This window comes from Entelurus aequoreus, linkage group LG07, assembly GCF_033978785.1.
Source record: "Entelurus aequoreus isolate RoL-2023_Sb linkage group LG07, RoL_Eaeq_v1.1, whole genome shotgun sequence".
NCBI lineage: Eukaryota > Metazoa > Chordata > Actinopteri > Syngnathiformes > Syngnathidae > Entelurus > Entelurus aequoreus.
In genome coordinates this window covers 37670020-37814198 of record NC_084737.1, presented here as the reverse complement: position 1 = coordinate 37814198, position 144179 = coordinate 37670020, and the positions used below count along the sequence as shown (strand labels likewise).

General features: G+C 40.2%; 3 protein-coding genes and 1 long non-coding RNA gene across 6 annotated transcripts; 1 reads left to right on the top strand and 3 right to left on the bottom strand.

Annotated features, from left to right (window-relative positions):
- Window positions 1–1527: 1527 nt before the first annotated feature.
- Window positions 1528–3829, bottom strand: LOC133653061 (uncharacterized). The gene is made up of 3 exons (XR_009826645.1): window positions 3778–3829; window positions 3592–3656; window positions 1528–1566 (listed from the first exon to the last, which is right to left on the bottom strand). It is a non-coding gene; the product is annotated as an uncharacterized LOC133653061 (long non-coding RNA).
- A 35595-nt stretch (window positions 3830–39424) lies between these two features.
- On the top strand, window positions 39425–67307 carry ada (adenosine deaminase). Its single transcript, XM_062053487.1, has 11 exons — window positions 39425–39554; window positions 43146–43207; window positions 50495–50617; window positions 52894–53037; window positions 53123–53238; window positions 58533–58657; window positions 60782–60853; window positions 61507–61608; window positions 61718–61785; window positions 63040–63169; window positions 66532–67307. The coding sequence occupies exons 1-11, from the start codon at window positions 39444–39446 to the stop codon at window positions 66634–66636; spliced, it is 1158 nt and encodes a 385-aa protein (XP_061909471.1). The 5' UTR covers window positions 39425–39443; the 3' UTR covers window positions 66637–67307.
- Window positions 67308–67677: 370 nt separating this feature from the next.
- pkig (protein kinase (cAMP-dependent, catalytic) inhibitor gamma) lies at window positions 67678–128686 on the bottom strand. Of its 2 annotated transcripts, none has more exons than XM_062053489.1 (3): window positions 128625–128686; window positions 74579–74760; window positions 67678–68270 (listed from the first exon to the last, which is right to left on the bottom strand). In XM_062053489.1, exons 2-3 carry the CDS (start codon window positions 74730–74732, stop codon window positions 68191–68193), a joined length of 234 nt encoding a protein of 77 aa, XP_061909473.1. In that variant the 5' UTR covers window positions 74733–74760; window positions 128625–128686; the 3' UTR covers window positions 67678–68190. The 2 variants fall into 2 exon arrangements, with proteins under 2 accessions (XP_061909473.1, XP_061909472.1); XM_062053488.1 differs by lacking the exon at window positions 128625–128686 and adding an exon at window positions 128173–128548.
- A 9060-nt stretch (window positions 128687–137746) lies between these two features.
- On the bottom strand, window positions 137747–143708 carry ttpal (tocopherol (alpha) transfer protein-like). 2 transcript variants are annotated; one of them, XM_062053485.1, is made up of 6 exons: window positions 143410–143708; window positions 143090–143301; window positions 142698–142941; window positions 139420–139613; window positions 139202–139312; window positions 137747–138982 (listed from the first exon to the last, which is right to left on the bottom strand). In XM_062053485.1, exons 2-6 carry the CDS (start codon window positions 143288–143290, stop codon window positions 138704–138706), a joined length of 1029 nt encoding a protein of 342 aa, XP_061909469.1. In that variant the 5' UTR covers window positions 143291–143301; window positions 143410–143708; the 3' UTR covers window positions 137747–138703. The 2 variants fall into 2 exon arrangements, with proteins under 2 accessions (XP_061909469.1, XP_061909470.1); XM_062053486.1 differs by having other exon boundaries at window positions 143090–143297.
- Window positions 143709–144179: the final 471 nt, after the last annotated feature.

The following is a 144179-nucleotide window of genomic DNA, read 5'->3' as shown; positions in this document are numbered from 1 at the left end:
CTTGGCAGTCTTGGTCGTCTTGGTGGTCTTGGCAGTCTTGGTCTTGGTCTTGGTCTTGGCAGTCTTGGTCTTGGCAATCTTGGTCTTGGCAATCTTGGTCTTGGCAATCTTGGTCTTGGTCTTGGCGTGGGTCTTGGTCTTGGCGTGGGTCTTGGTCTTGGCGTGGGTCTTGGTCTTGGTCTTGGCGTGGGTCTAGTACCGGAGCTTGGCAGCGTGGAGCTGGAACCGGAGCTTGGCAGCGTGGAGCTGGAACCGGAGCTTGGCAGCGTGGAGCCGGAACCGGAGCTTGGCAGCGTGGGGCCGGAGCCGGAGCTTGGCAGCGTGGAGCCGGAGCTTGGCAGCGTGGAGCCGGAACCGAAGCTTGGCAGCGTGGAGCCGGTACCGGAGCTTGGCCGCGTGGAGCTGGTACCGGAGCTTGGCCGCGTGGAACTTGACGTGGTGCAGGTGGCCTAGCTGGGGGCTGTGGCTTGGCATGGTGACGGACTGGTGGTGGCGGCCGGGATGGAGGTTGCTGCCTGGTTGGGTGCAGCTGAGCCACCCCACCAACACAGCTCCCGGTCCCAGCCCCCCCCTCAAGGAGCGGATACCAGACGCGCTCCCCGTCTGGAACCGTTTTTTGGGGTGGGTGGAGGGAGGTCAGGAGGGGGGCAGAATCCTCCCCATTAAATTGTCCACAATGTCTATTCACCACCCCCACTTTAGACTGGGTCTGAAAAAAATATAAATTTTGAAAAAAAATTCTCAAAAGGATTATTTTTTGAAACAAAGTCCTTAGTGGGCGGCTGACAGAGGGCGTAAATGGAATCTAAAAAAAAATCTTGGTCTCTGACGTCATCACCAGTGGGCGGGATGACATCATCAGCGCGGGTATCCTGCGGCGGCGAGGAAGACAGGGCTGGTTGGGGAAACTTGTTGTCCGGAAGAGGATCCTGAGGGAACGACGCGCCATGCTGGCGAAAAGAAGCCTTTCTGGCTGCCTCCATCTTCGCCAGCGCGTCTCCATCACCTCCTCATGGCTCGTCTGCGGAAGAACGTCTGCTGCGTTCATTCTGTCACGTTGGGGGGTCGCAGCGTGCTGCGGGGTTGTTCTTCCAGTGCAAAGACGGCTCCGGACGACAGCGTGAAGGTGAGTTTGGATTTATTAACATAAATCACTCAAACTATCACAAACACAAAAATTAAAGCAAAAAGGCAAGCGTGCCTAAAACACAAAAGAAGCTGCTAGTTAGCAGAAAACTATGGCCTGGACTAGGAAAACTTACTTGGTCAGCAAGAGACATAAACTGGTGTGACAAAGACAATGCAGGCAGAACGAGTGAAGAACAAAGGTAGACTTAAATAACAGTGACTTGATTGGTGAAAACAGGTGCGTGACTCAAAACGTAAAACAGGTGCGTGACGTGACAGGTGAAAACTAATGAGTAACCATGGAAACAAACAAACAAGGAAGTGAAACCAGGAACTAAGAAAGTGTCCAAAAAACAGCACATGGCCAAAACAGAAACATGATAAACAGACATGACAATCTGGTGTTTGGGGACAGCAATTTGCTGCAATGGTCCTGTCCTGTAACACAAAAAAACCCCCCAAAAACAGCTTATGAGTCCATACATAATTTCTTGATTTGTGGTCTCTTTTTCTGATTGTTTCCATTCCTGCCATTTTTGCTGTTGATCATGAAAAAAAAGGTGATTGATTTTCTTTAGTCGCACCATTTATTCAGTACATATTACTGATGAAGAGTAACTGTCAAATGGTGAAAAGTCCCTTTCCCAACTCCCATACACATACTTGCATACTTCTCACCTATTTGGGCCCACCTGAAAATCCATTCAACCCCCCACCCCCACTGTCTCTATTCAAATTAACCACCTCACACTTTTCCACACTGATTCATCAGCCCTTGAGATCATTAGGTTGGATGAGGATGAGATGGCACATCTCTCATAAGGCTGATAGTGGAGGACTTTGCTTTGCTGATCCTTGCTGTGGTACTTAAAGATTTGGTCAAAATATGCTGATATCACATTTATGGTTTAACATAGGTGTAGACAACATGGATCTTTTCACTGTAATATAGCTCTTCTGGAAAATCAATTAAAAGAACACTGTTCACAAATAAAATATACAAATGGGACATTAAAGGCCTACTGAAATGTTTTTATTTTTATTTTAACGGGGATAGCAGATCCATTCTATGTGTCATACTTGATCATTTCGCGATGTTGCCATATTTTTGCTGAAAGGATTTAGTAGAGAACATCGACGATAAAGTTGCAACTTTTGGTTGCTGATAAAAAAAGCCTTGCCTGTACCGGAAGTAGCGTAACGTCAACATAGGAAGGACTCCTCAAAATTTCCCATTGTTTTCAATGCAGCTAGAGCGATTCGGACCGAGAAAGCGACGATTACCCCATTAATTTGAGCGAGGATGAAAGATTTGTGGATGAGGAAAGTTAGAGTGAAGGACTAGAATGCAGTGCAAGACATATCTTTTTTCGCTCGGACCGTAACTTAGGTACAAGCTGGCTCATTGGATTCCACACTCTCTCCTTTTTCTATTGTGGATCACGGATTTGTATTTTAAACCACCTCGGATACTATATCCTCTTGAAAATGAGAGTCGAGAACGCGAAATGGACATTCACAGTGACTTTTATCTCCACGACAATACATCGGCGAAGCTCTTTAGCTACTGGGCTAACATGGTAGCATCGGGCTCAAATGCAGATAGAAACAAAATAAATAAATCCCTGACTGGAAGGTTAGACAGAAGATCAACAATACTATTAAACCATGTACATGTAACTACACGGTTAATAATTCCCAGCCTGGCAAAGCTTAACAATGCTGTTGCTAACGACGCCATTGAAGCTAACTTAGCAAACGGACCTAACAGAGCTATGATAAAAACATTATCTCTCCACCTACGCCAGCCAGCCCTCATCTGCTCATCAACACCCGTGCTCACCTGCGTTCCAGCGGTCGACGGCGCGACGAAGGACTTCACCCGATCATCCGTGCGGTTGGCGGCTAGCGTCGGCTAGCGCGTCTGCTATCCAAGTAAGTCCTCCTGGTTGTGTTGCTACAGCCAGCCGCTAATACACCGATCCCACCTACAACTTTCTTCTTTGCAGTCTTCATTGTTCATTAAACAAATTGCAAAAGATTCACCAACAAAGATGTCCAGAATACTGTGGAATTTTGAAATAAAAACAGAGCTTTTTTGTATTGTATTCAATGGGGTACTAATACTTCCGTATCAATTGTTGACGTCACACGCATACGTCATCATATCTAGACGTTTTCAACCGGAAGTGTGGCGGGAAATTTAAAAATTGCACTTTATAAGTCAACCCGGCCGTATTGGCATGTGTTGCAATGTTAAGATTTCATCATTGATATATAAACTATCAGACTGCATGGTCGGTAGTAGTGGGTTTCAGTAGGCCTTTAAATTTTGACTAATCTAGAAAAAAACAAATAAAGCAGTACCACATGTTAATTTACAGCCCAAAACAGGAACAATCGTTGTTTTCAAACAGTAAATAAACTTGACAATACCTAAAGTCTCTTAAAAAAAGTACTTACTCCATTCTTATTCTTGTGGCCAGACATGTTTGTTGTTCCAGTGAAATTAGACGGACGTGTGAAACCTGTAAATACATAATAGGGTCTGCTATTTTCACAGAAGTGATTAAAATATACCTTTTCCAATCTATCGATATTTTATTAATGTGAACAATTAATGCATAGTATTAATTGTTGTGCACTTACATTTGATAGCTTGAAGGCATTCTTCAATAGTATGACGTTCTTCCAATGTTCTACTCAGCATTCTTGAAATAATTCCCTTTTGGCTCATCAGTCTTTCTTCACATTGAAGAGTAAAGTTGCCTTTTCTCACATTTTGAGATAGCCCCACTGGGTCACTGGAGTAGGGTGTTGTAGTTTGATAGGGATGTTGCCCATCAGTCAGGATATAATGCACCAAGCACCCTGCTACCTAAAATGTAATGGATTCATTATAAATAATGATGTAAATAAGACATTTCTTTGCAAATACATTTTAGCAATTTACTGGCCAAACTGTGCACATTCAATAATAATAATGTTATTATTGTTATTATTATTATTATTATTATTATTAGTAGTAGTAGTAGTATTATTCATATGTGAGTAAGCTATGAATATTGACATGAAGAACAATTTTAATATGGCATAATTGAGTGTGGGGATAATGGATGAAAATACCATCATAATGTACATTTAAATCGATATTTTCAAGCCCAGCTTACTTGTATATCTGATTCCTTCTTGTACTTGCATTGAATGCCTCCAACATCCTCATAACTGGACCAAGAAAATGATCCAGCCGTTTGTGCAAGATCTAGTTTTCTGCTTGCTCCAAAGTCAGTAATATACAGTTTGTCGTTGATATCTGGGGAAAAAAATCCCTATTCATATACCAATTGCAACAACATCCACACAATTATAACATGACATTATTAAATTAACGTATGTTACAAGATAATTCATCCAAAAAGTTTCACTTACCAAATAAAATGTTTTCAGGCTTCAGGTCTCTGTACAAAATCCCATGTGAGTTGAGTTCCTGAAGTCCCAGCAGTAACTCCTGGCAGATTCCCAATCTTCAAGGACCAGGACTCCTCAAAGCCATGCAAAAACAATGAGGGTCCAGCACACTAACCTGGATGCGCACACTGGGTGCATCTTTTGTCAAGTACAAACCCTGTTTCCATATGAGTTGGGAAATTGTGTTAGATGTAAATATAAACGGGATACAATGAAATGCAAATCCTTTTCAACCCATATTCAATCGAATGCACTACAAAGACAACATATTTGATGTTCAAACTCATAAACTTTTTTTTTTTTGCAAATAATAATTAACTTAGAATTTCATGGCTGCAACACGTGCCAAAGTAGTTGGGAAAGTGAAGTGAAGTGAATTATATTTATATAGCGCTTTTCTCTAGTGACTCAAGGGCATGTTCACCACTGTGTTACATAACCTTTTCTTTTAACAACACTCAGTAAAGGTTTGGGAACTGAGGAGACACATTTTTTAAGCTTCTCAGGTGGAATTCTTTCCCATTCTTGCTTGATGTACAGCTTAAGTTGTTCAACAGTCCGGGGGTCTCCGTTGTGGTATTTTAGGCTTCATAATGCGCCACACATTTTCAATGGGAGACAGGTCTGGACTACAGGCAGGCCAGTCTAGTACCCGCACTCTTTTACTATGAAGCCACGTTGATGTAACACGTGGCTTGGCATTGTCTTGCTGAAATAAGCAGGGGCGTCCATGGTAACGTTGCTTGGATGGCAACATATGTTGCTCCAAAACCTGTATGTACCTTTCAGCATTAATGGCGCCTTCACAGATGTGTATGTTACCCATGTCTTGGGCACTAATACACCCCCATACCATCACACATGCTGCCTTTTACACTTTGCGCCTATAACAATCCGGATGGTTCTTTTCCTCTTAGGTCCGGAGGACACGACGTCCACAGCTTCCAAAAACAATTTGAAATGTGGACTCGTCAGACCACAGAACACTTTTCCACTTTGTATCAGTCCATCTTAGATGAGCTCAGGCCCAGCGAAGCCGACTGCGTTTCTGGGTGTTGTTGATAAACGGTTTTCGTCTTGCGTAGGAGAGTTTTAACTTGCACTTACAGATGTAGCGACCAACTGTAGTTACTGACAGTGGCTTTCTGAAGTGTTCCTGAGCCCATGTGGTGATATCCTTTACACACTGATGTCGCTTGCTGATGCAGTACCGCCTGAGGGATCGAAGGTCACGGGCTTAGCTGCTTACGTGCAGTGATTTCTCCAGATTATCTGAACCCTTTGATGATATTACGGACCGTAGATGGTGAAATCCCTAAATTCCTTGCAATAGCTGCTTGAGAAAGGTTTTTCTTAAACTGTTCAACAATTTGCTCACGCATTTGTTAACAAAGTGGTGACCCTCGCCCCATCCTTGTTTGTGAATGACTGAGCATTTCATGGAACCTACTTTTATACCCAATCATGGCACCCACCTGTTCCCAATTTGCCTGTTCACCTGTGGGATGTTCCAAATAAGTGTTTGATGAGCATTCCTCAACTTTATCAGTATTTATTGCCACCTTTCCCAACTTCTTTGTCACGTGTTGCTGGCATCAAATTCTAAAGTTAATGATTATTTGCAAAAAAAAAACAGTTTATCAGTTTGAACATCAAAGATGTTGTCTTTGTAGCATATTCAACTGAATATGGGTTGAAAATGATTTGCAAATCATTGTATTCTGTTTATATTTACATCCAACACAATTTCCCCAACTCATATGGAAACGGGGTTTGTAATTGGTGAACAAAAACGACATCAACCCCACCCCCCCCCCAAAAAAAAATAAAAAAAGGGACAGAAGAAGACAGCCTCCATGTGGCCTCCCCCGCAAGTAGCCAAAGAGTAGTTGCCCTTTAAGCAAAACCAATGTCACAACCACAGCCTCCCCCCCCTCCCCCCGACATTTCATATAAACATTAGAAAGGAATCATGCATGTTGCACCAGGTTTTACTCATAACAATGCCCAAGTTACGTCGGATGTCTTCAAAATAGCAAAATACCACTTGGAAATATGCAAATTAGGCGTCTAGACACACCCAAAAAATAAAAATGAGCATTCCAACACATTTCTAATTGTCAAAACACATGAAATAGACACCAAGTTTACATTTGTAGCTCATCTGTTTCAAATGTTAGAGACAAAAGCTATTACAAGTGGCGGCCATATTTGATTGGCCGCTGTGGTGACCCCAAAGGTCACCAGCGCGGGCGTCCTAGCTAAATCATTTAAGTATGCCCTGAGCTACACCTGTGCCAAATTTGGTGCTTTTAGACAAAAGTGAACAAAAATATCCCTAAGGGCCTCCACTATGTGCCAGTCTGATCATCTGCAGTGTGGGGGATGGTTACCTGGAGTTGACGATAGTCGTTAGGCCTTTCTACAGTGAGTTCCAAGGTTGCTAACTTCTCATAGCCGAGATGTTGTATCCAACTCAGACCGACTCGACTCAGGTATGCTTGATTGTGCATGGTCATACATCTTTGGTGACATTCCTGGCATTCCTCCCATACTAAATCATTATTCATATAAATGATTTGTTAAAAGCAGCCAGACGATACAAGGATGATCATTTGCAAGTCCCTGTGCCTATCAAATGCAAAGCCAGATTTACCTTGGCTATCAATATCCTAACTAAAAAAAGGAAGTCGGTCAACACAGACACATTTTGCAGATTGTAAATTGACATGAGACCTTGTAAACGTTCACAATCCTGCTCTATACTCTGGGATATTTTGTTTATCATAATTTCTTTTAACTTCTGCGTGGCGCACACGCAACAGTTGTCATGTAGATTGGTCGTCGGCCCGTCTTTTGCGCGGATCACACATGAGCACCAGAATGTAAATTGTCATGAGACATGAAACGTTCACAATCCTGCTCTATGCTCTGTGATATTTTGTTCATCATCATTTATTTTAACTTCTGCGAGGCGCATAAAGTGGTCATGTAGATCGGTCGTCTGCCCGTCTATTGCCCGTATCACACATGAGCAGATCTTGCACACGTCAGTCGTGTGCCTTGGCTGTCCTATTTGTTGGATATTTGTTGATGTTGTCATGCGTGTTCTGGTTATTTGCACATGATTAAACATGAGTCTTTATATGGCGATAAAACAAAGTTTTGTTGCGTTTTTTTTTCTCTTCTTTTTGAAGTGGGGATTGGGGGTGCGCCAACCCGGTTGGGACGTAGAAGGGGGTGCGCAGGAAAAAAAGTTTGGGAACCGCTGGCTTAAGGTACCCTGTCTGACTCTATACTGATATGCTGTTTTGAGGGGAAAGGAGATCACTGCTAAGCTACCACATTCCACACTTTTGTCTAAAACACCTTTGGTCCTCCCATACTAAATCATTACATTCCTTTAAATGACTTGTTAAAAGCAGCCAGACGATACAAGGATGATCATTTGCAAGTCCCTGTGCCTATCAAATGCAAAGCCAGATTTACCTTGGCTGTTTTTTTATTGGTAAGTAGCCATCAAATAACAATAGCTTAAGGTACTCTGTCTGAGTCATACTGATGGGCCGTTTTGAGGGGAAAGGAGATCACTGCTAAACTACCACATTCCACACTTTTGTCTAAAACACCTGAAACATTTCTGTCTCAAACGTTCAAAAGCTATTTTACTTTTATTTCCATGAAAAATCAAAGTTCCATTTGGTCATCCTCACAGAGTGGAGAAAGTTTAAGTTTGAGTATCGCAGGCCATGATTTGCCATTATTTTTAAATTGTCGTTTCCAGGCAGCATTTCTACTTGCAAACAATTGAATATCCTCTTTATGGTTTGGGACTAAATGTTCATATCCCTCTGCAGAGAGGTATAGCAGGATACGTCTCTATGAAACTGATGAAACACACAAAAAAGAAAAAATCTTGTTAAACACATGATGTATTGATGACATATTGATGATGATTACATTTAGTATTTTCCATACTTTATGAACAGATCCATGCAGGAGTGTGAGTGTCGCCACATAGCATTAAACAGGGGAATTCGGTCATGTTTTACAAGCCAAGTGGGGACCATCTTTTTATTTTAGTTTACTTTATCAAAAATGGTGACCTACATTTTTCAGACCTGTATTGTAATCCAACAGAAGACCAAACCCTTTCCCACAATGTTGAAAGAAGCTTTTTGAGAACATAGTATTAAGTATGAAATGGTTGGCCTGTCCAAAGGGCCAATCACAGAACAGATAGCTGGTTTGCATATCAGGATTGCATATATATTCTGGGCTCCTCACAGAAGTTTCACAATAGCCTTCAGTGCCTTTTGGAAGTGGAGCTCTCTGCAATTTTTGAAACAGAAACCACTTTCTACAAGGTTGTGCAGGTTCGTGTCAGAACCTGCACAATAGTATACAGACCTTTAAAGACAATTTTATGTGTAGAATTTTGTTTTTAACTTTGTGCTGTTAAACAGAAAAGATGGTTCCCACTTGGATTGTACAGAATGACAGAAGTCCCCTCATTGCCTGTACAAGATGACACTGGTCCCCTGTTAAATAGTATGGAGCGACACTTACACTCCAGCATTTATGTATTCATTTGGTTAGAGTTAACGGCTTTGTCTATAGTAGAAAATAAATAATTTGACATAGAGCCTTTAGACAGTTCTTCCATAGTTCATAAGGGACATTTTGTCATGAGAATTTTTTTTATATATATACAACAGGGCTAACTAGGGCTGTCAATCAATTAAAATATTTGATCGTTTTTAATCACATGGTTGTCCATAGTTAACTTGCAAATTTCAAATTGATGATCACATTTAATTGTTCGAAAGATATCTTAAAAGATGATTATTGATTATTGATGAGGATTTCATTTAGTATTTTCCATAATTTATGAATAGATCCATGCAGGAGTGTGAGTGCCGCCCCATACCATTTATCAGGGGACTTGTTGTACAATCCAAGTGGGGACCATCTTTTATATTTTAGAGCACAAAGTGTGTCTGTTCTTTGAATGTGAACTTATGTAAGGGACAGTATTTTCTAAGTGATCTTTTTTCACAATAACATGACTTTTAACTACCACAATTTATCATGGTTCAATCAATCAGCAATCACTGTTCCCTGCACTTGAACAGCCTTAAAGCTATCATCTGTCTTTTTGATGGAGTTACCTACAGCATATGTCAGAACCTGCACAATAGTATACAGACCTTCAAAGAAAGTTTAATGTGTAGATTTATTTTTTACTTAGTGCTGTTAAACAGAAAAGATGGTTCCCACTTGGAAGTCCCCTCATTGCCTGTACAAAATGACACTGATCCCCTGTTAGATGGTATGGAGCGACACTTAGACTCCAGCATTTATGTATTCATTAGGTTTGAAAAAAAATGCTTAGTGCTGTATCTGTGGCATTTATATTCTTGTTTCAATACATTTAATGCAGTCGAAACCAAGATAACTAGTTGCCGTCATCTTTCATACCTCAGGCTCCTAGACGAACCACCTTCTGCGAGCACATCACCCCAGTGCTGGCCTCACTCCACTGGCTCCCTGTCCGTCACCGCATTGATTTTAAATTACTTTTAATTGTTTTTAAATCCCTAAATGGTCTGGCCCCACAATACTTGACCGAGCTGCTGCATCACCATACCTCGTCTAGAGCCTTGAGGTCAGCTGACCAAATGCTTTTGGCGGTCCCCAGATCCAGGCTAAAGACCAGAGGGGACAGAGCCTTTTCCGTTGCCGCCCCTAAGCTCTGGAACAGCCTTCCCCTCCACATTAGGTCAGCCCGGAGCCTGGGGGTCTTCAAAACCCTCCTTAAAACCTACCTCTTCTCGCTGGCCTTTGACCCGAGCTGAGTCCGCCCACTAGGCCACCATTTCTAGTCCCCCCCCCCTCCCACCCCTTCGCTTTAGTTGTATTTTTCAATTTGTAGCACTTTTATTATTATTATTTTTTTTTTTCTGCAAATTTTTTTTTTTTAAACTTTTTATTCGACCCCTTTTACCGTATTGCATTTGCATTGTCTTGTTTAGCACACTCATTGTTTATGTTCTTTGTTTGTTTGTTTTTTGTTTTGCTTAGTTGTTGTTTTTTTTGTTGTTGGTTTTTTTTTTTTTTTTTTTTTTTTTTTTTTTTTTTTTTTTTTTTTTTGTTTGCTCCATGCTTTTTTAACCTGTAAAGCACTTTGGTGCAACCTAAACAGTTGTTGAAAATGTGCTATATAAATAAAGTTGACTTGACTTGACTTGACTTGACTGTCACACGGGTTACACTCTTAACCCGCCTAGCCCATGCTAGCGTTTTTTGATTGATTGAGATTGATTGAGACTTTTATTAGTAGGTTGCACAGTGAAGTACATATTCCGTACAATTGACCACTAAATGGTAACACCCGAATACGTTTTTCAACTAGTTTAAGTCGGGGTCCACTTAAATTGATTCATGATACAGATATATACTATCATATATACTATCATCATAATACAGTCATCACATAAGATAATCACATTGAATTATTTACATTATTTACAATCAGGGGTGTGGAGGGGGGGGGGGGATATGGACATCAAGTAGTGGACATAGAGAGAGAGAGAGAGAGAGAGAGAGAGAGAGAGAGAGAGAGAGAGAGAGAGAGAGAGAGATCAGAAGGCATAAGAAAAAGAAAAAATATCTGCATTTGATTGTTTACATTTGATTATTAGCAATCCGGGGAGGGTGTTAGTTTAGGGTTGTAGCTGCCTGGAGGTGAACTTTTATTGCGGTTTTGAAGGAGGATAGAGATGCCCTTTCTTTTATACCTGTTGGGAGCGCATTCCACATTGATGTGGCATAGAAAGAGAATGAGTTAAGACCGTTGTTAGTTCGGAATCTGGGTTTAACGTGGTTAGTGGAGCACCCCCTGGTGTTGTGGTTATGGCGGTCATTTACGTTAAGGAAGTAGTTTGACATGTACTCCGGTATCAGGGAGGTGTAGCGGATTTTATAGACTAGGCTCAGTGCAAGTTGTTTAACTCTGTCCTCCACCTTGAGCCAGCCCTCTTTAGAGAAGTGGGTAGGAGTGAGGTGGGATCTGGGGTGGAGGTCTAGAAGTAACCTGACTAGCTTGTTCTAAGATGTTTGGAGTTTAGATTTGAGGGTTTTGGAGGTGCTAGGGTACCAGGAGGTGCATGCGTAATCGAAAAAGGGTTGAACGAGAGTTCCCGCCAGAATCCTCAAGGTGCTTTTGTTGACCAGAGAAGAAATTCTGTAGAGAAATCTCGTTTGTTGGTTAACCTTTTTGATTACCTTGGTTGCCATTTTATCACAGGAAAGGTTAGCCTCTAGAATGGAACCTAGGTAGGTGACCTCATCTTTCCTGGTGATAACAATGTCACCTACTTTTATGGTGAAGTCATTGACTTTCTTAAGTTTGATGTGGGACCCAAACAGGATGGATTCTGTTTTACCCAAGTGTATGGATAGCTTGTTGTCAGCGAACCAGGTGCAAGTTCTACAGAGCTCAGCACTGAGGATTTTCTCCACCTGTGACTTGTCCTTGCCGGATACCAGCAAGGCAGAGTCATCCGCAAACAAAAACAATTCACAGTCGCATGCCGATGACATGTCGTTTATGTATATTAGGAACAGTAAAGGTCCCAATATACTGCCTTGGGGGACTCCACAGCTCACCGAGAGGGGGGGGAAACACGGTGCCGTTCACCTCTACCACCTGCTCCCTCCCCTCCAAGTAAGATTGCATCCAGCTCCATGAGGTTTTGTTAAATCCGATTGCTCTGAGCTTATCCAACAGTATAGCGTGGTTAACGGTGTCAAAGGCCTTCTGAAGGTCCAGCATGACCATGCCGCAGTATTTGCCCGCGTCCACCTCATGTTTGATGTGGTCGGTCAGATAGAGAAGGCATGTGTCAGTGGAGTGGTTAGTTCTGAAGCCGGATTGGAATTTGTACATGAGTTTATTAGTGGCAAGGTAACTATCGACCTGTTCATAAACTATTTTCTCCATTACTTTCGAAACGGAACTGAGAATAGAAACAGGTCGGTAGTTGCCAGGTTCCAATTTGCTTCCTTTTTTAAAGAGGGGAGTTACTCTTGCTATCTTAAAATCTTTTGGTACTTGGCCTTGTGTAATTGATAGGTTTATTATGTGCGTGATGATCGGGGCAATGATGGAGGCAGAGTCCCTGAGGAATCTGGAGGGAATATTATCAAGGCCGGTGGCCTTGTTAGGGTGGAGCGCGCTCAATTTTTTAAACACCTCATCAGCTGTAAACCATTTCTAATTTGAAATCATCGTTGGTTACTCCTAGCTTTCTGTAGAAGGCTTTAATGTGTTCTACACCAAAGCGACCAGAGTGGTGGGACAGCTTGTTGACAAGAGTTGCGGCTATGCTGGTGAAAAATATGTTAAGTCTGCTAGCTACCTCCATTTTGTCTGTAATGAGGGAGTCACCCTCCTTGATGTTGATGTTGTTGAGTCTTGTTTTAAGTTTCTGGCTGCAACCAGGAAGCTGGTTGTTGAGAATTTTCCAGAGCTCACGTGGCGTATTTGTGTTTTCCTCTATTTTGTCGTTAATGTAATTTTTTCTTAAGGATTTAGTCAGGTTGGTTGACTTATTTCTTAATTTATTGCATTGCTTTTTTAGAGTTGAAAGGAGTAATTTGAGGTTGATATTATTGGGTTGTTTATCTACTTCTGTTTTACATTTTTGGTATTCAGAGTATTTCCTGTCTCTGTCTTTTATGGCAGCTAATAGGTCCGGATTCATCCATGGTTCCGAGCGGGCTTTGATCCTGACTGTTTTCACGGGAGCCATGTCATTTAGTATCTTTAGGAACGCCGTTTTGAAGCGATCCCAAGCAACATCGACCAGGTTGCTCGCGAGCACAGGGGACCAGTCCCACTCATCTAATTTTAAATTTAAATTGTCATTGGAGTATTTTTTGAGGGATCTGGATTGGGCTGTTATGTGGCCATTGGCTTTAGGTTTAGCTATTTTACGGGTGCAGAAGGTTAGATAGTGGTCGCTAAGACCACAGATCATGACCCCACTATTTTTTATTTTAGGCCGGTCTGAAGTGAGAATGAGATCTATGGTTGATTGGGTGGAATCACACACTCTTGGGTAGCGCTATTAGCTGGGAAAGACCGTGCAGATTACAAAACTTGCTGAAGGATCTGAAGACAGGCGCATCTTTGCGTTGAATATCTGTGTTCAGATCCCCAGTTATAATTTTCTCCATGTTGTCTGTCCCTGCCAAGCATTCTTCCAAAGCCCCATAGAAATCACTCTGATTAGAGGGTCTATAAACAGTCCCTATTAGTACCGGCTTAGCGTTTTTAAATTTGATTTCCGCCCACACAGATTCCAGGTCATTGTAGTTAAGATCAGTGCGAGTTATGTATTTAATATCCTGGTGAATATACATACAAACGCCCCCACCGTGTTTATTCCTATCCTTTCTGATAACCGAAAAGTTTTGTATTTCTATCTCTGACTCAGAAATACTTTGATCAAATTTGGTTTCAGAGAAACACAAGATTTTTACCTTCGTGTTGAGGAACATTTCTCTGATTTGGTCAAGTTTGGCTCCAGAGAGGCTGTTCACATTAAGGTGGATGATGTGTAGTCCACTGGAACCAAAAAGAGCATCAGAGTCCGCTGTGTTGTGGTACTGACCAGAAAAATTGTTGGTTATTATTGCTGTTGAAGTTGAAGAGCAAGGAGAGAGAGGAGAGAGAGAGAGAGGCATATTGATCGTCCTCCAGGTGAAGGGAGAGGGAGGGGGAGGGGCGGAGTTGGAGAGGGGGAGAGGGGGAGGCCAGGTAGGGTTGCTGGGGGTGGGGTTGGGTTTCCTTTTGGCGGGCTTTTTTGAAGACAAAGAGAAAGAGAATAACGAAAATGTTTGTGTAAAGGCGCCTCTAAATCCTGTTTATGCCGCGTCCTCGACCGTCTGGGACCGGGGAGAGGCCGCGTGGACCCCCGCCATCTCGTGCAGTTCCCCGCAATCACCGATGTCTGGGTCGCCGTCCACCGCAGCCGCCGCGTCGTTCACCGCCGCTGAGTCGCTGCCTTCTCCGATGACTGGGTCGTCCTCCACCGCCGAGCCTCCGACCGTGTTGATGAACGGGGCGAAGTCCTCCGCCGAGCCGCCGATCACTGGAGCACAGGTGAGCTTGAGCTGAGATGAGCCGGTAGCCGAGTTAGCTTCGATGGCGACGCTAGCAGTAGCATTGCTAGTCTTCGCCAGTCGGGACAACATTAACCGTGTTGTTGCAGGTCCAGGGTTGAGTTCAGTGTCTCCTGATAGTAGAAGTAATAGTAGTATTATTGACTTTCTGTCTATCCTTCCAGTCAGGGGCATGTTTCTTCTGCCTCGATGTGCAGACAAGCATGATGCTAACACGTTAGCTCCAAAGCCAAGGTGCTTCGCTGATGTATTGTCGTGGAGATAAAAGTCACTGTGTATGTCCATTTCGCGTTCTTGACTCTCATTTTCAAGAGGGTAGAGTATCCGAGGAGGTTTAAAATATAAATCCGTGATCCACAGTAGAAAAAGGAGGAAGTGTGGGATAATCTGAGCAGTTGTTTGGATTCCCGATCGGGAGCGAAAGAGAGTGCGACCGCTCATCTCGGCATCCTGCTTCGATGGTTGTTACAACATGTTGAGGAAACATTTCTGACAATTGTGGGATCTGTGATTCACATCAATAGAATATATTTACTGTTAAAGATAGATTCCAGAGCATTTCTTTTTATACACTATTTCACTAGAAGGTCCCATCTTGTACTGTTAAGACTGACAGAAGCAACAGTTGCTGTTGGCAAACACTCATTGAGTGAAACAATAGGCACAGACAGCACCCCTGCAGCAGTGAATGGAGTCCCCTCTTAGATATGTAAATATCACTTAAAGATTCAAGTCCCCTCTTGGCAACTTCTTTAAAAAAATAAAAAACAACACATTTGAAGTTATATTATGACAAAAGAACTTCAAACTAAACTCTGTATTATATTTTTGTATTTTTAAAATGACCAGAAATAGAGGACCACACTTGGTCGATGAAAACCGATAGTCCCCTGTTGGCGAAGTAAACATGTATGTGTGTGTGTGTGTGTGTGTGTGTGTGTGTGTGTGTGTGTGTGACCCTCCGTATCCCCCTGGTCAGGAATCGCTACGCCACACTTCTCAGTGCTTATGTACCGACCCTGCCATCTGAGAGTGAGGTCAAGGATTCCTTCTACCAGTCACTTGATGAGGCTCTCTGCCGGATCCCCAAGAATGACGAGATTTTCTTGCTTGGGGATTTTAATGCCCGAGTGGGACAGAACAGCAGGTTCCTGGGGTTCAATTCCCACCTTCTACCTTCCTAGTCACGTCCGTTGTGTCCTTGGGCAAGACACTTCACCCTTTGCCTCTGATGGCTGCTGGTTAGCGCCTTGCATGGCAGCTCCCGCCATCAGTGTGTGAATGTGTGTGTGAATGGGTAAATGTGGAAATACTGTCAAAGCGCTTTGAGTACCTTGAAGGTAGAAAAAGCGCTATACAAGTACAACCCATTTATTTAATTTATTTATATGGAATGAAGTACTTGGCAGACATGGGGTTGGTCAGGTTAACTCAAATGGGATGAGACTGCTTACTCTCTGCTCAGAGCATAACCTGACCATAACCAACACCATCTTCCAGCAGAAGGCTAAATATAAGACTTAATGGATGCACCCCCGTTCTAAACATTGGCACCTGATAGATTATATCATAGTGAGGCGTAGTGACATCAAAGACGTCCTCATCACCCGTGCCATGAGAGGTGCAGAGTGGTGGACAGATCATCATTTGATTATGACCAATGTCCACATGCAAGTGCGCCCTCCCTTGAGACGGCGAGGACCCAAAAGGAAGAAGCTAGACTGCGCCCGCCTGGAAAACCCTGATCCAAGAAATGACTTTCGCCGCTCCCTGGCTGAGAAACTTGGGGCGGTGGAGTCTTCCTTGAACTCTTCTGAGAACTCTATTGACCAGAACTGGAACTCTATCAGCTCGGCTCTCTATGATGCATCAGCCCAAACAATTGGCTTCAAGAGCAAGAACCACCAAGACTGGTTTGATGAAAACTCGGACACCATCCATGTCCTGTTGAAGGATATGCACAAAGCACACAGGGCAACCCTAGAGAACCCTTCATCCAGTAGCGCCAGACAGAAATGGCAGAGAGCTCGAGGAGAAGTGCAAAGGGCTGTTAGGAGGATGCAGAATGAGTGGTGGAGAAAAAAGGCACATGAAATCCAAACCTTTGCCGATAAAAATGACATGCATAACTTTTACAATGCTGTCAAGAAGACCTACGGCCCAACAAACCGCTGCATCACTCCCCTGAAAACAGCAAACGGACTGTCAACCTTGAAGGACCAACCTAGCATCCTGCTGAGATGGGCGGAACACTTTAGCACCCTGTTGAATCAGGAATCTGATGCAGACCCCCCTGTTCTGGATGAACTGCCTACACTTCCCGTCATGCACAATTTGGACGAGCCCCCAACCTTCCTGGAGGTCCGATCAGCTACCCACTCCCTCAAAAACAACAAATCCCCCGGTAATGACAACATCCCGGCTGAACTACTGAAGCAAGGAGGATACTTCTGCACAAGAATATTGCACCAGTACATCACAAAGACCTGGGCTGAAGAGAACGTCCCACAACAATGGAGAGACGCCAATGTTGTCACTATTTACAAGAACAAGGGTGACAAGGCTGTCTGTGGCAACAGTAGGGGCATTTCACTCCTTGCTGTTGCCGGTAAAGTTCTGACAAAAGTGATGCTCCAGAGGCTGATTAATAACATCACTGAGTCGATACTGCCTGAATCACAGTGCGGGTTTAGAACGAATAGGAGCACAGTGGACATGATTTTCACAGCTAGACAGCTGCAGGAAAAATGTAGGGAACAACATCAGGACCTATTCATGGCCTTTGTCGACCTCTCCAAAGCCTTCGACACTGTTCAGAGAGAACTTCTATGGGAAGTCCTCCTCAAGTTTAGCTGTCCCATTAAGTTTGTTAACATCCTCCGTCAGTTTCATGATGGAATGACTGCTCGAGTGACCATAGGAGGTCAAGAGTCTGCCCCCTTCCCTGTACATACAGGAGTAAGGCAGGGGTGTGTACTAGCACCAGTGCTTTTTAACATCTTCTTGCTATGTGTTACCAAGCTTCTCCACAAAGAGATTGAGGACAGCAGCGGTGTGACAGTGGACTTTCGTCGAGATGGCAACCTCTTTAATATCAGGAGGCTTCAGGCTACCACGAAACTGCAGAGGGAGAGAATTGTTGAGATGCAGTACGCAGATGACTGTGTTCCTGTATCTCACAGCCCACAAGACCTCCAGTCTGTTCTTGCGGCTGCGGTGAGAGCATACAGCAGGATGGGACTGACCGTCAACACCAGCAAGACGGAAGTAGTTTGCCAGTGGAGCTCCAACAAGCCATCTACATCACCTGTCTTCACTGTTTCTGGAGAACAAATACCAATCGTTCCATCCTTCAGATACCTGGGAAGCATTCTTTCTGATGACAACACTGTTGATAGTGAGGTCCAGAACAGGATCAAGCAGGCAGCGGCAGCTTTTGGGAGACTCAGGCGTCGGGTCTTCCAAAACAAGAACCTCCATCTCCACACATATGTCTCTGTCTATCAAGCTATCTGCCTCACTACCCTCCTCTACAGCTGTGAAGCCTGGGTAACCTACAGCCGCCACATCAGGGCCCTAGAGCAGTTCCACATACGCTGCCTTCAGCGCATCCTGGGGATCACATGGCGTGATCGTGTGCCTCACTCTGAAATACTCTCAAAAACCAACTGCAGGAGTATTGAGGCCATGATCACCCTGCACCAACTACGATGGCTGGGCCACGTAGTAAGGATGCCCTCAGACCGCCTGCCTCGCAAAGTGTTATACGGCCAGCTACACCATGGTCGTCGCTCTGCTGGAGGGCAGAAGAAACGATATAAAGACCAGCTGAAGACTGCACTAAGGAAGTGTAAAATCAGACCTGAGGCCCTGGAGGGTGTGGCTGCTGATCGTAACACCTGGCATCAGCTGTGCCAGCATGGCACCCGCCTGCTGGAGGAGGATAGGACAGCCAAGAGACAGGAGAGAAGACTCAGGAGGAATACACCTACGGTTGCCGTTTCCACCACCACCACAACATTTACATGCCCTACCTGCAGTAGGGTTTGTTTATCCAGGATAGGGCTATTCAGCCACCAACGAACTCACCGATAGAAGTGGATGTCGTCATCGGACTCGATGGACAACCATAAGCAAGCAAGTGTGTGTGTGATACCGGCCCCAACTCCCCGTACAGAGACTTTAAAAAGAGTAGATGACTGACACAAGGGTTCATTCCTTTTTTTCATTCTGCTTTAGAACATGCCCAGCAGCTGAGACTAATGCAAAAAATTAACTCTCTTGCAGCCTGTTTGGAAGCGACGGACGGAAAAAAAATACGTACAATACATCACAATACAATTTGCTGGGGTTTGTTTTTCTCTCTGTATGTCTGTTTGTTGGTTAGCAACATAGATCAAAAAATATTGGACGGATATATATATTCAATGTCAGAAATGGAATGAGGTGCAAGTGATTACATTTTGTGGTTGATCTGGATTCAGGACTTGTTTAAAATAATTCTTTACAACAACCTCTAGGGAAACAAATTGAATCACCAGCCTTGGAGGATGTTCATTCAGTTGTTTAATTTTGTAGAAAAGAGCATATAACAGACATGACACAAAATTATAGTCATTTCAAATGACAACTTTCTGGCTTTAAAACAGAACTGCACTTTTTGGGGAGAATTTCGTTCACAATCGATATGAAAGACATGATCACAGATGTATTTAAAAAAACAACAACATTCTAACTCGCAAATAAACGTAAATAAAAGTCTGCTTACAGTGGAGCCAATGGGACATCTATTCCGCCCATAAAACCCAATAAAAAAAACATCCAAAAGGCACCAACAAAACTCCATTTAAATGTCGTGACTTGAATATTAACCAAGTTTTAGTGATGTTATTATTTCTATTATTTTTTCAACGTTTAGAAGTAAAAGCCTTACATGTGTTTCTTTTCATTTTTACACTTAAATAGTAGGGGTGTCAAAAACAAAAAACAAATATTTTTGCATTAACCACGATTCTTATTTGTAACGATACTTAATCCATCCATCCATCCATTTTCTACTGCTTGTCTCTCTCGAGGTTGCAAAGGGTGCTGGAGCCTATCCCAGCTGCAATTGGGCGGAAGGCGGGGTACACCCTGGACAAGTCGCCACCTCATCACATGGCCAATACAGATAGACAGACAACATTCAGTCAATTAAAAAAAAAAAAGTGATTTCCATTCATCTATTTTCTACCGCTTGTCCCGTTCGGGGTTGCAGGGGGTGCTGGAGCCTATCACAGCTGCACTTGGGCGGAAGGCGGGGTACACCCTGGATAAGTCGCCACCCCATCACAGGGCCAACACAAATAGACTGACAACATTCAGTCAATTAAAAAAAAATCGATTTAAAAATTATTATTAATTTTTTTTAATCGGCCCTTTACAGCCACCCAGGCAAATGTTATAGTTGATGTAAATGATTATATCTGCTGTACAGATTTACTTTAGTAAAGAGAAATGTTGGATACTAGTGTTCAAAACCCTCCACGTTGATGAAGGGTTTTTTGTTTTTGACGCTCATAATAATTGTGATAGGAAAAATCTTGCACCCTGGCAAGGTGTAGGGAGTTGACTTTATACATCCTTTCACTCTAAGCCTGGACCTGGAGAGGGAGAGAGCAAGAGCGCAGCAAAGCAACCCTGGTGGTGTGCAGGGAGTGTCAGAGTGGTCATTAAAGTATCCAATAGTGGCATAAGCTTTTATCACCAGACTGTATGGTTACTATAGCATTGCTAAAATAACAATTCTAATTGTGGCCCAACACTTTCGTACGGTATTGCACATTGTCCCTGTGCAAAAAATAATTAACTCCAGATGTTTTTATACTTTTTGACCAAAGCGGTGAAATGATATCTCCGTCTGAAATCATTCATCACAACGGAGCCACAGATTTTCATTACGATGTTATACACTCCATACTGTACTTGAATTATATTAGTATGTTGTTGCACTGTCACTTCTGGCAAAGATGGCCCAAAAGCACATTTTACTCGGAGGGACATCAGGACTTTTAAGACTGAGCCAACCACAATGGGCCGGATCAAACCCAATTACACGGAATACGAAGCAGACTCATGCAGTGGAAGTGACCCAAGTGTGAGCTGTCTTGTTTTGTTGGCTGCAAAGCCTTAAGGACCGAGTGAAAACTGTCCAAGAAGTGACAGTGTTTGCTGCTGGCCTCAACATTGTCTGTCCTAGCGATCATTAGAACTAATGCTCCTTAAATGAGCTCACAAATCATTTAATTGCATTTTGATGTCTCACACATCGTTCATTTTTAGTATTTTAGAGCATTTAATTGAATTTAGACGGAACCAGGTCACAAGAATAAAGCCAGAAGGGAGAGGAAAAAAATCTGCTCTATTGCCACAAAGGCATCCTTTTCCAAAAGGCAAGAACAATTATTAGAATTAAGTCAGTAAACTTTACGGGGGGAAAGTCTGAACATTAAAGAATAATAAAGTCCAAATATTGCAAGAAAAATGGGATAGCTAGAATTTACACAACAAGATGAAAATACATCAGAGCTGTAATGCATTAAGATAATAACAATTGAGAATACACATCTAATGTACAATGATTAGGGAAATTACATTGTCATTTGACTATTGACCAAACAGGGACGTACGGTGGCCAAGTGGTTAGCACAGGGGTTGGCAACTCAAAATGTTGAAAGAGCCATATTGGGCCAAAAATACAACAACAAAAAAAAAATCTGTCTGAAGCCGCAAAAAACTAAAAGCCTTATATAAGTGTTATAATAAGTGCAACACATTATGCAAGTGCAGTGGCGAGCCGTGAGTTTCTCACCTAGGCCTTCAGTGATGGCCTACTTAGTCTGACTTCACCTCTCAAAATACCGTCATTTATGTCACCACATGGACACGGCTGGAGAAATACTATACAGAAACACACTTGCACGCTACTGTGTATTGAAACCCCTCAACAGTGTACAAAAGGGTCTATTTTTTGGCGCATTTAACATTCAATAAACCCACTTCAGCAATTAAAACATGTCGTACGTGGTACTGTCAAAATTTAAGTAATTGTTTAAAACAAATGAAACATGAAAAAATAAAGAAATCAAATATTTGGACTCACAATTTGTAGTACCCATCCGACGCTGTATAAGCCAGTGGTACCGTCATAGTCCTTTGATTAGTGTGAGAGTGGCGGGCAAACCATTCCTTTGTGGGAGCATGCATCTCTCGCTAAACCTGCATTGCTTGGCTTTGTCTGTCCACAGCAGATTACTAGGTGTACGACAAACACTTTATCTTTGTGGTTATTGTACCGGTAAGTTTTATGTGGCTTTCTATGGCTCGTATGGTTCCGCTGCCTCTTCCTGTTTTCACAACTTGTGATTGGATACTCACTCGGGACTCCCAAGTGAGTATCCAATCACAGCGTTAGGCCAGCTAGAAGGCCTTACTGACAATTCGTGATCTGATTGGCTATTGCAATTGTCTATCACCTATTTGTGTCCGTTCACTTACAGTGCAAAGACACCTGCATTGTTGATTCTGAATGCTCCGGGCAGATTTCGTACAGCATGGCAACATAAGCTAGCTGAATTCTGATTGGATACAAACTCTAAACTAAAAACAACAGCATTGGAAGGAGCATAATATGACTGAATACTTTTAGATATTTAGGGAAAGTAAATCAAAAATTACTTTTATCTTTAATTATGATAATGATTTCTGGTTATGTTAGGCCAGCAAAGAAGGCCTTGCTGGCCCTGACGGCCCATCACTGTGCAAGTGTTTATATTAGCTATAATAGCCAACTATCAAATTGACTACATGTCACAGGCTGACGCAGATCTTCGTTGACAGAAATGTTGAAATTTAATATTTATTCTACACCTTTTTACAACATTGGAAAACCTTAGTAAAACAGAGGCTTCTCAGAGGATGACATAACTCCTGGAAATAACCGGCTTGGAATGACCAAAGGCATAGATGTGTGTGTCCAAGTTAAAGGAAACGGCAGGCTGTCTTCTTCTAATGGATTTATTACAATCTTCGCAAGCTGGGTAACGTTTGCTGTGGTCTATACCAGCACACTAACAACTATCAGAAATGCAGCCAATATTACAATTACATAAAATGTCATGAGACATGCAAATATAAATTAAATACACAGAGGACATGAGTAAAGGAAATTAAATGAGCTCAAATATACCTACAAATGAGGCATAATTGTCAGGTTTGTCCTTGACAGTTTGGTTATGTTTTAGTTTTTCCTCTGTGTTTGTCTTTATTTCCTGTCAGCGCTTTTATTTTGGTTGTTTCCTGCTTGTCTCCCTGAACGCTGTTTCCCATCAGCTGCGGCTGATTGGCACCTGGCCACACCTGGTGTCAATCAGCCAGCTGGTATTTAAACCTGCCTTGCCATCCAGTCTGTGCTGGAGTATTGTCATCACTACCTGTCGTGCTAATACTCGTCGATGTCGTTATTTGCGGTAAGCTGTTCCTGTTGGCTGGTTCCTATAACTATTTACAATATGCTGTCTCCTAGCTTTGTTTTGTGTTTTCCTGTTAGCCAGATCCTGTTAGCCATTAGCTATTTCCAGTTTTTCTGTTTTCTGGTTCCTGTTTCCAGTTTGCCTGTTCCTAGTTCCTGGTTTGTGTTTTTTCTTTATTGTGGACATTAAATCATGTTTTCCTGCACCAAGCCTGCCTTCTCTGCATCTTGGGGTTCGTCACCAACATTCTGTGACAATAATGATGTACATGCTAACAGTTAGAGATGCTACCTCAGTAGAAGCATTTAAGTCCCATTTTAAAACTCATTTGTATACTCTAGCCTTTAAATAGACCCCCTTTTAGACCAGTTGATCTGCCTTTTCTTTTCTGCTCTGCCCCCTCTCCTTCGTGGAGGGGGGGGGGGGGGGGCACAGGCTCGGTGGCCACAGATGAAGCGCTGGCTGTCCAAAGTCGGGACCCGGGGTTGGCTGCTCGTCTGTGCATCGGTTGGGGACCTCTCTGCGCTGCTGACCTGTCTCTGCTCGGGATGGTCTCCTGCTGGCCCCACTATGGACTGGACTCTCACTATTATGTTAGATCCACTATGGACTGGACTCTCACAATATTATGCTAGATCCACTCGACGTGAATTGCACCGGTCGCCCAGGGGGGTGGTCTCTAGAGCTGCGGGTTGCCGACACCCGAGTTAGCAAGTTAGCTGTACATTCAGAAGATGGACGGCTTGGATTTCCATTTGGATATCTCTGTGTGGAGTTTGCATGATCTTGCTTTGTGTTTATTTCGGGTACTCCCACATTCCAGAAACATGAAAATCCTGTAATCTGGCCCAGGCTTAACTTCTGAATCTTAATTCAGTGATGGTCATTTTCAGCCTTCTTTACTCTGGCCATGTCTCAGAGTATTTTAAACAAGTTGAAAAACGTATTCGGGTGTTACCATTTAGTGGTCAATTGTACGGAATATGTACTTCACTGTGCAACCTACTAATAAAAGTCTCAATCAATCAATTTAACATCTTGAACTTGTGGACACGTTTAAGTCTTTTAGTGTTTGTAGTTTTGGTGCTTTCCGAGATCATTAAGGACAGAAACTCTTAGATACTATGTTGATTGCTTTTGTCTGTAACTTCAAAATATAAATCAATGTCTGTTGCCTTGTTATTATTAATCGGGACTTTAAATGTTGTGTAACCTAAAGAATAGCATTGGACACTTCCATCATTCATTTTACACTTTACTTAACGTAATCTTATTTTACAAGACTGACATTTGTGAATTACATAAATTGTAAACTACAATTCTAAGGAATTGACAGAACATGTATTGTATGGTCTGCAAATTCAATGTGTAATGGTAATTTGTCCAATAAAAACTTTGCTCCGAAACCAAGCCCTAGGCCAGAAAATAAAAAATGTGACTTGGTTTCCGGATGTAATGTTTCACCCTTAGACTTTTACATGCAGCATTCCACCAATAGTTACAGTTGATGTTTAATCTGCAGCCCCCAAACCTTTGTGGCCTCAGAAAGTCAGACAATATTTTTCAGTTTTTTGGGTTTGGGTGATGCCAAAAAGATGTCAGGATTTGAGAGTAACTCAAAAATAAACAGGGGGTGAGATTTAAGAGCCACAATTAATGAGCAATATATGCACACAGAAAGCTCCTCCAAGAAGAGTTGGTGATGGCAGTCTGAGGTTTTGGCACATTTGAACTGCTGCAATTTTCTAAAGAGTTTAGCAGGTTGGCTGTGCCAATAAAGAAGACATCTGGTCAGTTGCTGCCACCAGAACTGTCGCAAATTGCAAAAAATGGTCTGAAGTTAAAAGTTTTGTATTTAGGATGTTGCAGTGACTCATTATTTCCAAGACAGATTGGAGTGGGATGGTCATTGCTACATCAACAATATCCAAATCTTTTGAAAAATGCCAAAAGTGCTCTGTTTTTGGGTCTGTCTGTCTCGCCTTTAAACACCCACCATGTCAAATAGTTTCCACTTACAACAACAAATTCCCGTTTTCTCTGATTAACATCCTGTCTGAAAGGGAAGGGCTTCATGACTGGACTTATTGTATGACCGCATGAGGAAACTTCAAAAGTGCCTCATCAGACAAAAATGTACTTTTACTCTGAGTAATGTTTGTCTTGTTTTACTTGGTCCCAAAGCCACCTGACAACTTTGCAGTCAATTAAAGGACTGAGATTTGCTGATGAGCAGCTCAGTGGAGTAGCTGATATAGTCCATTCATCCATCCATTTTTTACCGCTTGTCCCTTCCGGGGTCGCGGGGGGTGCTGGAGCCTATCTCAGCTGCATTTGGGCGGAAGGCGGGGTACACTCTAGACAAGTCGCCACCTCATCGCAGGGCCAACACAGATAGACAGACAACATTCACACTCACATTCACACACTAGGGACAATTTAGTGTTCCCAATCAACCTATCCCCAGGTGCATGTCTTTGGAGGTGGGAGGAAGCCGGAGTACCCGGAGGGAACCCACACTGTCACGGGGAGGACATGCAAACTCCACACAGAAAGATCCCGAGTCCCAGATTGTCATTCAACAGGAACAAAATTAGCTGCTGCGCTATATAAAGCAGAGGGTTCAAAGCGTGGGAAAAAAGTTGTGGCTTATAGCCTGTAGATTATGGTAATATATTGTAGCGCCACTGGGAGTGATGCTGGCTTGCCAGCATGCCTTGCGGGACTTGTGTAAATCGTTGGTCAAGTTATCTGTTTATAGTTAACGTAGTTGTTAATCTTTCAACCATTAGGGTGGTACTTACTACAACGTCTTGTGCTATTATAGGATTTGACGGTATATCGATAAATTAGTGTTTTTTGCTGCAAACGATTTAAAAAATACAAAAAAATCATTTTTTTCCCGTCTTGCTCCAGCCTACCTTTTGCCCCCATGAGCTTCCGTAACTTCCGCCCTACCCACTATTTCCTTGGCGGGGATTGACACACCTTGCAAAATATGACTAACAATAACAACACTAACTAACAATAGTGAGACATTTGCTCCAAGGAAAAATTTCTCACAGGCACATGTGTAAAATTTCACCCAGATTGGTTTAAAAAACATGGCCGCCATCAACCAAAATATACTTGCAGTGGCAGGGGAGGACTTACTTCCTAATTGGCCCTAAATCATTGACCATAGTCTAATGATCAAAAAACTTTGAGGATATATAATTTACATATATCTAGGGATGATGTTTGATAAGGAATTATCGAGTTCGAGCCTATTATCGAATCCTCTTATCGAACCGATTCCTTATCGATTCTCTTATCGAGTCCAGATAGGTTGTTGTATATGGAAAAACACACACAATATTTGGTTTAACAAAAGCTCACTTTTATTATATAATAAAAAAAATAAAATCTAATAAATAAATAAATATTGACTGTTACCCACCTAAAAAAGTAAAATGAAATAAATAAATATTGACTGTTGTTACCCAAAGTATATTAAGTGGGATTTTTCAGAGAAACAAATATATACAGTAACACAAAAACAACCTGTCTCTGTGATCACTATAGGTGTATAGATAATAATATAGTGTTAAATAAAATCAGTCCCTTGGGCACAAAACTGAAAATAATACAGCTCTCCAAAAAGTGCACTTCTGCTGCTATTTGACATAACTGTTTGTTATGATGCTTTGACATTTTTGCACTTTATTTCTTTATTGAAAGAAAATTCTATGAAGAGAAAAGTTGTTTGCAAATGTGGTTACAATGCTAAAAAATGAAAAGTTAAAGCTAAAAAAAGAAATACACTTTATTGAGTTAACATTATTTCTTTATGGGGGAAAAATGTTATGAGCTAGAGAATATAACAACTACACTACCCAGCATGCAACGGGAGTTACGAGCATGCGCCGTAGCCCCGAAAAGTGTTGCATGTTGCCACGCTGTGAAAGTAAACGTCAAAAACTCAGCCAACACGCCTCGTCTGCATTATTTATAATTAGACAGACAACACATCTACAGTGTGATTTTGTTTTGTTTACAAGGAAAGAAAAAGAAAAGTTCAAAAAGGGAGATGTGTTGTATATATATGTATGTGCTGCGGTTGTTTTTAGAACGTTGCGACAGCTGCCGTAAAGGAGGTGCGTTGCTAGCCTGGTTGCTATGTTTCCGGTTGGTCGTAAAAGTGTTCGTCATGTGTTTTACCCTGCTAAAATCTCTCAGTAAAGTTATTCGATGGATTATAGCTTTTGTTTTGAACTTTATTACACCTTGGAACGCTTTTTCCCGTCCATTGTTTTCCTGCTTTCCCTATCTGCGCCTAATGACTGAGCTACATGACGTCATTTCTTGTGATGTCCCACGGAGCATTTCTGGTCGGGACGGGATTCGAATAAAGAATCAACTCTTTTCCTTTACTATAGTGGTCTCGATAACGGGTACCGGTTCTCAAAAAGGGATTCGAGTCCGAGGACTCTGTTCTTTTCTTATCAAACAACCGGGAAAAACGGTTTCGAGTATCATCCCTACATATATCCTAGCAAGTCTTCTAAAGCATTTCAAGCACAACTCATATGTCCAAATGACTTTGTGCAAGTGCCATTTGCAACATATAACATGAAATGGTGGTCCTCAAAATGCTGGACCCTCACACATTACAGAAAGACCCTTCCAACACCAATAACGTCAACTCAGACGTAATGTTTTTCCTAAAATTGCACCTGAAGTTCCAGCCATTCCAGCTGGACGTGTGAAAATCCCACCATGTTGCCACAGGAACGCCCAGAGAAGGACATATTCCCGGCCAAGTGTTTCTTCCTGACGTACACGTGGGTCGAGGTCAAGGCCGCACGGACGGCCTAGACGCTTGTTCACACCTTTTGCCCCATGACAGCATTACTGACACATTCATCACCCAGGTAGAAACATCATGAACTCCATCACATGTTATATCAAACTGTTCGGAATGTGATGAGTCAACCTTGACAGATTTCCAAGTGAAGTAACACACAGAGGGCAGATTTAAATCCATATTTCTTGCACTCATTTTCTAAAGTAGGTTTTAAAATTTCTTCACGGATCTTCCAACATAAAATATTTTACACGACTGAGATGTGATGTAATGCGAGCCTGAGATTGTATTATTTCGTTTACTTGTTTTGTGCGAGACAGCAACACAGTGTGGAAATAGTTCCTGTTTTTATGGACACTCCCTAACCAACAACATTTTGAGCATCCTAAAAATAAACCAAAACACACACACATCAGGAACACAGGTTGACTTCATGTTTGCAACCACTTCCTGCCACAAGGTCAATAATATTTTTTGCAGCTCTTGTCTGCAGGTGAAGGAAAAATACACTGTGCACACAAACATGCTTCATCATTGTGGAAATGCCATTATAGCATGGTTGGTTTTGAAAACATCTAATTTGAACTAATTGAAACTGCAGTTCTTACTACAAAGTTTACTATATCAGTGACGTGCGGAGAGGTTCTTGGCTGGTGAGGCACTGACTTCATCACAGTCAGATTTACAAACATATGAACCCTAAAGAGTATCTTATTCACCATTTGATTGGCAGCAGTTAACGGGTTATGTTTAAAAGCTCATACCAGCATTCTTCACTGCTTGGCACTCAGCATCAAGGGTTGGAATTGGAGGTTAAATCACCAAAAATTATTCCCGGGCGTGGCGCCGCTGCTGCTCACTGCTCTCCTCACCTCCCAGGGGGTGATCAAGGGGATGGGTCAAATGCAGAGGACAAATTTCATTGCACCTAGTGTGTGTGTGACAATCATTGGTACTTTAACTTAACTTTAACTTTACACATACAAACTGTAGCACACAAAAAAGCACATTTAATAAAAAAAACTGTATTATGGTCTTACCTTTACTTATAAATATAGTCCATGCGCCGCTGTTGTGCTGGATTAATGCACCCCCGCCGTAGAATGCACCCCCTGACAGGAGTGTTATATCAACTAAAGCCCACACTTAAACTTTCCATGTGCAAGATTGAATCTATTTAAAAAAGTAATTTAATAAGAAGCCAAAAAGTGCCAGAACAATAATGTTCGTGTTGGAGGAGTTGTGAATGAATGAAATATGAAATCCGTGCTGCAGTCTGCAGTTGTACCTAATGTTGTGGCCCAGCAGTCATTCACAACTCCTCCAACACGAACATTATTGTTTTTGCACTTTTTGGCTTCTTATTAAATAACTTTTTTAAATAGATTCAATCTTGCATGTGGAAAGTTTAAGTGTGGGCTTTAGTTGATATACACTCCCGTCAGGGGGTGCATTCTACGGCGGGGGTGCGTTATCCAGCATAAAGAAGGCGGGATTACTGGGAGCCTCAGCCAGTGCGTCTTCGCAGCAGTTTTATGATTGCTCAGCACAAGAAATACGTTACACACATACAGTTGTTGACAAAATACACTGTACATTATATACCTCAGCTAACTAAACTATGGAAATGTATAATATAGTTCATATAGCAATACGGTCTCACTGCACAGCAGGCCAGCAGTTAGCCGAGTCCGCAATCCATGTTGAGGCAGAACGCAGTGACGTGCCTCAACATGCACCGTCTCTTCTCAGTATTTGAACGGCAAATGTGAAAATTCAGCGATTTTGAATAAAAATAATCTAAAACTGGTGAAGTTAAATGGAAAATAACTTTATAGTATAATCACTGGATACACATAACAATTTGATTAATTGTTTTTCTTTTTAAAAAAATTTTTTTTCCATGATGACTGACTGCACGTCACTGTACTATATGTAATAGGTTTGGGATGTTAAGCCCAACAACACACTTTGGGATACAATGGAGTGTGACCTCTGCCAGTACAACAACAGTGGTTTTGGATGAATATGTGATGGGACACAAGTAGGGGATTTTATTTTTTAGGTTTTATTGCCATGCATGTCTTAGTGTTTTTATTGTTGTGGATTTTAATTGGATGTTTTTATTGCGTGGAATTTGATTGTATTTTTAGTTGCATGTTTTTACACTTTGTGGACTTGGACGCCGTGGAAGTGGGCGGAGCCAGGACACTGACCCACTACGCCTGTCGTGACTGTACCCTAATTCAGATTATAATAAATTGTGAACAAGCATGATTATCTTTCCTTGTTTTGGACGGCTGCTCTCACTACATTGGGTTCTTAATATTTATATTTGTTTTAAGCAAAATTTTACTAGATTTTAATATTCCACCACTCGGGTCCATCACAAATACATATTTTGGATCCTGCATCATGTCCTCAGACAAGAACTCTTCTATCTAAATCTGTGAGGATGAAGTGATGAAACCTGCTTGGATGTGTGTACAAATACTATTTACAACAGTATGCCTCTAATCCCAATGTTATGAATGATGCAGATGGCACTTGATGATATATGTATATATGTGTATATATTTGGACACACACCTCGATAGAACAAACATTTTGACATAAATTTAACATTTATCTGACTATCAGTGAACTATTTAGACCCGGGGTCGGCAACCTTTTACGTCAAAAGAGCAATTTGGGCCCGTTTCCACCAAATCAAATCCCACTTGGATCCACAAAACCTATTTGATCCCTATAAGTTAATGCTACATATACAGTGTTCTGTAATGTATTGTCACGTTACATTCCTGTCTTGTACTTTTTCACACCTGTCGCCACCCGACAATTAGTCAAGTTCCGACTTTGCTGGATTTTTTAATTATGATCTGTTGTGTTTTCACCAACATTAGGCAAATTACTTTGAAAAAAAGTAATTCATTATAGTTCATACTGCTTTGGTGGCTACATCCTTCCTTGTCCATAAACAGGGTGGTGATTATCACTTCATTGAATTGTTGTTAATTATTCCCCTGTAGTAGTTAAAAACTGTTTGTGTGTTATTAACGCTGTTATTATGTAACGGCATTGTGCCTAACACTGGTTGTCACACATCTCGTTTTCTTCTTTTCTTTACTAGCTATTTCCAAGGTTCTGTACTTTTGCTCTATTATATTTACAACTTGTTTATGCTGCTGCGTTAAGGCGAGCTCTCGTCCCCCTCCAAATCCTCTTGGGTAGTGCGATGTACGCCTAAAAAAAAGCTGTGGGATTGGCTGTAATTGGTTGGCTTTTAGTACTTGTCCTGTGTTCATGTGATTCAATCATGAGGTATACTGCCCAATTTGCAAAAATGCCTTCTTTGTTTGCAATTAAAGTATTGTAACACAGCACCAGGCCCTAAAACACTTAATCCCACTCTACTCACCATTGTTTATTAGCAACAAAGGAAGCCAACAAGCTAAATCATGACAATTTAAGTGTCATGGTTTCGCACTAGAAAACACTGTCGCTAGAATTGAATGGCTGATGCAGGACTTTGAAAGACTCATAGGGGTGCCATTGTAGTAACTACAGTACACAGAAACATAAACTAACTGGAGCCACAACACAGGGATAAAAGAGACGCAGGTTTTAAATGCCTGATTTAGACAGATAAGAAGATGGTATTCAGTAGCCTGAATGTGGGAATAAAAAAGATGAATTCTGATATTCTGGAATTTTTCTTCTGCTATTCCAGTTATTTTTTTTACTGTGTGCAACGTGCACTAATTAATACACATTTATGTTTTTTTGAAGACTGTTACTACCACACCTGCATCGTTTTACAGCTGACGTTAACATTTTTCAACAGGGCCCTGCCTTGGATAAGGGATTTATTGCATGTTAAAAGCCAGTCCCTGAGCTTATCTTCATACATGTGATGACGAAAACTGATATGCGTAAGAAAACTGCACTTTCAAGTGTTAAGTCAATGGAAACAAGTGCTGACAACAGCTGCTGATTTCCATGCGTAAAAAGATAATGATTTATCATTGTCACGACAAACCTTCTCTCATTTGACAAAGGTGATAACAGGAATTTTCAGGGTATTGAATCGATCACAACTTAAATGGGAACTGCGTGGCGAAGTTGGTAGAGTGGCCGTGCCAGCAATCGGAGGGTTGCTGGTTACTGGGGTTCAATCCCCACCTTCTACCATCCTAGTCACGTCCGTTGTGTCCTTGGGCAAGACACTTCACCCCTGCTCCTGATGGCTGCTGGTTAGCGCCTTGCATGGCAGCTCCTGCCATCAGTGTGTGAATGTGGAAATACTGTCAAAGCGCTTTGAGTACCTTGAAGGTAGAAAAGCGCTATACAAGTATAACCTATTCATCATTTATCATTTATTTAACTGCACTTTTTTGGAATGTTGCCTATCATTCACAATCCTTATGCAAGAGAAGAACACATATGTTTTTATTTTTTAATGCATTCTAAATAGTAAATAAATGTGATTAAAAGTCTCCTTACAATGGATCCAATGGGAGTCACTCTATTCTGCCTATAAAAAACATCCAAACAAATCCAGTAAGGTTTTATATACACACTGTAAGTATATATGTAATTTAGTAACAGGCACATTTAGAATAAAATCTAATATTTATGTATTTTGATCATTGTAAGCCTTCGGCAGCACATTAATTTCAACTACACATCACGAGGTACATATCATACTGTAAATTGTCTGCTGTCATTAGGATGCCGACTGATGCAAAAGAGGGTTTTCTCAGTTTACATAAGACAAGAAGCCGTCTGAAGAGGAAGTGAAAAGGTATTGTCAAATTCTCATGACATAGCAGAAGAGAGAGTGTTGTGTGGAATCGCATTTAGCTGAAGCAAACAAAATGAATGTATAAGTGCAATTACGATTTAACACTAGCATTTGATAGCTGATGTCACTACATAGGGTATCCACTGTATTTCCTTTTTTCATGTCATATGTGTGACATTTGTTGCTAGGCAGGAACTTAGACTTAGACTTCCTTTTATTGTCATTCAAATTTGAACTTTACAGTACAGATAAGAACGACTTTTTGTTGCATTAGCTCGTTGTAGTGCAGGATAAAAGAGCAATAAGGTGCAGATATAAATACATAGATTACTGTACAGATAAATATATTGCACTTTTGCATATGCATCAACGTTTATGGATGTATGTTATATTGTCTTTATATTCCAGCGAGTTAATTCATTTTTGGGGGGAAATTGAGAGGATTATTATGATGCGTTCAAGAGTCTTATGGCCTGAGGGAAGAAGCTGTTACAACTGCTACGGAGGCTGCGGAACCTCTTTCTAGAGTCCAGCAGTGAAAACAGTCCTTGATGGGGGTGGGAGGAGTCGCTGCAGATTTTCTGAGCCCTGGTCAGGCAGCAGCTTTTTGCCATCTCCTGGATAGGAGGAAGAGGAGTCCTGATGATCTTTTCCGCCGTCCTCACCACTCTCTGCAGAGACTTCCAGTCTGAGGCACTGCAGGCTCCAGTCCAGACAGAGATGCAGTTGGTCAGCAGGCTCTCTATAGTGCCTCTGTAGAATGTTGACTAAAATTGTTTGTTCCTTAAATATACATTATAACAGTCATTATTATGCTGTTCCTAGCTGTTTGGGCAGCAGACTCCTGCCAAACAGGGGCGTATTTAGGATTGAAGAAGATTTGGTACTTAGCCCAGATGAGCAATGGATTTTTTAGCATGTGCAGAAGTAATGGTGCATTTTTCTCCTCAACATTCTCATTGTGCCCACTTTAAAGGGGAACTGCACATTTTGGGGAATTTTGCCTATCATTTACAGTCCCTATGTAAAACATGTACACTATGTCTTTCTCTGCTTTGTGCTTTCTAAATCACAAAAAATCGCTAGCAAGAGCAGCTAACAATTCAGGTAGGGAATTCAATCTATTCTGCTTATAAAGTCCAGTATTTTTTTATGTACATGTTGTAAGTGTGTAATGTAGTAACAGGCACATTCATTATAATATGTAATATTTACCGAATTTTGGTCATCTTAAGAATTGCTGGAACTTTTTTAGGGGGCGCATTGATTTCACACAGCGCACGTTTGCTATTTCCTTCAACAACTACTAATTGCAAACGATAGCGACTTTGAGACAAAGGATGAGCCAGAAACTTCTATTTTCACTCTAAATATACAGAGGATGAGCTACAACTTTTAGAAGATGAAAGGCTAAGCATCATGTAGCTGTAGTGCTTAGTGCATAACAAGAAATACAAACTACAAACACAATAAAACTGTGAAATGTCTGCTGTCAATGGGACCTATGGGATGTTTATATATTTCAGCAGATGTTCCCCAATTAGACGATGAATTCATTTAACCCTGATTCCTCAGGTAACAAAAAAAAGGTGGGAGCAAACAAGCATCTTGTGCATTCCTAGCAATGTCTTTGGGTCTAAGTTGAATGGCAAAGTTGACCAACTTCTCGGCTGACTACAACAATATACTATACAAGTGAGAGGCATGATTTTTAATCTAGCAGAAACTTCTACCAACTCAGAGGCGATAATATGTCAACTCCTGTAGGCGCCATGCTCCTAAAAGTAGTTCCTCTGCATTAGTTGTTACAATAACAATGTTGCTAATCCAACTCATGCATCCGTTTTCTATCGCTTGTCCCTCTTGGGGTCGCAAGTGTGGCTGGAACCTATCCTAGCTGCATTCGGGCTGAAGGCGGGGTACACCCTGGACACTTGGTTAATATGGAGGTCATCGCATATAAGAGAAGTATTGTTGGTGGATTTTGTATGTTTTTAGAGTGCTTTGTAGGCTGAATAAGTGAATCCCTTTAGCTACTGTACATTGTTAACCGTCTTGAATAGCCGTATTTTGCAATTTAGACTGCACAAAAAAGACAAAGATATGTGTCCTTGTCTAAAATAAGGATTGCGAATGATAGGAAAAAATAGAAACAAGTGCAGTTCCCCTTTAAAGCGGACAAAAAGCACTAGATTATACTTACAAAAGAAGCAAAATTGTCAAGATCCTTCATAACCATTTTGGTTTTGTTGTCAACATCCTGTGCTTAGAAGCACTTCCTGTCCTGGTGCGCTTGTTTTATCAGTATTTCCTATTTGTTCTCTGTGTTTTGAAACACTTTTACTTTCTGTTCCATGGACTGCCAGCACACCTGATTCTCATTATTTAGTTCTATTTAGTGCTACATGGGTTCCTTCTTCAGGGCTAGATCATTCTAGACTGTTGCTTAGTGTTTGTTCCCTGCTTCCTGTGACTATTAAATTAGTTTTACTTGCATTCCACCTGCCATCTCTGCATCCTTGGGGTCACGCTGCAGTCCATAGTGGATCTAACATAATAGTGTGAGAGTCCAGTACATAGTGGGGCCAGCAGGAGATCATCTTTAGTGGAGACAGGTTAGCAGCGCAGAGACGTCCCCAACTGATGCACAGATGAGTGGTCCACCCTGGGTCCCGACTTCGAACAGCTCGCGCCTCATCTGTGGTCACCGAATCTGTGCAGAGCAGAAAAGAAACAGCAGATCAACTGGTCTAAAAGGGGGGTCTATTTAAAGGCTAGAGTTTACAAATGCTTCTACTGAGGTAGCATCTCTAACTGTTACCAGGGGGTCATTCCAGAGTACTGAAGCCCGAATAGAAAACGCTCCAAAGCCCGCAGACTTTTTTTTGGCTCTGGGAATCACTATTAAGTCGGAGTTCTTTGAACGTAGATTTCTTGCCGGGACATATGGTACAATACAATCAGCAAGATAGGATGGAGCTAGACCGTGTAGTATTTTATACGTAAGTAGTAAAACCTTAAAGTCACATCTTAAGTGCACAGGAAGCCAGTGCAGGTGAGCCAGTAAAGGCGTAATATGATCTAACTTTCTTGTTCTTGTCAAAAGTCTAGCAGCTGCATTTTGTACCAACTGTAATCTTTTAATGCTAAACATAGGGAGAACCAAAAACAATATGTTACAGTAATCGAGATGAGATGTAACGAACGCATGAATAATGATCTCAGCGTCGCTAGTGGACAAAATGGAACACATTTTAGCGATATTACGGAGATGAAAGAAGGCCGTTTTAGTAACACTCTTAATGTGTGACTCAAACGAGAGAGTTGGGTCGAAGATAATACCCAGATTCTTTACCGAGTTGCCTTGTGTAATTGTGGTTGTCAAATGTTAAGGTGGTATTATTAAATAGGTGTCGGTGTTGAGCAGGACCAAAAATCAGCATTTACGTTTTCTTAGCGTTGAGTTGCAAAAAGTTAGCGGACATCCATTGTTTTGTCATGTCTTTTGATCATGCTTTGTTTGGCTAAGTTCTGTTTGGGTTTTGGACTCTTTTAGTTTCTGTTTACGCTGCATTGTTTCAGTTACCATGCCAACCCATTAGTTTTCACCTGTCATGTGTTCGGACTCACGCATTTGTTGTCAATCACGTCACTATTATTTAAGCCATAGTTGCCAGGTAGTCGACCTGGCGTCATCACTCTGTGTACTCTGTTTATGCTCTGCCCATGCCATAGTCCTTGATTTAATAGTTCATGCTGCTCTGATCTTTTCTGACCAAGTAAGTTTTTGTTTTATTCGTGTCACAGTCAGTGTTTTTGTTTCGCACCCATAGTCTGCCTAAGCGCAAGTTTTGTTTCCTTAGTCAAGTTGTGTCTCCGCCTTGTGCGCGCCTTTTGTTTGCCTTTTTTTAGTGACAAGATTAAACATGTATTTACCTTCATGCCATGATTGGTCTAGTTCCTTTGCATTCCGGTAAAACAATCCACGCCGTAAACTACACCCAAGTCCAAGTCTTGACATGTTTAATTTCATTAAGACACGCTTCCAACTGACTACAATCTTGGGGACTCTTCTGGAGCTGTTGTCCCCGTGACCTGATTCCAGATAAGCGGTTGAAGATGGATGGATGGATGGATGGATGGATGGATGGGACTTAAACAGATCCCAAATACACATAAACACCAATTAATAAGAAAAGTTGGTTTTATACCCGACTCTGGATTCAAAAGTAAATTCAGGCCTTTTCAGAAAACATCCAGGGGCTTGAGCCCAAGTATCAATCAATCAATCAATGTTTATTTATATAGCCCTAAATCACAAGTGTCTCAAAGGGCTGTACAAGCCACAACGACATCCTCGGTACAGAGCCCACATACGGGCAAGGAAAAACTCACCCCAGTGGGACGTCGGTGAATGACTATGAGAAACCTTGGAGAGGACCGCATATGTGGGTAACCCCCCCCCCCCCCCTCTAGGGGAGACCGAAAGCAACGGATGTCGAGTGGGTCTGACATAACATTGTGAAAGTCCAGTCCACAGTGGATCCAACACATCAGCGGGAGTCCAGTCCACAGCGGGGCCAACAGGAAACCATCCCGAGCGGAGACGGGTCAGCAGCGCAGAGATGTCCCCAACCGATGCACAGGCTAGTGGTCCACCCGGGGTCCCGACTCTGGACAGCCAGCACTTCATCCATGGCCACCGGACCTATGCAACTCCCCCTCGCAAGGGACAGGGGAGAAGAGGAGAGAAGAAAAGAAACGGCAGATCAACTGGTCTAAAAAAGGGGGGGTCTATTTAAAGGCTAGATTATACAAATGAGTTTTAAGATGGGACTTAAATGCTTCTACTGAGGTAGCATCTCTAACTGTTACCGGGAGGGCATTCCAGAGTACTGGAGCCCGAATAGAAAACGCTCTATAGCCCGCAGACTTTTTTTTGGCTCTGGGAATCACTAATAAGCCGGAGTTCTTTGAACGCAGATTTCTTGTCGGGACATATGGTACAATACAATCGGCGAGATAGGCTGGAGCTAAACCGTGTAATATTTTATACGTAAGTAGTAAAACCTTAAAGTCGCATCTTAAGTGCACAGGAAGCCAGTGCAAGTGAGCCAGTATAGGCGTAATATGATCAAACTTTCTTGTTTTTGTCAAAAGCCTTGCAGCCGCATTTTGTACCAACTGTAATCTTTTAATGCTAGACATAGGGAGGCCCGAAAATAATACGTTACAGTAATCGAGACGAGACGTAACGAACGCATGAATAATGATCTCAGCGTCGCTAGTGGACAAGATGGAACGAATTTTAGCGATATTACGGAGATGAAAGAAGGCCGTTTTAGTAACACTCTTAATGTGTGACTCAAACGAGAGAGTTGGGTCGAAGATAATACCCAGATTCTTTACAGAGTCTCCTTGTTTAATTGTTTGGTTGTCAAATGTTAAGGTGGTATTATTAAATAGATGTTGGTGTCTAGCAGGACCGATAATCAGCATTTCCGTTTTCTTAGCGTTGAGTTGCAAAAAGTTAGCGGACATCCATTGTTTAATTTCATTAAGACACACCATCTAACGCTGCCCCTGCTGCCCAACACACAAGAAACACACTTTAACAATAATAACACACGTTTGTTAACGAGCACTGTTTCACAGTTAGAGTGTCCGCCCTGAGACCGGTAGGTCGTGAGTTCAAACCCCCGCCGAGTCATACCAAAGACTATAGGCCATTGGTTCTTGGTTTTATTTTTGCTAAAATATATATCTATTTTTATATTGCTCTTTTTATCTTTGGTATAAACATTATTATGTAAACTCAAAGTTATTGTTTTTTGTTGTTGCTATTTTTGTGTTACAACATTATATTATTGATCATGTTGTACTGCATTATAATCTTTTGTTTTGTGATTGTGTGATGTTTTTTGCCTGAAGAATAGTCTCCACTGCGGTGTAGACTAATGGGGATCCTTAAAAAACTAAACTAAACTAAACTATAAAAATGGGACCCATTACCTCCCTGCTTGACACTCAGCATCAAGGGTTGGAATTGGGGGTTAAATCACCAAAAATGATTCCCGGGCACGGCCACCGCTGCGGCTCACTGCTCCCCTCACCTGCCAGGGGGTGATCAAAGCTGATGAGTCAAATGCAGAGGATAATTTCGCCACACCTAGTGTGTGTGTGACAATCATTGGTACTTTAACTTTTTAATGTACTATAACCGTGATGAAGAGAGTCCAAAATAAAAATGCACACTTGAGCACCATCTGCTGGATCTAGGGACGCACTTGCCCCACTTGTAGTCGCTTACATGTCCTACTCGGGTTTAAGATAATTAGGCTCATCACATGACGTCACAAAGCTGGTGCAGTTAATCCGTCCACGGCCATTGAGACGCAGAAAAGGCGTTTCCATTCACTGGCGTGTAGTAATGTGCATCAGTGCGTTGTGTACGTAGCGGCAGTGTGCGGTATTGCAGGAAGGCGTGTCAGTGGGCATGCTTATATTAGCGAGTCGCGCTGCATTGCGCCTCTGCGCCCCACTGCTCCACTACTCCGCAAACATGTCTCAGCTGTGTGCCCGGCAGGACGCGTTCACCAAGCCCAAGGTACGTCAAGTCACCCCACGATGACGTCTGAGAGCGCAGAGGACCACTGCGTGGCGCGCTTTTTTCCTGCCTTTTTTTAATTTTTTTACGCACGATGTCAAACAACTCGAATGTTTAGAAAATTAAACAATAAGCTCTTTGTTCCGTTTCATTGTAATTACAAAGAAGAACACAGCTGCATCTCTTAACTGTCATCACACTTTTCATTTAGCAAACGAACTCATTTTTTTTGTCCAGGTCTTGCTTGGAACGTGTGTTTCAATGGTAACTATTCGTGTAGAGTTGTGTTATTCATATTTGATACTTGTAGGGACAACTACAACTGGAATGTTTTGTATTTCCTGCTATTGTACTTTCACTGCACAACATGTGCCCTTTGGAGTGGGTCAACTGCGCATGCCCAGGACAAGTGTAAAATGACAAACCTGTTGGGGACGCAGGGGCAAGGAGAGTTAAACTCATTAAAAATAAATTGCTGCTGTCCTTGGTACACCATCCATTCTTGGTGCTGTCATCCTATTACAAGATGGGCTCAGAGCTGCCACTGCTGTAGGTTTGTGGAGCTGGAACACAAGAATAATCATAATATAGTTCATTTTATTTACAATCAAAAGAAGAAAAAAAAGATCATTATCACGCAAGCATATACGGCATGATAATAACACAACCAAACTGCAAAAGTGTAAATCAACAAAAGGAACGAGAACACTGGAGATGTTTAGTCTAGTACAGGGGTGTCCAAACTTTTTCCACTGAGGGCCGCAAACGGAAAAATTAAAGCATGTGGGGGCCATTTTGATATTTTTCATTTCAAACCATAACAAAATATATGGATTTTTTGTATTTATTTTACCTTTAGGGGTCCCAGGGACCATAATGGGTCTCAGTTATTAAAATGTTAAAAATTAGTCTAATTTGTATTATTTTTTATTTAACGCTTACAGTAAATCTCTATATCAACTTAAAAAAAAGAAAAGAAAAGGTTTTATGGCTTTTCTGTCAAAAACAACTTTTTTTTATATAGTAAAACTGAAATATGCAGTATTTAGTAACTAGAGCCCTAAAATATAAATAATGCAGGACACCGTTGATTTTAATGTTTTAATATTTTTGAGTCATCACAGTGAAAAGATAAATAAAATACCACTAAATATATTTGGGATCCAAAAGGTGCCCCACTCATAAAGTGATACATTTTTATTATTATTTTTTTTTTTTACTTTCATCACTTAAGTTACGAGATCAACTTCAGATATATCTGTCGATTTTACGTTTGAACTATTATTTTGTTTGTTTTATGCTCTCTTGTCAAAGAAAACTTTGTTTTTATATGGCAACTACACAATATATGCAATATTTACCACATAAAACATTTTAAAGTTAAAAATTTGAACCAATTGGAGCTTTGAAAATAATTAATTATAACATGGATTTGTTGTCATTATTATTTTTTTTGAACAGTGGCAAAAAAAGAAAAAGAAAGAAAGACAAAAGAAAAAAAACAGCCTGCATGGCAGCTTTGTGTCAACATTGCAACTTTTTCTCGTTAGATTTCACCTCAATCCACTTTTTTTAATGTTGATTTTTACTTTTTGCAATAGCATTTACAAAATGTGTGGCAGGCTGGTAAACAATTAGCTGCAGGCCGCAAATGGCCCCCGGGCCGCACTTTGGACACCCTGGTCTAGTATTAAGAAAACAACAGGAGAACACAATGTAGGACAGGGGTGGGAAATTCATTTTTACCAGGGGCCGCATGAGCAACCCGAGCACTGCTGGAGGGCCACACCGACAATATTTCAATTAAATTTTGCTTAAACTATTTTTGATATACCGTAAGATAAAAAATAATAATATTTTCATTTAACCTAACTTATCTTTATACAAAAGCAGATGGCTTTTGATGGTTTTATTTTTAACACTTTCTTACACAATGCTTCCTGATGTATAATACAATGCAAACATTTCAATTTCTGTCACTTTATCCTGCCGCCTCTTTGTTGTGAACGTAGCACACCTGTAAGGTGATTGGCGAAGAAGGAGGAAGCATTGCTGTTGCGGAAATGAGGAGTGAGGATAGATGTGCGTGTGGAAAGAACGAGATAAGTTGAGCTATGTTAGTATAGGTTGCTCAATAAAAGTTTAAAAAGAGCGTCAGACTTGGTGTGCACTTCTTCTGGACGCTACAATTGATGTCAGAAGTGGGATGAAATGCCTCCCAGTTCGCCTTGCCATCAAACTTGGGAGTCTTCATTGAGGGCGGAATTCCCCCATGTGTGCTGCACCTGTAGACACTGCCTCTCTCTCTCTCTCTCTCTCTCTCTCTCTCTCTCTCTCTCTCTCTCTCTCTCTCTCTCTCTCTCTCTCTCTCTCTCTCTCTCTCTCTCTCTCTCTGCGGCGAGCTCCTCACGTGGCACGTACCTCTCGATGATGTAGCAGGCTGAGCACACAAGCAGCGTAGTATGCGCAAAGTTTTACTTCTGCCACCAATTGTAGCGTCCAGAAGAAGTGCACACCAAGTCTGATGCTCTTTTTAAACTTTTATTGAGCAAGCTATACTAACACAGCTCAACTTATCTCGTTCCTTTCACACTCACGTCTATCCTCACTCCTCATTTACGCAACTCAAGAAGACAACATCAACTTCAGCAGGTCGTTACACTATATTCTTTAAACACAGCAACATGTGTACTACAAATTAAGCACACGGCTTTACCTTTTCTTGGCAGTCCATGTCTTGTTGAAAACACGCCATTCGTCATCACCTTTTCTTTTTTTAGCGTCTCGGGGATAACCGGGCGGACCGGGCATCACTTGTCGCTGTGCGCCTTCACTAACGGGACATATGCCCATAAATAACACTTTTCAAAATAAAAGCAGCACAGTTGTATTGCACGCACGACATAGATGTTTTTTAAAATTTATTTTGTAATTTGTGATTGCCGCTGCGCGCACGAGCATACGTCCACACGGAAGTCATACAAATAACGCTTTTCAAAACAAAAGCAGCACCGTTGTATTGCACACTCGAAATAGATACTTTTTAAAATTTATTTTGTAATTTATGATTGGCCTCACGCGGGCCGGACAGGGACGTACAAAGGTCCGGATGCGGTCCGCGGGCCGCAGAATGCCCAGGTCTGATGTAGGACAAACACGTCAATTTTGCCACACAATGAGGCAAAATAATATAAACAACTCACAGTATTATAATATGCAGTTGCACATCACTGCAGACTACAGCATCAGTAATAATGTTAAATGAATACATATCTGAGCATTGTTATCAATGAGAGGGACACACTGCTTGTATTGGATCTCATTAGATTGTGTACCCTTTGAACTTAAACGTCTGTCCTTGTCAACTGTTGTGATGAATTTGAGCACTCGGCATACAGAAAGGACACCTGTCCTCCCTGACTCCTCCCTTACTCAAATGACTTCTTCACCACTTCTTTCTTGCACATCTACTGTAGTCAACCATCAAAATATTACTATGAGTAACAACTTTTTGAACACTGTAATAAAATATTTATTACTATTTGTTATTTACATGTTTATTCAAATGTATTGTGTTTGTCTTGTCCACAGGTCGAGCTCCATGTTCACCTTGACGGAGCTATCCGGGTGGAAACAATTCTCGATGTTGCCAGGTAAATTAATTAAATGCTTAAATTTCTTTAAACTAGTCAGTTAATTTACCTAACATAACAAATTCATTTCAGAAAGTGTTTATCTTCAACTTATGCTATGGCTATACACTGATACGTTGATGATATTCATTGAATTAAAGAAATAAATAATCAAAAACACGATAGAGCGTGCAGCCAGATTGGCAAAGCAGTTTAAGTGTGTCACTGCAAGTCTGCACCATACTGAAGCAGAATGAGTCTTTAACGCCAGCCAATGATGTTAACATAAAATCTAAACGTTGGTCATTTACTCATTAAAATATGGATAATCTGCTGATGGTGTGTTTGAATAAGAATAATATTGAAGGAGATAATGTGTAAGTCCACACTCCAAAGTAAATGCTGTAAATTATTAAAATACATCAGGGAAGGGCAAACTACGGCCCGGGGGCCACATCCGGCCCATTGGTCTTTTTAATCCGGCCCGCCAAATTTTAGAACAAAATTAGGCAAAGATCTGTTGTGAGAATTGCCACAACAAAACTGATACTAGACTTTGACGCATTGGCAAAAAAGGGTAATAAACAACACTGCTCCCACTGAAGGAGAATGTAAGTGTTAACCCTGTGATACCATTTTTGTTGTTTCTTTGAGGTTCTGATATGATATTGTTAAAAATAGATGTATAACCCATGTTTGGAAAGTCTACTACTCTTAATCCCAACACATATATGCTTTGAAATGCATCATGTGTTCGGCTGGCCCGTCTGTCAAATTTCAAAAGCATATATGTCTCCTGTGATACATCATAAAACTACAGTAGTATAATGTATTGTTTTTATTAGGGCTGTAAAGTGGTAAAAACATTTAAATCAGATTATTCATGCTCTTGAATTGTGATTCATCATGATTAATCACAGGTTATTACTCGCTTGCATGATTAAAATTTGCTTTAGAAAAGACCCTAATATTTGGACACAAATACAATTTTGTTGTCAGAATGTAATCCAGGGATGTTTTTCAACGTTTCACTTAACTGCAAGTCATTGATTTGCTCCAGAGTCGGGTATAAAGAGAGTATGGCCAACTCGGTGTCAGGCAATCTCCTCAATGATTGGTCAAAAGGCACTCAAATGACTATAGAGCGCCATGACTGCTACTAATTTGGAGCTGATGCCATGTGTCCGTGGCGCTTCTTTGTTACTTTTTCGACGTGTAAAAATGCCCTGCTGTTCAGCATGGGGTTGCTCCACGCACGACAATTGTGAAAAGCTTTTACCGGAAAGAAGACAAGTATGGGAAGTGAAGGTTCACAAACAACGCTGGAGAGCCACTGATTACAGCGACTTCTGCGAGGTAAACACACGACACAACGTCTGCGTTTTTTTCAGGAGAAAACACACAGAAGCTAATATAAATAATAACAGAAGAAATTTAGGAATTTAAGAGAGAAAAAAACGACTCTGTAAAACTAAAATAATGCAATGCGGTAACAGTAGAAGGGAAAGTCAAAAACAAATACAAATGGACAGACACTGAAAGAGTAAAATATATCAAATCTTGGTTGTACTAATAGATTATAAAAATACCTAGTAAACTCATAAAAATATACAACATAAAGTGTCTACAAATACGTCAATAATGAATAAAGCAAAACATTTTCTGGGCCAAAAATCACTCCATATCCTCTAAAGCTTGCCAGTGTTACTATATATAAGTTATTGTGCAGAAATATGGGTAAATAAGTACAAAAGTACACTGTAAAAAAAAATTCTGTAAAAAAACGGTCATCTACTGGCAGCTATGGCTGCCAAACGAAAACCATAAAATTAAAGTAAAACATTGTAAACCAAATAATGATCAAAAACATTATATTTACAGAAATTTTCATGAAACGTTTTGCGGAAAAATAACGTAATTTTACAGATTTTTACTAGTCCTTTGTCGCTCCGTCGATCGCTGGAACGCAGGTGAGCACGGGTGTTGATGAGCAGATGAGGGCTGGTTGGCGTAGGTGGATAGCTAATGTTTTTAGCATAGCTCTGTGAGGTCCCGTTGCTAAGTTAGCTTCAATGGCATCATTAGCAACAGCATTGTTAAGCTTCGCCAGGCTGGAAAGCATTAACCGTGTAGTTACATGTCCATGGTTTAATAGTATTGTTGATTTTCTGTCTATCCTTCCAGTCAGGGGTTTATTTCTTTTGTTTCTATCTGCAGTTAAGCCTGATGCTATCACGTTAGCTCCGTAGCTAAAGTGCTTCGCCGATGTATTGTCGTGGAGATAAAAGTCACTGTGAATGTCCATTTCGCATTCTCGACTCTCATTTTCAAGAGGATATAGTATCCGAGGTGGTTTAAAATACAAATCCGTGATCCACAATAGAAAAAGGAGAGAGTGTGGAATCCAATGAACCCTTGTACCTAAGTTACGGTCAGAGCGAAAAAAGATACGTCCTGCACTGCACTCTAGTCCTTCACTCTCACGTTCCTCATCCACGAATCTTTCATCCTGGCTCAAATTAAAGGGGTAATCGTCGCTTTCTCGGTCCGAATCGCTCTCGCTGCTGGTGTAAACAATGGGGAAATGTGAGGATCCCTTCAACCTGTGACGTTACGCTGCTTCCGGTACAGGCAAGGCTTTTTTATCAGCGACCAAAACTTTATCGTAGATGTTCTCTACTAAATCCTTTCAGCAAAAATATGGCAATATCGCGAAATGATCAAGTATGACACATAGAATCGATCTGCCATCCCCGTTTAAATAAAAACAATTTAATTCAGTAGGCCTTTAATGAAGTGACAATGCTGGTAGTTCCACAGAAAAATACCATTATTTTACAGATTTTTTCTGAATTGTTAAGATCAACCACCTTTAATAAAACAGTTCTGCAGAAAAATACCTTTATTCTACAGCTTGGGTGTCAAACTCTGGCCCGCGAGCCAAATTTGGCCCGCCATGTAGTTTCACTTGGCCCTTGAGGCTATATCAAATGAACACTAAAGCTGGCCCGCCGATCCTCCCGGGAGTCTTCCAAACGCCAGTAAGTGCCCCTGGCTGCAGATCGAGGAGGGGCTAAACTTTTAACCCATGGGTTCAGTTCAACCCCGCTGCAGTCAGGGGTTACTCGATCGAGGAAGGGCTTACATTTTCCCTAAATGTGGGCTGGTCTAAACGTTTTATTGTACATTATAAATAATGTATGGATAGACAAACAAGTCGATCATTAAAATATTCATGCAAGTAACAGCCAATCAGCATTCAACCGTCAAACTCAGTGCAGTGTAGTGCAGTCCGGGGTGAACTGCAGCATGGAGGAGAAAGTGATTGTTGCCGTTTGCGACATGGGTTAAACGTTTTGCACCTCCTCGATCTGCGGGCTGCAGCCAGGGGTTACTCAACGCCAGCCAGCCCAACGAGTGCTGGCCCAGTCACATAACATGTGCGGCTTCTGCACGCACACACATTAGAATGCAACCCATACTTCATCAACAGCGATACAGGTTACACTGAGGGTAACCGAATAAAAAACTTTAACACTGTTAGAAATATACGCCACACTGTGAATCCACACCAAACCAGAACCCTTTGCAGCACTAACTCTTCCGGGACGCTACAAGGTGTGTGTGTGGGGGGGGGGGAGGTTTGGTGGTAGCGGGGGTGTATTTTGTAGCGTCCCGGAAGAGTTAGTGCTGCAAAGGATTCTGGGTATTTGTTCTGTTGTGTTTATGTTGTGTTACGGTGCGGATGTTCTCCTGAAATGTGTTTGTCATTCTTGTTTGGTGTGGATTCACAGTGTGGCGTATATTTCTAACAGTGTTAAAGTTTTTTATACTGGCACCCTCAGTGTAACCTGTATCGCTGTTGATGAAGTATGCGTTGCATTCTAATGTGTGTGTGTGCGTGCAGAAGCCACACATGTTATGTGACTGGGCCAGCACTGGGTCTGAACGATGTTAGAATGGATGAAAAGCGGATGTGACGATAGCTTGTAGAGTACGTTAAAGGTTAATTTGTTCAACCTTGGCCCGCGGCTTTGTTCAGTTTTAAATTTTGGCCCACTCTGTATTTCAGTTTGACACTCCTGTGATAGATTGTTATTATGGACATAGACTTTTATATAACAAGCTACATATTTAACGAAAGATAATTACTGTAATTTTACATGAATTTGAAAGTAATTTAAGAAATCAGAAAATGCTATGTATAATTAATTTGGTATATTTCTGTAAAAAAAATTGAAATATGCATAGTTTGTCATTACTGGCATATTACTTAAAATAACAGGTGGATTGTTTATTTACAGATAATGTCTTCAATTCTACAGTTTTATAAACTATTTAAAAAAAATTGAAAAATTACAGTAGAAATTTTGAGTAAATTAACCATAAAAATAGGATTTTTTTTTACAGTGTACACTTATTCACTTATCATGTTACAAAAAAGAAAGATCAGCGATAATAATACATAATGAGGGATACATAGACTGTTTACGAATACATCGGAGGCAGCCACCACAGTTGACATACTTCACACAAAACTCACAATTTGTCTGTGATTGTTGATCCAAAGCTAATGAAGATTTTGGCAAAATGAGGGTAGTAAATTATTTTTTTGGTCGTTCTGTGTATTTTTTTTTACGTTATTTGAGATATCGAGTGCGCGTTAGAGTGCCTGCTGGTCACTAAACACTGCAGGAATGTAGCAGCAGAGTGCATTAAATACGGCTGCAAAAATATAATTTCATGAAATAAAAGCATGTTTTATTGTAAGTTTATGAGCTGAAGTATGTTTGGAAGTCTAAATAGACATATTATTTTGGTTTATTTCGTCAGAAAAAGACAGCCGCACACATCCTTGGTAGCAGTCATGGCGCCTGTTGTTTAGTTGGCCATACTCTATTTATACACGACTCTGATTTGCTCAAAACTTGGTGACAAGAAATATAGTAAGAATTAAATGCACATTTTCAAAGTATTTGCTATAACATAGCAAACAAGGTACAGATAGTAAACACACCAATTAACAACATTACATAGTGCACCATTTACATCTGCATGTTGTTTGAAGGGGAACTGCACTTTTTTGGGAATTTTGACCATCGTTCACAATCATTATAAAAATCATGACGACGACTGTATTTTAAAGAAAAAAATCCACCAGTTACTACATTACATACATATGTATATATATATATATATATATATATATATATATATATATATATATATATATATATATATATATATATATATATATATATATATATATATATATATATATATATATACACCCCGACTTAAACAAGTTGAAAACTTATTCGGGTGTTACCATTTGGTGGTCAATTGTACGGAATATGTACTGTACTGTGTAAACTGTACTGTTTCATATAATGTATTCTCTTCCTGTGCAATCTACTAATAAAAGTTTAAATTAATCAATCAATGTATATATATATATATATATATATATATATATATATATATATATATATATATATATATATATATACATATATATATATATATATATAGAAAATATTATATCTATATCTATATATAATATTATATATATATATATATATATATATATATATATATATATATATATATATATATATATATATATATATATATATATATATATACTGTATATGTATATATATATAAAACCTCAATGGAGGTGTTAGGAAAGTGTCTGCTTTATAGGCAGAATAGAGTGACTCCCATAGGCTCTATTATAAGTGGACTTTTGATCACATGTATTTACTATTTAAAATGTACAAAAAAAGAAAAACTATTTGTTCTTGTCTTACATAATGGTTGAGAATCATAGGCATTTTCCCCTTTACACATATGTAAGCCAGTTTTAATTTTGTTGGCACAGTTTAATGTAATGTGTAGCGCTAGTTTGTGTGTGTGTGTTTGTGTGTACCCTTAGCTTATGTACCCTTTCAGATGACAGTGTTGATCTCTTTTTGGTACAATACTGACAGCTGTGTTGATAATTATGACATCTTTTTGCAGCACTTTGTGTTCACCGATGTTAAGTAGCATACATGTGCTTGCTGTCTATTTAGTGAAGGTTGTGTTTGACTTATTTGTGATACTTTTGTTGACAACATTGACGCGGGTAAAAAAAGTTGTTTGTCGTTCTTTGCGTAGTCAAGTTGGTGTCAATGTAGCATTCACGCTAACGTCATCCTCACGTATGTGCTTTGCTTTAAGATGATTTTTCAAACTTGTGCGCCGATGATGAGAAAGTTTGTCACTGCAATGCCAACAAATGACCTCAGTTTAATCTAAAATTTCATTGGAGTGTGTTGTGAAATTGGCCGCCTCTCATCACTCATCTTTGCACCGTGTCACAATAAGCGCCATAACAAATAGTGTGATTAATCTTGATTAATTTACGATAACGCAAAATCTTTTTAAATTAATCACATGCGGTAACGTTGGCAGTCCTAGTTTTTATACTTTTATCTTTTTAAAAGGCATGCTAAATGTTAAAATGTTGCATTTTTTAGAGGGCTGTACACCAATTAAATTGATTTCAATTAATTTCAATGGGCAACTTTGACTTGAGATACAAGTGTTTTCAATTAAGAACTTCTTCACAGAACCAATTAAGGTTGTGAACGAAGATATTACTGTAGTATAAAAAATAATCCAAAAACAGTGCATTAAATCACTGCATGTAGAGACACCTCATTAAAAACACAATAGAAAGAAAAAACATTGAGTCAAACTTTGACCTCACCTGCCTCGCCATGTTTTATCACATACTGTATTGTGTGATAGCATCCACAATGGAGTTGGGGCTGAGATTGCTTTAAAAAAGTACACAAAGTCCCTAATACCGTCTTTAATGAGAATCCCTGAACTAGTTTAGTTATAATTGGGGCACATAGATTGCTAACAATGACAATTCACACACAATTTAGTAACTTTAAGGTGTAAACTGATTTGTAAAACAACACTTGGCTGAGAAAAATTTACAACCTGTTAAAAATTAAAAGTAAATATTGGTTTATGATGGTAGTAACTGAACAGTGATCATTAAAAACACACATGCATTATTAGGTGGAAATGAGGCTCTAAATCTAATTCAGTTATTGCTCTCTCAAGTCCTGATTGGTGGATACTTGAGCATTTTGAAATGTTTCAACTTTATGATTTGATGTTCTACTAATTATTTAATTCTACACGTGTTTATAATGATGTGGCTGAATGGATGTCATCGTAGGACAGCAAAACAATATGACCCACAGGCATTAATAAAGTAACCTGAATCTTGCCTTGTCTCTCCAGGAGACGCGGCATCGCTCTGCCGGTCAACACGGTGGAGGAGCTGAGGCAGATTATTATTGTCCAAAAGCCGGCCACTCTTACAGAGTTCCTGGGGAAGTTTGCGGAGTACATGCACATTGTTGCGTAAGTGGTTATATGTCCCCTGTGTTGATAAAGCTTCATAATGAGTAATTTCCTCTGTGTGCGGTGTGTATGTGCTCAAGAGTCAGGGTCCACCTCTTTAGTGTGCGTAGGGTGGGTCAAAGTTAACTCATTTCGATTGTTATTGTGCATGTGCTTCCATAAATCTTTTTTTCAACAGGGCTGTTCTGTAGACCCGGTGACAGCTGGAATATAAGATGTGGGAAGAGGGTTTAGTTGAAATGAAATACAGGACATGGTCTGCAGCATCTAATTAATTCAGTCACCATGGCAACCAGAGACGGTTTCCCCGTGGGAACAACACATCTCAGGGCTTAATTGTTCACAAAACGATGAAAGCTCACAACAATGGAATGTTGCCATGTTGAATGGAACCCTGTGTGTGGAGGCTCCTGAGCCTCAGTATGGTTGTGATAATAATATAGGGAACATGCTAGTTGAGTGTAGCTCATGGAGAAATGCTGTGTGAGCTCGTGGATGTTGTGTCAAGAGTGCGTTTGGGCCCTCATTGAGAGAACGCAGTGCAAATGCTGGAAGCTTTGTTGCTCTTTGTCATGTGACGTGACATCATTACTGTAAGAGTGTAAAGGAAACGTTCACTGTGCCTTTCCTCAATACTAAATAATAGGGTGTGTACTTCTGTCAAGCAGGTTAGGCTTGCTCTTTATAGTCTTTGGTTTTCCAACTTGCATTTGGTACTAGAATGATATCACTAATAGATGTTCATGTTATCAGCACTTGAAGGCACCTGTACTTTTATTATTTTTGACGGCATCTCATCAAGACACATTGGATTAAATCAGTGATGTCCAAACCCTTTCCACTGAGAGCCGCACACTGAAAATTAAAGGATGTGGGGGCAATATTGATATATTTTAGTTTTCAAGCCAATACAATATATAGATTTTTTTAAGAAAAAGTCTGCATGGCAGCTTCGCGTTATTAGTAGGGATGCATAATAAATATCTAACAGATATTTACTGTGCCGATATAAGGAATTATGACATCCTACCAATAAGTCAAATAACATTGAAATAAATTACCCGGACTGTACTGAAGGTGGGTTGAATCAGGCGCTCCTGTTTTCCTGCTCGTCTGTTGTAAAATCCCCCTGAGCTGATTGTGAACAAACATGGCGTTGATCGTGTAGGACTTCTTCATTGTTTCAGAGAAATACATTTGCACCAAATGTTATGCAAACATTCCACAAAGAGGAAAAAACAACACATCTAACCTTATCAGCCACCTGAAACGCTAGCATTGTTCTGACGGTATTTTGAAAGCCTACAAAGACGCCTGCTATTAAAGAAAAGATAGCCGCAAAGGAAGGGGTGCACTAACTACAGTTAAATCATCATTACAAATTAATAATAATAATAATTTTGTACTCCCTCGTCCCAGGAAGAATGCTTTGCGGAAATCTTTTATTTATAGATCTTTATCGCTCTGGAATAACCTGCCTCGAATTCTCACCAGCATTGAAAGTAAACAGGTTTTTAAAAAGAGAGTAATATTTTATCTGAGTTTTTAAATTAGTTTGCTCATTGATGATTTGTTTGTTATATTTATATGGTAATTATTATTCTGTGACTGTAAATTGTTTGCTTGTTTTTTAATTGATGCTTTTATTTTTAATCAGAGCAAAGGGTGGCTATTTTTATTGATGCTTTTATTTTTTTTTCTGTATTGTGTAGTTATAATTATATGCTTTTACTTGTAATTGTATTGAATTGTGGACCCCAGGAAGACTAGTGGGTTGTTGAGGCAACCAGCTAATGGGGATCCTTAATAAAAATCAAAAATCAAATCAAATAGTTATAAATGAGGCAATTGGTTATCGGTATCGGACTTGGATCAGTATCAGCTTGAAAAAAATATTCATAATGCATTCCATTTTTAGGGGCAACATTTCAACATTTTCTTCATTACTTTAAACCTATTAGCTCTCTTGATTAGATAATACAATTCCCTAATTTTCCCTCACAAAAATAACCAATCATTTTGTGTGTAAAGAACATGTTCACATTTTGTATTTAATTGAATGTACTGTAAATAATCATTAAAAATCATTGCATCCAATATTGCATTCAAGAACCTGCTAGGTATGAACAGATGATAGATGAGGAGTTTAAACAGACAAACTCCTCTAACAACTCCTTGCATTTCAAAAGCAGTAGCTGGTGGGGGTTTTAGAGTCAATGTGATAAGATTTATCAGCACCAAAGGGCAAAGTGGTTTATTAGTTGTTTTTTTTCCAGTGGAGACCGAGATGCCATAACGAGGATAGCATATGAGTTTGTGGAGGATAAAGCAAAAGAAGGAGTGATTTACGTGGAGGTCAGATACAGCCCGCACTTGCTAGCCAATACTAAGGTGGAGCCCATCCCATGGAACCAGGAAGAGTATGTCCTAACTTCAACCACATTATCGCAGAGTTGACATCAGGGCTAACTGTATGTTTTTTCCCACTATTGCTCTTTAACACAGGGGCAACGTGAGCCCAGATGAGGTGGTACGACTTGTCAACAAGGGCCTCAGCGAGGGGGAGAGGGCCTTCAATGTCAAAGCCAGGTCCATTCTATGCTGCATGCGCCACATGCCAAGTAATGAACTGCTCACGCGCCCGTCAGCCCATAAAAAGCCTTGTAAGATAAGGCTCTCTACTGCATTGATTAGATCAGGGGTGCCCGTTATGTCGACCGCGAGCTACCGGTCGATCATAGAGGGTGTGTCAGTCGATTGCCAGCCAGGCATTAAAAAAACAGACCTAAAAGTGAGCGATCATTAATCCTCACTATGACGTCACTTTCGTCACTTGATTGACATTCACGGCACCTGAGGGTCTTGTGAGATGACACTGATTGCAGCGAGAGCATTATTAAGAAAAAAATGACAGAGAAGAGGGTGAGAAACACTTTTTATTTCAATAGACTCTTGCGCCGTACCTGCTGTCAAAACCCTAAAGGCCGACTGCACAGTTCCTATCTTCACAATAAAAGTGCTGTTTCAAGGATGAAGCAGCAGGAGCCTGCGCTAACAAAATAAGAGTCTCAGGAAGCCAGAGCGCACACAAGCTAGCAAGCTACGGAGTTTGCCGTCAATGTATTTCTTGTAAAGTGTATAAAAACGAGTATGGAAGCTGGACAAATAAGATGCCAAAAACCAACCACTTTCATGTGGTATTGGACAGAAAGGAGGACTTTATTTCTCCTCCATTTGAAAATGTGGACGTTATCAGCACTACTGTCTTGATTCCAATCGATGCAAGTCATAAGGATCAGGTAATACACCAACTTATATTCTTGTCTTCATGAAAGAAAGGAATCTATATGTGTTAAACATGCTTATATTATCATTAAACACCTTTAACTTGTTAACAAAAACGTCTCTTTTATAAATAAATCAATATAAATTATATATATGAATGAGGTAGATCCCCTCGACTTGGTCAATTGAAAAGTAGCTCGCCTGCAGAAAAAGTGTGGGCACCCCTGGATTAGATAATACGCAGGAGCACCACACAGATCAAAATTCAGAAACATACAATATTGCTCAGCTCAAAATAATTCAGTGGCAAAATACTAACTTCTAAAAAATTCATGTTTTTTTTTCAGGAAGCTTACTCCCTCTATTCCTGAACAGCTTTATACAAAAGGGTAAAATATGTCAAAACATGCACCCCTTCTGTATTACCTGTGCTATCATCTTTCTGACAAATACAGTGCATCCGGAAAGTATTCACAGTGCTTCACTTTTTCCACATTTTGTAGGTCACAGCCTTTTTCCAAAATGGAATAAATCCATTTTTGCCCTCAAAATTCTACACTCCATACCGACAATGTGATTTTTTAAAATAATTTTTTTTAATAATTTTTTTAAAATGTAAATGTATTCAAAATAAAAAATCACATGTACGTATTCACCGCCTTTGCTCAATACTTTGTTGATGCACCTTTGGCAGTAATTACAGCCTCAAGTCTTTTTGAAAATGATGCCACAAGCTTGGCACACTTATCTTTGGGCAGTTTTGCCCATTCCTCTTTGCAGCGCCTCTCAACCTCAAACGGGTTGGATGGGAAGCGTTGGTTTTCTTCCAGGATGTTGCTGTACATTGCTGAATTCATCATAGTCTAGTCAGGGAGCTTGATGGTCACTCTGTGAGAACTACAGCATTCCTTTGTAGAGAGGAGAACCTTACAGAATGACAACCATCTCTGCAGCAATCTACCAATCAGGCAGGTATGGTGTAGTGACGGAAACCATTTCTTAGTAAAAGGTTTGGCAACATGCACTTGAAAAACTCCTAGATTATAAGAAGCAGAATTCTCTGATCTGATGAGACAAAGATTGAACTCTTTGGTGTGAATGTCAGGTGTCATGTTTGAACAAAATTGGTTAAAAAACATGGCCACCATCAAGCAAAACCAACTGCCCATAAGTTACTGACCATTTTTCTAATGAATATACAACCAGGGGGATCTCTTAATTTGCCTCATCAAACACTCCACAACGCTTGGCGCATAGAATTCATTGAATTGTTCCTTTTACAAAAATGTTGATCAACTGTATAATGGAAACCGTTTTAGATGAAACAGGAGCTCATTGTCGTGCATAAATGAACATGAAACTGAAAACATGAGCAATAGCTCATATCAGATAGTACACATGTGAACTCTGCAGCTGCTTCCTGTCCACAGCACTGCTTTTTTGTTTTTTAGCCCTTTACTGAATGTCTGCTTTGCTCATTATACAAGACATCAATGTCCTTGCATGACCTGCGCTGTTATACTTTGTATGGCATGCTGAACAGTATAAAGAATCATCCCTTTTCATTTTAATTTAGCGGATTTGAGTAATATTTGTATACAAAATGCAGTATTGTAAATTGTGCTTATTATATATCCCTTTATTGATTTGCTACAGAACATTAGATACACCAACAGTTGCCTCTTGTGTCCTGATAGCACAAGCAGGTGGTTTGCAATGATAACATACAGTAGGGAAGACTCGAGGGTACAGTAAGGGGAACACAACTCACCCACTGAACGGTAGTGGGTGTTAATATGAGGTGTAGCAAAACATCAGTTTCCCCCAGCTGTTAAAAGTCAAACAACTGTTGTACATAGTTTGCACCAATTAGTAGCACTAAAACCCCACCAAGAACATTTACTTCTATGTCATTCATCATTGCAACATTTGAGCGGGCAACATTTACTCCGTTACATTTACTTAAGTAACTTTTTTGGATAAATTGTATTGTCAGAGTAGTTTTAATGTAACATACTTTTTACTTTTACTTGAGTATTTTTGACAAGAAGAAACATTACTTTTACTCCGTTACATTAAGTTTAATTTTGATTGTTACATTTATTTATATAACAATTATTTATAATGATCAATCATGGCTTGCAAAGACATATTCTTATGTCAGTGACCCTGCTTCCGCCAGGCACTGTCCCATGACTGTTTGGCCAATCCAATGTAAGCAGTAGTGATGTTTAATTCCATTTCACCAATCAAACAAGCACAAAGTATAGCTATAGGAAGCTGAAATAAGTCAGTATTTTTTAAAGTATATGATAAAATAGAGACCTTTTTACTGGTTTAATAAGTGTCAGAATGTTCCCAAAGAAGACACCTTAATTGCATGACATGACCCCAGCACAGTGGTCCCCAACCTTTTTGTAGCTGCGGACCGGTCAACGCTTGAAAATTTGTCCCACGGACCGGTGGGTATTTAATTTTTTTTTTTTTTTTTTTTTTACATAAATAAATCCAATCATGTGTGCTTACGGACTGTATACCTGCAGGCTGTATTGATCTATATTGATATAGAATGTATATATTGTGTTTTTTATGTTGATTTCATTAAAAAAAAAAACACTTTTTTTTTTTTTTTTTTTTTTAATTCTTGTGCGGCCCGGTACCAATCGGTCCGCGGACCGGTACCGCGGCCAGGTGGTTGGGGACCACTGCCCCAGCACATCCCAGCTGTTTGAGAGAACTGCTGAACATCCATCCATCCATCCATTCATTTTCTACCATTTGTCCCTCTCGGGGTCAGAAACCTCCTAAAACAGTTGACTAAAAAGCAATCTTTCTGTATGTCTTTGATGATCCTAATAACCACAAGCATCATTAAGCACATTAAAACATTACCAACAACATTAAAAAGCAGTGGAAAGTTGTACTTATTTGTTAGATCCGTAGCTTCAAAGTAACTAGCTCATTAGCATGTAGCATTATCATCTTCTACTGTATTTACATCTAACATAGCTAAACAAGCTGAAATGACCACAATCGCCCCCTAGTGTACGAGAGGCACACTGTATGGCCAACAGTCACATTAGAGCAGTGGTTAAATGATAAATGATAAATGGGTTATACTTGTATAGCGCTTTTCTACCTTCAAGGTACACAAAGCGCTTTGACAGTATTTCCACATTTACCCATTCACACACTGATGGCGGGAGCTGCCATGCAAGGCGCTAACCAGCACCCATCAGAGGCAAAGGGTGAAGTGTCTTGCCCAAGGACACAACGGACGTGACTAGGAAGGTAGAAGGTGGGAATTGAACCCCAGTAACCAGCAACACTCCGATTGCTGGCACAGCCACTCTACCAACTTCGCCGGTTCTTAACCTTGTTGGAGGTACCGAACCCCACCAGTTTCATATGCGCATTCACCGAACCCTTCTTTAGTGAAAAATAAAATGTTTTTTTTCAAATTCAAGACAAAGTTATATGTTTTTGGTAACACTTTAGTATGGGGAACATATTCTAAGTAACAAAGCCTTAATTTAGAGTTATTTGGTTAGGGTTAGAGGGTTAGGGTCAGGGTTAGAGGGTTAGGGTTATAATAAGGCCATGCCAAATAAGGCATTAATAAGTACTTAATAATGACTAGTTAAGAGCCAATATTTTACTAATGTGCGTGTTAATAAGCAACTAATTAATGGTGAATATGTTCCCCATACTAAAGTGTTACCATGTTTTTTTACTGGTGCACAAAATTAACCGTGCATGAACATCACCTTGTTCAAACAACAAAACCAACACAGTGCATAAACTCACAACAAATTACACACCTGCAAATCAGTCTGATTTCTGCTGTTGCCGTATCCGTAATACGCCGATAAGGAGACATTTTTATTTACACGATGAGTGTAACGGGTGTGTCTTGACCTCCGCCAAACCCCTGAGCCCGACTCACCGAACCCCTAGGGTTCGATCAAACCCAGGTTAAGAACCACTGCATTAGAAAGAAGAGCAGGGAAACTAAAACTTCACATGCAGTTGTGAAAATAGAAGAAACTGAAGACTAATTTAGTACCGGTACATAAAAATGTACTGACTGTAAAAAGTGACATGACGTCAGACAAGGCAGAAAAAAAAATCAAAATCAATGATAACTTTTAAGATAGTAAAAAGAACATTTATACCATGTGTTGCCATGTGTGTCAGTAGAAATGTTCACATTTTAAGAATTCTACTTCCAACTAGAGAAAACATGTTGAAGTAAATAGTAAAGAAATATTATGTTTTACAGACACACACACCAACTACAATTGTAGTCCAAGAACCATTAAAAAAACTACTAAATTAATCAGAAGTTAATCACACATTACTCAATACTTGAAAAGTTTTTTTTACAGAATACTTACTTAAATAAGTAGTTTGATGACTATTTTTTACTTTTACTTGAGTCCTATTATTCTAAAGTTACAGTACTCTTACTTGAGTAACATTTTTGGGTACTCTACACACCTCTGCATTTGAGTCATCTTACCTAAAACAGTAGAATGTCTCAAAGTTCACGCTTACCCATTTTGGCTGTTCATATCAAGTGATAATGCATTTTGATTTACTTCCCTGTATGTGTTTTGTATGTGTGCAGGCTGGTCCGCAGATGTTGTGGAGCTGTGTAAGAAGTTTCGCAACGAAGGAGTGGTAGCCATCGACTTGGCGGGTGATGAGTCACTCAACTGTGAGGCCTATCCAGGACACCGCAAAGCCTATGAGGTGAGCGGCTGCCTCAAGAAATACAGACAACAGAAAGCATCAGTAACCGTAATTATGTATGTAATTTCTGGTGAACCTCACCTAATTGTAGATATAAAAACCTTGTCCAAAGCACTCCGCTTGAGTTTCAATGTTTTCACTCCAACTGTCAAAACCACTACTACTGTATATCTGGCCCTGTTCCTCTATGAGAAATGTTACGTTACCACAAAGAGAACCTGTCACACCCCGCCTCGGGTGAAGGTAATGTAACCGTTGCAAACCAGACTTTCAAATCAAGGATGGCAAGGCACGCAGTTGGTAACAGTTTACAAACATTTATTGAAATCCCAAAAAGTGTCAAAAGGTGAACAATGACAGGAAAACAAAGCACCTACACTCTGTAATGGTAATAAACAGAGGCAATATTAGTATTGTATATTATATATAGTACATTTATATTCTAAATACATTTCAAAGTTGCATGCTTTAAATAGGCCTATATAATTCATCAAAATAAGCATATTAAAAATAATCAAAATGTAAATCATCCATTATAACAAAATACATGTATTCATAATCAAAGGTCAATAATCAAATATGTCAAAGTAAAGAATTAAATAATCAAAACAGATTTAGCAAAATCTATTAGCAATCAACAAAACTCATTTAACCGGTTACAACACAACATCTCATCAAAATAATCACCTCAGTAGATGATGCATGAAGATCGAAACTCCTGCTCAGGACAGAGAACCTCCTCTGGCAGTGACCAACAGCAGACTGTCAGAAAAACGGCATTTTCCAACTTAAATAGCCCATAGCTCCGCCCACTAGCTGGGACCAATTTGACAGGGGGAATTAAGAAAACAGTTATTTTGCAAATTACACCATAAATAACCATCACATGTCTAAAAAGTATTCACATAGTACTTTTGCATGTGTAGAGCAGTCATTTTTGTACACAGTATATTCAGGCTTTAGACAACACAACTTTCAAATGTCCAGTGTCCTTCTGTAATACCCAGCTTTTGATAATCATGGTTCGACCCAAATTTGGCCTAATTAGTGAATGCAGGTGTGTTCACCTATATAACGCCCTCAACCCCACCCTGACTCTTTTAGTCAACTGTTCAGAGCCATGGTGGGTGACAGGTAACAATTTGTTTGTTGAGCACATGCTTTTCACTAGCTAACAAGATTGAATGTTTGTAGTTTGTCCATGTTGAGCTTCCCAACAAATGTGCACGGTTTGTGAGGAAGTCCAAAGGTCAAACAGTGACAGTGTGGGGTCAAACTGTCACAGAACCTCTAATTCATAAGGTTGCAATAGTGGAGGCTTGTTCTTGTAACCTTATCTCACCATGATAATGACACGTAATAAAACTAATCACAATTCAGAATAGGCATATAACTGGTCTGTAAATAAATAAACGTAGTCATAAAATTGTACGTTATTGCGCACATTCACTTTAAGGCACAAATCTAACTAATCAGAGATGACGAAGACTAGCAAAAGAGAGAGAGTTCATCATTCAAAATGTTTATTAGAAATGCAAGTTTTTCCCTTATCACCATGTTTAAGATGGTATATTATGTGATCTGTGAAGAGGTGTTGGTCTTTGGGTGTGACTATTTGATCTTTTAAAAGGAGTACATAGAATGTACATTATGTTAATGTTGCTCAATGTGGCTGTAATTGGTGGTCATTGTTCTGAAAATGTTTAAGTAAGTCATAATTCTCTTACCAGAAACATTCTTGACTGGTTTCTTGACTCCTAAAACTATTAATCAGATTGAATAACTAACTAGTTGAACCAGCAATCGGATCTCCTTGATAAAAAAGGGTCAATATAGTTTTATATCTATTTACAGTATTAGGGTGGTTGTGAAGCCAGCATAATATTGAAACTGTTCTCACACAGTGAGCAGCTTGCCTCAGGATAGACCTAGACCTAGAGTGTTCAAAAAGGAACTCAAACAAGGGCTTTGGTTTCAGGTCCTCTTGTCAAATATGCAAAGCAATGCATCTTACAAAGCAAACTTAACTTAGGCTGCTGTGCTAACTGACCGTTGTTTTGCGAAAGTGTGACATATTCTCGGGTAGATTTTACTGATATTTTCTCTGCTGGTCTTTGTTGACAGGAAGCGTTGCGTTGTGGGATCCACAGAACAGTCCATGCAGGAGAGGTGGGACCGCCCTCTGTGGTGAAGGAGGTAGGACAATAACATGAGACATTCCTAACACATATTGATGAAGCTGCAGTTGACAAAAGTGTTAGGCCATGTGTTAAAAGACGCAGCACCGTACAATGTAGAACTGTTTAGTTGGATATAATACTGTGTGTACTGTATATTGTTGTTGAAAGTGTGGGCTCTGTACCGAGGATGTCGTTGTGGCTTGTACAGCCCTTTGAGACACTTGTGATTTAGGGCTATATAAATAAACATTGATTGATTGATTGATTGAAAGTGTCCAGGGTAGCACACACTTCACATTGCCAGGTTTGTCTGAAATGTATCTAATGACAGGATTTAGTCACTTCTACTTTTGATTGATTGATTGAGAATTTTATTGACATCTTAAATAATTTAATCCATGTAATGCTTTAAAAAGGCAAATGGATGTCACAAAAAGCCAAAAGGCTTGTTTCCATTGTGGTCCAATAAGTATTCATCACATTTGATACATTCAATAATAAAATATATATAACCTGTAACATGTATATAATATGTAAAAAAAAAAAGGATAAATTATGTACATATACACAGTATACATGTCAGGTGATTTGAAAAAATATATATACAAAAAATGGGGGGGGGATTGTATGCTATGTACACATCCTCATGGCCCCTGTCTGATATTTTAGGCTGTAGAGGTGCTGAAGGCTGAACGAGTAGGACACGGTTACAGGACCCTGGAGGACACAGCGCTTTACAAACAACTATTGGCTCAAAACATGCACTTTGAGGTGAGGAGGCATCCTGATGTATCATGGAAGATTTCCCTACCGTGTTGCCATACACTGCCCCCCAGTGGAGAATAAGAGGACTGTCCCACCATTGCTTCTTTACTTCCAGGTGTGCCCCATCTCTAGCAAGCTAACAGGTGCCTGCAACCCAGACTTCACCAAGCACCCTGTCATCACGTAAGCTTTTCCCAATTTAGCACGGAAGTCAGTGTGTAATCCATTTTTGCTATGTCTTTTTTGTTACACTAAAGTGCCCTGCTCGGATTTTTAATAATTTTGCAATTCCATCAAGTCAGTCTGCATGTATTTCATTCTCCCACCGTGAGTTAGGTTTCTGTTTCAACCCCGCCTTCCTATACTGTCAGACTTGGGTGGCTTTGCACTTCAATACCACTGATTTGCTGTATTACTCAGTGTGTGTGTATGTGTGAGCGCGCATGTTAAGCATGGAGCATTTGGCAAATACATGGCCCGATGTTAAATAGAGAGACATACTTAGTCCATCGGTGTATTCAAGCCCTTCTCTAAAATGAGTGAAAGTAATTCAAAGTAACACACAAGTAGTGTATTTTTACATTTACATTCAAATTCAAGGCCCTGCGATGAGGTGGCGACTTGTCCAGGGTGTACCCCGCCTTCCGCCCGAATGCAGCTGAGATAGGCTCCAGCGACCCCCCGCGACCCCAAAAAGGGACAAGCGGTAGAAAATGGATGGATGGATTAAAATTCAATAAATGTAATATAGATAATTACCATACTTTTCGGACTATAAACTGCTACTTTTTTTCGGCTTATACAAAGGTGCGGCTAGTCTATGCATTGTTCTTAGCTAACGGCTAAATTCTGGAATGGATTAAGCAAATATATCAAACGGTATACTAAAGTGATCCACTTTAAGAAACTGTTCAAGCTCAAAGTGTTTACAAAGTACAAGGAAGAAGAATCCTCATAAACATCCATCCATCCATTTTCTACCGCTTGTCCCTTTTGGGGTCGCGGGGGGTGCTGGAGCCTAGCTCAGCTGCATTAGGGCGGAAGGCAGGGTACACCCTGGACAAGTCACCACCTCATCGCAGGGCCAATATATTGTACCTTATTAAAAATTGACACAATCGTATTTATCTCATAAAGGATGAATCAACACATCAATGACTTTTCTGTTATGTTTGATTAGCCGTTTGGAAACAGTTAAGGTACGTAAATATCTAATTTCACAACATACTGGTGTATATCTGCAGCTAATGTATGAAAATATTTTTTTTCCGAACATTACTGGGTGCCGCTTATATATATTCGAGCAGCTTATAGTCCGGAAACGTTGGTACTTCCACATTACAATAACAGATTATGTAAAATATTTCATATTTTTGAAGTAACATGCCCAACACTGAGGAAACCATATACAATCTATACACACGTTTGTTGATGCAGTTTCAGAAAGGACAAAGCCAACTACTCCCTAAACACTGACGACCCGTTGATCTTCAACTCTACCCTGAACCTTGACTACAGTACCGCTCAGGAGTATATGGGCTTCACCCAGGAGGAATTTAAAAGACTGGTGAGGTCAAATTTAAAGCCGTTTTCATTCACAGGACATTTTTTCCACCATCTAAGCGCCACATGGGTCTATGTTCCTGTATGGAAGTGATCGATGGACAACAATTGAAGTCTAAGCAGTTGCGGCCACCTTTTCCTCCTGCAGTCACTTGAGCCTGAGTTAGGCTGTTTTTGACGTTCTCTTTAACAATCAGCTGCCCAGATGCTTGGGGCAAGGTTCTCATTTATTGCTCCGATAGATCACAACAAAAACATGAATATGTAAAGGAATGAACTGATTGTGTGATGCTGTTGGAAAACTGTTGGCTAAACTTGTTAAGCAACCAATGAGCAGGGCACTTTACCCATTTTACTACAGTTGACTGTGTTCTTGTTAAAGTAAAAGTTAAAGTACCGATGATTGTCACACACACACACAAGGTGTGGTGAAATGTGTCTTCTCATTTGACCCCCCCCCCATCCCATTGTTCGACTGGGAGGTGAGGGGAGCAGTGAGCAGCAACAGTGGCCGCACTCGGGAATCATTTTTGGTGATTTAACCCCCAATTCCAACCCTTGATGCTGAGTGCCAAGCAGGGAGGTAATAGGTCCCATTTTTATAGTCTTTGGTATGACTCGGCAGGGGTTTGAACTCACGACCTACCGATCTCAGGGCGGACACTCTAACCACAAGGCCACATTACATTAACATTACAAACACAAGACATAACAAGCCAGCTTGTTTTAATATGGCTGCTCATAAATATATTAGTCACAGCAGTGGTGTGCCATCAGGGCCATCAAGGCCTTATCTGCTGGCCTAACATAACCAGAAATCATGATCATAATTAAAGATACAATTATTTTTGAATTTACTTACCCTAAATATCTAAAATTATTCATATTCTTTACATGTCATATTATGCACGTTCCAGTGCTGTTGTTTTTAGTTTTAGTTTGTATCCAATCAGAATTCAGCTAGCTTATGTTGCCATGCTGTACCAAATCTGCCTTCAGAATCAACAATGCGGGCGTCCGTGCACTCTAGGCCGGGGTCGGCAACCCAAAATGCTGAAAGAGCCACATTGGACCAAAAATACAAAAAACAAATCTGTCTGGAGCCGCAAAAAATTCAAAACCGTATATAAGTCTTATAGTGAAGGCAACACATGACGTAAGTGTCTATATTAGCTATAATAGCCTACTATCAAAATTACTATGTGTCGCAGGCTGAAGCAAATATTCGTTGACAGAAATGTTGAAATTGTATATATTTATTTTACACATTTTTATAACATTAAAAACCATTTGTAAATCAGAGGCTACCAGAAGGTGAGATAACTCCTGGAAATGACTGGCTTTTAATGGCCAAAGGTATAGGTGTGTGTGTCCAAGTTAAAGGAAACATCAAGCTGTCTTCTTTTAATACAAACTTTGTAGATTTATTACAATCTTTGGCAAGCTAGGTAATGTTTACTGTGGTCTGGAACAACATGGCACACAAACAACTACCTAAAATGCAGCCAATATTACATACAGATAATGTGTTGTGACTCGTGACACATGCAAAACAAAATTATATACAAAGAAGATAAAAGTAAAGGATATTAAATTATCTCAAATATACCTACAGATGAGGCATAATGATGTAATATGTACATACAGCTAGCCTAAATAGCATGTTAGCATCAATTAGCTTGCAGTCATGCAATGACCAAATATGCTTGATAAGCACTCCACACAATTCAATAACACTAACAAAGCTCATGAGTCTTTGTGCATTCACACACAGTATAAAAGGTTTAGTGGACAAAATGAGACAAAGAACGAGTGGCATAAAATATGTCTTTCTCTTGCATCATTGAATAAAGTTATACATGTTAACAAACTACGGTGAGTTCAAGGACCGCCAAAATTAGTAGGACAAAACGGTGGGATTTCTAACAATTAGGGAAGTTTGTGTCATGTTGTCCTCCTACAGAAACCCTAATAAAACAAAAATATTTTTTTCCCCCCATCTTTTTCTATTTTCATACATTTTTGAAAAAGCTCCAGGGAGCCACAAGGATGGTGCTAAAGAGCCGCATGCGGCTCTAGAGCCGCTGGTTGCAGACCCCCACTCTAGGCGATTGGGGACATATAGATAGACAGTTGCGATAGCCAATCAGATCACAAGTTGTTGTCGTTAAGGCCTTCTAGATGGCCTCACGTTGAAAGCGACATTTACGCGTCCTGTGATTGGATACTCAACGGGACCGTTAGCGGATGAATTTGAGAACACAGAGTTGAGAGATAGTTGCGATAGTCAATCAGAACACAAGTTGTTGACAGTAGCTGTTTTGTTACAACTAAAAGTTGTAAACTCTTATTAAGGTGTGTCATGCTTGTCATTTAATTAAATAAATAAATAAATGGGTTATACTTGTATAGCGCTTTTCTACCTTCAAGGTACTCAAAGCGCTTTGACAGTATTTCCACATTCACCCATTCACACACTGATGGCGGGAGCTGCCATGCAAGGCACTAACCAGCAGCCATCAGGAGCAAGGGTGAAGTGTCTTGCCCAAGGACACAACGGACGTGACTAGGATGGTAGAAGGTGGGGATTGAACCCCAGTGACCAGCAACCCTCCGATTGCTGGCACGGCCACTCTACCAACTTTGCCACGCCGTCCAGGGCATGTGGTCAGGGCAGTTAATATATCTTTGAGAAGTGTGTACTTTGAATCAAACTTTATTGACCGGAAGTTCCATAAGCCAAGCAGATCAATTTACGGTATATGTTTTAATTGCTGATGCGTTTTAATTTATTTTTAAATGCGCCAGAAAATAACTCGTTTTGTATGCTGTTGATGTGATTCAATGCACGGTAGGGTGTAAATGTCTTCCTATATAGTATTTCTCCAGCAATGATTATGTGGTGACATCAATTGTTTTTTGAGAGGTAATCATTGAAGTCAAAGATCACTGAAGGCCTAGGTGGGAAACGCACGGCCCGCCACTGAGTCACAGTAATTATAAATGTTTTTCTCACCAGTATCTTCAACGAACTACATGTTTCACTATCTGTCGGCTTTACCAAGAGCAGTGTGATTATTAAAATAAAATAAAAAACACAATGTATTTTGACACTTTACACAAAGCTAACAGGTGTGCTACCAATACTGGCTAGCACTAGCACCTCACAACTTCTCCCAGATTCACACGGTAGTCCAGTGCCACCTAGTGTTATGTAGGTGGAATACCATGTAAACTATGTATCTATTTCAGTAAATCGATTGTGTGTGTGGGTGTACAATTAGTCAAATAGATTAGTGAAATTAATTGTACTACCTAAAATCAAATGTGTGCAGTAAAAATGTGCTTTGTGGGCTTGTTTTGTAGAACATTTGTTCAGCGGAGTCTTGCTTCTTACCTGAAGTGGAAAAGAAGGAGCTACTGGTCAAACTGTACCAGGCCTATGGTATGATACAGAGCACTGCCTTTTGAACCCTGACGCGATGCTGCTCTGTAACCTTTACCTCCACAGCCGACGCAAAATAATGTCTTGATCCTCTCCTGCCTGCTTCTGGACACTATATGAAATATGTTTTTCATATCACTGCAATCACCTAATGTGTTAATGCTCATATACCTCAGTTTAAAGAGCAGCTTTCTGCTGGTGCTGCCGTTTGAAAGGGTGACAATTTATAAACAGTGTTATGCAATATTTACAACTAGCATTCTTTGTGTTTACATCAGTGGACATGTCAGGCGTACAGAACGTTGTACAGAAACAATCTTCCATTCCAAAAGGTACAATGTTCTTTTATTCTATGGCTATGGGAAGATTGTGGTGAAGAGGAAATGCAAGCTAAAGTATATTAAAAAAGGAGACATCACTGTGAAAAAAGTAGTTAAAAAGATCCAATGTCAGACCAACATGGATGCAGGATTTATCAGGTAAAACAATTCAAAACCCAAAGTCTTACATTTGATTATTAGGTAGCGTACTACTGTCATAGAGCCACGCAAACAATTTAGTTTTTTTCAGAATCAACTTTCAATCACTTGTGATGTATGTATTTATTTAAAAACATTTGTTCAGTAATTCCAAGAATAAAAAGCACTTCCATTTATTACTGCCACATTTAAGACAACACACCTTTGAATAAAATAAAGCTGTTAAGAAACTTGCCTGCAGTGTATTTCTTTATGCGTCCTCAATTTGTCTTCATTGTGAAATATTTAGTCAGGCAGAACATAGCTTTGCAAGGGAAATGGGTGAAAAAGGAAAACCCTACACAGCTTTGCAGAGAAACCGCAGTGTCATCTTTTGTTTATGTATGGTGGAACCATGGGAACAAAGGAGGCAGTGCTGAGTGGAAATGTTGCCACCTTATGTACACAAAAGCTGCATTCAATAATATTTATGTCTGTGGAGAACTGCACTAAAGAGGTGTTCAATCTTGCTTGGGCTGTTCCATATGCCGCCTTCAGCACAAACTTGCTAACTGACTCCTGTGGATCCATAAAACACCAACGTTACCGTAGAGTCATAAGTATTTTATTACATAAAGAAAAGTCGCTATCACAAAGTTATCACTGAACATTTAGCAATAAATACCAAGTCCATACACAATGGTATAATGGCGACTAGGTTTCATACTAAAAACTGGCGACACTCGATAATGTAACAGGTTGAGAGGGTCACAAACACATAGAGAGAAAGAAAATGACAGATGATTATGAGGTCACCCTCCATGATAGAGCTCCACAATAGGCTGGGAAAATGTTTCGACCAATCAAAATGGTGTCAGTTCAGTCTTCACATAAATCCAAAGTCTCTTTGCTTTCTTGTCCTATCAGGAATATAAAGGGACTAACAGAGCCCAAAGCAGAAGAGAAGCAGTTCTACTTCTTACTGGTTGTAATCATACCATCCCATGCAACTGGTGCCGGCAGGCTCCTAACAAGCCATCAGTGAGAGATGCTGCGTCCATCTCCCTCCACTCTCTACTTCTGTCTCTTTGCCTCTGGCCCACCTTCAGTGTGTGGCACATTTTAGGACGGACCTTCGCCTCCTTGGGCATCTTCACTGGTGGAGCCCTCAGCCTCAGGGGCTGGAGAGGCCCCAGGCTCCCCTTATGGAAGGAAACACAGGCAAATAATTGAGCAGGGTTCAGTATAACACAATATATACACAAGCTGTAGAATGATAAATCATTTAGTGCTGCAGGAAATAAATATGTTCACAGGGTTACGAGGAACAAAGAGGCATTGCGGAAGGAAATACTTCCTCTGGTGACAAAATGACAATTGGAAATCCAAATGAAAGACTTTGCCACACCAACAATGTGAGTGTGATCAGTCAAACTGGTTCTTATGTCAAGGGAAGTTAAATATCTAGGGTTTCCCCTACATGTTATTGATCGTGGCACCCCGCCACAGCAAAATAAAAGCTGCCACAGCAAAAGAAATGCCACCACACCTTAAAAAAAGAGGGGTTTTTTAACATGAAAACACATTTAAGTAGCATATTGTTGTCAGGCTTGTCACTGACAGTTTGGTTATGTTTTGGTTTTTCCTCTGTGTTTGTGTTTTATTTCCTGTCAGCGCTCTTATTTTGGTTTCTTTTCCTGCACGTTACCTGAGCGCTTGTTTCCCTCACCTGTACCTGATTGGCAGTTTGGCACACCTGGTGGCAATTGCTAATCAGGCTACTATTTATACCTGCCTCACCCTCCAGTTAGTGCTGGAGTATTGTTTGCTGTGATCTGTTCCTGTTTGCAGCTTGCTGTCTCCTAGTTCCTCGTTTCCTGGTTCAAATATCATAAAAATGTTTATTATTTTAAAAAAAACATGCTCCTGAATCGGCTGTTAGAATAAGCGCTACAGCTGGTCGCGCACCTGATCAACCCTGGAACAAAGTTGGCAGAAAAAGGTATTTCAACTTAAATAATGCATTTCTTGTTCAAGCCTGTGAGAACTACCTACATTTTGACATTAGTACCGGCGGTAACGTCTAACTTTTTGTGCCATTTACGTCTTCGAATCTCCGTTTTAACATCTCCGTGTGGAGTTTGCATGTTCCCCCTGTGCGTGTGTCCGTTTTCTTCGGGCACTCCTGGCTTTGTCCTACATTTCAAAAATATGTGTTTTAGGTTCATTGCAAACTCTAAATTGTCCATAGGTATGAATGTGAGTGTGCATGGTTGTGTTTTCCATTTCCATTTTTTTGTTTTTATTTATTTATTTTATTTATTCAAGATCAAACAAACAAAACAATGAATCATGAATGAAAAGGAGCAGAAAGAAGTTTATGCTTAAAATATCTGCCCCTTATTCACACAGTTACATGTGCCGCCCCCGGAACGTCTCCGGCCGCCATCCTCCAATTACCACCACCGCAGGAGCAGAAGCAAATAAACTTGATCCTGCAATTCGAGATACGCAACACCTATGACAACATCGCGGAACTTTTCCAGCTTTGCTGTCCATCAGTACCTACAGCGGGGCGTCTGACGGCACTGATTTGAATTGACTCGTGGAAAAGACGACAGTTTTGCCTTGCATAACGATTACTTCATTTTTGTACATGTAGCAAGTAGGGCTGCAATGATTAGTCAACATTGTCAACAATAACATTTGTCGAGTAAGTCATCACTCGCGGAAGTGGGTCACTCGCAAAAACAACCCCAGTGATAACATGTAAAGTTTGAAGATATTTCCTCTTATTTTTGTTAAAAACATGAATACCTTGCTCATCTTTCAAAGCGGACCTTGTTTTTATGGCTGTACATCTTTGATACCCAAGCATTTAAAGGCCTACTGAAACCCACTACTACTGACCACGCAGTCTGATAGTTTATATATCAATGATGAAATCTTAACATTGCAACACATGCCAATACGGCCGGGTTAACTTATAAAGTGCAATTTTAAATTTCCCGCTAAACTTCCGGTTGAAAACGTCTATGTATGATGACGTATGTGCGTGACGTCAATCGTTGAAACGGAAGTATTCGGACACATTGTATCCAATACAAAAAGCTTGGTTTTCATCACAAAATTCCACAGTATTCTGGACATCTGTGTTGGTGAATCTTTTGCAATTTGTTTAATGAACAATGAAGACTGCAAAGAAGAAAGCTTTAGGTGGGATCGGTGTATTAGCGGCTGGCTGCAGCAACACAACCAGGAGGACTTTGACTTGGATAGCAGACGCGCTATCCGACGCTAGCCGCCGACCGCATCTATGATCGGGTGAAGTCCTTCGTCGCTCTGTCGATCGCTGGAACGCAGGTGAGCACGGGTGTTGATGAGCAGATGAGGGCTGGCTGGCGTAGGTGGATAGCTAATGTTTTTAGCATAGCTCTGTGAGGTCCCGTTGCTAAGTTAGCTTCAATGGCGTCGTTAGCAACAGCATTGTTAAGCTTTGCCAGGCTGGAAAGCATTAACCGTGTAGTTACATGTCCATGGTTTAATAGTATTGTAGATTTTCTGTCTATCCTTCCAGTTAGGGGTTTATTTATTTTGTTTCTATCTGCAGTTAAGCCCGATGCTATCACGTTAGCTCTGTAGCTAAAGTGCTTCGCCGATGTATTGTCATGGAGATAAGTCACTGTGAATGTCCATTTCGCGTTCTCGGCTCTCATTTTCAAGAGAATATAGTATCCGAGGTGGTTTAAAATACAAATCCGTGATCCACAATAGAAAAAGGAGAGAGTGTGGAATCCAATGAGCCAGCTTGTACCTAAGTTACTGTAAGAGCGAAAAAAGATGCGTCCTGCACTGCACTCTAGTCCTTCTCTCACGTTCCTCATCCACGAATCTTTCATCCTGGCTCAAATTAATGGGGTAATCGTCGCTTTCTCGGTCCGAATCGCTCTCGCTGCTGGTGTAAACAATGGGGAAATGTGAGGAGCCTTTGAACCTGTGACGTCACGCTACTTCCGGTACAGGCAAGGCTTTTTTTATCAGTGACCAAAAGTTGCGAACTTTATCGTCGATGTTCTCTACTAAATGCTTTCAGCAAAAATATGGCAACATCGCGAAATGATCAAGTATGACATAGAATGGATCTGCTATCCCCGTTTAAATAAAAACATTTCATTTCAGTAGGCCTTTAAAGCGGAGGTATTATGTCGGACATTTGGAGCGAAGATGCATCTCAACCTCGGTAAGAGTGTTAACTTATACCTTGCTAGCTAGCTGTCAAGTGTGAGATAGTCATGTAAAAAATAACTATCAATTTAGCCAATGTCAGCCAGCTAAACTTTCTTTCTCATATTCATTTTTGTAACAGCTAATTGAGCAGCACAGTTACAGGACAAATTTAATATTTATGAATGAATAAGTCATCTTTGTTGTTAGTAAGCACATGCCTAAAATAACTTAAGCTGCATTTAGAAGTCGATGGAAAAATTTGAGCCATTAAATGTGTAGGCTTTATTATCCGACTAATCTTTAAGATAATTGTTGACTAATCAACTATCAGAATAATCGTTAGTTGCAGCACTAGTAGCAAGTAACAACACAACAGTAACATCTTCCCTGACGAGCGTCGTGCATATGCACGCAAACAAGCACTGGTGCCGCTGTAGTGGCTGCTGGTGGCAGGAGCTCTGTGCTCTTGTGTCATCCTTTGGTGTTCCTGATGTTTCCCTTTTTGTTTTCATGTGTTTTTGTTTTTTTTTGCTTTTTGGTTCGGGACCCTTTGGGACTGTGTGACAAGGGGTGGCACTTTCGTGACTTCTGCTGTGCTTTTTGGTGAACTTCTGGATCTGCCTCCCAGGAGCCTTTTGGCCATGGAGACCAGCTGCTGGGTCTCTGCCACACCAGAGTCTGTTTGGAGAGACTGGAGGAGATGCGGATGAAGAGACAGGGCTGCGGAGCTGGCGCTAAGCGCCGGGACGGACAAGTTTCACAGTGTCTTGGCTGAATGAGCAGATATCGGACACCTCGGCCTCCTTAGACGCATCCTTGCTCATCCATGCGGACTAGACACTGGCCGAGAGTTGGTTGCTTTGTTGGGTCTGCTCTTGTCTCTGGCCATGCTCCCCCACCCCAGCAGACGATGGCGTGGTACACCGCAGAGGCCACCACAGTGTATGTTTTATTATTTATTTATTTTTTTACTTTTGTGGCTGTGTAGAAGCGGCTGGTTGCCTCAGCTCTGCTCTTTTAATGTCTTTAATGTCCTTTTGTGTTCTTTGATGTTTCCCTCTTACACACATGTTTGTGTGCTATGGTTATGAGTTTTTCCCCCCCTTGGCCTCAGTTTGGACCCCCTCTCCAGGGGCCCAGGCTTAGACTGATTTTTTTGATCTATGAATAGAGGTATTGCTTTGTTTTCCCAAAATACTGTACGTTGTTTGTATCCCGCAGCTACCTTAGCCTACTTAAAGGCCTACTGAAACCCACTACTACCGACCATGCAGTCTGATAGTTTATATATCAATGGTGAAATCTTAACATTGCAACACATGCCAATACGGCCGGGTTAGATTAGTAAAGTGCAATTTTAAATTTCCCGTGAAATATCCTGCTGAAAACGTCTGGTATGCTGATGTTTGCGCGTGACGTCACGGATTGTAGCGGACATTTTGGGACACCATTGTGGCCAGCTATTAAGTCGTCTGTTTTCATCGCAAAATTCCACAGTATTCTGGACATCTGTGTTGGTGAATCTTTTGCAATTTGTTTAATGAACAATGAAGACAGCTGTAGGTGGGAAGCTGTGTATTAGCGGCCGGCTGCAGCAACACAAACACGTAGCAGGTGTTTCATTGTTTACATTCCCGAAATATGACAGTCAAGCTTTACCATTGGCCTGTGGAGAACTGGGACAACATAGACTCTTACCAGGAGGACTTTGAGTTGGATACACATTGGCCTGTGGAGAACTGGGACAACAGAAACTCTTACCTGGAGGACTTTGAGTTGGATACGCGCTACCGTGAGTACACAGCTGCGACTTCCAAACATTTGATCGCTTGCCCGTACGTGTGTGCCGCTATGTGCATGTCACGTACGTAACTTTGGGTAAATATATGTGTTGTATGAACTTTGCGGAGGTGAACGGTACTTTGGGCTGTGGGATTGAGTGTGTTGTGCGGGTGTATGATTTGTATTGGCGGGTTATATGGACGGGAGGGGGGAGGGTTTTTTTATGCGGGATTAATTTGTGGCATATTAAATATAAGCCTGGTTGTGTTGTGGCTAATAGAGTATATATGTCTTGTGTTTATTTACTGTTTTAGTCATTCCCAGCTGAATATCAGGTCCCACCCGCCTCTCACAGCATCTTCCCCATCTGAATCGCTTCCACTGCCCTCTAATCCTTCACGCTCACTTTCCTCATCCACGAATCTTTCATCCTCGCCCAAATTAATGGGGTAATCGTCGCTTTCTCGGTCCGAATCACTCTCGCTGCTGATGGCTATGATTGTAAACAATGTGCAGATGTGAGGAGCTCCACAACCTGTGACGTCACGCTACTTCCGGTACAGGCAAGGCTTTTTTATCAGCGACCAAAAGTTGCGAACTTTATCGTCGATGTTCTCTACTAATTCCTTTCAGCAAAAATATGGCAATATCGCGAAATGGTCAAGTATGACACACAGAATGGACCTGCTATCCCCGTTTGAATAAGAAAATCTCATTTCAGTAGGCCTTTAATGGTACGTATGAAACTGAATCAAACATGCGTAGATTCAAACCTACTAGTCTGAAAATTCCGTGAACACTCCAAAATGTGTCGGGTGATGTTTGGTCGTCTCATGGCTGGTATCCAGGCCATTCGCTGTTTTTTAATTAGCTTACTAACCCGACATCCCTGGCCTTGCTTCTACGTTGGAAATGAGACACATCTCCCCAAGTCGTTTATTTTTTTTAAAGTAATTATGACAACCATTGCAGCCGTTATTGATGAAGCACATTTGTGCCATGTTTAAAACTTGTTAAAGAAAAGAAAAAAACTTTAGGACAGTGTCTTGCATTCAACCATGTAAATAGCTATTTAGATGCCAGCAAGACCCACAATACATTGCGTTTTCATGTACATGTTCAAGTCCTATTTTGAAAGCAAACTTGATCATTTATTTTGTGTTTGTGCATGACTTCCTGTCCGACACAAGCAGATCTTAGCTAAATTGATCCGGCGTGTTGCGAGGGGAAAATATTAGAAGCTCTGTGCATATTTAGCGCAGGGATGCGGTACGGCACCGACATGGCTGCTCTGTTCACAGAGGGTCCGCTTGCAGTGGTAACTGACACATTGACTAGACTGGAAACGGAAGGAGTTCACCGCGATAGCGGCGCCATTCCACAGCCGTTCTGCATTCCATGAAATCCCAGGGTACAATGACACAGATTTTACATGAAACGGTGCCCGGCAGGACTGGCAGGATTCAGTTGGTGCCAAAAAAGTATCAGATTCAGTACCGACCTGCATCCTTCAGCTCCATCCCTGCCAAGTCTTTAGTGACGTCACTGGTGCTGGCTGCTACTTTCTCCTCGCCTGCGATGTCGGGCACTGCATTCCTACGGCCGCTGCGATCACAGTTGATGAAATCGGAGTACGACGCCTCCACGTCCATCATCTGTCCATGACCAGCGTTCTCATTACACCTGTATCAGAAGGAAGGGGGTGGAGGTCAGACGGTTTTAAGAGTCGACTCGACTACATGATCAGCTGTGCAGGGTGATAGATTTACCTTTTCGTAAACCTATGCTATTATATAAAAATAAACAATCTACATCTTTCTAGTCTCATGTTGACACATGATTTATAAAAGCCATAGTTTTTTTTATCCCTCTGTAGAAAAACTGTTGTACTCTTTTTTTGGTTAGCAGCAAAGCTTATTCACACAATGCTAATCACTTAGGATAAAGAAGAGCAGAAACTTTAAAATCTACTACTAATAAATTGCTAATGATAGTTGTTGGCATTTAATGGCAAAAGTAACAATGTTCCCTAAATTTGTATTGTTATTTCTGCATGGGAATAATTGATTTATACTGTAGACATGCGTGCTAAATAAATGTCCTAATTACAACAAAACATTAAAAAAAAGTTCTTCAAATCTCTGACGACGTCTGCATGAACAATTGTACCACTAAGCATGGGTCCATTTGTCCGTCCTCAGAAGAAAAAGGCGGCACTGGAGAAGCCCTGATCAATATGAACAGTCTAAGTAAAAGAGCTTGAAACTATTCAAAGGACAAGGAGAGGTGGGGCTAGAAGAACCCCCCCGCCATTCATTCCCATTCTGTTTCCTGTTCTCAGTCTATATTAAAGTAGGTCAGGAACCTGCCAAGCACCACCACACTATACAGCTGTTAACTCCTAAGAGGAAGCGCAAAAAAGACCAGTCGAGAAAGATGACAGAAACTGTGTTCAAACACTGTCACAGCTGATCCTCTTTCATAAAGCTGTCTTTCCCTGACACTTTGCATGATTAGCTTGCATTTGGAGATGTGAGGGGGCAGTGATGGGACCAACTACCCAGGGATAAGTGGCAAAGTGGCTCGAGACAGTCGCCCTGTGGGCTTCAGTCTCTGAAGATGTCCTCATCGAGCGAAAGGGAGGCGTGACCTCTGACAGCTTCACGGTTGGCCACTGGAATAAAACATGCAACAAGCCGTGACTCAACAGCTGAGCAGAGATTAATCGGTGACAAACATTATTGAGTCTCGAAGGAAAGGAATTGGGGGGGAATAAAAATGAGCTAGCAGGCACAGTTACAAGACACTGACCTCGGGTCAGTCCGTTCCCAGACGCTTTAACTCACATTCCTTTTGTAACATTAAACCATCCATGCCGTTTTGTTTCTCCAATGTTCAGTATGTGAGCACTGTGCCAAAAAGAAAGCCTTAGGGTCACTCTCACTAAAGTCACAAAAATGAATGCCGCATTGTTTAGCAAACTGAAATGTTTTGCACTGGAGGTACTAGGCCTAGGCGATATATCGATGTTATTGATATATTCGAGATTTTAGTTAAAGACCATATAAAAAATTTAAAAAACATTTATTTTTTCTCCTCTCGCATACTTTTGTAACTTGCACCGTCCCACATACTTCCTTAGCGGCACACCTAGAAAAACATGGCTGATGCTAACGGTAACGAGAGCGAGACGTTTGTTCCAAAGAAAAGAAAAGTGTTGTCAGTTCTTTGGTTTATTGGTAACAGAAGTGTAACAAATAACTGCATGCTGCAAAGTTTGTTTAAAAAATGGAAGCAGCACAACAAACTTATTCCAACATCTGAACCCGAACCCTCAGTCGAGTGCGGGAAATACAACTCTTTACAAGGCTGTGACAACAAACAGGGGCGGTATGGCGTAGTGGGTAGAGCGCAAGTTCGCTCCCTGCCTCTTGACATCCAAATCGCTGCCGTTGTGTCCTTGGGCAGGACACTTCACCCTTGCCCACGGTGCCGCTCACACTGGTGAATGAATGATAGGTGGTGGTCGGAGGGGCCGTAGGCGCAAATTGGCAGCCTCGCTTCCGTCAGTCTACCCCAGGGCAGCTGTGGCTACAAATGTAGCTTCCACCACCAGGTGTGAATTAATGATGGGTTCTCACTTCTCTGTGAGCGCTTTGAACATCTAATAATAGAAAAAGCGCTATATAAAATCTAATCCATTATTATTATTATTAACAAACTACTGGTTAAAAGCAGCTTACTGTGGTGGAATCATTTACAAAAGGTATGTATGATGATACCATGTCTAATGAGAAAGAAGCACAATAAAATACGATCACTGAAGCAGTTGCTCTTCACACCGCCAAGATGTGTGAATGAAAAAAATCTTTGTTTACTTTATTATATATTTGCATACAATGTAGATTATTACATTTAGTACACACTAATAAGGAGCCCAGAATACTTCATGGAAAAGCCTGCATTTATCCACTTAGTAAAACTATAGAGTCATCTCAATGTTTTACTGGATTATCTATTTGCATACAATATAAAGTACTACATTTGTATTTACATAATTATTTTATTCAGACAGAAGTTTGCGCAACAATTTTGTTTACAGAAGTACTTTATTTAAGAACCAGTTTTAATTTTGCACTTTGATAATCTCAATGTTGGAGATAATTTTTTTGCATGCAATGTGCAATGCTACATTTTTGTTAACAAAAGTATATTATTCAAGACACAAGTATTGCTTTTTAGAGGAAGCTCTTTAATTATTTAACATTTTATCTGGTTTAAAAACAATATTTAAATTAGAATTTTGCTAAGTGCATACAGTGTCATTTCAAACTACTAGTTGTTGATCAAATAAAAGAAAAACGTGTTTTGAATTATCCTTGTCACTTGTATTCAATGGTTTCTGTAAAAAGTAGGGGGAAAGAAGAAAACAAATCGTAAATCTAACTTTTTGGGGGGGAAACATCTGAGATTGTATTTTTAGGCCATACCACTCTACAAAAGGACTCAGAATTTGGAATGCTAATGTGGGTGTGATCATCTGTTAGTCATCACAACAGACACGTTGTACTGGTGAGATGAATCACAGTCTCACAGGTTCATTATTTTTTCCCCCACAAGCTTCCCACCCTAACAACTGTGGTATCACTACATACTTGCCAATCCTCCCGAATTTCAGTGCCTCTCCCGAAAATCTCCCGGGACAACAATTCTCCCGATTTCCAGCCGGACTTAAGGCACACCCCTCCAGGTCCGTGCGGACCTGAGTGAGGACAGCCTGTCGTCACGTTCGCTCTTTACTTCATACTTCAGAACCGACTCCCACACTTGCCGTCAGGGTGCGCAATACAACGTAAACCGTTGGCCAACCAAAAAGTTACTTTTTGGTTGGCCAACGGTTTAAAAAGTAACCACATAACACTATAATGTTCTGTGGTTACTTTTTGGTTGGCCAACGGTTTACGTTGTATTGCGCACCTTGACGGCAAGTCTGGGAGTCGGTTCAGAAGTATGAAGTAAAGAGAAGTAACTTCATTACCTCGCCTGGTTATTGACTCCAACCCAGAATATTACACTGCCCATAACCTATGCTCCATCAAAGGCTGTGCTACTGGCTGCAAAGCATTGCACTTTCAAATACAACAATGAGTAGAGAGGAATGTTATGTGTGTAAATGTGTAAATAAATGAACGCTGAAATCCTAGTATTTATTTTATTTATATGTATATATACATAATGAAATATACATATTTATATATAGCTAGAATTCACTGAAAGTCAAGTATGTATTTTGATTTTATATATATATATATATATATATATATATATATATATATATATATATATATATATATATATATATATATATATAAGAAATAGTTGAATTTAAGTGAATTCTAGCTATAAATATACTCCTCCTCCTTAACCCCCCCCCCCCCCCCCCCCCCCGGGAAAAAGGTTGGGGAGCCATGGTCTAATAGACTTCCTTAACTGCAATGCTAATATACTAATATACTCAAGCAACACCAGCAAACAGCCTACGGTCTTAATCTTTTCTATTTCACTGGCACAGTTAGTCCATTGCTCATACAAGTTCCCATCTAATTACGATCTGTGTACACAATTAGTCGCCTTGCCTGCTCTTGTAGATCAAATCAGAGCATGAGCTCATTAGCAGGTTTCCAAGGAAAAGTAAAGACCATGATAACAATGTTCTGCCATTTAAAGTAAATAAAGTATGTGGTTACACTATTTTCCACCTGACTATCAGAGCACTTACCTTGATACCGATCATGTTGCACCAAGGGCAAAAAAATGCTTTATTAAAAATATCTGAAGAAAAGATAACATACATGTAGATTAAAGCACCAAATTGTCTACACTTAAAGTCAGGTAATCACAATGGGGCTGGTGGAATACTGTATAAATCAATTGTGATTACTAAGGTCATTAGAGAGGTAGGCTGACTACAATCCCAACGCAGACTTTTATGTCTGATTTGTGTGTAATAAAGATCTGTTTATCAGGATTAATCAACACAGAGGGGCTTCTTGCTTCTAGGTACTCACTTGAGGGTCTACTAATAGGACATCTCATTCTTTCAAACAGTACTTCTGATAAAATCAATAAAGAAAAATGCCTTCACATTAATGACCATAAAACCATTCATTTGCAACAATTTAGTAAACTTGGTTGTTTACGACAATCAAATGCGACAATTTGTATGATGTCATCTGTAATTTGTATAATGCTTTTAAAGGCCTACTGAAAGCCACTACTACCGACCACGCAGTCTGATAGTTTATATATCAATGATGAAATCTTAACATTGCAACACATGTCAATACGGCCGGGTTAACTTATAAAGTGACATTTAAAACTTCCCGGGAAATATCCGGCTGAAACGTCGCGGTATGATGACGTATGCGCGTGACGAAGTCAGAGTAACGGAAGTTATGGTACCCGTAGAATCCTATACAAAAAGCTCTGTTTTCATTTCATAATTCCACAGTATTCTGGACATCTTTTGCAATTTGTTTAATGAACAATGAAGGCTGCAAAGAAGACAGTTGTAGGTGGGATCGGTGTGTTAGCAGCGGACTACAGCAACACAACCAGGAGGACTTTGTTGGAGCGCTAGCCGCGCTAGCCGCCGACCTCACCTTGACTTCCTACGTCTCCGGGCCGCCAAACGCATCGGGTGAAGTCCTTCGTCCTTCTGCCGATCGCTGGAACGCAGGTGAGCACGGGTGTTGATGAGTAGATGAGGGCTGGCTGGCGTAGGTGGAGAGCTAAGGTTTTTAGCAGAGCTCTGTGAGGTCCCGTTGCTAAGTTAGCTTCAATGGCGTCGTTAGCACAGCATTGTTAACCTTCGCCAGGCTGGAAAGCATTAACCGTGTATTTACATGTCCACGGTTTAATAGTATTGTTGATTTTCTATCTATCCTTCCATTCAGGGGTTTATTTTTTTGTTTCTATATGCAGTTAAAGCACGATGCTATCACGTTAGCTCGTAGCTAAAGCATTTCGCCGATGTATTGTCGTGGAGATAAAAGGCACTGAATGTCCATTTCGCGTTCTCGACTCTCATTTTCAAGAGGATATAGTATCCGAGGTGGTTTAAAATACAAATCCGTGATCCACAATAAAAAAAGGAGAGTGTGGAATCCAATGAGCCAACTTGTACCTAAGTTACGGTCAGAGCGAAAAAAGATACATCCATCACTGCCTCTCAAGTCGTTCACTGTAACGTTCCTCATCTACGAATCTTTCATCCTCGCTCAAATTAATGGGGTAATTATCACTTTCTCGGTCCGAATCTCTCTCGCTCCATTGTAAACAATGGGGAATTGTGAGGAATACTAGCTCCTGTGACGTCACGTTACTTCCGGTACAGGCAAGGCTTTTTTTTATCAGCGAGCAAAAGTTGCGAACTTTATCGTCGATTTTCTCTACTAAATCCTTTCAGCAAAAATATGGCAATATCGCGAAATGATCAAGTATGACACATTAAATGGATCTGCTATTCCCGTTTAAATTTAAAAAAATCATTTCAGTAGGCCTTTAAGTTTTGTTTAGCATGATCTTAAGACAACAGTGAGTCACTGTCGTGTGAAAACAATGCCGGTGCCCGAGGGCTATTACTGGGCTAAACTTAGGTCATGTCGACAAGTACATAGATATTTTTTCTGTATTTGGGCTATTTGTCCACACGCACACATAGGTTTGTCTTGTGTCCTTTTCAACTGTGCTAAGCAATCTAATTGATATAAATTCAATTTTATTAACAAAACATGTTTAAGTTATTGCCTTACACGCACTGATATAATTGTGTAACATCTAAAATATATTGTGCGGGATACAGACAATTGGAAATAAAAACATTTTAATGTTTTGCATCCCAGGCTACTAATAAGTCTACAGAGGCTTCAGAATGAGCTTGCAGTCAGCTGATGATGCTATTCCACTCATCTAAATGGACAAAATGGACTCGAGACTTGGTGAATGCATTTTTATGTACAGTTGTGTATCTGTGTGTGAGTAAGAAAGTTTATTGTAATGACACTGAATTTCAGAACAACAAATATCAGTGTAGGTGTGCACATAGTTCTACGCATTGCCTGTTTAATTCAAGGTATTGATAAAGTATCTGTCACGGAAGAACAACACCAGGACACAAGAACATTTCTTGAATTTGCATTGTCAAACACTTTAAACTAACTAACTCATACCAAATTATAGTATTGTGTGGAGCAATAGTGATAGAGAGGAGCTAGATAAACTTGAAGTGTGTCCAAAAAAGGACGCAGAAAACAGTGGAATTAGAAGAAAACGAATGTACAAAAATAGAAAATATTATTGTATTATTATTACGAGAGGGTTTGATTTTGGCCAAATATAATCCAGATTTTTTTCTCTCTGAAAACTCGATTGATTACAATTTCTTGGTAAAAACTACAAAAGACATCAGAGAGATGGGGGATTCAGAAATGATTTTGTTATTTGTAAAGATATAGACTAATAAAAAGGCTAAAGAAACATCCTTATTATATTGAAAGACAAATCCTTGTCTTTATTCATAACTGTTCATCAACGATTGATCTTTTTTTCATTAAATTATACTTCTTTATGTTTCCATTTTTGAGGGGTATTTTATTTATTTTATTTCTACAATGTGCTACAGGTCCATAAAATAAGCTGTGTTTCATTAATCGCCCCTGGGCCACACTTTGAACACCAATGGTTTAAATATTTCACCAAGAGGACAATGTGTGTCCAAAAGAGGAAAGCGTGTCGCTAAATTGTGTCTTCAAGTTCTTAGCACTTATAAGTGATGGTTGCTTCTGGAGGATTTTTCTATTTTGGTATGTGCAAAGGAGCTACATTACCCAGAAGTCTTACAGGTATTGCAGAACTAGGAGTATAGACGATAGTATTAGAGTTGCAGGATATTGGCCAAAAATTAAATCCAGATTTTTTTTCTCAAACTCAAATTTCATTTGTGATTTCAATTTATTTGGTACAAACTACAACATAGTGGTGGGGTTCCCGACATAACTATGTCATTTGTATTGAAAAAGGCAAATAAAAAGGCTAATTTAAGTAACACGTTAGTCCCAACACTGTGCGTTATTGATATAAGCAACAAATATAACATTCTGCACACTTTGTACGCGGTTGTATGCTTGGTGTGGAGAATATGTGCATGTGTGGCGACTACTTTGCCTTTCATGACCGTATATTTGAAAACCGAATAAATGCACAACATAAAGACACACTCCTCTTTTTCAATCAATCAATCAATCAATCAATCAATGTTTATTTATATAGCCCTAAATCACAAGTGTCTCAAAGGGCTGTACAAGCCACAACGACATCCTCGGTACAGAGCCCACATACGGGCAAGGAAAACTCACCCCAGTGGGACGTCAATGTGAATGACTATGAGAAACCTTGGAGAGGACCGCATATGTGGGTAACCCCCCCCTCTAGGGGAGACCGAAAGCAATGGATGTCGAGTGGGTCTGACATAATATTGTGAAAGTCCAACACATCAGCGAAAGTCCAGTCCATGGTGGGGCCAGCAGGAACCATCCCGAGCGGAGACGGGTCAGCAGCATAGAGATGTCCCCATCCGATGAACAGGCTAGCGGCCCACCCCGGGTTGGGAGCAGAGTAGAAAAGAAAAGAAAAGAAACGGCAGATCAACTGGTCTAAAAAGGGAGTCTATTTAAAGGCTAGAGTATACAAATGAGTTTTAAGATGAGACTTAAATGCTTCTACTGAGGTAGCATCTCTAACTTTTACCGGGAGGGCATTCCATAGTATTGGAGCCCGAATAGAAAACGCTCTATAGCCCGCAGACTTTTTTTGGGCTCTGGGAATCACTAATAAGCCGGAGTTCTTTGAACGCAGATTTCTTGCCGGGACATATGGTACAATACAATCGGCAAGATAGGCAGGAGCTTGACCGTGTAGTATTTTATACGTAAGTAGTAAAACCTTAAAGTCGCATCTTAGGTGCACAGGAAGCCAGTGCAGGTGAGCCAGTATAGGCGTAATATGATCAAACTTTCTTGTTTTTGTCAAAAGTCTAGCAGCCGCATTTTGTACCATCTGTAATCTTTTAATGCTAGACATAGGGAGGCCCGAAAATAAAACGTTACAGTAATCGAGACGAGATGTAACGAACGCATGGATAATGATCTCAGCATTGTTTGTGGACAAAATGGAACGAATTTTAGCGATATTACGGAGATGAAAGAAGGCCGTTTTAGTAACACTCTTAATGTGTGACTCAAACGAGAGAGTTGGGTCGAAGATAATACCTAGATTCTTTACCGAGTCGCCTTGTTTAATTGTTTGGTTGTCAAATGTTAAGGTGGTATTATTAAATAGATGTCGGTGTTGAGCAGGACCGATAATCAGCATTTCCGTTTTCTTAGCGTTGAGTTGCAAAAAGTTAGCGGACATCCATTGTTTAATTTCATTAAGACACGCCTCCAGCTGACTACAATCCGGCGTGTTGGTCAGCTTTAGGGGCATGTAGAGTTGGGTGTCATCAGCATAACAGTGAAAGCTAACACCGTATTTGCGTATGATGTCACCTAGCGGCAGCATGTAAATACTAAAGAGTGCAGGGCCAAGAACCGAACCCTGGGGAACTCCGCACGTTACCTTAACATAGTCCGAGGTCACATTGTTATGGGAGACACACTGCATCCTGTCAGTAAGATAAGAGTTAAACCAAGACAAGGCTAAGTCTGACATCCCAATACGCGTTTTGATACGCTCTAATAAAATATTATGATCAACAGTATCGAAAGCGGCGCTAAGATCAAGAAGCAGCAACATAGATGACGCATCAGAATCCATCGATAGCAATAGATCATTAGTCATTTTTGCGAGGGCTGTCTCCGTAGAGTGATTTGCCCTGAAACCGGATTGAAAAGGTTCACAGAGATTGTTAGACGCTAAGTGTTCCTTTAGCTGCTGTGCGACAATTTTTTCGAGGATTTTCGAGATAAACGGAAGGTGGGACATAGTTTACCATGAGGTCAGGATCGAGGTTATGTCTTTTGAGTAGAGGATGAATAACCGCTTTTTTGAATGCTAGGGGAACAGTGCCAGAGGAAAGTGATAAGTTTATAATATTTAACACTGATGGACCTAATAAAACAAAAAGCTCCTTGATAAGTTTCCCAGGAATTGGGTCAAGTAAACATGTTGTTTGTTTTGTCCCATTTACACATTTTAACAATTCCTCCAATGTTATTTCATCAAAGAGAGAGAAACTATTTTGGAGGGCAGTGTCCGTCGTATATACAGTCTTATCTGTGTTAATAGAACCCAGTTGTAGCTGAGATGCATTGTCTTTAATCTCTTTTCTAATGACTTCAATTTTCTTATTAAAGAAATTCATAAAGTCATCTGCTGAGTGGGTAGAGCTACTGGGAGGAGTCCCTTGTTGGGTTAGCGATGCTACTGTACTAAACAAAAATTTAGGATCATTTTTGTTGAGGTGGATGAGATTTGAGTAATATTTAGCTTTAGCTGAGGTAAGCATGCGTTTATAAGTTATTAAACTATCACTCCATGCTTGATGGAAAACCTCAAGTTTAGTCGCACGCCATTTGCGTTCCAGCTTTCTACATGATAATTTCTGGGCTTTAGTTTCTTCTGTAAACCATGGGGTACGCCTTTTAGGGGCCCTTTTTAGCTTTAGCGGTGCTACACTATCAATGGTGTCGCGCAGGGCGTCGTTAAAGTTGTTACTGAGGTTATCAATAGAGCCCACATAATTTGGGAATGGTGCCATTACCGAAGGCAGTAGGTCAGTAAGAGTCGTCGTTGTGGCAGCATTAATGTTGCGGCTGCTATAGTAGTTATTATTATTATTATTAGTTTGTTGACAATGAGTCAGAACTTTGAATTTTATAAGGTAATGATCGGACATTACTTTAGTGTACGGGAGTATCGTAACTTTGGAGGTGGTGACACCCCTGACAAGCACTAGATCTATCGTATTACCGTTGCAATGCGTGGGTTCATTTATTATTTGTGTAAGACCACAGCTATCAATTATAGTCTGGAGCGCCACGCATGGAGGGTCCGATGGGGTATTCATATGGATGTTAAAGTCTCCCATTATGATTATATTGTCGGCGTGCGTCACTAGATCAGCAACGAACTCTGAAAATTCATCGATAAAGTCCGAATAGGGCCCTGGGGGGCGGTAGATGACAGCCAGGTGCAGAGGCAGCGGTGTGACAAACCTCGCTGTAAGCACCTCAAACGAGTTATATTTATTATTTAGGTCCGAGGTAAGGCTAAAGTTTTTGTTGTATATTAGTGCAACACCCCCACCCCTTTTAATGGGACGGGCAATATGTGTTCCCGTATAGCCAGGAGGAGACGCCTCACCCAGCGCAAAAAATTCGTCTGGTTTGAGCCAGGTCTCGGCTAGACCAACGACATCAAGATTGTTGTCTCTAATGACTTCATTAACTAATAACGTTTTGGAAGACAATGACCTTATGTTTAAAAAGACAATATTATAGGTAGTGGGCTGTTTTGAGGAGTTTTTGTTGAAAGTATCCGTAGTAGCAATATTAATAATGTTACGTTTATTATGCGTAGTGCACTTTAAATAATTTCGACCATATCTAGGAATTGATATGACAGGAATTTTTAGATTGTTTGCCACCTCAGTAAAATGCATGTCCACCTCTGACGCAGAAAAAAACAATTATGTGAATTGTATATTGTTCTAAGAGAATTGCTATGTGTGCAGGGATTATCCAGCCTGGCACTGGCTAGTTCTATCTTAACAGACTCCTTATTAGCGCTTCTTTGTGGATTAGCATTTAGCTTTTTCGTTAGCCCCGCTAACAACAACGCCTTTAGCTTTGTTGTTAGCCCCGCCCGACATCCCCGCTTCTGCTTCCGAGCGCACCGCTTACGTCTCTTTCGTTGACGGTCTCCGCTGGTAGTGGACGCCGCTGCTTCAAAGGCCACTGCTGGTTGTAGCTCGCGAAGAATTCCCAAGCTAGCGAGTAGGTCCACCGTACACGCATCTTTCAGCCCAAAATGACCCGATCTCTCCACATCCAGAATCGTAAGTCGGTCGTAAGTTTTCACGGAGTGAACACGCTGTGAGCCAGCCATGAAATTGACTGAATTGACGGTTATTTTTGCCAAATCGGTCTACACTTCCAAGAGCGCATGAAAGAAGCTGCCGCCGTGAAGCGCCGCCATCTTTTAAGTTTTTCACTTTTAATGCATACCTTTCCTCGCTAAATATTACTTCAAAGTTGCAAAATGGGTGCCACAGAACTCTTCAGCTGTGTCTTATTGACAAAGCATGTGCATATGAGATTTTGTGAAGTGGTTTGACGATACATACATTTGGCATCCATTGCACCGGTCAAGGAGCGTGGGAGGTCCACCACATCTGCAGTCCCTTCCAGGGCTTCACATTGTTCCCATTGGGTTGAGGTTTTTTTTGCCCTGATGTTGGATCTGAGCCGAGGATGTCGTTGTGGCTTGTGCAGCCCTTTGAGACATTTGTGATTAAGGGCTATATAAGTAAACTTTGATTGATTGATTGATACATTCGCCACACTTCTATTTAAATTTGCTTATGAGAAGAGCGAACTTGGAAGCGACAAATCTGCATTTGTGAATTTAATTGTGGCCACAAATAAATAAATACCTTATTTTCCTGCTTATAAGCAGCTACTTTTTTTCCAACTCATTGAATGCTGCAGCTTATGAAACATTGCATCTAATTTATGGATTTTTCTTCGCTAACGGCCATAATGTTTTATATTCAACAAATAGTTTTCATATTATGCCAACATAGACCCTGAAAAGTTGTGTTATTGTTTGTGGTATGGCGCCATCTTTTGGATGAGTTCTCTCAGTGCTGATGCAGTGGGTTGACAACATTCTTCCTCTTACGTGGCGGAAGTATATTGATCCATAGCATTTTTGCTTGAAAGGATTCTTCATTCATTACTCAAAGCAAAGTTTTAAAACAATTCATACTTACTAAATGTTCCCATGTGTGGAGTATTTTGGTATGTTCCTGCATATGTGTACGTGCCATTGTAATGTACACATGTCTATCAGTGTCTGTGTTGGTGTTATTAACTTACAATGACATTGTTTTTGTATTGTTTCATTTCGTAAATTCACCGAAACTTAATCGTAGAGTTATTGAGTCTGTTTAGTTAATTGGAGAGCTAGCTTCCACGGCTAGTGGGTCCATGACGATGACTTCTGTTTTGTTTCATTAGCTGTTTTACTCCCGTGTTACAGGCACCATTAAGATATGTAAATCATTTCAAAAATCTTGTGTACTGGTATATATCTGCGGCTTATGGTCCGGTGTGGCTAATATATGTAAAAATGTGGTGAGGCAGCATAAACACAAATGCGCTCAATGGCCTGGAAATGACAATAAATGGAGGGGGGCACATGTGTATGCAGACTGAAGTGGGGAGCACCCTCACAGGAAGAAGGAGCCTAGCTTGGAGGCGCAAGACGTGATAGAGAGGAACATCGAGACTACAGCCATCAAAGCACATTTAATTTTTTCATTAACTAGCGCTAGAAGAAACCATTGAAAACATTCAACAGAGCTGCCGTCACTGCTCACAAAGTGTGAGCGTGAGCTAACAAACACAGCTGAGCTAAAGCTGCTCTGTCTGGGCACTGGTGTCACTCGTCACTTTGCAAAAGGTACCGCCTTATAAAAAGCATATACACACACACTGGCCTCATGAAACATCACAACTGCATATATTTATTTATTTATTTATTTATTTTTTCAAGTAACACAACAATTACTTCTAATAGTAATTAAGTATAAAAGAGTAATTTTGTAAGTAATACAATTATTTTTTTTTTTTTTTTAAAGTAATGAGTAACTACAATTAATTACTTTTTTATGTAATTTTCCAAACACTGGTTGTGAGTGTAGTAACAACACACACTGCCACATTTCCATTATAATTTGTTTTTGAGCGAGTGCAAACCCACTAGCGCCAATTTCGCATTTCTGATGGGGAAATTTATATTTGAATGATAATACATGAATAAATGAAAAACATTGACATGTGTGCGGAGCACCATATGTCTATGCAGACTGGAGAGCGTTCCTGAAGAAAAAGGAGCCATACAGTAGCTTGGAGACGCAAGACATGATAGAGAATAAAATCGATTTAACGATATGCTTTTTATCTAAAATCATCATAACTGAATACCAGGATAACAATTTAAATTTGATTAATCGTGCAGGCCTACAAAGGGGAATTTGAAGCCATGAAAAATGTCAGTGCGTATGGAGATATATTACTTTCAGATTTATGTACTGCCTGGTCTGCCATATACTGTACACACACCCATTCGGAGTTCTATTATGACTTTGTTTAATGCCTTGCTCAAGGGTAACTTGACAGTCCTTATCGTCTGTGATACTGCTGTTACAATGTACAGTCGTAGTCAAAAGTTTACACACACTTGTAAAGAACATAATGTCATGGCTGTCTTGAGTTTCCAATAATTTCTACAACTCTTATTTTTTTGTGATAGAGTGATTGGAGCGAGTTGATTAATCCTGATAAACAGATCTTGTTGGTCACAAAAATCATCAGCCCGGAGGTTGGGTCTTGGGCGCAGTTGGGTGTTCCAACAGGACAATGACCCCAAACACACATCAAAAGTGGTAAAGGAATGGCTAAATCAGGCTAGAATGAAGGTTTTAGAATGGCCTTCCCAAAGTCCTGACTTAAACGTGTGGACAATGCTGAAGAAACAAGTCCATCTGAGAAAACCAACAAATTTAGCTGAACTGCACCAATTTTGTCAAGAGGAGTGGTCAAAAACTCAACCAGAAGCTTGCCAGAAGCTTGTGGATGGCTACCAAAAGTGCCTTATTGCAGTGAAACTTGCTAAGGGACATGTAACCAAATATTAACATTGCTGTATGTATACTTTTGACCCAGCAGATTTGGTCACATTTTCAGTAGACCCATAAAAATGTTTAAAAGAACCAAACTTCATTAATGTTTTTTGTGACACACAAGTATGTGCTCCAATCACTTTATCACAAAAAATAAGAGTTGTAGAAATGATTGGAAACTCAAGACAGCCATGACATTATGTTCTTTACAAGTGTATGTAAACTTTTGACCACGACTGCAATATGCATGTCACTATCCAAAGATTACAAATTGAGGTAAATGATGACACTTAATTGGTAAAATAAAGTCCCTATCACAAGGCCCATTTAAGCCAAACATTTTGTCGTTGGCCAACGTCGACAATTGACCATAATTAATACTTCAATACACTTATCAACCAACACAGCTTCCAATGCTTACAGTTAAGAACACAAACAAATGATATCCATCTGTTTTTCTACTGCTCTTCCCTCTCGGGGTCGTAGGGTGCTGGAGCCTATACCAGCTGCACTAGGGCGGAAAGCAGGGTAAAACCTGGACAAATCGCTCGCTCATCACTGGGCCAAAAAAGATTGACAGACGAGCATTCAAATGGATATACAAACACATGATTTTGTTGTTGCTAAGTTAATTGTTCTTACCCTGGTAAGAGGTGTACCATCAACTAACACTGACCGGGCCATTATAATTGTTAGAGTGTCTGCCCTGAGATCGGTAGGTTGTGAGTTCAAACCCCGACCGAGTCATACCAAAGACTATAAAAATCAGCATCAAGGATTGGAATTGGGGGTTAAATCACAAAAAATTATTCCCGGGCATGGCCACCGCTGCTGCTCACTGCTCCCCTCACCTCCCAGTGGGTGATCAAGGGTGATGGGTCAAATGCAGAGAATAATTTCGCCACACCTTGTGTGTGTGTGTGGCAATCATTGGTACTTTAACTTTAACTTTAATTATGCATGGCAGCTCTTTGACCTTTAGCATGTTGCCTCTTAAGCCACCATCAAATGTGGCCAGGGCACAGGCTATAATGTTAGTAGCTGCTTGGCTGATAAAAGAGCCAAAATTAAACACAAGGGAGCTGTACTTCCTTGTTGGGATTGTTGTTGTTCGCTAGTCTTCCTCTGATAAATAATTCAAAGTCCATTTAGCTGTGATGAGGTGCATGTTTACCTCCAATCATCCTTGGTATTATGGGATCATGACTGGGTGTTCAAACAAGGGGTGTAACAATATGACAATTTCATATCTCAGTTATTGTTACTATAATCATCACGGTTATCGTTACTATCGCGGTATTGTTGAATGTGCTCAAAAAGTACATATAAATACATTGTAATCTTTTGACCAAGTTAAAAAAAAAAAGAACTCAAATAGAACATCGTTAGAAAATCCACTGTTTTGAATGTTTAGCATTTCTTATGCTTAATTCTGTTTTATCTATTTAAATGGCACAATTTGCATTGTTATAAATATTGGTTTGTACTGTAGCGCATTAGGATTAATTTAAATGAAAAGTGCATAGCATCTATGGTTATTTATTATTTCTGGTGGACATTGTGTCCTATGTTCAGCGGTCCTTGAATGCACCATAAAAACACAGAGAACACAGCTTGTAGGTTTAATGTGTACAATTGAACAGCACAGCTGCTCAGACATTAATGTATTTATATAAGTTTACATTTGGGTATTTAGTTTCTTAATGGGGAAAGGTGTAAATGTATCTTGTTTTCCACACTAACATTTGAGGTAGCGAGCTGGCGCCAGTCAGTTTGAGTTTATAAAAGTGCAGGTATCATTCATGTATTTTGATAAGTTTAATTTAAAAGGGTGATATTAACCGTCAGGAATTTTACCACGGTTATCATTATTATGGTTTATCGTTACATCCTAATCCAAACCTAAATAAGAGCTAAGAGCTGGTTAGCAAACCTTAGGTACCCACTTATGCACAGAACCACTGGAAAGAGTGCAGACAAAATAATCTGGAATTCATGATGTGTTTTGAAACCAAGCTTGCACCTCCTGTTAAGTCTGCATTTTGTCTGTCAGACATTGATAACACTGAATACTCAATGCTATTTTTGCTGGGAAAGTGAGATAATTGCAACCAGTCTAGCTTTACTGCCATCCTAAATGAGCATACAGAGCTCCTCCGCATGAAGGCATATTGAACAGCTGAGGACCACGAGGTAAGAAGGCTGACCAAAGCTATTAGCATCAGCTTCTGTGGAAATGACTTAAGTGATCTTATGTGTTAGACAAAAGGCTGCTTCTTCAAAATGCTACAGCACAATGTAATCAATATTGCTTAGACAGATTGCCACTAGTTTAGAACTCTGAGATTCAGAGATCAACTACAAATTGATTTCTTAAAATGGGGGGACAGGGAGGAGCATAATACCACTAGTACTCTGTTGCTCTAATTTTGAGTTATTAGATCAGTAAAACAATACGATTGTTTTGGCTCATTTGCAGGTCTTCATGCAGTATACAATGTTTAAAGATCATTCAATTTTAGGGGTTTAACAACATAGTAAACTCACGATACGGTATGAAATACTCTCAATACATTATTCTTTAAAAAAAAAAGGGAAAAATATAATATATATATACATATCTTAAGAATTTTTTGTTGATGAAAAACAATTTTATTACGAGTGTGTGTTGCTCAACCAATAAATAAATAAGACAAATTTACCAATGTCATTAGTTCCCAACTTCCTTTTTACAATTTTTTTTGTGGAAAATAAAATGAACAGAATGAAATATGTATTTTTCTTAGGTAATAAATATTTTCTGCTTAACAGAATAGAAATAAAACTGTTTCTTTAAGCGGAACTGCACTTTTTTTGAAATTTATTTGGAAAATAATTATGAGAGACAAGAAGACAGATATAGTTTTTAAAGCATTCCATCTCGTAAATAAAAGTCCACTTACATGTAGTAAATGGGAGGTCCTCTATTCCACCTATAAAGCTCTCTAAATAACCATCAAAAAAGCGCCAACAATAATCAATTTACATTTTGTGACCTGAATATTACCCAAGTATTAATAATATTTTTATTTCAAGCGCTGACGTAGACAAACTATTTTTAGCGGCGTCGTGATCACAGAGCTAAAATATCTTGTGCTGCTATATTGACATCAGCTTGAGCTGCTTTCTCGCCTCGAAGCTTGTGAAAGTTTATTCTAAATCATAAATAATGCCTCTCACCTTGATAGTAGAAGGATGAGGACATAATCCGACAAGTTAGTCAACTTTGGCATCCAATTTAGCGAGAAAGACACGAAAAGATGTTTGGTTCCACCCCCCTTTTTTCTTCACGAGGATAATAAGTCATTCTTCATCTAAACGGGAATATATAAATATGCCTTCAGTCGGCATTCTAATGACAGCAGACATTGTACAGTAAGTAACATTTAATTATGTGTGTTGGCTCTCATGAACTCTCCAGTGAGTAGTAATCAGTGATGTTGTCAAAGGAAAAAGCAAACATTTTGATGTGTTTGTGAAATCAATGCGCCGGCGTATTCTTAAAATGAGCAAAATACGTACATATTACATGTTATTGTAAAAGTGCCTGTTACTACATTACATATATATACTTACAGCATTTATAAAACCTTAATAGAGGTGTTTGGATGTTTTATGCTCTTTATAGGCAGAATAGAGTGACTCCCATGCGCTCCATTGTAAGTGGACTAATGCTCGCCTTTATTTACTGGTTAGAATGCATACAAAAAAGAAAAACAAATGTATTCTTGTCTTACATAAGGATTATGAATGATAAGCAAAATTCCAAAAAAGTGTAGTTTCCCTTTAACACACCTATGTCCTGCTTAAAGGGGACCAATGATTAATTTAATCTTTTCTGACTTATAAATGTCATTAGAAAGTTTAATACTCGTGTTATTGATAGAGCAGGGTCTCCAAATTAAATAATTTGCTACTTTGACAAAAAGAAAGGAGAGGTCAGTAAATTAGTAGTATTTATATGACTGGCAACATTTAAATTGTTTTGGGTTTTTTTACAAAGCAAATGTTCGCCCAAACTGTGTGATCATTGTCTTTATGCTATCTTGTGGCAATTTGTCATCAAATAGAAACATAATGTTTGAATTGAACGGTTAGAAAAATACCAAAAGTTTAAGCAAATATTCGTTGACCCTTTGGTAAGTTACTGTTGTCTCGCCAGTAACCTGGTGGAGACCCCTGTAGTGTCACTATTATAAAGCTGGACACACTAAGTTTATGTTTAAAGAGGGAGCTATGATGATTCTAATCCATTCCATCTAATGTACTGTAATTAACACACCTATCATCCTCTTTTTGAGTGTATCTGCAAACAGTTTGTTTGTGGAGGCATTCACTTTAGATTGCAATTGAAACTCTCCTTGACCTACCATTTCCAAAAGTATCAAAATGTTTGGAAATGCACAATGTTAAATATATACCTTGAAGATAAACGTCACCTCTATTTTTTTTCCAGACATGGTCGAAAATAAACCTCTAAAGAGTATATAGATTCCCTGGTCACAACACTAGTACACCTGCCCACTGCTCAATCAATACAGAGCGGTTTAAACAAAAGCTGCTTTACCAGCATTTATCTTACTGCATGTTGCACATTGGTGTTATTGGGTGCATGCCAACATTGGATGAAAATAAGACATCATACCTTCTCCTGTATTTTCTCAAACTAAATCATAATGCCCCTGTCTTTTTTCCGTCTGAGTTTAACGGCTAATCTAATTACATAGTGGCCCATCTTGACAAAGCAGTCATGTGTAAAATGTAGTGACAAATGAACCCGGACATACTTATTTTATACATATCAGAGCAGGCGGAAGGGCATTAAACAGGAAGGAATGACACAGAAGCTTCATGCAGCAGTCTCGGCTGTGTCAGCTCAGCAGAGGGGGAGGAGGCTTGCAGACACAGCAAATGTACATCAGTCAATCGGAGATGTCACAAATGGCCCACTGGAAAAAAAAAAAAAGACTCCAAAATATAGCTATCAGAAGCATCCAAAACGGTGTACAAGCTCACGCCCTTGAACAGCCCATTAACCTTATGATTTGACGCTTTGGAATTGTTTAACGCTGACTAGCTGGAGCCACACAGAAGCAGGGTGACCGCAACGGCAATGGACCTACACAAAGTTGCTCAAAAAGTTGAACAGCAATGAGGTTGACAGGTGAGAGGCCATACAGTACTGTGAAGCTTTTGCCACTATGAGTTGACGATTCATCCACTCTCCATGTTGCTCTCAGAGCGTGTAAGCTTTTTACCCGATTTTATATTGTGCATCTTTTAATTTTTTCCCCCATTCTTTATTTACATTCCTATTAGATTTAATATCCCAGAAAGAGACATCCTGGGGACCACCAATTCTGCTATGCCATATGCTTTCACACAACCCAGACAAACTAACGGCTTGTATCACAAGCGATGAAGACTGTTCAAATGTGTGTCAGCTTCAAATTTTGTGGCACTTTAAATCTGTTCTCAAAAGTCACAATACATTTACACTAAATTAAACCAAATTTAAAAGGCTTCTGCTGCTTTAAAATTTAATATTTTATTTCATTGAACAAAAACTCGTCAGCATTGCTTGGCATACAACAATTAACATACAAATATGATAATTTCACACTTTGTACAATGAAAAATCATCCATCCATCCATCCATTGTCCCTTTTGAGGTCACGGGGGTGCTGGAGCCTATCTGAGCTGCATTTGGGCGGTAGGCGGGGTCAATGAAAAATCAGTAATTCAAAAAAATCCCATATTAAAAGATAATTTGACTCCCTTCAAAACATAGCTACAGTGGTACATTGGCTCTACAATTCATGGACCGCGGTAATGTTTTACTGTAGCAACGTCATATCATTCCCCATTTATCATTTCCCATGTAGCAACACTGGCCCTTTACGAAGCACTCCAGGAATGATTGTTGTTGAACTAGGGAAGTGTAAACTCATAGGAGATGTTGGCCAAGCAGAATCTCAGGACACAGCGCCACACTAATTGATAATATTTTGATAACAATACCACAAGTGGCCTGCTAATATCCAACATCAGTGATCATCTGCCAGTTTTCATAATCTACGACGGAAACTACAAGAAGAGGAACATGGATGACAAAAAGACTTTTCGAAGAATATGTACAGAACAAAGTATGACAGCTCTCAAAAATGATCTGAGAAAACAGAGTTGGGACAATGTCTACAGTGAAAATGATGTAGATGATGCATATGGTATTATTTTAATACCTTTGAGATGCTTTATGGCAAACAGTGTCCATTGACACAACTTAGTAAGAAGCAAAACAAAAATAATCAACCATGGATGACAAATGGACTGAGAAATGCTTGCAAAGAAGAATACACTATATAGAACATTTATAACACAAAGATCTACAGAAGCAGAAAACAAGTACAAAACGTAAAAGAACAAGCTAACTGGCATACTACGAACATGTGGAAAATTATATTACAGTCAATTATTGGACCAGAACAAAAACAATATGAGAGCAACATGGGGCATCCTAAATAGCATTATTAAAAATGGTGCTAAAAAGGACTATCCTAAATACTTCTTAGATGGAAATGTAAAAAATGACAATATGAACAAAGTAGTTGAAAGCTTCAATAAGTACTTTGTGAACATTGGACCAAATCTGGAGGAAAAGATTCCAGATCCTGAGTCAGTTGAGGACTTGAATGACACATAGATAGAAACTAGGGCTACGAATCTTCGGGTGTCCCACGATTCGATTCAATATCGATTCTTGGGGTCATGATTCGATTCAAAATCGATTTTTTTCGATTCAACGCGATTCTCGATTCAAAAACGACATTTTTTCGATTCAAAACAATTCTTTATTCATTCAATACATAGGATTTCAGCAGGATCGACCCCAGTCTGCTGACATGCAAGCAGAGTAGTAGATTTTTGTAAAAAGCTTTTATAATTGTAAAGGACATTGTTTTATCAACTGATTGCAATAATGTAAATTTGTTTTAACTATTAAATGAACCAAAACTATGACTTATTTTATCTTTGTGAAAATATTGGACACAGTGTGTTGTCAAGCTTATGAGATGTGATGCAAGTGTAAGCCACTGTGACACTATTGTTCTTTTTTTTTTTTTTTTTATAAATGTCTAATGATAATGTCAATGAGGGATTTTTAATCACTGCTATGTTGAAATTGTAACTAATATTGATACTGTTGTTGATTATATTAATGTTTGTTTCACTACTTTTGGTTTGTTCTGTGTCGTGTTTGTGTCTCTTCTCAATTGCTCTGTTTATTGCAGTTCTGAGTGTTGCTGGGTCGGGTTTGGTTTTGGAATTGGATTGCATTGTTATGGTATTGCTGTGTATTGTTTTGTTGGATTGATTAATTTAAAAAAATAAAAAATATAAAAATAAAAAATGAAAAATAAAATAAAATAAAAAATCGAATTTTTAATAATCAGAATTGATTCTGAATCGCCAACGTGAGAATCGCGATTCGAATTTGAATCAATTTTTTCCCACACCCCTAATAGAAACCCCAACTCTATGTTCCTCTCTATTTCACAGCGCTGTTGTGACATCAACATGTAATTTGTTACAAAATTATATCAAGAAATGTTAAACATATTTTAAGATACATCTTTGTGGTTTTGTTGTTATTATTCAAATTTCAGCCTTTCTTTTCATTACAATATGCCTTTTTAAACTATATTTCAATTTTTTATGGGTTTTTTGTCTACCTTAATTTTACAATGTGCATAGGTCATTAAAAAAAAGAACTGTGCTCCTCAAATGGCCTGTGGGCTACACTTTGAAGGCCGATACTTTATGTACTGAACTTCACAAAGAAGTGTTGGCAAATAACGGAAGAGTGTCTCAAAGCATTCTTCAAGCAATGCTTTTGGAGGTTTTGTGCATGCAATGCAGTGATGGCAATGCAAATTGCACACTCCATGGGCTTGTGGAGGCGGATTTCCGTAAATACTACCATCTTTTGTGACCGCTTGTATTTGACTACCGAATAAATGCCAGACTCAAGACACACTCCCCTGTTTAACCTTTAATGTATACCTGTACTCGCTAAATACAGTGACAAAGTCAATAAGTTGAAAGCACAGATCTTTTCGGCTACGTCTCTGACAAAGCAGGTGTACAGTATATGAGGTGTGTTGTAAAAGTAGAGTTACGATGCATGTCGTGACACTTACATTATACGTTGCTTATGAGCTAGCGCAATCGGAAGCGGCAAATACGCATTTTTATTGCATTTGGTAGTGCATAACCACCTCAAATAAATAACGGGAAAAACTGCATCTGTTTCCTCCTTTCTTACATGAGTGGAGGTGGACAACATTAAAACTGTTCATGCTATTAGCTTTACAATTAAATAAATAATTCTTTAAGCAAGAGAAAATTACTCGAAAATTATTTTGTAATGGATTTATTCAAAGTATTTAAGAAATCGTTTCACCCCCAGATGCCAGCAAGTATTTCTATCAATGAGTAATCTGTAGATTCAATCTGTAGATTTATACTTGCATTAGAACAATTTTTTTAAATAAATGTAAACATTTACTGGAATGAGTTTACAAATCATGCAAGACCTATACTTAAGTCACTTGGAAATGTACTATATTAAACAATACATATAATATAGTATCCTAATTAATATTTACATCTAAAAACACAATGGGATGTTCTAGTGTGGGATTTTCTTCTACCTGGCCATCATTTTTACTTTATTCTGCAGCAAAGTTGCCCATTTCTATTTCTGTCCACATATAATAACAAGAGACCTCAGCAGGAAGCAGGTGGCTTGTTTGGCTGTGTTGTTTATGCCCAATTCTTCTCCCAGGCTCTATACTCGCAAAGGCACACACATGAGCTTGGCTACTTGGCCTGATTAGGGAGGAGACAAGGGAAAGGGTGATGGGTGTGAAGAGGATGAGTAACAAGAAACTGACAAAGGATAACAGCTAACTAGGTTTTCCCTCAGTCTATTTGCCATTTGCCCAAATCTGGTTGCAGGATACTACTCTGGATTTGCTAATACAATGACAAACTATGCCAGAAAACCCATTAAGCCAGAAACATGATTAGTCTAACCTCCATCGTCTGTTATGCCGCATCAAGTAATTTCATTCAGCTGCATGATCACTTAGCATGTCGTAGAAGAAAGAAGTGTCATGTGATTGGATTTGCAGTGTTAAAGGGGACAACACAAGCCTTGCCCCTTGAGTAAACTCAATAAGCACTTTCCTTGGACCAAGATAATACAATCTTTATAATAGAAAATAAAATAGACAGCAAACATGTCGTATACTGCACATGCAAACATACTAAATTTAAATCTTAATGAAGGCGGCAACTTTGAAAGGAATACCGGAAGTTAGCTAATAGGCCAGGGGAAAAAATACCAATTTAACACTCCGGTTTCTAACAGCAAAAACAGACAAATGAAATTTACTGCAATGGAAATTGAAGCGACACCAGCACTCCCCACAGTAGTTGTACGCTGATCGCTGACCATTTGGCATCTTTGCAGACAATACTTTCTATTTTACATAAGGATTCAGGTTGCCATCACACCGCATGAATGTCCATTTAAGAGATTCATTGGAAGGCCTATTGTATGCCCTATTCCTAACAGAGTTGCTCCGAAAAAAATGGTCCTTTGGAGATGCACATTATTTATATGAAAAAACGGGGAACGTGTGTACAGTAGTCATTTTTGTTCATTTGACCAAAGGGTTTAGTTGGGTGTTAACACAGACAACCAAACACACTATTGTTCCCCCCGCCCGCAGCAGTATTTATAAATATAGGTGAGAGACATAAAAAAATTGATTAATCATTTTACTGGGTGAAAATTTAGGAACACCTATGGGTGCAGGCTGAAACATTTACAATGACAGCCAGTCAATTCCTAGAAGACACTATAAGCAGCAAAACAAGGTGCTTTGTTGTGGTGGTGTGCTCGTGGGGGAGCATGTTACAACATTAATTAAACAAGGGTAAAACAAATACTGAAACATTACGTATGTGCATGTTTTAAGTAAACATTATATTCTGTCATACACAAAGCAAACAATTTTGCTCTCTAGTTTCTTTGAGTATTCCAGTATCAGTCACGTATCCTCTGAGATTTAAAATACAAGCAATCTCAAGAAAACAATGGTACAGTTTAAGGCAGACCAGTCCTGAAAATTCCCAAGGTGGATGAATACAAAGCACAAAGCAGATCACAAGCCAATTACTTCCTGTCTCACAGTGAACTGCTCCTCGTACCCTTCGGCATTTTTCCATTTCATCAATTTGAAGGCTCTGTCATTTTGGTACTTTATTCACATCACAATGATTTTCAAACAGATCAATGCAATCACAATAATTCATGCACATTTCATTTTTTTCTTTAAGAACACTTGCATCTAATTATTTTAGACTGACCTGCAAGTCCAAAAAAGGGACACATTTATTTGACTTCCAAATCAATTTACATGGATGAAAATCATAGGCATAATGCGGTTTGATGAAAACCCCTTACAGCAAATAGTAGGGGTGTAACGGTACACAAAAATTTCGGTTTGGTACGTACCTCGGTTTAGAGGTCACGGTTCGGTTAATTTTCGGTACAGTAAGAAAACAACAAAATGTAAATTTTTGGGTTATTTATTTACCAAATTTGCAAAATCTTCCACCAAAAATATTTTTCTTACTGGAATATTTGATGTGAAGTAATCCGAACCTTGGATAGGTCAATAATTCATAATAACATTGATTTTGATTCAATATTATGTTTTGAGCAATGACAGTTTGAAAGAAAAAAAACTGCTTTGTTTTATTACATTGCAACTTTTTCTAAATTACATTTAACCTTTAAGCTTTTTTATTTCACTTTTTTTATGTTTTTGTTTATTTTAATTGTTTTTTTATAATGTGCCGTGGGCCTTTAAAACATTAGCTGTGGGCCGCAAATGGCCTCCGAGGCACACTTTTGACACCCCTGCTATGGATAATAAAAAATTAAATCTGATAAATCTATGGATAAAAAGCAGAGCCTGGCGACACGCACGTTTATCATAACTCTCTCGCTCTCTCTGTCTCTGCCCCTCCCTCACGAATGCTGCTGGGCGCACAATTTGTTTTGTTTTGAACTCCTTCTTAACCCTGAACCATACTTGCCAACCCTCCCGAATTTTCCGGGAGACTCCCGAATTTCAGTGCCTCTCCCGAAAATCTCCCGGGACAACCATTCTCACGAAAATCTCCCGATTTCCGGCCGGACAATTATATTGGGGCCGTGCCTTAAAGGCACTGTCTTTAGCGTCGTCTCTCATCTGAAAAGGAGACTATTATACATGTCTCCGTTATCCATAGGTTTATCTATAACCCATAAAGTAGGCAGGCACGGAGCTATTTCTCAGCGTGTGTTTATTCCAGCCGGCACGTTAATACACTGACACACAACATCCGGATTCCCATCATGCATTGCTTCAAAACTACGGCGAGTTGTAATATCCAAAATTCCCAGCCGGACAAACAATATTGAGGCGTGCCTTAAAGGCACTGCCTTTAGCGTCCTTTCACCTGAAAAGGAGACTATTATAAATGTCTCCTTTATCCATAGGTTTATCAATAACCCATAACACGGTGGCCGAATGGATATAGACACTCATGAACAGTCAGAGAAGCACAAGGGGGCGGCAACGCAGTATTACGGGCCACCTTGCAAGCAACATTCCATTCTCATTTGCGGATGTTTTCAATAAATCCGTGAAGGATATGTTCCCGGATTCAGAGATCACTCGCCAGTACTCAAATGGCAGAACAAAGGCTACTCAAATAGTCAAAGGTAAGTGTTTTTTTTTTTTTAAGTAAGCAGCAAGTACAGTACAGTTAGTAGAACAACTGTGTTTTCATTACTGTTTACTGTACTATTTACATATATATACTGTATACATAAGAAATACTTGAATTCTAGCTATAAATATACTCCCCCCCGCCCCAATCTCCCGAATTCGGAGGTCTCAAGGTTGGCAAGTATGCCCTGAACGTACATTGAAAATACACGCAACCCTAACTCAAAATGCCGGACATTCGAGGCATTTAAGAAACTCCGCCCTGACAGCTCCGCAAAAGAGGACATGTCTGGTGAAAAGAGGACGTATGGTCAGTCTATCGTAGCCCGTTATCTGCTAGCATGCCGTGTGTTGTGCCTCGGTGTGCATTGTTTACACAACGTGCGTTACGCTACTTAATATGTCCGTGTGGAAACTCGTTCACACCTCCGAACCGAACCGACACCCCCGTACCGAAACGGTTCAATACAAATACACGTACCGTTACACCCCAAGCAAATAGATATAAAGCTGTTATTATTCCACTCTTAGACCCTGTCCGTGAAATGTATGCCAATATGTTCTGCAGAAAGAACACATCGGCATAACTAACTGGGTGTGCTACATTTAGTTAGCTGGCATTATGCTAAAAAATACACATAAGGTTACCAATCTTGGCCAGTGTTTATTACCTTTATGAATCACTTCTTTCGGGACTCTATGGAAGCTATTTCCTATCTCTCTATTTGAACGACTGGAAAAACCAAGAACAGAACAGCAATACGGCATTTTCTGATCAAACTCCACACTCACTCTCACTTGTTTTAATGCTACACTCAACCTGCTTGATCATCGTATGAATTAAGCCTCGAAGAAGAAAAACGGATGTGACGTCATATGCAACCCACCTATACTAAAGAATTTAACCTCTTTATTAGTCATCTACACACTTGTTTAGGGACAATATATCAATACCGCAAATCATTGTACAGTTATTTTTCACATTCCAGTGCTCTTTGTCAGATATCCATGCGTGCAGCAAATGGCCAATGAAAACATGTTTTATTACAATATGCATTTATCCAAGGATCAAATTTTTTTTTAAAGCCAATACCATCCGTCCATCCATCCATTTTCTACCGCTTGTCCCTAATACCAATAAACATAACTTCCTGCTTCTCAAGACTGTCGCATAACTTATTTATAGCTATTCGTTTAAAAGATTTCGATTTAACTGTGGTTTGTGGACATCTTTCGTTGGCCCTCGCTTTGGGGCATATTTGAGGCTTGCTTTGCGGCAGCTTCTTTAGCAGGGCAGGCCTATTTTAAAGGCCTACTGAAACCCACTACTACCGACCACGCAGTCTGATAGTTTATATATCAATGATGAAATCTTAACATTATAACACATGCCAATACGGCCGGGTTAACTTATAAAGTGACATTTTAAATTTGCCGCTAAACTTCCGGTTCGAAACGCCTCTGCGGATGACGTATGCGTGTGACGTAGCCCGGCGAACACGGGTATGCCTTCCACATTGAAGCCGATACGAAAAAGCTCTGTTTTCATTTCATAATTCCACAGTATTCTGGACATCTGTGTTCGTGAATCTGTTTCAATCATGTTCATTGCATTATGGAGAAGGAAGCCAAGCAAGCAAAGAAGAAAGTTGTCGGTGCGAAATGGACGTATTTTTCGAACGTAGTCAGCCACAACAGTACACAGCCGGCGCTTCTTTGTTTACATTCCCGAAAGATGCAGTCAAGATGGAAGAACTCGGATAACAGAGACTCTAACCAGGAGGACTTTTGATTTGGATACACAGACGCCTGTAGGGAACTGGGACAACACAGACTCTTACCAGGATTACTTTGATTTGGATGACAAAGACGCAGACGTGCTACTGTGAGTATGCAGCTTTGGCTTTTTTTTGCGTATGTACGTAACTTTTTTAAAATATATAAGCTTTATGAACCTTGGGTTAGGTGAACGGTCTTTTGGGCTGAGTGATTGTGTGTGTTGATCATGTGTTTGAATTGTATTGGCGTGTTCTATGGAGCTAGGAGCTAGCAGAGGAGCTAGGAGCTAGCATAACACGTACCGTACGTGCGCGTCAAGTACGTAACTTTTTAAAAATATATAAGCTTTATGAACCTTGGGTTAGGTGAACGGTCTTTTGGGCTGAGTGATTGTGTGTGTTGATCAGGTGTTTGAATTGTATTGGCGTGTTCTATGGAGCTAGGAGCTAGCAGAGGAGCTAGGAGCTAGCATAACAAACACGCAGGTGTTATTATGCAGGATTAATTTGTGGCATATTAAATATAAGCCTGGTTGTGTTGTGGCTAATAGAGTATATATATGTCTTGTGTTTATTTACTGTTGTAGTCATTCCCAGCTGAATATCAGGTACCGTGAGTATGCAGCCTTGGCTGCTAAACATTCGATAACTTGACCGTATGTGCGCGTCACGTACGTAACTTTTTAAAAATATATAAGCTTTATGAACCTTGGGTTAGGTAAACGGTCTTTTGGGCTGAGTGATTGTGTGTGTTGATCAGGTGTTTGAATTGTATTGGCGTGTTCTATGGAGCTAGGAGCTAGCAGAGGAGCTAGGAGCTAGCATAACAAACACGCAGGTGTTTTTATGCAGGATTAATTTGTGGCATATTAAATATAAGCCTGGTTGTGTTGTGGCTAATAGAGTATATATATGTCTTGTGTTTATTTACTGTTGTAGTCATTCCCAGCTGAATATCAGGTCACCCCCGGCTCTCACAGCATCTTCCCTATCTGAATAGCTTCAACTCCCCACTAGTCCTTCACTTGCACTTTACTCATCCACAAATCTTTCATCCTCGCTCAAATTAATGGGGAAATTGTCGCTTTCTCGGTCCGAATTTCTCTCACTTCATGCGGCCATCATTGTAAACAATAGGGAACTTTGCGTATATGTTCAACTGACTACGTCACGCTACTTCCGGTAGGTGCAAGCCTTTTTTTTATCAGATACCAAAAGTTGCAATCTTTATCGTCGTTGTTCTATACTAAATCCTTTCAGCAAAAATATGGCTATATCGCGAAATGATCAAGTATGACACATAGAATAGATCTGCTATCCCCGTTTAAATAAAAAAAATTCATTTCAGTAGGCCTTTAAGGCTTTCAAAACACAGGCGTAGCTATGCTGGCGTTTTAGGGGGCTGATATGGTTTGATGTGTTGAAGTTCAATTTTTTTAACCCGCTCATAGAATGTTTGAAGAACGTCTGGTGAAAATAGCACACAAAATGTCTTCCTCTGAAATAGTGACAAAGTCCCATATGAACAACGCCATATTTGTTCACAGTGACAAGCTGTTTACAACAAGCTGAGATCAGCTACCCTACAATAGGTAGGAGAAAAGGAGTGCTTGACGTGCTCACTTTAACACACCTACAGCACAGTACGGGTAATCTCACCTCATTTGTTTGTGCCTCTCTTTTTATAAAACAGTTTTTTTAATGTTATCAGGATTATCGGTATGACGTCATAATTACTGATATTGGCCCTATAAATGGTAAATGGGTTATACTTGTATAGTGCTTTTCTACCTTCAAGGTACTCAAAAGGCTTTGACACTATTTCCGCATTCACACACTGATGGCGGGAGCTGCCATTCAAGGCGCTAACCACGACCCATCAGGAGCAAGGGTGAAGTGTCTTGCCCAAGGACACAACGGCCGTGACTAGGTTGGCGGAAACTGGGATCAAACCTGGAACCCTTAAGTTGCTGGTACGGCCGCTCCATCACCCGAGCCACGCCGTCCCCCAACATCTGCACGATATTCATTGTGTACCCAAACTCTTAACATTTGTTGTGTTATTTACCATTTAGCTACTCCATTATAAAACTAATTCTTTACAAATAATATTGACAAGCATAGACGTTCAACAAATACCTTTTTTGCAGACAACCTCAGCGTTATGTGTCGTACAGATACTTCTGATTAAAAACTTAAGTTCACTGATTGATGCATTCAAGTAGGGCTGCAACTAACAACTAATTGGATAATCGATTAATCTGTCGATTACTTTGATTAATAATAATATAAAATAATAAATAATAAAAGAGACAAACTACATTTCTATTCTTTCCAGTATTTTATTGTAAAAAAACAGCATACTGGCACCATACTTATTTTGATTATTGTTTCTCAGCTGTTTGTAAATGTTGCTGTTTATAAATAAAGGTTTATAAAAATTAAAACAATTTGAAAAAAAAGGAGCCTCTGCGCATGCGCATAGCATAGATCCAACGAATCGATGACTAAATTAATCGCCAACTATTTTTATAATCGATTTTAATCGATTAGTTGTTGCAGCCCTACATTAAAGTCAAAAATGGGCAACTAAATTAGCGATTAAACTATGAATGGAGGATGTTACCAGTATTGATTATAGACTGTGGTAAAAATACAGACGGTTAGTTTCAACAGTTTCAACTTCAAATTATCGAACTACTGTTATTTATAACTGCACTTTTAAAAAACTCATGGACTGATTTGACACCAGCTCGCTAGCTTAAATGCAAACAATAAAACAAGAGACATTAACGTATTTGAACCCACAAACTGTGCTCTTTTAGAACAAGTGATCGTTTTATAATCCGTGGAATACGAAACATTTTTTTACGGTGAGTTCAAGGATCGCTCTACTCATGTTTTTATGTTTTTTGCCTTTTGGTTCAAGCGCTTTTGGGACTGCGCAACAAGCGATGGCACTTTGGTGACTTTTGCGTTGCATTGTGGAGAACTTTTGGATCTGCCCGTGGGAATCTTTTAGCCATGGCCATGTTTGCACCTGAGACCAGCTGTTGCCTCTCTGCCACACCTGAGTCTGTGTGGAGAGACCACAGGAGGTGCGGATGAAAAGATGGGGGATGAGGTGCTACTGTTGAGCGTCGGGATAGACACATTTCACGGAGCTGAATGAGCACGTATTAGTAGACGCTTCGTTCTCCCTTGACAGATTCTCGCTCATACCGTACAACCCTACATCAGTTGTTCTCAAATAATGGGTTGGGGCCCCCATGGGGGGGCACGGTGGAATGCCAGAGGGGGCACGTGTGACCCTGGGGAATCAATATCATGCTTCAAAGACCACTTCGAAAAACTGTGCACTACAATAAAAAAACATCACAAATTGTTTTATACATTTTTGTTTTGTAGGTTAAAATGTTTTATATATTGTGCTCCTAATATAATGTTGCTGAGCAATTTGACTGTATTATCATTTATTGAGTCTGTATCATTTTATTTTTCAGTATCGAATGGTTGATTTAAAAAAAATCTATAATCTAAATAAGGACTTTTTTTCTATATATTTATTCTAAGATTACAAACAAGACAATTGTTTACAAAATGTTCAATATGGGGTTTTGACTGAGACTGTGTTGCTTAAAACACATGAGAGGGTTTGTCCTAACTATCCTAAAATGTTGCCCAACCTATAGATTACGCCATTAGGTGTGATTTTTTTCAATTATTATTTCTTGACACATGTCAGTTTTTTCCTCACATCCAATCCTAAAATGTTGATTATCCGATAGATTTCTCCATAGAAGTGAGATTGTTATTATCATTGTATTTAAAATAAAGCACATAATGCAGAACTTGTCCTGAAGCCAACACATTCCTCTTTAGTAAAAGAAACAATTATAACAGTTAGTCCGATTTGTCATTAACTTATTTATTAGACAGATCAAGGGATGGTACTCATATTCTCTTCAAGGGGAAGTCCAAAAAGCTAAAAACAGGATCTTAAGTCATCAGAGCACAAGGCAAAGAATGTGAATGGAGGTCAATGCCGTTGAAGACAAATCCCTTGTCCACAAAATATGTACCCATTAAGGTCATGATTACAGAGGGAGGCATTCAAAAAACAGACCGTGTGCAGTGTGTTCAAAGTCGCATCAAGACCTTTCATCACTGTTATTTGTAACATGGGAACATCCCTGTGAAGGAATTAGACAGTTGGCATGCTGTTACCTCAAAAGTCTAATGACAATAAACCACTTCAAATAATTGGATGCCATTTTTAATACTGATAGACAACCATGCAACCTTCAGCAACACTCAAGAGTGGAATACATTTGCATCGACCTACTCAGTGGCCTAGTGGGTAGAGTGTCCGCCCTGAGATAGGTAGGTCGTGAGTTCAAACCCCGGCCGAGTCATACCAAAGACTATAAAAATGGGACCCATTACCTCCCTGCTTGGCACTCAGCATCAAGGGTTGGAATTGGGGGTTAAATCACCAAAAATGATTCCCGGGCACGGCACTGCTGCTGCTCACTGCTCCTCTCATCTTCCAGGGGGTGAACAAGGGGATGGGTCAAATGCAGAGGACAAATTTCACCACACCTAGTGCGTGTGTGACAATCATTGGTACTTTAACTTTAACTTAATCAGTTATATGAAGTATCTACTTGAGCACTAAACAATAATAATCAAACCTCAGTATTAACTTGTCCACACGAACACGCATACTAGTACTGGGCAATTAATCAAATTTAGATTTTGACTATGGATTCTTACGATTATAAAAATATAATCATTGAAAAAAAAAACAGATTAATGGCAGGCGCAAAACAATGCAACGTCCGGAGCTAGTGACGGTGAAACAGATGAGGAGCGAGTGAGTGAAAAATAAGCATGTCTACTAGAAGTTTGGTATCTCATCATGGTTGCTACTTTTTATTTGACACAGGGCTAGTATGCCTAATCAATAATCACTAAACCTAAAAAAAGAAGTAAGGCATTTCTGCGTTCACGTAACCAAAGTCACATAATTGGTCAATAAAACGGAATCCGCTGAAAAACGCAGAATATCAGGGAAATTGACATAAATGTGAGTAAAATGCTAAAGGAACATGTTTGGGAAAATAATGTGCCTGGTAGCGCTCACTGACCCCCGACAACCTCAACTGCCTCGCCCTGATTTAAACAAAGTGGAGACGGCCCCCTTGAAAAACTGACTAAACTATGAAGCTAAAACTAGCAAGAACAATCCATACACCCACAACTCATCTCACCGGCTTGTGATGTCGGGAAAAACACCCTCAATTTAACATGAATGTATAAACTGCAGTCACACCTTGAATGGGCGCTCTTTCTTTTTTTAGAGCCTCAAGTCGCCTCTTAACTCGTCTAGCTCAGAACAACAGCCAAGCACACTTCCTCCCTTCACAATTAGCGCGGTGCGCCACATCCAGTCTGACTGCGCTAACAAAATAAAGGTTTCAAAAAAGTACTCACACAAGCATAATGTATTAGAAGCCTGGTAAAAACGGAATTAGAAACAAAACGGAAAAACTTAATTTTATTGTTTTACATATTGCTCTTGTTATTTAAATATATTGTTATTACTATCATTTTACTTGTTGTGGTTTATTCGTTACTAATCTATATCCATTTTTTTTAACTATATTTGAAATTTTGTTTTGGTGGTACAACAGATACTAATTTTTCTCAAATTAATGAAAAATCCTGTTATAAATCATAATTACAATATCAATCAATATAACAATGATTATTATTTTTGCTATAACCGTCCAGCCCTAGCGGATACTTAATGAACGCATACTTATATCTGCATTTGTCCTTAAAAACACAGAATTTTGCAAACTCTCCGCTCAGCATATGTGTGTACACGGCTCAAACAGAGACTTGATGACGTCACAGTCGTGCGCAGCCAAAGATCAACAACACACCTTTCTGGCTTTAAACACACTAAACGAGGATTTACTGTATGTTTGAACATAAACATGCTGCTAATTTTGCCTAATATTGACAAATAAGACGCATCAAAATGGGCTTTGCGACACTCCTGCCAGCAACAATGTCTGTCTTTGACACGATAGCTGTCTTTTTGTGTCATTGTAAGACTCCCGAGCGGGAAAAAAATTAAAACATAATGTAGCTTATATATATATATAACTTTTTTAGCCCTTAAAAAAATACTAGTCATAGACAATTAAGCAAATTATATGATGACTTCTTATTGACACCACCGCATCCCCGCCCTCACCACACCTGGGTCACGCCTTGACCGGCACAAATAGATTGGCAAGCTGGGGGAAACTGCAAAGAGCAGCTCGCCGACTTCTATGGAAATTAAAAAACAGAGACTCCGATTTCCCTCGCCCGGACGCGGGTCACTGGGCCCCCCTCCTCTGGAGCCAGGCCCGGAGTTGGGGCACGATGGCGAGCGCCTGGTGGTTGGGTCTGTCCCCATGGGGCCCGGCCGGGCACAGCCCGACGAGGCAACATGGGTCCCCGCTTCAATGGGCTCACCACTCATGGGAGGGGCAATAGAGGTCGGGTGCATTGTGAGCTGGGCGGAAGCCGAAGGCAGGGCACATGGCGGTCCGATCCTCGGCTACATAAGCTAGCTCTTGGGACATGGAATGTCACCTCGCTGGGGGGAAGGACCCTGAGCTAGTGCGTGAGGTGGAGAAGCTACGGCTGGATATAGTCGGACTCACTTTGACGCACAACAAGGGCTCTGGAACCAGTTCTCTCGAGAGGGGCTGGACTCTCTTCCACACTGCCGTTGCACGCAGTGAGAGGCGAAGGGCTGGGGTAGCAATTCTTGTTGCCCCCCGGCTCACAGCCTGCACGTTGGAGTTCAACCCAGTGGACGAGAGGGTAGCTTCCCTCCGCCTTCGGGAGGGGGGGACGGGTCCTGACTGTTGTTTGTGCTTACGCACCAAACAACAGTTCAGAGTACCCACTCTTTTTGGATACACTCGAGGGAGTACTGGAAAGTGCTCCCCCAAGTGATTCCCTTGTCTTACTGGGGGACTTCAACTCTCATGTTGGCAACAACAGTGAAACCTGGAGAGGCGTGATTGGGAAGAATGGCCGCCCGGATCTGAACCTGAGTGGTGTTTTGTTTTTGGACTTTTGTGCTTGTCACAGATTGTCCATAACGAACACCATGTTCAAACATAAGGGTGTCCATATGTGCACTTGGCACCAGGACACCCTAGGCCGCAGTTCCATGATCGACTTTGTAGTTGTGTCATCGGCTTTGCGGCCTCATGTTTTGGACACTCGGGTGAAGAGAGGGGCGGAGCTTTCTACCGATCACCACCTGGTGGTGAGTTGGCTGGGATGGTGGGGGAGGATGCCGGACAGACCTGGCAGGCCCAAACGCATTGTGAGGGTCTGCTGGGAACATCTAGCAGAGTCTCCTGTCAGTGAGAGTTATAATTCCCACCTCTGGAAGAACTTTGAACATGTCACGAGGGAGGTGCTGGACATTGAGTCCGAGTGGACTATGTTCCGCACCTCTATTGTCGAGGCGGCTGATTGGAGCTGTGGCCGCAAGGTAGTTGGTGCCTGTCGTGGCGGTAATCCTAGAACCCGTTGGTGGACACCGGCGGTGAGGGATGCCGTCAAGCTGAAGAAAGAGTCCTATCGGATTCTTTTGGCTCATAGGACTCCGGAGGCAGTGGACAGGTACCGACGGGCCAAGCGGTGTGCGGCTTTAGCGGTCGCGGAGGCGACAAGACTCTGCAGCATCGCGTGGACATAGGGGGCGGTACTTCTGGATTGGCACACCGGTGTGGTGGTTCCTCTCTTTAAGAAGGGGAACCGGTGTGTTCCAACTATCGTGGGATCACACTCCTCAGCCTTCCCGGTAAGGTCTATTCAGGTGTACTGGAGAAGAGGCTACGCCGGATAGTCAAACCACGGATTCAGGAGGAACAGTGTGGTTTTCGTCCTGGTCGTGGAACTGTGGACCAGCTCTATACTCTCGGCAGAGTCCTTGAGGGTGCATGGGAGTTTGCTTAACCAGTCTACATGTGCTTTGTGGACTTGGAGAAGGCATTCGACCATGTCCCTCGGGAAGTCCTGTGGAGAGTGCTCAGAGAGTATGGGGTATCGGACTGTCTGATTGTGGCGGTCCGCTCCCTGTACGATCAGTGTCAGAGCTTGGTCCGCATTGCCGGCAGTAAATCGGGCACGTTTCCGTGAGGGTTGGACTCCGCAAAGGCTGCCCTTTGTCACCGATTCTGTTCATAACTTTTATGGACAGAATTTCTAGGCGCAGTCAAGGCGTTGAGGGGATCCGGTTTGGTGGCTGCAGGATTAGGTCTCTGCTTTTTGCAGATGATGTGGTCCTGATGGCTTCATCTGGCCAGGATCTTCAACTCTCACTGGATCGGTTCGCAGCAGAGTGTGAAGCGACTGGGATGAGAATCAGCACCTCCAAGTCCGAGTCCATGGTTCTCGCCCGGAAAAGGGTGGAATGCCATCTCTGGGTTGGGGAGGAGACCCTGCCCCAAGTGGAGGAGTTCAAGTACCTCGGAGTCTTGTTCGCGAATGAGGGAAGAGTGCAACGTGAGATCGACAGGCGGATCGGTGCGGCGTCTTCAGTAATGCGGACGCTGTATCGATCCGTTGTGGTGAAGAAGGAGCTGAGCCGGAAGGCAAAGCTCTCAATTTACCGGACGATCTACGTTCCCATCCTCACCTATGGTCATGAGCTTTGGGTTATGACCGAAAGGACAAGATCACGGGTACAAGCGCCTGAAATGAGTGGCCATCTGGGGGGAGCTCAAAGTAAAGCCGCTGCTACTCCACATCGAGAGGAGCCAGATGAGGTGGTTCGGGCATCTGGTCAGGATGCCACCCGAACGCCTCCCTAGGGAGGTGTTTAGGGCACGTCCGACCAGTAGAAGGCCACGGGGAAGACCCAGTACACGTTGGGAAGACTATGTCTCCCGGCTGGCCTGGGAACGCCTCGGGATCCCCCGGGAAAAGCTGGACGAAGTGTCTGGGGAGAGGAAAGTCTGGGCTGAGATCCATCCATCCATCCATTTTCTATCGCTTGTCCCTTTCGGGGTCGCGGGGAGTTCTGGAGCCTATCTCAGTTGCATTCGGAGATATGAGTACCAATTAGAGAGCCATGAAAATGTTTTCAAATTGTTAGATTCGGCCTATAAACAGAATATAACTGTGCCCAACTGGTCTTTCGGATTGGTGGTTTAGAACAAAAACACAACGTCCACATACTGTAAGATATCATATAGGTTGCTACACATTAGGGCTGGATAATTGAATTTTAATTTTGATTTCGATTATGGCTTCTCACGCTTGTGTAAGCATGATAATCGGTAAAAAAGTGCAACGTGCATGCAAATTTCGGAGCTTGTCACCATGAAACAGATGAGGTGCGAATGAATGAAAAAGAGCATGTCTACGAGAAATTTATGATCTTTGGGTTGCTACTTTTATTTGACGCTAGTATGCCTAATCAATAAACACTGAACTCAACAAACAAGCAAGGAATATGATTTCTGCGTTCATGTAACCACAGACGGCGTCACGTAAATGACCAATGAAACGGAATCCACTGATAAATGCAAAAAAATATCAGGGAAATTGCCATAAATTTAACTGAAATGTCATTGTGAGGAGAAGGGACATTTGTTAGGGAAAATAAAGTGTCCGTAGCGCTAAACAATGTTGAGACGGTCATGTGAAACAGCGACTAAACTAGGAACCTAAAGCTAGCAAGAATAATCCATTTCATCTGCTTGTGTTGTGGTGAACGAACTCATCGATGTAACATCAATGCACAAATAGTGGTGGCAACTTGAAAGGCACTCTCTCTTTTTTTAACAGCGTGAGTCGCCTCTTTACTTGTCATGCTGAGAACAACAGCACAGCACACTTCCCCCTTCACAATAATAGTGCGATGCGCCACATCCGCTTTGACTGCGCCAACAAAATAAAGGTTTCAGAAAAGTATGTTGCACAAGCATAATGACCTTAATACACCTATTGATACATTTATAAAATTATCAAGCGTTGACCTAAAATACTGGACGAATATGTCCAAAGATGTATTTCACTAATACATGTGAGGATTTTTGCATTTAATTAACAAAATGTTTGTAACATTTTATTTTACACAAAAAGCACACACCTTATGATAGCAAAAAAAGGGTTAAAAAGAGGATTAGGTACAAAAAATAAATTAAAAACAAAACGAAAAAAACTATATTTTATTGTCCTGGGGAGGTGTTTAAGACACGCCCGACCGGTAGAAGGCCACGGGGAGGACGAAGGACATGTTGGGGAGACTATGTCTCCCGACTGGCCTGGGAAAGCCCTCGGGATTGCCTGAACGAAGTGTCTTGGGAGAGGAAAGTCTAGGCCTCTCTGCTTAGGCTGCTCCCCCCACATCCCGACCTCGGATAAGCGAAAGAAGATGGATGGATAAATGGATAAATAATCGTGTAATTAATCGTGATTACAATATAAAAAATAATTGTGATTCATATTTTTGCCATGATTGTCCAGCCCTACTATAAATACATTGTAGGGAAAGCTTCACAAATGGCCTTTTTTCTTGCACTGTTCAAGATCAGCATTGACTGTTTCTATGCACTAATTAAGTCGGATTTCTTAAATAATTTGGCTCAAAAAATATTCTACAACCCATGGAAACATCATCTTTGGCCTCGGCAATATGGCCTAAAAATTAAATCTCTGATTTTTTCATAAAAAATAGATTCATTATTTTGTCCGATTTTTTTCCCTACTTTTTAAAATAAACCATTTATTACAAAAGACAAAGATAATTCAAAACAAGTTTTTGGTTCATTTAATAAAAAACTAGTAGTTTGAAATGATGCACTGCATCTTACCCTTCTAATTTGAATAATGTTGTTCTTTTCAGACCAGAAAAAGTTTACTTTTAATGGAATAATTTTCTTAAAATCAAATTAAGAGCTTACTCTGGTAAGCAATACTTCTGACTTGAAAATAATACCTTTGTTAACAAAAATGTAACATTGGACATTGCATGCAAATAAATAATACTCTCCATTATTGAGATCAATAAAGTGCACACTTAAAACTTCTGTCTTGAATAAAATACTTCCGTAAATAAAAATGTTGTATTGTACAATGTATGCAAATAAATAATCAAGTAAAAACATTGAGAGGACTATGGTAGGGCTGGTCAATTAATCAAATTTTAATTTTGATTATGGCTTCTCACGATTATGGAAGCATAATAATTAACAAAAAACAATAAATGGGTCATGCAACGTGCATGCAGATTCCGAAGCTTATGAGAGTGAAACAGATGATGAGCAAATGAGTGAAAAAAAGAGCACGTCTACAAGAAGTTTGGGATGTCTCCATGGTTGCTACGTTTTATTTGACACAGCGCTAGTATACCCAATAAATAATCACTAATGTCAATAAAAAAGGTAAGGCATATTTGATTTCTGCATTGACGTAACAACGGACGGAGTCACATAATTGGCCAATAACGTTAAACACAGAATATCAGAGAAACTGACATGAATGTGAATGAATGAATGAATTAATGAATGAATGAATTATATTTATTGTCATTGTGCATGTACAGGTACAGGTCCAACGAAATTTAGATTGCTTCCCTGAGGTGCTTTGCTTTTTTTTTTAAAAGAAGAAACCACACAATATACAAAAACAACACAATATACACAATATACAATATACAATGTGGCCTAAGACTACTCTAGGAGGCAATGTAAAAGAAAACGAGACAGTAAAAAGTATAAAGTGACTAGAGAGGAGTAATGCTGAATCCCAGTGTGCTAAGGGGGTGGGAGTCAGCATTTCCTACCTCCTTTGCTGTGCAGGCTTTTTATTGTGGATTAATTGTGTGAATAAATATGATAAATATTGTCCAGTTGGCATGTAATCGCTGATTGCACAGTCCCGGATCGTGATTGACCGGTGGCTTCCTCATGTTGCACGGGAGGGAGTTTTTTTTGTTTTTGTTTTTTTACAATTTAGCTGCGTTTAGTGCAGTTATGGCCCGGGGGTAGAAACTGTTCCTGAGTCTATTTGTGCGGGTTCGCATGGTTCTGAAACGTCTGCCGGAAGGCAGACGATCGAAGTGACTGTTGCCGGGGTGGGATGGGTCCTTGAGTATGTTGGCTGCCTTCTTCAGGCAGCGGGAGTTATACAGTTCTTCCAGGGAGGGGAGGGGGCACCCGATGATTTTTTGGGCCGAGTTGACGACCCTCTGGAGAGCTTTCCTCTCTGCTGCTGTGCAGCTGCAGAACCATACGCAGATGCAGTATGTGAGGATGCTCTCCACAGAACAGCGGTAGAAGGACACCAGCAGATCCTGTCTCAGGTGGAGATTCCTGAGTACTCTCAAGAAGTAGAGCCTCTGCTGTGCCCTCTTGACGATGGCCGTGGTGTTGGTCCTCCAGGACAGGTCCTCATCCAGGTGAACTCCCAGGAAGCGTAGGGATGAGACTCTTTCCACACAGCCCCCGTCGATGTACAGGGGCTGTATGGTAGTTTTTCTCCTCCTGCTGTCCAAGATCACTTCCTGGGTCTTGAGCTGGTTCAGCTTCAGGTTGTTCACCCTGCTCAACACTGCCAGCTGCTCCACCTCGTCCCGGTATGCCGTCTCGTCGACCCCAGAGATGCAGCCCACCACCGTTGTGTCATCGGCAAACTTTATGATGTGATTGCCGGGGTGGGTGGCTGTGAAGTCGTGGGTGTAGAGTGAGTAGAGCAGGGGGCTCAGCATGCAACCCTGAGGTGAGCCGGTGCTGAGGCTGAGGGCTGTGGAGGTGTGGGTACCCATCCTCACCCTCTGATGGCGGTCAGTCAGGAAGTCTTTAATCCAGAGACAGGTGGGGTTGGATATTCCGAGGTCTGCTAGCTTGGTCAACAGTCTGTCAGGTAAGATGGTATTAAATGCAGAGCTGAAGTCTACAAAGAGCAGCCGTACATAGCTCCCCATGGCGGAGTGGAGAGCCGTAGCGATGGCGTCCTCCGTAGACCTGTTGGCTCGGTAGGCAAACTGATGGGGGTCCAATGTGGGCGGTAGGGATGAGAGGATGTGGGTCCGGACCAGTTTCTCGAAACACTTCATTGTGATGGAAGTGAGTGCCACTGGCCGGTAGTCGTTCAGACAGCTGACAGTGTTTTTCTTTTTGGGGACCGGGATGATGGTGGAGGTTTTCAGGCAGGATGGGACGGTGGCCTGGGACAGGGACCGGTTGAAGATGTCGGTGAGGACACCAGCCAGCTGATCAGCGCAGTCTCTCAGCACCCGTCCGGAGACGCCGTCCGGTCCCGCAGCCTTCCTCTGGTTCACGGCTTTCAGTGTGCGTCTGACCTCGTGTTCCGTCACTGAAAGGGTGAGGCTGCTGTGGTCTGCCGAGTGAGGTGTGACTGCTGATTGAGGTGTGGCTGTTGCTACTGAGTGAAGTGTGACTGCTTCCGATGGTGTTACCTCAAAGCGGGCGTAGAAGAAGTTCAGCTCCTCTGCCAGCCGGGGGTCTCCCCTGCCGGCAGGGAGGTTGCTGGGCCTGTAGTTGGTCATGTGCTGGACCCCCTGCCATACCCTCCTGGAGTCTTTGCTTCGGAAGCAGTCCTCAATCTTCGTTTTGTAGTCCTCCTTAGCCTCCCTGATACCACGCTTCAGGCTGGCTCTGGCAGTGCTGTAGCGCTCCCCGTCGCCAGATCTGAACGCGGTGTCCCTCTCCCTCAGCAGCCTCTGCACCTCTCTCGTCATCCATGGCTTTGTGTTGGAATAGACTCGGACGCGCTTATCCACAGTAACAGAGTCTGTGCAGTGTTTTATGTAGCCCAGTACTCCTGATGTGTATTTCTCCAGGTCCTCGTCTACAAAGACCTCCCACGCAGTGGTGTCAAAGCAGTCTTGTAGCTTTTCAGTGGCACCTTCAGGCCAGGTTTTGATGGACTTTGTTGTGGTGGGAGCACTTATCCGGGTGGGGGTGTATGCTGGGATGAGTAGCAGGGATGTGTGGTCTGACTGGCCCATGTGTGCTAAAGGTTTAGCTCTGTAGCCCAGTTTAATATTTGAGTAAACCTTGTCTAGTGTGTTTTTGCCTCTTGTGGCACATTTTACATGCTGGTGTAGTTTGGGGAGCACTACCTTCAGATTAGCATGGTTAAAGTCTCCTGCGATGATATGAGCAGCCTCCGGATACATGCTTTGTTGCTGGTTGATTGTATCATGCAGCTGACCTAGCGCCGTGCTAGCGTTAGCATCTGGCGCTATGTACACTGCGGTTAGCAACACAGCATTGTATTCCCTCGGCAGGTAAAAGGGTCGACATTTAATAGTCAGATATTCTAGATTAGGGGAACAGTGGCTACTCACAATGCTTGTGTGTGTTCCCCATGTGTCCTTTGTGAATATTAATAGTCCTCCTCCACGCGATTTCCCTGTAGCCTCTTTTGTCCTGTCCAGGCGGTGTAGAGTGTAGCCTGTTAGCTCGATAGCTAGGTCCGGGATGGATGAATGGAGCCAGGTTTCTGTGACTATTAGCACGCAGCTATTCCTCACGGCGGTGTTCGTTGCTACCTGTAGCCTCAGTTCGTCCATCTTGTTTGCAAGTGATCTTGCATTTGTGAGAAATATACTCGGCAGTGGTGGTCTGTTCGGTTGTTGTCTTAGCCTCTCCAGCAGACCAGCTCTGCAGCCTCGTTTCTGTTTACGCTCTCTACGCCGCCTGCGGCGCTTTGTTCCGGGTATAGTGTACCATGGAGATCCGGGTTGTCTCGCAATTTCTTCCGGGATGTTGTTTACATGGACAAACTCGGCCGTGACGGCGCTTTCTCCGGGAGATCCGACTTCTATGAGATCCTGCCTGGTGTAGACGTTGTTTGCCCGACAGGATGTAAAAAGTAAAATAACAAAGACGTACATAAATAACATAAAAAAAGCACCGAATGTGAGCGAAATACTGTCATTGTGAGGAGAATAAACATTTGCTTGGAAAAATAATGTGTATGGTACCGGTCATTCATCCCAGACAAACTCAACCGCACTGTGCTGAACTAAACAATGTTGACATGGCTACTTAAAACAGCAACTAAACTACCAAGCTAAAGCTAGCGAGAACAATCCATACAACCACAACACATCTCATCGGCTTGTGTTGTTGTACCTTACACAAACATTATGTATTTAAAGCACTTATTGATACATTTACAAAATGATTATGCTTTGACCTAAAATAATGGTATAAATTGTCCAAAGATGTATTGTACCAATAAATGTGAGGATTTTTTGCATTTAATTAACAAACATTTTATTTCGCACATTAAGCACACACTCTATGGTGGTAAAATAGGAGTAAAAGGTAAACAAATCAATAAAAACTATTAAAAAGGAAAAACTGAATGTTATTGTTTTATATTGAATTTTTTTTTTTTAATTTAATGTTTTTGCTATTGTTATTATTTTACTGTTTGTAGTTTACCAATTTATATCCAAGTTTTTTAAAACTATATTTAAAGTTGAGTTTTATTGGTACAATAATTACTTCTTTTTTTTTAAATCAATCAATAATTGTGTAATTAATCGTGATTACAAAATCAATCAAAATAATTGTGATTATTAATTTTGTCATAATCGTCCAGCACTAGACTAGTTTGTTTCAGTGAGTGGATAAATGCAGGCTTTTTCATTCACGCATCTTGGCGATATGCAGAGCGACTACTTTCGTGATCGCTCTCTGCACTGTGCTTCTTTTTCATCATACATAGTATCATCATACGTACCTGGTTTGAATGAATCCACCACAATAAGCTGCTTTTTAGCCCGGAGTTTGTTAAACAGTGGTATTACCGACTGGAGGCTTCGGTTTCAAATACAGCAAGTAAGTTTGTTGCACTGCAATACATTAATCTGCACTAAAAGGAAATAAGCCCCCCCACCCCCCAGTTTACGAGAAGCACATGGTGTATCACCAATAGTCACATTAGAGACTGTGCATGGACACTGGGACTTCATATGTAGGTGTGAAAACAGAAAAAACTAATATGAGAAATCAGGCTAATTTACTGCATGGAAATATAGTCATTGATTCAGTAACTCTCAGTCTCTACTGGGCTGTAGTTTGGCTGACAATAGTGGATTGTAAAATTGGCATGTTTGCTAACGAGAACTAATATTGAAAATAGAGCCTTTTCTTTTTCATATGTGCACTTGTCAGATGTCTTTAAGCATACAAACTCTGTTTTGGTCACTTTTTGAATTTTGTAAGTATGAAACTATTGGCAATATTACTAAAGCGTAAATGCATCCTGAAGAGACTGTCAGAAAGCGGCTTGAAGATGATCTGTAAAACATAATCTATGCAACATTTTGACCAAAGAACCACCATTACATGTTATGTAGACCACAAGGAAGTGTTTTCAATAAAAAAAAAAAATATATATATATATATATATATATATATATATATATATATATATATATATATATATATATATATATATATGACTCCTTTAATGCGGTGTTTTAACATGTTCTAGCTACACTTCTACTATACTTGTTCTTCTGTTGTTTGGACACAAAAAGATTTATCATGCAGGCCTTTATGCACCTGGGGATAGGTTGATTGGCAACACTAAATTGGCCTAGTGTGTGAATGTGAGTGTGAATGTTGTCTGTCTTTCTGTGTTGGCCCTGCGATGAGGTGGCGAATTGTCCAGGGTGTACCCCGCCTTCCGCCCGAATGCAGCTGAGATAGGCTCCAGCACCCCCCCGCGACCCTGAAAGGGACAAGCGGTAGCGGTAGAAAATGGATGGGCCTTTAACTTATTAACAGACAAACAACAGCGATTACAGAATCTCCTGGCAGAGATAAGAAGTGCACTAAAGATGTGACTAAAAGTCTAAAGGTTTGTGTACTAATACACGTGCAAACTTGATAGCACACGCAGAGCTGCTCTGCTAAACCTAGCGTCTCTTAAGTGACCAGATTAAAGGCCTACTGAAACCCACTACTACCGACCACGCAGTCTGATAGTTTATATATCAATGATGAAATCTTAACATTGCAACACATGCCAATACGGCCGGGTTAACTTATAAAGTGCAATTTTAAATTTCCCGATAAACTTCTGGTTTAAAACGTCTATGTATGATGACGTATGCGCATGACGTCAATCGTTGAAACGGAAGTATTCGGACTCCATTGAATCCAATACAAAAAGCTCTGTTTTCATCTCAAAATTCCACAGTATTCTGGACATCTGTGTTGGTGAATCTTTTGCAATTTGTTTAATGAACAAAGAAGACTGCAAACAAGAAAGTTGTAGGTGGGATCAGTGTATTAGCGGCTGGCTCCAGCAACACAAGCAGGAGGACTTTGACTTGGATAGCAGATGCGCTATCCGACGCTAGCCGTCGACCGCACGGCTGATCGGGTGAAGTCCTTCGTCGTACCGTCGATCGCTGGAATGCAGGTGAGCACGGGTGTTGATGAGCAGATGAGGGCTGGCTGGCGTAGGTGGATAGCTAATGTTTTTAGCATAGCTCTGTGATGTCCCGTTGCTAAGTTAGCTTCAATGGCGTCGTTAGCAACAGCATTGTTAAGGTTCGCCAGGCTGGAAAGCATTAACCGTGTATTTACAGGTCCATGGTTTAATAGTATTGTTGATTTTCTGTCTATCCTTCCAGTCAGGGGCTTATTTATTTTGTTTCTATATGCAGTTAAGCCCGATGCTATCACGTTAGCTCCGTAGCTAAAGTGTTTCGCCGATGTATTGTTGTGGAGATAAAAGTCACTGTGAATGTCCATTTCGCGTTCTCGACTCTCATTTTCAAGAGAATATAGTATCCGAGGTGGTTTAAAATACAAATCCGTGATCCACAATAGAAAAAGGAGAGAGTGTAGAATCCAATGAGCCAGCTTGTACCTAAGTTACGGTCAGAGCAAAAAAAGATGTGTCATGCACTGCACTCTAGTCCTTCATTCTCACGTCCTTCATCCACAAATCTTTCGTCCTGGCTCAAATTAATGGGGTAATCGTCGCTTTCTCGGTCCGAATCGCTCTCGCTGCTGGTGTAAACAATGGGGAAATGTGAGGAGCCTTTCAACCTGTGACGTCACGCTACTTCCGGTACAGGCAAGGCTTTTTTTATCAGCGACCAAAACTTGCGAACTTTATCGTCTATGTTCTCTACTAAATCCTTTAAGCAAAAATATGGCAATATCACGAAATGATCAAGTATGACACATAGAATGGATCTGCTATCCCCGTTTAAATAAAAAAAATTCATTTCAGTAGGCCTTTAAGGAGTGCAATCCATTAAGCGTCTCGGTCTTCATGAACATGCAGAATATATGAATATCAGAACGCCCACAATACTGGAGGAGAGGATGCAAATACGATTATTCTGCACAAGCAGTTTGATTTATCAAGACAAAAACTCAACTGCGAGCGCTATTTTGCAACTTTATTCAGTATGTCTGAAAAGTATGTGCAACTGACGCGCTTACAGACATGGCTGTGAGAAAGGAGGCGATTGCAAAGCAGCTCCATCCTACGTATACTTGTCAACACTATATTGCCAAAAGTATTTGGCCACCTGCCTTGACTCACATATGAACTTGAAGTGCCATCCCATCCCATTCCTAACCCATAGGGTTCAATAAGATGTCAGTCCACCTTTTGCTGCTATTACAGCTTCAACTCTTCTGGGAAGGCTGTCCACAAGGTTGCGGAGTGCGTTTATAGGAATTTTTGAACATTCTTCCAAAAGCGCATTGGTGAGGTCACACACTGATGTTGGTTGAGAAGGCCTGGCTCTCAGTCTCCGTTCGAATTCATCCCAAAGGTGTTCTATCGTGTTCAGGTCATCCACACCAGACTCTGTCATCCATGTCTTTATGGACCTTGCTTTGTGCATTGGTGCACAGTCATGTTGGAAGAGGAAGGGGCCCGCTCCAAACTGTTCCCACAAGGTTGGGAGCTTGGAATTGTCCGAAATGTTCTGGTATACTGGAGCATTCAAAGTTCCTTTCACTGGAACTAAGGGGCCACGCCCAACTACTGAAAAACAACCCCACACCATAACTCCTCCTCTACCAAATTTCACACTCGGCACAATGCAGTCCAAAATATACCGTTCCCCTGGCAACCTCCAAACCCAGACTCGTCCATCAGATTGCCAAATGGAAAACCGTGATTCATCACTCCAGAGAATGTGTCTCCACTGCTCTAGAGTCCAGTGGCGACATGCTTTACGCCACTGCATCCCACGCTTTGCTTTGGACTTGGGTGATGTATGGCTTAGATAGAGCTGCTCGGCCATGGAAACCCATTCCATGAAGCTCTCTGCGTACTGTACGTGGGCTAATTGGAAGGTCACATGAAGTTTGGAGCTCTGTAGCAACTGACTGTGCAGAAAGTCTCTTTGCACTATGCTCTTCAGCATCCGCTGACCCCTCTCTGTCAGTTTACGTGGCCTACCACTTGGTGGCTGAGTTGCTGTTGTTCCCAAACTCTTCCATTTTCTTATAATAAAGGCGACAGTTGACTTTGGAATATTTAGGAGAGAGGAAATTTCACGACTGGATTTGTTGCACAGGTGGCATCCTATGAGTTCCACGCTGGAAATCACTGAGCTCCTGAGAGCGGCCCATTCTTTCACAAATGTTTGTAGAAACAGTCTCCATGCCTAAGTGCTTGATTTTATACACCTGTATAAAAGTGATTAGGACACCTGATTCTGATCATTTGGATGGGTGGTCAAATACTTTTGGCAATATAGTGTACATGGACTGTAAAAAATAAAAATATCAGACATATTGTCTAATCAGCTAAATAATTTTATATTTTTATCGCTACTCTGTGACTTAAGGGGCTGATTAAAACAAATTCAATTGATGTGTTTTTATGTCAGCTGGTGTTTTTAATGACATTTGTTTTTTCATATAGAAGATATATTATTATAGGGGAACTGCACTTTACTTTAAGTAAGACAAGAACGCATATGTATATTTTTTATATCATTTTAACTCGTAAATAAACCCTGGCAAAGTCAGCTAACGATTGAGCTAATGGAATTCATGATGTCATTGCACCCAAATACGTAAGTATTACATGCTGTTATCAATGTGCCTGTTACTACATTACACATTACACAGCATGTATATAAAACCATGGAGGTTTTTTAGAGCATCCTATGGGCAGAAATAAAGTGACTGCCATTGTGTTCATTGTTGGCTGACTTTTGCTACAGTAATGTTTATTAACTAGTTAGAATACATAGAAAATAAACAAAATAAACATGTGTGCTTGTCTCACATAGGTATTGTGAATGATCGGCAAAATTCCCCAAAAAGTTAAAGTCCCCTTTAACATATCTCTTATGCTAAAAAATTATTGCAATATGCCTTTTTTTTTTGCATAATCTTGTTAACATTTGCAGTTTGTGCCACAGTCTTTCCAATGAGCGCACATTCAGTACAGTAAAAAAAAAAGTGGTTCCCGTTGTAGATGCACTGCAGGACTGGCCATAAAAAGTAGTACATGTCATTTGGTGAAAGCCCCACATAGCACGCACAAAAACCTAATTTAAATAAAGCTATATGCACCGCTTTTCAATTGCACACACAGTCTTAGTAGATTACACACAACATGCCAGCTAATAGTACACACAATTTTATAGTTAGCATGTGCTGCTTAGCATGTGGTATTTGGATCTTAGTACATCAGGCCCTAATTGTATAGTTAACATCCATCCATTTTCTACTGCTTATCCCTTTCGGGGTCGCGGCGGGTGCTGGAGCCTATATCAGCTACAATCGGGCGGAAGGCGGGGGACACCTCATCACAGGGCCAACACAGATAGACAGACAACATTCACACTCACATTCACACTCTAGGGCCAATTTTAGTGTTGCCAATCAACCTATCCCCAGGCGCATGTCTTTGGAGGTGGGAGGAAGCCGGAGTACCCGGAGGGAACCCACGCAGTCACGGGGAGAACATGCAAACTCCACACAGAAAGATCCCGAGCGCAGGATCGAACCCAAGACCTTTGTATTGTGAGGCAGACGCACTAATCCCTCCCCCACCGTGCTACCCGCATAGTTAACAATGGTTTGCAAATTACTATCTCCATGTATTGTTGCAGCTCTATGTGAAAAGTGATGTTTTAAAAATGTTCAGATCACTAGGGCGTAAATTAGCCCTAAATGATATTGTGATGCTCTCTTTTAAATTAATGCGCCACGTATGCTTAAAACGACTCACCTTCAGCACAGTGCAATTAATCCCGCTAATTGGAGCGTTTTTTTAAACATTATGATATCATAATTCCTCATATCTATTGGCACAATAAATATCTGTCCGGTATTCATAAATGCACCCTTACTAATAACACAAAGCTGATACGCAGGCTGTTTTTTTCTTTCAAAAAGTCTACATATATAGCATTGGCTTTGAAAATTCAAAATATATCAAAATGCCCCCTGCATCCTTTAATTTTTCAGTGTGCAGATCCGGTGGAAAAAATGTGGACACCCCTGCCATAATACAAATGGGTCCAAAAGCTCTCATGGTAATGGTGGTATTGTGGGCAGTGCTCAGCAGGAAAATATATGCCTTCCACTCACTGAATACTTAAGTGTAAATCATCAGCAGTGCAATGCACACCAACATACAGTACAACATATTGACAGTGTGCCTTCATACTGTATGATCACAACATGAGCACACGTAGGCAGAGTAGTACTAGTAACCAAGGAGATGTTTTAATGAGTTATGTCTTCCATTAGATATAATCAAAAGTCAGGGAGGCAGGCTATGCAGTGTCCTGTTCAAGGTCAACAAGACATGAATGTCTTTTATGTGACAGCAGTTTTCCTTACGGGCCATTTGAAGAAGAACAGACGTGTTTGGTTCATTGGTTTAAAACACACAAAAGCAAGGATACAGAGTGGAGAGTAACCATTCACAAAATACATGTTGGACACCAAAGATTACATTGCATTTTAAATCTAGGTTGATTTATATATTACAAACAAATATATAAACATTGGTATATCCCTAATTGGCAACTTGTTTGGACACATTTACCAAATGGCATGACCTTGTTGACGCCACATTATCTGTAGTATAAATCTTTTGACTAGCAGAAGCAGGTTAACTTTGCCTCCCTTGTTGTCCTCAATGTGAAACAAAATCTCTATTGATGATGTGCAACAGTTTCCCCAGGCCAAGGCATGCACAATCCTCTAACAGCAATATATTTTTCAACCAGTTTGTATTCAAACCAAAACATATCCCCTTAAGGAAACTATTGATGGACTGCTATTTATTCTTTCAATATACATTTCATGACCAGATGACTGTTTGGGTTACAGCAAGTGAGGCAACAGTAGAGAGAAGGACCATAGACAGGCAAGAAGCCAGTGTTTATCTTCACTCATGCTCATGCCTTATGATGCTGGCACTTGCCCAGCAACACTCCAAAGCGGGGGTCCCTGGTGGCTCCCCACCAGCCTGCCGCCCGAAATCTCCCTTTAGCTGTCATTGTTTTGTGCAATTACGGAGCAACGTACTTGTTGTTCATTGCAGTAATGCATGCAAAGCAGCTGTGTGGACAGTTCAGTACCATCAGGATAAGAAGTGTGTGTGTGTGTGTGTTTTTTCTTGTATTTCTACCCTTCTTGAGACATCAACAAGGAAAAGTACCTTCCATATGAGGACCGGTGAACAAGTTAGGACCGAAATCATGGTCCCAATACGGAAAACCATTGCATCTAATAGAGAATATCTAATTTGCACCCCTGGTGGTGAAATCTATCAAAATTAGGGTGGTCCCAAAATGAAGGGATTTTTCAAATTGACTGTTTTTCGGTTTTAAAAGTGCTCCCCATCTGGTCAACATATGAAATAACAGGTGGATGTAAGAAAAATAAAATGAATATAAAATATGTTTATAGAGACAAACTGTAATAACGAAGTAAATAAATAAATGATACAAAATAATAAAAAATTAACTAAAAGCAGTCTTTTTCTCACAATGTGTCAACTTTTTTCTTATAAAATTGGGAACAATTTCTCATATTCTTTCTGTTTCTGTAATAGTGCAATATTTTCTTGTAAAACTATTACTTTTTTATGTAAAATTATTACTTTTTAATGCAAAATGGTGACATTTGTCGTATAAATGGGGGACGGCGTGGCGAAGTTGGGAAAGTGGCCGTGCCAGCAATCTGAGGGTTACTGGTTCAATCCCCACCTTCTACCATCCTAGTCACATCCGTTGTGTCCTTGAGCAAGACACTTCACCCTTGCTCCTGATGGGCCTGGTTAGCGCCGTGCATGGCAGCTCCCGCCATCATTGTGTGAATGGGTGAATGTGGAAATAGTGTCAAAGCGCTTTGAGTTCCTTAAAGGCCTACTGAAATGAGATGTTCTTATTTAAACGGGTATAGCAGATCCATTCTATGTGTCATACTTGATCATTTCGCGATATTGCCATATTTTTGCTGAAAGGATTTAGTAGAGAACATAGACGATAAAGTTTGCAACTTTTGGTCGCTGATAAAAAAAAGCCTTGCCTGTACCGGAAGTAGCGTGACGTCACAGGTTGAAGAGCGCCTCACATCTGCACATTGTTTTCAATCATGGACGCCAGCAGCGCGAGCGATTCGGACCAAGAAAGCGACGATTACCCCATTAATTTGAGCGAGGATGAAAGATTTGTGGATGAGGAAAGTGAAAGTGAAGGATTAGAGGGCAGTGGAAGCGATTCAGATAGGGAAGATGCTGTGAGAGGCGGGTGGGACCTAATATTCAGCTGGGAATGACTAAAACAGTAAATAAACACAAGACATATATATACTCTATTATCCACAACACAACCAGGCTTATATTTAATATGCCACAAATTAATCGCGCATAACAAACACCTCCCCCCTCCAGTCCATATAACCCGCCAATACAACTCAAACACCCGCACAACACACTCAATCCCACAGCCCAAAGTACCGTTCACTTCCGCAAAGTTCATACAACACTTATATTTCCCCAAAGTTACATACGTGACATGCACATAGCGGCACGCACGTACGGGCAAGCGATCAAATGTTTGGAAGAAAGCTGTACTCACGGTAGCGCGTCTGCTATCCAACTCAAAGTCCTCCTGGTTGTGTTGCTGTAGCCAGCCGCTAATACAACGTTCCCACATACAGCTTTCTTCTTTGCTGTCTTCATTGTTCATTAAACAAATTGCATAAGATTCACCAACACAGATGTCCAGAAAACTGTGGAATTTTGCGATGAAAACAGAGCTGTTTGTATTGGGACACAATGGTGTCCCAATACTTCCGCAAACTCTGTGACGTCACGAGCAAACGTCATCATACCGAGACGTTTTCAGCCGGATATTTCCCGGGAAATTTAAAATTGCACTTTATAAGTTAACCCGGCCGTATTGGCATATAGTGCAATGTTAAGATTTCATCATTGATATATAAACTATCAGACTGCGTGGTCGGTAGTAGTGGGTTTCAGTAGGCCTTTAGAAAAGGTAGAAAAGCGCTATACAAGTACAACCCATTTACCATTTAAAATTCAGACTTGTATCACAATATTGCCAAAATTGTAAAGTTTTCTTATAAGATTGTGACTTTTGTCGAGTAAAATTACGACTCATTTCATAAAATTGCCAAAATGTTAAGCTTTTTCTTGTAAAATTGCAAACGTTATTGAGTAAAATTCCAACTTTTATCATGATATTGCACAAATGTTCAGTTTGTCTTGTAAAATTTTGACTTCCGTTGAGTAAAATGACGACTTTTATAATAATACTGCCAAAATTCGAAGTTTTTCTTGTGAAATTGTGACCTTTTTCTTTTGAAATTTCAACTCATTTTTCCACAACAAGCTTTTTTGTATATTGGCATAGTATGTATATATTATTAATTTTGTAAATACATATATTTATATAACTAGAAAGGGTAGTCCTAAAGAGGTAGGCGTTTTTCGGAGGTCTCAAGAAGGTAAGAAATACGTGTGTTGCGTGTGTGTGTGTGTTCCATGTAATCATGAGCTAACTATAGTCCGCACAGGCTAACGTCTGGGAAGGACGTGCATGCGACGCAGAGGCAGCTAGCATGATGCATGATGACTGCAAGCCGAATACGAAATGTGAACAAATGTAATCCATTGTCGTGATTAATCATTGCCACCCAGTACGCGGAACATGTTCCTAATGACAACGAAGGCGAAGGACGGTTTATTGTCTAGTCTGGAAAAATCGCCACAACCTAACCATAACCGCCTTGGAAAGCCATCGTCGTGGCGACACGAATCCACTTCCACGGACACATTTTACACGTTCATATAGTCAATAAATATAATTCGCCACAAGAACATATGCGCTAAAGAGACCGTCACCAACCTTGATCCGCTCGGCTCCCCGCATCCACTTGTTACAATTGAGATTTAACACCATGGATCCCTGGTTAAGTTTCCTGGCGCTGGAACAAAAAACGAAGCTGGCCGAAGTCGGACGAAAGCGAAGAAAGGTGGCGAAGTAGTGTTAAAAAAAAAACCGACGTCTTCCCTTCGGTACCGTCAGCAAACAACGGCGAAAGGTTGTGTCTTCCAACAGCTGTTGTTCCAAAATGGAGTTAGCCGAGTGAGAGCCAACCAGAGTGGAGGCTCCCACTCCTCTGTGGGCTAAAGCCAACCCCACACTGCACTCAACATCACACGCTTACACACACACAACAAAAAAAATCATCTTTTGATGGGGGGTGGGGAGGGAAGCTTCGCCGAGTGTGGATTTCACAGCTGTATTTAGTGTTTCGCAGCTTTATTTGGTGGCGCATCAAACCAGAAGACACCCACCTGATGAGGTTTCCTCCAGGGAGCCTGCAACCCTTTTCATGTTGGCTCTACAGGCAAATACTTGATCCATGTTTGCACTGAACAAAGAATCCCCTGGCCTATTATTAGGAGGTTCGATTTCGTTCACATTGATTGATTGATTGATTGATTGATTGATTGATTGATTGATTGATTGATTGATTGATTGATTGATTGATTGATTGATTGATATATTTTTATTTCAAATATGTATAAAAACAAGAGAAAGCCTGATCCAATACAGTGCTATAGCCTTAACAGCCATTATAACAAAATGAAAACAATGGAGAATAAAAAACGAAAACAAATGAGCATTGGCCTTTTTTTTTTTTTTTTTTTAATTACATATTTGAAAAGGAGTGAGAAGAAGTTTACACTTATTTAATCCCACCCCTTTTCTTTAAATCATAAATTACTCTGAGCTAGAACTACCTATTCACTCTATGTACAACTTAAAGGCCTACTGAAATGATTTTTTTTTATTTAAACGGGGATAGCAGATCCATTCTATGTGTCATACTTGATCATTTCGCGATATTGCCATATTTTTGCTGAAAGCATTTAGTAGAGAACATTGACAATAAAGTTCGCAACTTTTGGTCGCTGATAAAAAAAAAGCCTTGCCTGTACCGGAAGTAGCGTGACGTCACAGGTTGAAAGGCTCCTCACATTTCCCCATTGTTTACACCAGCAGCGAGGGCGATTCGGACCGAGAAAGCGACGATTACCCCATTAATTTGAGCCAGGATGAAAGATTCGTGGATGAGGAACGTGAGAGTGAAGGACTACAGTACAGTGCAGGAAGCATCTTTTTTCGCTCGGACCGTAACTTAGGTACAAGCTGGCTCATTGGATTCCACACTCTCCTTTTTCTATTGTGGATCACGGATTTGTATTTTAAACCACCTCGGATACTATATGCTCTTGAAAATGAGAGTCGAGAACGCGAAATGGACATTCACAGTGACTTTTATCCCCACGACAATACATCAGCGAAACACTTTAGCTACGGAGCTAACGTGATAGCATCGGGCTTAACTGCATATAGAAACAAAAGGAATAAGCCCCTGACTGGAAGGATAGACAGAAAATCAACAATACTATTAAACCATGGACCTGTAAATACACGGTTAATGCTTTCCAGCCTGGCGAACCTTAACAATGCTGTTGCTAACGACGCCATTGAAGCTAACTTAGCAACGGGACCTCACAGAGCTATGCTAAAAACATTAGCTATCCACCTACGCCAGACAGCCCTCATCTGCTCATCAACACCCGTGCTCACCTGTGTTCCAGCGATCGACGATGCGACGAAGGACTTCACCCGATCATCCGTGCGGTCGGCGGCTAGCGTCGGATAGCGCGTCTGCTATCCAAGTCAAAGTCCTCCTGGTTGTGTTGCTGGAGCCAACCGCTAATACACCGATCCCACCTACAACTTTCTTCTTTGCAGTCTTCATTGTTCATTAAACAAATTGCAAAAGATTCACCACCACAGATGTCCAGAATACTGTGGAATTTTGAGATGAAAACAGAGCTTTTTGTATTGGATTCAATGGAGTCCGAATACTTCCGTTTCAACGATTGACGTCACGCTCATACGTCATCATACATAGACGTTTTCAACCAGAAGTTTAGCGGGAAATTTAAAATTGCACTTTATAAGTTAACCCGGCCGTATTGGCACGTGTTGTAATGTTAAGATTTCATCATTGATATATAAACTATCAGACTGCGTGGTCGGTAGTAGTGGGTTTCAGTAGGCCTTTAATGAACTTGTATATACATACATTACAGATATATACATACATATGCACACCACACACATACATAGCCACACCATTACCATTAGTGATCATGGAAATGGTATCATGCCACCACAGCAGCACCACTGCCTCAATGGGCAGCCGCATACTCTTCTGTAACATAAACAACCCAATATCAAAGCCCTTCTTCATTTCTGTACCTCTGGAATACCATGTACCTATACTTCTTTTTAAACTGGTTTATGTTTGGACATTGCTTTAACTTTTAATTCAAACCATTCCATAATTTCACGCCACAAATTGAAATACAAAAACTTTTAATGGTCGTTCTTTAACTAAGCATTTTGAAATTTAAATTCCCCCTTAAATTGCAACCCTCCTCTCGTGTGCTGAACAATTTTTGAATGCTTCCTGGGAGTTTATTTATTTTGGCTTTATACATTATTTGTGCAGTTTGATACAAAATAATAACATTAAATGTCAATATTTTTGACTGTAAGAATAGTGAGTGAGTATGGTCCAGATATCCAACCTTGTTGATGAATCGTACAGCTCTTTTCTGAAGTGTAGTTATTGAATTAATTATTTCACGTTCCTAAATTTGATACAGAAATTCTACGTTATTATTGAGCGGTTTTGGAGGCCCCTCAAAACGCCACAATTTTAACACGTATCTTTTTTTAATAATAAAAACAAACTTTAAGACAACTAATTTTGTTTAAAAAACATCATAACAGAATGTACTATATCTACAAACCGTTGTTATTAGTAGTGGTATTTGAAGAGCAGATTTTTACAGGATTTCCTGCGAGCTGCTTATTTGTCAAATATACCATCAGCAGCTTCTCCATATTTTCATGGATACATGTCTGCCGTTTAAAAAAATATTTTAACACCCTTTTCTGGCGTTATAACCTATAGCAGGGGTTCCTAACCAGGGCCCAACAGAGGGGCCCGGGGCCTACTCAAATATTAACACTGAACTGCCAATCTTACTCTTGAAATTAATCGTATTCAATAATTATAGCTAATCTACTTACAGGTCAACATGATACTCCTTATGAAATAATATGAAACTGTGTTAATCACAAAGATAATTATCAATGCTTAGGTCAGGTCAGCTCGGGCTGATTACAAAAATAAATACTACCATATTTTTTTGACGAGAAGGCGCACTTAAAATTTGTTAATTTTTTCAAACATCGACAGTGCGCCTTATAACCCGCTCCAAATAAAATGATGCTTCGGGCCACTTTTTTAACCTGGGTGCAGATTAGGGACAAGTGCCACATAAAGTGCCACATAAAGTGCCACATAAAGTGCTATAGTCCATGTATTGGAATGCTGATTTTTTTTAGTTTGTTTAGGTCAAGCCTCGCGCAAGTTCAGTTAAAAAATTATGAAAGGACTTACATCTTTTCAGCAGATTCCTTTAAACACTACAACACTATTGTATGGATCAGGGGTGTCCAAACTTTTTCCACTGAGGGCCGCACACTGAAAAATCAAAGCAAGCGGGGGCCATTTTGATATTTTTTATTTTAAAAACCAATACAATATATGTATAAAATATAAAATATACCTTTAGGCCTCCACTCAGGCTTGATCCTGGGGGCCGCAAAGGGTTTTGGTCCAAAAAATATAAAAAAAATGTGTCATAATTCAGTATTATTATTGTTATTATTATTAAAAGTTTAAATCTCTAGATCAACATTACGTCTATCTGTCAATAAGACGTTTTTTTTAATGGAAAAAACACAAAATATGTAATATTTTCACCCAATAAAATTTTCAAGTGGAATATTTGAGATTATATAATAATTGGAGCCTTAAAAAGGTCAATAACTCATAACAACATTGATTTTAATTCATTAGTCTTTTTTAGTAATGACACTTAAAAACAAATCACACAAAAATTATTGGGGATCCAAAAGGGTCCTACTCATTAAAGTGTTAAAAAATAAATTATATATTTTTTTAGCTGTTTACTTTTAACACAATAATCTCGAGATGAACTTCAGATCTATCCATGAATTATAAGTTGTATTGTTGTTTATGTTTTTTGTTTGATCGTTTTAGGCCCTGTTTTAAAAAAAAAAACAGCTTAGTTTTTTAAATGGCAAACACAAAATATGCAACATTTTCCCCAAATAATATCTCAAAGTGGAATATTTAATGTGACGTTATTGGAGCCTTGAATAGGTCAATAATTCATTATGACTTTGGTTTTGATTAATTATTTTTTAAATAAAGAAACAGCCTGCATGGCAGCTTTGTGTTATTAGAGTCAACATTGCAACATGTTCTTGTTGCATTTCACCTGTTTGTTTTTTTATACCACTTTTTATGTTTTTTTATAGTATTTTTAGAATGTGCCGTGGGGCCGTTACAAAATTACCTGTGGGCCGCAAATGGCCCCCGGGCCGCAATTTGGACACCCCTGGTATAGATGATGATCGATTAGCCTTTTAACATTAGGTGCTTGAAAACAGCAGCGCTCCTGTTGTAAAGACAGGGCAATTTTTTTTCATAGAACATTGAGGTCCCAACTTGTGATTTACATAACTGAGGTGTTCCTCAAGGCACCCCTTTGATTCCTCTCCTTTTTGACAGTTACATTGTTTTTCGTAATGGGATTTACTGTTTGTAACTAAGGTGTTGCTGAAACTTGTTTACTTCAGATGCAATCAGTGGTCATTTGTTAAACTTCTTTAGTTATACTAGTGGTGTTCCTTCAGGTTCCATTTTAGGTCCTCTCTTTTTCATCATTTGGGCTATTCAACTGGTGACCCGTGAGTTCAGTTCATTAAACTTGTGAGAGACTCACATTTTTGCAAAAGATACTTGAAAACACTAGAGTGCTGTCTTTTAGATCAGGGGTCCCCAACCTTTTTCCCACCAGGGACCGGTTTAATGTATGCATTATTTTCACAGACCAGCTTTCCATGTGTGGCAGATAAAACCAGCAAAAAAATGAGCATGAAAAATCAATTCACTATAATGCTGAAGTAGTGGGAGCCCTGGGCATGTTTCTATTGAAGAGATGGTCCCCGGCACGTTGATGGCATATACTATATACCAGTGTTTCTTAACCATAAGCCGGAGCCCAGTGTTGGGCCGCGAGCGCCCCCTAGAATGTAATATGTGTGTTTTTCAGCTCTGGTCTGTATAGGCAGCAGCGGTACTCAGTTGTAATACACGTTACCAACACTTGTGGCAGTAATGACAATATAAAACAAACAAAAGAAGTCTGGCGCTAATGTCATAGAGAAATTTCTTAAGCGCAAAAATTATAACTAAAGTGGTGAAGCTGTATTTTCATTTGCAATTTAATTTTATTGACAGTTTAGTTGAGAAGCATATCTATTATTCCATCCATCCATTTTCTACCACTAGTCCCTTTTATTAATTTATTTTATTTATTTTAGCACAACATAATACATATTGTTTGTCAATGTACTGTTTATTTGGTTAGTACTTCTTCTAATCAGCCTGACCTGAGCCTAGGGTTTATTTGTTAAATTATATAGTATAGTATAGTATAGTATAGTATAGTATAGTATAGTATAGTATAGTAATATAATCTTTGTGATTAACACATGCTTTTATATCATTTGACAAGGTAGTAAACTGTAAGTAGTTTGGATATAATTATTGAATATGATCAAAAACAAGAATAAGATTAATAATTCAGTGTTAATATAGGAGTGGTCCCCGGGCTCATCTGTAGTTGAAAAGTTGGGTCCCGAAGTCAAAAGCGTCAAGAACCCCTGCTATATACAATGACCCTGCAGGGTACTGCAGATGGAAATTAGCCTTTGGCTATAATCTGAGTGATTGATTGATTGATTGATTGATTGATTGATTTATACTTTTATTAGTAAATTGCACAGTACAGTACATATTCTGTACAATTGACCACTAAATGGTAACACCCAAATAAGTTTTTCAACTTGTTTTTGTCCACGTTAATCAATTCATGGTAAATCATCTGGTACATTAACATTTTATATGTCCATTAATGTGCATTGTCCCATGTACTGTAACAAAGGAGTTGTAATATACATCTATACAAGCTTATTGGTGTGTTTAGTGGGACAGGCGAAAGTTAAGGCGGAGAAAATGTGGTAGTTTATAAATTAATTAATGTTTCTGTGTGGCCCGGTAGCAAATGCATCACGGACCAGTACCGGTCCCCGGACCAGTGGTTGGGGACCACTGTTATAGATTATATTTGAAATGGTCCTTGAAAACAGCAGAGCTCCTGTAACTTTGACAAAATAAATAGACCGAAATCAAATGTCAACTGTGGAGGACGCAGGTCCGGAATATACAATATAAGACTAACAGTGAAGGAAGAAGTATGGCTCCCAGTTCTTAGCTTTCTGGAAATGTGGCCCCAAAAACAGTTTAGTTGAATATCTTTCGCTGATGTGTTGGATCCACTATGGACTGGACTTTCACAATATTATGTCAGACCCACTCGACATCCATTGCTTTCAGTCTCCCCTAGAGGGGGGGGGGGGGGGGGGGGGGTCCTCTCCAAGGTTTCTCATAGTCATTCACATCGACGTCCCACTGGGGTGAGTTTTCCTTGCCCTTATGTGTGCTCTGTACCGAGGATGTCGTTGTGGCTTGTGCAGCCCTTTGAGACACTTGTGATTTAGGGCTATATAAAGAAACATTGATTGATTGATATCCCTTCTCAAGGGGTAAGGGTGTAAAATGCATGCCGAGTGTATCCTTTGAGGGAATTCTATTGCATTACTGGCACATCACCGCTTGTGACCTCACCTGTGATCTGTCAAAACAGATGATTTGATGATTTTTGGTTTAACCATTTCAGCTGCAGCAACACAATATTGTGCACACATACAGCAGGGGTCTCTGCACCTATAGTAAATAAGTGCAGAATGCAGCATTAGAGTAAAGAACACTCAGTCAATGATATAAAACCAGGGATTCTTAAACTGTGGTACGTGGGTTGCATCTTGTTGTACGCCAAATAATCACTTGATTAAAGCACATGGTTAATTTTTCTATATTCAAACAGAGTGAAGTGAATTATATTTCTCTAGTGACTCAAAGCACTTTTACAAAGTGAAACCAAATATCTAAGTTGCATTTAAACCAGTGTGGGTGACACTGGGAGCAGGTGGGTAAAGTGTCTTGCCCAAGGACACAACGACAGTGACTAGGATGGCGGAAGCGGGGATTGAACCTGGAACCCTCAAGTTGCTGACACGACCACTCTACCAACTGAGCTATACCGCCCCAGAGTGTTACTGTTCAGACTGCATGCGTCATGTTACAGTGACCAAAATATTAAACATACTTGTCAAATAAAACCTCTGCCTTGTTTTAATAAATACTTAGGCCTACTATGCTACTGTATTTTTTATTTTGGTCATTATGGTGGTATATGGAGAGCCAGGTTTTTTCTGAGATGGTACTTAGTGAAAAAAGTTGTAGAACCACGGATATAGCTGGTCAATCGTAAGAGTTGTTGTAACCAGTTTAGAGATTTTTCAGTTTATATATATATATATATATATATATATATATATATATATATATATATATATATATATATATATATATATATATATGTATGTATGTACCACCATAATACGTATAAGCACAGGAATCGCTGCTCATTCAAAAAGTAGTGAAGCTACTGCCAAGCTACAGGGAAATGTAGTTAAGCTATGTGACTTCACTACATGTAGCTTGTTACTGCCCATTACCGTGTATATACACACTGCAATGTCAAACATGGGATTGCAGCATGCAGCCATTCAGAGAAAGGCAAGCGCCTCACTTTGACCGTCAGCAAAATTACTCAACTCATGGAATCACCAGTAACCATTTGACAAGCATCAATAGCCATCAAATCTAGATGCATTAAGCAAAGACAGGTTCAATTTTATTGATTTGGGCTTCATGTTGTTAAAAATGGAATGAGTTGCATGCTGGCTTTGGGCTCTTTAATCAAATTCATCATGAATGTTCAATTTAAGAAGTGTTCCAATGTATTAGTTTAACCATGTGTAAAAATATGCCACACATATCCATGGCCCTTTTTTTTCTTTTTACAAAACACCTTATTTCAAATTCAGAAATCAATCTAACATTCTGGCAACATATTTGTACATATGAATTGAAATAGACGGTGATGGGGATGGTACATTTTGGAAGATTAACCTTTCGGGTCTTTCCGCACATTTCAAAGACAGGCCATTAATTTGCAGCCATCTCCATGCTTGAGATGCACAAGCTAGAGAAAAGATTTACCCCCTCAGGGTCTCCACTTTCCAAATGCCTAAGCCTCGCGCATACCAAACACCAGGCTTTCTGTTAAATGTCAAGTAAAGCTCAAGATATGAGATTATGCCATTGTTTTTTTTTTTTTCCAATTCTAAATTAAAAGCTCCTTCCCCAGAAAACCACACATGTGTAATTAGCAACTGGATAAGCATTTAAATTGCCCTTTTTGGTTTTAAACTGAGTGGAAGACATTTTTGTTCAAAATATGAAAATATCAGACGAGTAATATACAATTTTTGCAAAGATATAGACATGCAGTAAATTAAACACATGACAGTGAAAAGAGAGGAGCATAAAAAAGCTGTGTTCTGTGTTAATGTTTCTGTGGCAACAGGCCAAAAGGAGACCGGCGGGCTCAATGCTGAGGCTATTTTAATCTTTTATATTAATCCAAACTCATAGGAACAGAGCTCCGCATTGATGAAATACATACAATTAGAATAAAAGTATTTATCATGTATGTATTTCATTCATTAAAATGGTTAGCTCAAGTCATGTGGTAACAATGATGTACTGAAGTCAGTGATATAACAGTATAGATGTTTTATTAAAGCAGGCCATAGAATTGAGCATTTTTCTACTTTAACTGCAATGACCCGATTGTCCCATGCAGTGGTGAATCATGAGACCAGCTTAAGAAACTCAAATCCTGTCCAGAACAGTATGGTAAAAATACACACAAGGCTGTGTGACTCAGATCCTTCACCAATGACTTCCACATTATGATGATCCCATTTCATTTGGATTTTACTTTACTGTTACATTGTGCTACACAATACACTTTTAGCAACAGGCATGCATAAAAAATAAGCTATTGCTAAGTAAGCAATAAGATAACACAAGAGAGTAGATGCAGCATTATGGCACAGTTCTATATAAGTGACATGGTGGGAAACTTGGCAAAGTAAGAACTGAATTGGACGTGTGTGATCACCTTGGGTCTTGTGTTGAGAGTGTGTGATTACATGAAATGACATACAGGTAAAATAAACATACAAGTTACAATAAATATAAAAAGCATAAGGATTTACTCAAACAACATGTCACAGTGGTCAAGTGGCCCTTCTGAAGAAGACTGAAGATGACAGTTGACTGAAGACGGACAGGTAAAAATGCCATTCAGTATACTGAAAATAATGTCTGACTAAAAGAAAAATTGAAAATTACATACAGATTTAGAAAGATAATCTGTGAAAAAGGAAGTGAGACAACATAATACTAAAGCATAATGAAGCAAAGGCGCTGGAATACAATGTATGTAGTGATGCATCCACAACTTGATAAAAATACACATGGATATAACTTTGGTTAGTATGATACATCTCTTTAAGGCAAAGAAAAAGCTGTTAGATCTGACATCTGACATGTTATTAAAAGACCAGTGAGATGGTTCTAGTGATGCATTGTAACTACTATCTCTTCAGTGCAGCTAAAACATATTTTCGTTCATTTTCTACCACTTATCCTGTTCAAAATCAAGAGTAAGCTGGATCATATCCCAGCAGACTTCAGGCTGGAGGTGAGATATTTTGGTCATGTTTAAATCTAAATTTAGGGAGGTGATGCTCGAGTTAATCCTTTACACTAGTCCTTTAATCTTAAAAGACGCATTGTGGAAGTACGAGACTATACAGACAAAGCAGCACATTAATGCAGATACAAAAAGCACTGTTATTTGTGCATGTATAGCCCAGAGTGAAAAACATCAATTAAAAATAAATGTAATGATATGACCAGTTATGGTTAAACACGCATCACTGATGAGGCTTTTGCCATGCTCGTGTCACAAGCTGCCTGCAGCTGATGACTAAACGAGCTGAGCGCAAACTATACAACACTGAACATCCAGCTCTAATAGTGTTTCTAAGATAGTACAAAACAAAAAAGGAAGACTATTAGCAACTTGCCCGAACGTTCATAATTCGAATGTATCAAGACAATGTCTTGGCAGTGTATTTACAGTCCTTTTCAGTAACATGAGTAAAGTGGAGAGCGCAGCCCCCTGAAGGCCTCTTCGTCCTGCCCGCTGGCTTCCTCGCCATGAAACAGCATGGACTCTGGCAGAACCACACCCTCTAGTGGATCTGGCTGGCAGAACTCCACTATGAATTCCTCCTCAGAGTCCAACAGAAGTCTTGACCATGCACGCATGTCAAGTTGGCCAGCAGTGCCTCCATACTCCTCTGGCAGGACTGAGCGGGGAATGTTTCGGTGCAGGGAGCGCAGGTCTGAGCTGTGAAGCATGTACTGTACAAAAAAAAGAGAACATTAGCTACGTCATCAATCAAATTCATAATGTTAATGAATACTCAGTAACTCCTCTCAAAGGATTTGAGAAAATACAGCTTAGTTTTTCATTTTCACAGAAAATTAAAATTGTTTTATAACACAAGGTTAAAAATAAAAAACAGCTAGATATGTATTAAAATGTTTTTTTTAACTAAAAGAAACTGAAACAATAGTTACCCTCTCTGCCATCTTCTCTTTCAGGAAAGGTTTGATTACAGCAAAAATGCCTTTGAAAATCCGAGGTTCATTAATTATGTTAACAGCCTTGATTCTGATTGGAAACCCATCCTTTGAATTAGAACAAAAGCTGTTTTCAGAGCAGGCAAAGCTGTTATGTGTCCGACACGTGACATGATTCGTGTGCTAGTATGAATATCAAAATGGAGATTTCTGACCTGGAGGATGCTCACAACCTTTTTGGCAAGGAATGGGCCTGGATTTGAAGCCTGTGACATTCCAACTCCAGTGTAGTCAGCCAGGATAACGATACCGTTAACTTGTGTTTCTTCTGGCTGGATCAGTTTCTCCAGTGTCAGATAAAGGGCCCTCACATTGTCAACAAAAGGGTAGTCATTTGGTTTCCATTTTCCTGTACAAGAAAAAAACAGTTGTACTGAAAGTTAATCAAAGGCTGGAACACAGTCTACAACATTAGGAAATGTAGTGAACACAGACGGTTTGCTATTAGTTCTAGAATTGGAGTGATAACTAGAACCAGGTAAAATAATAAATTCTATTGATTATGGAATATTTTCAATTTTGCAACATCGATTCAAAAGGCATTATTTTGATTATCACAGCAGAATAAATGACATCAGGCGTATTCGGGAATTAAATTAGATTACTTCTATAGCCCCCTTTCGCAGGATTGTCGTCAAGTGTGCCAGAAAAAAACAAATTTTCGGCCTTCACAATAAAATCGCTTTGAATGCGTGAACAAAACAAGAGTCCTAGAAGAATAGCTTACATATTTACAGTTGTATTATTTTGCATTTGAAGAAACAATACCTTAATGCAATTTAGAGTGATAGAATGTTGTACATGTACACTTTCAATTGCAATTCCTTTCTTATTTCAGAATTGCACTTTTGAGAAAGTTTAAACCAGGGGTGTCAAACTCATTTTAGATCGGGGGCCACATGGAGAAAAATGTACTTCCAAGCGGTAAAATCACAGCACGATAACTTAACAATAAAGAAAACTTCAGATTGTTTTCTTTGTTTAAAAATAGAACAAGCACATTCTGAAAATGTACAAATCATAATGTTCTTGGGTTTTTGTTACACTTACATGTTGCAGTTAATAGTATTCTATTTTTATTTGTCGTTATTTATACTTTCTGAATAAATTATGTGATAATGTTCATCAGTCAACTCATTGGTGTTAATTTCCAATCTATCATGATAAAAAAATGATATTAAAATAAAATTACAGGATGTTATTTATGTTTTTTGCTAATTTTCCTCGACTGGTGCACGAACATGTGGTTTATTTTTGTTTTTACATATGTAGCATAATCTACAAAGATACAAAGAATTGCTATTGCGACATCTAGTGGACACATTTAGAACAGCGGTTTCTTTCAGTCAAAAATTTTCGGCTCATTTTTATACTTAGCAAACTCATCCCGTGGGCCGGATAAAACCTGTTTGTGGGCCATACGTTTGACACCCCTGGTTTAAACTGTCCTAAGATGCTTAAGGTAAAGAGAAAATACTAATTGATCAACAATATTTGTACATTTAAGTTTAACACAAATCCATACAAACTAATATACAGTTGCAACCCGCCACATCGCTCTTCAAATATGGCAGAATTTTTTGTGACATTTTTAAAGCACATTCTACAACTTTTGGGTCCTAAATTAAGCATACAAATAGCAATAAATATACTGAAAATATCAGTATTACAGTAGTATTAGCCACTGGAGTAGACCAAAGTAATTAGAGTCATGGCTACTGATTTGCTTAGCCTCAGTCAGCATTACTTTGTAGGATTAGAAAAGTTTAACGGTGACTAAAAGGTGTTATTGTAGATATGTAGAGGGCTGTCATAAAGTTGAAAAACATATTTAGAAAGTCGTAAACAGTTTTTAATGCTCAAGCTATGAACATATTTGATTTACAGGGCTTTTCCTGTGTTCAAAATTGCGTGGCGGCCGCCCCCAGCCAAAGCGATGTTTATTGCTCAACACAGCATAAAGCTCTGGCTGTGTTGATTGAGCGATTGATGTCCCTCTGCGGCAGCTACGTATTTTAACTGCAGTTGCAGCGTTGCGCCACTATAGAGGCGCTATATTGACAGCAGTGCACCGGAAAGACCTGAAGCAACTACAGAAGAAGAAACAGATCAAATCGTGTTTTTTCCCGCTACTTAGTGCATAACGTTGGCCGTAACAAGTGGATTTATGCCATACGGAGCATGATACGGAGAGATCACTGGACTCCTACAGAACACTCCAGACTGTGCTGTGAACATTTTGTCTCTGGCAAGTGAACACAGCTAGTAGTGTTAGCTTTGTTTCCAACCTTTTCTGACTAATTATAATAGATAGATTGATTGAATTATTTATTAGAAGTTTGCATAGGATCAGGTCGAGTTGACGGTACAAATTGACTAGCACAAGGTCAACTAAAAGGAGTTACCCCAAGAAAGCATTACAAGCATGTCGTGTTTATTTTAAAAAATGTCCTCCGTGTCAGAGTAACGTTTATGTTTTTTAGCGTTGCAGATATAGCAGGCAAAATCAGTCACTACTTTAAAAAGCGATCTCGCGAGGAGGAAAGTCAAGAGTCCAGGTGAAACAGAGCAGAGAAATTAACGTAACAAGTAGTTAAAATGTAATAATTCATGGTGGTGACAACATGTGGACATTTTTGTCCACTGAGCGCTTGAAGGCTGCTTCAAAATCATCTATGAGAGTCTCAAGTAAAAGTGGCCCCACCACACAAGCTATGAGCCCATCATTCTCTTATGCAAGCGCTTAGGCCACAGGTGTCAAACTCAAGGCAAATGGGCCATAACTGGCCCGTGACATTTTATCTGGCCCGCAAACACCTGGAAATGATATGTGTCAGTACTTAATATTTTCCCACCAAATGTTTTTTTTTTTTTCATTTTGACAGAAAAAATATATATGTACTGCTTGAAATTGCATGCCTTTTAAACTTTAATAGTTTCCATTATTGCAACAAATATTACAGTATATTATCATACTTTCCAAAAATGTTTTGTCTAAATAAAAATAAATACTTAAATATCTGCTTGACTTATGATTTTACAGCAAAATAACCATCAAATTAATAAAAATGACAATACATTTTACGGTGTTCTTTAACTTAAAAATTACCAATGATTGTCACACACACACACTAGGTGTGGTGAAATTAACCTCTGCATTTGACCAATCCCCTTGTCCACCCCTGGGAGGTGAGGGGAGCAGTGAGCAGCATCGGTGGCCACGCCCGGGAATTTTACAGCATAAATTGGGAAAAAAAATACAATTTTTTTGCGTTAAAATTCTGGCGCATGGTCAGGATTGTACCACCTCTGCCTCAGTATGAGCCAGGAAAACCCTGGATTTATAAATAATAATTTCCTACTTCATGTAAATTCATTGATTGCGGTCAACAGCGATAAACGAGGGACGACTGCGTGAACAAAAAACACCAACCTGGCCGGAGGCAGAGGATGTACCTCCCATTGGGATCAGGTCGAGGCAGGACTGTGAGAAAGCCCAAGTCCAGTACATGCTTTACCATAGATGGCTTCAGGTCCTGGAACACCTCTGGCCAAGCTTTATGTCCTGCGTGGTAATTGACTAACAGCTGCAGGGCTCGGTCGTAGTCAAACTTTCTGGCCCGCAGGAAGCGCAGAAGGAAGGCATCATCCAGCCTTGTCCTGAGATTGGGCTGCTCCTACACATTCAAGTGAGAGGGGAAAAAAGAGGCAACTGACAAGACTATGCTCACCATTAAAAAAGACGTGTTGCTGGTGTATTTATTTTGATGACGATTTCAATCAAACCAAGCTTGGTTTTTAAAGTAGACAAATTCAAATGAAAACCTTTAGTATCATGTCTCGTAGTGCTTGAACATCCCGTAGACGCCATTCTGGTTTCTCCTGGAGCTCCTCTCGTGCCTTGGCCACCAGTTCGGGACTAAGTGTGCAGGTGTAAACAGCTGGTGGGGGCTCAGGGGACCAGTTTGGTTCTGCAGCTGCTGTCAGGTTGACTGAACCAGACCTGAGACCGACGGACTCAGCCATTGACTGACTGACTGGATGAACCAGTTTGGAGAAGCGACATCCAAGAAAGAATAAAGCAGGCCACTGTCTCAATGAAGTCAACACCCGTTAAAACCATCAAATGCAAAAACTTCACTTACCCCGTGATAGGGGACTTTTCTTCGAAACCTCCTTCAAAACGACAGGGTCACTGTTGGATCAAACCATCACTCGACATAGCTCATTTTAACATGAACCCTAAAATGAGACGCAGCGACAAAGCTGAACTCGAAATAAGGTTTCCTCTTAAAATTGCATTTAACTTAACGGACATGTATGGTCATTATGAGAACACATGAAGCCAATGAAATGGCGTCAATGTCCACCACTGCAATCGATTGACAAAAAATTACAACGGAACTGTCAACTACTCGTATGATCTTTTCCGGGTTGGAATACAGCGAGCTCTCATTGGCTAATCGCTGTCACGTGTGCAACTACGGAAGCCTCTTGTTTTTTGACGCAGTCCTTGTTAAGTATATTAATACAAGTATATTAATGCAGGATCGTTGTAAACCAGGGGTGTCCAAACGTTTTCCACTGAGGGCCGTGCACGGAAAAAATGAAAGCATGTGGGGGCCATTTTGATATTTTTCCATTTTCAAACCATAACAAAATATATATATATATATATATATATATATATATATATATATATATATATATATATATATATATATATATATATATATATATATATATATATATATATATATATATATATATATATATATATATATATATATATATATATATATATATATATATATATATATATATATATATATATATATATATATTTTTTACCTTTAGGGCTCCCGGGGACCATAAAGGGTCTAAGTCATTAAAATGTTAAAAACAATCAAATGAT

Excerpts from the sequence above, each read along its gene's own strand:
- pkig (XM_062053489.1), bottom strand. The coding sequence starts at position 74,732 with ATGATGGACGTGGAGGCGTCGTACTCCGATTTCATCAACTGTGATCGC. Across the intron at positions 68,271-74,578 it reads GATGGAGCTGAAGGATGCAG|GGGAGCCTGGGGCCTCTCCA; the intron begins GTCGGTACTGAA and ends TCCTTCCATAAG.
- ttpal (XM_062053485.1), bottom strand. The coding sequence starts at position 143,290 with ATGGCTGAGTCCGTCGGTCTCAGGTCTGGTTCAGTCAACCTGACAGCA. Across the intron at positions 139,614-142,697 it reads CATCCTCTGCCTCCGGCCAG|GAAAATGGAAACCAAATGAC; the intron begins GTTGGTGTTTTT and ends TTTCTTGTACAG. Across the intron at positions 138,983-139,201 it reads AAGAGAAGATGGCAGAGAGG|TACATGCTTCACAGCTCAGA; the intron begins GTAACTATTGTT and ends TTTTTTGTACAG.
- ada (XM_062053487.1), top strand. The coding sequence starts at position 39,444 with ATGCTTATATTAGCGAGTCGCGCTGCATTGCGCCTCTGCGCCCCACTG. Across the intron at positions 39,555-43,145 it reads ACGCGTTCACCAAGCCCAAG|GTCGAGCTCCATGTTCACCT; the intron begins GTACGTCAAGTC and ends TCTTGTCCACAG. Across the intron at positions 53,239-58,532 it reads CTGCATGCGCCACATGCCAA|GCTGGTCCGCAGATGTTGTG; the intron begins GTAATGAACTGC and ends GTATGTGTGCAG.